The sequence below is a fragment of the Cavia porcellus genome, unplaced genomic scaffold (assembly GCF_034190915.1).
Source record: "Cavia porcellus strain 051 isolate PalLab524CR breed Dunkin Hartley unplaced genomic scaffold, mCavPor4.1 scaffold_1, whole genome shotgun sequence".
Taxonomy (NCBI): Eukaryota; Metazoa; Chordata; class Mammalia; order Rodentia; family Caviidae; genus Cavia; species Cavia porcellus.
The window spans coordinates 148,925,117-149,069,295 of NW_026947484.1; positions in this window are offsets into that span (position 1 = coordinate 148,925,117).

The window sequence follows — 144,179 nt, forward strand, 5'->3', positions numbered from 1 at the left end:
ATGGGGTCTCACCATTTCCTTTCTGCCACCAGCATCCTCTAGGGCCTGCTCTAAATCAGCTTATATTCTTAATAGTCAAAATGCAAAGAGAATCCCAAGAGGATGATTTCGTGTGCCAAGGGAAAAAAAAAAAAGAGCATGAAAGAGTGTTTGCCACGCATCTTTGTAGCCCCTGGTAATTCACACTGCTTATTCTACTCTTTTAGGTAGAGAGCTGCAAACAGTTGACATTTTGTCAAACTTAGGATAATGTCATAGTTGACTTTTTCTTTATAGAATGCCGAAGTATACATTACTCAAAATAATTATATCTAAATTTTCTGAATATATGCCCTTATATACAGTTAATCTTGTATCTTATTGTTAATCCCCTCAACAACCTTATGAGGAAAGATAATATTAATTATCCCAGTCCTACATTTGCTGAAACTGAAGCTTTGATTTTTTTCTAAGGTAAGAGAGCTACAATATAGCAGAAAGAGCCCTCTAGGTCCATTTGTCTGACCCCAATGACATATGATCTAAACCAGTCATTTTGTGCATCTTTAGAATCATATTGTAAGGAAGACCTACTTACTTATCATCACTTTATAAGTGCGGAAAGTAGGGCCCATGAGGTAGCATTTATTTTTTACTATTTAATAAGAGAACTGGGACTCTGTATGTTGATCTCTTAATTCTCAGTTAAAATCTTATGCAGGACACCTTCTAGGCATCCCAATAGATTTTTAAAGAAATAATCCTGTTAAAGTAACATTATCCAGATCATGTTAAGGTTTTGTATTTGTTTACTATTTTATACATAACCTGACAACAAGTAAGGATCTATCACTTATGTAAGATACATAATTCTGAATTTCAAGGATGAAATACTTGCCTATACTTCACCTTGTAGCTTGTGTCCTGGGATATCCCTAAACACTCTTTTCTGGCCTTATTACTTTACTCTTTCATTTCCAAAGATTTTATGTGAATTTTCTGTTGAGTAATTGGCCCTATTTATTCTCTGATTTCCTTTTCCTTAATATTAATTAACAGTATTTGTGTCCTGAAAGATTTAGCTGTGGTTTCTGAAAGTAGAGTATGTTGCTTGACTTCAGTTGTGTTTTGCTCCCACGAGGCAGCAGCACAGTGCTGTGCAGACATTATGAGTTTGGCCTTAAGAGATACCTGAGGTCCAAATCCCATTCTAAAAGCCTTATTTGCACAAATTTAGTCAATTCTTTGACTTTTCCAAACAGCAGTTTCTTTGTTTGAAAGATTGGGATAATAATGCCGATCTGGTAGAACTGGAAATGTGATCACGTAAGAAAAGAACACAAAAAATAATGATACTTGAAATCACTTAGTTTTCTTCTTGTTTATATTCTATGAAAATATTGGAGAAATGCTTCTTGTCAGGGCAGGGATTTTAGTTCAAGAATTTACTCAGATAGAAAGAGGTAAGTCATCTTTTACCTGATATTCAAAGTTGCTGAGAGTCTAGTAGGCATGTGGATTCAAAGTGGAGTGAAGCCAGCTGTGCAGAAAGATTACTTTCCTAAGTGCTCCCACACTTGGTGCACAAGCTGTCACACTTTATTATTACCATATTTCATCCGGAAGAATACAAGGTAGAAGAAAGACTAGTTACAAAAGAAGAGAGAAAGGTAGAGTTTTACCTGATAAAGGACAAATCTCCATTTGGCTTGTGGTCATGGAAAACATGAGTTGAATTATTTGGGTTCAGGGCCAAATGATTTTTAGTTACATCTGTAGCTAGATCTTTCTCAAGCATACAATCTCCTCGGATTATAACAGGACTTGGATGTTAATTATTAATTAACAGTAGAATTGTTGATACTAGTCAATATGTTAATTTTTACCATCTGAGGGAAAAATTCAAGATTTAGTGGATAGTATCTGACAAAGTTAATAAAAACACCTAAATCATCAATAATTGAACTCCTGTATTTTAAAGCTTTCACCAATATATTTGCTTACATTGCCTCTCAATCAACAAAGGTAATAGACAAGAACTCTGATAACCCTCTTATAATGAATACCATTACACTTTTGAGAAAACAGGAACTGCGAATGGAGTGCTAAACTGATAAGCTGTGAAAAACACTAGAAAATATATTCTGTTTCTTTCCTGAATCAAAGCATCATTCTGGTTATGTGATATCAATGCTCCTATCTGAAATCCCTGTTTCCCAGATTGATAATCTTGGAAGATCGACTTGTAAGTAAATTTTGTCGTTATACGTAGAATCATTTTAAATATTTATTTAAAATCCTTGCACTTATTTTAAGTAAACTATTCCATGTAGGAGACACAGAAATCATTTTATAAATCTTTCACTAATAATTTATAAAAGCTGATGGATTGCTAAGCTATACTTAGGATGCTATGACAAGTTGTACTGTTTTGAAATGAAATTAATAAAATGGAAAATCATTGCCTGTTCAGCTCTAATTGTTAGTGTCATCAACTATATGGCTTCCTAAGGGCTAAATATTTGTTCACAATTTCATGATCATTTCAAAGCTGATTGGAATATTTATTAAGCAAGGTTTGGGCTTTTCCCAGAGAGAAGGTAGATTATGCATCTGCCAGAATAGGCTATGATAGCACATCCAAAAATCTCAGTGTTCTGACATAAAATAGATTTTCTGCCCACAGTATGTGAACAAAGCCAGTCATCAGGAGTCTGATCTTCAGAGTAGTTCGAGGGACCTCACTTCATAGATGTTTCAGCCAACACATATTGATAGCCCGTTTTAAGATGAAGGGCAAATTACATAGCATACATTAGGTCTTGCATCCTCCACGTGTGCATCACTTCTGCTCATACTTATGGGCCAAAGCCAACCTCATGATTATGTTCAATTCAAAAGCTGTGGAAGTGTAATACCTTATTTGCATGCATGAGGAGTTCTAAACTGTATTTGAAAAGCTCCAGGATCTACTAAAGCTGGGATTCCAGATTTACTTACTTGATGGCTTGATGCTATTTGATTTGTATCTAACAGAAGAGGTCAAGACTCTAATCTAAAACAGGTTAAGCTTCACTGTTCCCGTCTTCAGATGGTGGCCTTCAAGGTTTTATGAGATGCCATGTTTAATTTGGTTTCTTCAGGATATCAAACTGCTTTAGCTGTTTGACTAAACCCTCTGGGAGTGAAACCAGCCTAACTTATATGTATCGAGAGAAATTTTGATATCACAGTTTTTCAAAAGATGCTAGTTAAATTTCACTTACTTAGGCCTCTGAATATCCCCTATTGTATTATCAAATTTTCTCTTTACTGGCTTACAAATAATAGGAAATCCATGAGATTAGAATTACTTTTAAATTAAAATCTATTATTTCATTTTTTTTTTGATGTACACTCTCTTTCCTAGAAAATACGAAGATAAGATCCAGAGATAATTACTTAATCCACGATAGGTACAGTCATTGGAATAATTTTCTAAATTCAAATACAACAAATGGTTGTATTTTCTAATGTAAAAAATTACACAGATGTGGTATGGTGGGAAACTTTGGTTATAGAACAAGATCCCAGTTAGAATAACAGAGAAGTACATTGGTAAAACTGGGTGGTAAAAACACACAAAGAGAGGTAATTGAGTACAGTATAAATGAAAAGACATAGCACATAATTTTACCTAAATAAATAACAGCAATGTCAACTATTTGTAAATTTGAACCAATTGTACCAATTTTTCTTGTAATTTAGGAAAATGGTATTTATTTTAGTTAGACTTCCTGTTTTACAGGGGACCCCATTCAATTTAGGAAGGCACAATAAAGACTTTTAATTGCTAAATACGAACATGAAGTAATGAAGTGAAAATGGAGAAATACTTCATGTCCCTATGAGAAGCTTCTGTTTCTATTTTTCCCAAAAGAATAATATTAAATGTCATGTAATAGTTCTGCCCTCACTCTGTAACATGTGTGATTATGTGACAATGACATATTTCTATATCTAGGGTAGCTAACCTCCTTTTGGATGCAATCAAAGATAGCTTCAGGGTATTCTAAATTTTCTATATAGATTTTAGCAAAGCATTTAAAGATTGACACAAGATAGTATTTTGTTAGAAGGACTTGAAACTCTGATACTCAAAAATCATCATTTCTTCTCCCACAAAGAATGGTAAATTCATCAAATTAAAATATGTGTACCAAAGACAAAGCTTGCAAATTAATATTACTCCTGGATGACAGCCCAAAGCCTTCATGTAGAACTCATAAAGAGACTGACACATGAGGACAGATACTGTACATTCATTCCTGTGTGTGAATCATTCTAGAAGAGGGTCTAAAGCTTTTCAGTCTTCTCCTTTCTTCAATCAACATAATGCTAAAAGAAAAAAAAAAAGTAATAGAGGTCGGCACCTCTGCTTTGGGTAGGCTTTGGACGTAGCAAGGAATTTGAAAAGGCAAATTAGTGAAGATCTGGGAAAGCAATCTAAGGCTTCTCTCTCCTTACTTTCTTGGTATCCCAAGTGAAAAAACTACAGTGTAAGCTTATAGCATGTGACTGAGGTCAGCCTTCAGGATAGGATAGGATTAAACAATTGGATGACGGCCCACACAAATTATGGACCTGGAATGTGCATAGTATGGTTGTTCTGAATTTCTTAAAACAGTTACTCTATTTGATTTATTTACATAGGTAAAAAAAAAAAAAACAGGTTATAAATTCAAGTGTATGACCAAGAGTGGATTCTATACTATACTCACCTAAAAACTTTGATTTGGTCCACGTTTTAAGAATAAATTTGATTAGATATGTCAGTTGCCTAGAAAAGGGTTAGTCATACCACAATAAATATTTGTTATACTAATTAACAGTTTTAAGATGTCTGGTATCACATGATCTGCTGTTAAGTATAACTAATACAATTGCTTATAATTCCTAGGGTTTAAAATCTTACCAAGAAGTTTTTTTTTTTTTTTAATATTACCCACTAATTTTATGTTTTATTGGTTTGAGACTGAAGACTAATTTTTAAGGAAAGGCTTTCTCTAAGGTATGCTGACATTTTAGAAGTAATTTTCTATATATCGATAGTGCATGACTGGATACACCTGAGGGTGTAGCAACAGTGTATGAGGAGAAGTGTATGAAAACCCAAATGCTTCGGGGTTCTCATTTTTTTCATACTCTTTAAAAATCATCTCTATGCTAAACTGCTTTCCACTTTATAACTCTGAGTCCTAAATGACTCTCAATGACCTAAAAATTTTCAAGTTCTTCCATTTTTATATTTTGAAGTATGGTGAATATCTATTTCCTAAATTTTATGTTATCCTTACTTATTTGAGCCAGCAGGTCCAAGAGATTTTTTGGAACGCCTTTTAAAATACTAGGCTTAATAAATTCTTTAACTGCTTTTTTTCATTTCATTAAATTACTTGAAAGTGCTTGCTGATTAGCCACTTCACAGAGAAAGTGAAGTTAAAGTTATTAAAATCTCTTCAGTGCCTTGGAGGAAGTGTTATTTAGAGAAATAACAAAAACTGAATTGCTCGTGATTTTACTCATTGAATGTTGTCCATCTTCTTAGTCCTTGCCTTCTGACACCACTCGAATTACAAAGAATCTGGGTACTTGGAAGATTTTGTTTCCTAATCCTGTTTATTTTTAGAAATGCTAGCTAAGAATCCACATGTAAGTGCAGTTTTCAGTGTTCCTCAAATTTCTACTTAATTTTAAAATATAGTATATTCCTATTCTTTGGGATGTTTAAACAACAGAGATTTATATTCACCCTAAGGTGCGTTATCAAATTTTGAAAAATTAGAACAGAAAAGAAATGAAACTTCAGGCTTCACATAATACATTCCTTTATTATGATCCTTAAAACTAAAATGCCATGGAGTTAATATTATGGACATGATTTATATCTAACACTTTCTTACTATAGCTTTTTAGGGGTCTCAAGCAGACAGCATTCTCAGTTCACCATCTAGCATGTCTTTTCTTTATGCAGTTTTAATTTGGACCAATGATTCCTAAAATGTGGTCTCCTAAAGAAGTAATATCAATGTCATCAGAGAACTCCGGGCTTTTCCCCACCTGGTGAATTAGAAATTTGGGGGGTGGGGTCAGGAATCTGTGTTTATCAAGTCCTTTTTGTAATTATGATGCAGATAAATTTGAGCACAACTGATTTACAGATTTACTGTGGAATAAAAAAACATGTTTATGATTGCAATTCTTCAGCTTATTGGGTACAAGATAATTCCAGAAACTAGGAAGCCCCTTTAAACTGCGGGCTGTAAGAGCAATAAAGTTGGGAAGAATTTCTTTTTTTTTTCTTCACAGAGGTCAGTAGATTGTTCCAAAGCTGAAAGACCTTGCAAGGAACGGAGGTCTAGATTAAAATTTTTATGGATACATCACCACCAAACAATCCTTTGACTTCAGTGTGGCTTTACTTTCAGACATCTCATATAAATAGAAGCAATTTCAGGGTGTTGATGGTTCTAAAGTCCCTATATTACCTAGGTGGTTCATTTGAATTTCTGCTCTCTTTTTGGCATGAAATTAGAAGGGCAAATATCACTAAGGTTTTTTTAAGATTTAGGGCCAATCACAACTCAAGATTATAATGAGCATTGATTTAAGTTTGCCAGATAAACTACAGCATACTTTGTTAAATTGGAATTTCAAATAAACCATGTATGACTTTTTTTAGTATGAATGTGTTCAATGAAATATTTGTAATATATTCATACTGTTGTAGTTAGGGGTTGTGCAGAGAATAATTAGAATCAGAACATGGAGTTTATAAAATTGTTTTATAATGGTCACCAGGAGTTAACACAAGAAAATGCAGAAAATCTCTCCACAACACTAAAAACATAGAATATTTAGTCAAGGGCCTAAATCCCAAAGCAGTGTCCCACATGAGTCCAGATGAAGACCCAGAGCTCATTGCAATGCCTCCCAGGAGTCCACCTGGAGATCCAGAGCCCACAGGAAGGACTCACACCAGTCTCTTTTATGTATCTATGCCAGGAAGGCCCAAAGGTCAGCGGTGGAAGCCAGAAAGCCTATTGCAGCGGGGTGAAGCAGCTGTGCTGGTGTGACAAGGGCTCTATGCTGGAGCTGCGAAGTCACACTCACAACAAAGACCAGGGCTGTCCTGAAAGGCACTATAGCCCTCCTCAGTGACATGGAGGTCCCGAACTCCTCCTTCGACAAGCACAGTCGAATATCTGCCAGAAGGCCAATGTGATGAGTTCATCTTGGAGACCAAGTGGCACACATCTTCCCCTCTAGAGCCAGGAAGCAATGCTCGATATGAGGACCAGAGCTTCTTCAGGACAACCAATGGCTCAAACAGCAAGTCATAACAGAACCCACAATGCCTCAATGCCTCAACGCAACAACGTGTTAACACCTTCCTTCTCTTTCTCCAACTCTCTATTTATGCTGGCAACTTCCTCAGGTGAAGCATCTATGCTTAGTGCCATGCTGATGTAATCCAGCTGGCATTAAATTGACCACCAGTTCTTAATCCATAACATAGCAAAAACCATATTTATTATCTTTCTGAAATTCCAATTTCATGCATTATCCTGTATTTTTATTTGCTAAATCAGATAGATTTAAACAAGTGACTGCTAAGACTGGTTATCCAACCCAACAATTTTTTTGCGTGTGTCATACTTATTGTATTTAATCAAACTGTATACTTGCTGCAGTGTTGATATATTAATACATTTTTTTGTTTTCACATATAAATACTATTGATCATTAACAGTTTTAAAATCCATCTTTGATCGGATATGACAAAGTGTACACCTAAAACCAGTATATATGTATTTTATGTGAATTGTCTTTAGGTAGAAAAATATACTGTATCATATGGCTTGATTAGATGTAATGCAATACAACTTTATCTTCCTAATTGATATGAAAAATATTTAGTGAAAGCAACATGTAACTATTTTTAGCAAAAATGTAAATAAATTCTGAAGGTGTATTTTCAGGTGATTGATGAGTCATCTTTAAGGTTATGAAGACTACTTTTGAATAATTATCATAGCAGCTCTTGTGCAATATTCTAAGAAACCACAACCCTCTAGTTACTGTCTGATTATCACTACTTTGATTTGTGAAGCTCACTGTAAGACAATTTGTTGTTGTAACCCATTTTTACTAATAAGAAAATTGAAGGGTGAAAAGTGCTGAGATTGGCCTAAGACCATATTGTGGGAGAAAACTACTCAAAATATATTTCTAAGAAGAGAAAACTTTGTGTACCTTTTCTGAGATAAGCACTTTTATATACTTATATCATGAATTTTTCTGAGCATATTGCATGATAAAAAACATATTATGTTTTGTTCTACTTACAAATAATTGAATGTAGTCTTAGAAGAAAAAAATTTCCTATATGCCATATATAGCAAATAATGTAGCAATGACTTAAGTATAATGCTCTATTAATAATGTTATGTATAGAATCTTCTCAGAGCATCAATAATCATTTATCAATTTAGCATGTTCATAAATTGTTTTATGTTTCAGAAATTATAAATGTGCTTTGTTAAATAAAATTTTTCTTAAATGTCTCTTTTTCCCTATAATGAACTATCACAATTCATTCAAAACCTAAGAAGGAATAAGATGTGGTACAGGGTCTTCATTCATAATAAATTCTCCATGTGACAGCATTGAATTAGATGACAAAGGACTAAAATTACCTTTCAAATAAAGACCCATAGATTTATAAAGCAAAAGGAATTAAGACCAAACCCAAAACTCATTTAAATTCCTGTTTCTTCTGCTGATGTAGAAAGTTGGAGAGAATGCTAAATAATACATAAAATGATAAATTTTTATAAACTCATCAGAGATGTGAAGATATACCACAATCCATTACCCAGAAATCTGAGACAGCTTCCTCCAAAGAGTGAGGACATGAGTAGTGGCTTTCTGGATTAGGTGAGCAGTATGGTAGGAGAATGACCCTAGCATAGGCTGAGGTAGATATTCCACCTATAATATCTAATGACTTATCAATATCTGTAGAAAATTATTTGGAGCTGACACAAGGAAAGTTCACAGCCAGGCACAACCCTTCTCCATAACATGAAGCCAGTTGCACACACACAGACTGGGGCTGGATGGGAAACCAGAGGAAACTTCCTCCGATGATGTCAGCCTTGGAGAGGGGAGAAACACAGATCCTGTCTGGATCACTCTATTCTGTGTTCTTGAAGAAGAAATTTTCACACCCTTGGTGGAAGGGCAGTAAACTGTCTTGGAGTTGCACAGGTGAACAGGCACAGAGACAAGGTGAAGGGAATCAGGAAAAATCTTTGTGTTAAAAGAATATGAAATCAACCTGGCCAGACCATTAGTGTTCCAGGCCTGGAAGGATATGACAATAGAAAAAAAAATTAAAAGTGTAAAGTGGAATTTGACTGCCAGAGGAGGAAGAGATCTCTGAGAAAGCTCTGACTCAGAGATGTACAATAGAGAGCTTACCAATAACAGCTACTCAACAAGAACAACAGAGCAAGATCCCCTGAACACTAGGCTGGCCTCATAATGAAGTAACTTATGTAGTGTACTCGGGAGGATTTGCAGGAACCTGCAAATTTGCAGGAACCTTCACAGAGGAAGAGCCCTCTGTGATTCTGGCTTCATAGAAAAGCCTCCAGTTGACTACGGAACAAAAACAGTGAGTAAAAAATTCTGGTAACTGAATTTCAGCTCCCAGTGAAAGGAGCACAAAAGTTATTTGAAACATGTATTACTCCAAAGGTGATCAAAGGAGCAACAAAAACAATACAGAAGTTCAGCACATCTCCTAAACTGATGGACTGCTTTAGTCTACTCACAATAAAGACCTAGCAGAGAGATAAACTCACTTTCAAGTGTAACTGCTATTTCTCAGTCTCTACTGCCCTATCTGTATGTCTAATAAAATATTAAATGACAAAGTAAGAAAAAAAGTATCATCAAGAGACAATATAATCAATGTGACCAGACTAAAATAGGGCAAAAATGTTGAAATTATCACATGAAGTTTAAGTGTAGGTATTATGATCTTCAAATCCCTCTGGAGAGCCAAGAATGGTGGCATACTCCTGTAGTCTCAGCAATCTGAGGTGGAAACAGGAAGATTGCAAGTTTAAACCCAGACTGGGAAATTTGGTGTCTTTAGGAGACCTTGTTTCAAATTCAAAAATTTTATAAGGCTTCCAATGCTTCTCAGTGTGATCACAGGTTCAAACTCAGTATAGGGGATAAAAAATATAGTCTAGAGTAAAGCACAATCACTCTCTGCTTGCAAGGCATATTAAAAATTGAGACACTGGGGGAGAATTGTCTCTTAATAATATCTATCCTTCATTTCTACAATTTTTTGATTTCCAGTGAAATTCACATTGTTTTGACCATACTGGTTTATCTGCCTGACAAGATGTGACCTATTCCACTCAAATTTTTTTTTTTTTTTTACCATATTTCATTTAATTAAAAGTTACTATCTTCAGAGCTCTGGGCAACTGGGTGAGGGAACCAGTAGTATTAAACTTAAGTTCTTGAAACTATCCTGCTGGTATTCCTTAGAAAGCCAGGTAGCTTTATCCTTAAATGTTTTAATTAATTTTCCCTCTCAGCCTGAGCCATTACTCTAGATATAGTAAGATATATTAGTGACTACAAAACTCCATATAGGAGAAAATCTAGGAAGTTTCCACTCTGTAAACCAAATGTGAACACTCAGTTAAAACTGAAATGAATGCTTTTGAACCTTTTCAGCTAAGGTCAGGAACAACTGACTTCTCATCTTTTCTAGCTGGATGATATCATAACAGCAATAAATATCAACAGATCATTGCAAATTAAGAATTAGATCTACCCTGAGGAGGTTCTGCTGAGTAACTCAAGGTAGTCTATTTTGGGACAATCTTTGTAGTTACTGGCAGCACATGACATCTACTGATAGTCTTTCCTTAAACATATTGAACTCCTTTATCACCATCTCTGAGATAAAAATCACTATATTTTTGGAAAAGGAGCAAGTTAATGTCAGGCTTCTGGGCAAGAAGGAGATTCACAAAGGTTCATATGATGTCCCTAGAATTAAGTATTTGTTACTTCTCAAATGTTGAGAATACCAGATAGGACATTCCTCGATAGGGAGTCATTTGTTAACATTGCTTCCATAACTGGAAAGCTAGGAAAGAAGATTTTCAGTTCACCTTGAATAATTACCCTTCTCTTTGTTTCTGGAGGGCAGTAAGTTCAACATCTTTTGTTTGTTTACCTTTGTACATGACATCAGCCATTTAATCTTCATCCACATTCCAGAATGATGAACAATGGCAAAAATATCAAAGTGGGCAGAGATACTGGGGCTGTTGGTAGATGTTTTGTGTTAGAGGCATAACGACTGGGGTCAAGCCATATTGTTTTCAGTAAGTCACTAAGGCTAAAAATGTAGTGCAAGATTGGGTCACGGTTATGAGTTGGAGGATGACAGACCCTGTTGTTGACTGCATTTAAGATGCTTGGTCATGTGCAAGCAGAGACATCTTTTATGAAACTGAATGAGACCTATTATGTCCCCCACTTTTTGTATGTGTGGGCTGCTATGGGGGGGGGCTTGGAAAGAAGGGTCATCAACAATGTGGGCATTCTCTTATGATACAGGAACATGGCAATCCTATTTGGCACACTTGAGAGTGTACTGACCATGTGTATCATTGCTATTAAGGAAAAGAAAGAAAAATATGCCTGGGATTGGTGAAAGCAGAATCATAAATTTTCTAAGTAGGTCTATATAATCCCTATCCCATTCTTCTTGATCATTACCTTGAAAAAGGCCAAGGGGAGAAATCCCTTCTAGTGATAGCAGCATTCTGTAGCCAAACCACCCTATGAAGGCAGAGATGAAGAAATTAGAGTCAGAAATCTCTCTAAGTGAATTTCTAAAGGGGCTCTTTGGTTCTCAAACTTATTAGATAGCTGTGGGTATTGCAGAGTATGGAAGCCCTCTGAGTAGTGTGCCTATGACCTCTACTAAGTGGATTTGCAGACAATTATTTGTTTAGAAAGCTCAAAAAGTGACACACAGTAGTATCAAAGTTGTGGTGATTGATTGCACTAGAAGATTCACATGGTGATCTGAAAATATCTTGGTATCTGGGAGGTGCTGCTGATAACCCTCAAAGTCAGTGAAAGGTTTGATATAGTTTAACCAGAAGTGGGTAAGAACCATGTCCAGTGTTTTGTATTCTTTCTCACTAGGAGAAGACAAGTCAACTGTAGCAGGAGTGACAATTTCTGAGATACATTAATAACTTCTGTGTCAGGAACAATTACTTTGTTCTCTGTCAATAATGAAGGATACATTACCATGTCTGATAGCATGATAGAGCTGGGCAACATTGGTTTGACTGACAGGTTGTAGGCTTGATCAGTGGTTTGATTCTACCTAATCTTCTCAGACAATGAGGTCTTACTGCAGACATCCACATGAATGACCCACACATTTTGACCTATTGCTATGACATATTTCTCTAGTTCACAGCTCCAAAAATGGATATCTTCAATTTACTAATGTATTGTTTTCCACAATGGCAAGGCAACAAGTCAGTAAAAATAGATCAGTCCATCAAATGAATGGTAGCTAGATCTGTCTTGTGGCTTTGAGTTGTGCCCCTTTAGTGAAGCATCCATCTTTGATTCTACACACTCAGTTGAGATTTAATGGCTGCAGCCCACACTGGGCTTTAGTTTAGCGGAGCCATCAGTGAAACTGGCCCAAACTTTCAGAGAAACTGCAAATCAAAGACCCCTTCAGATCAACTTTTTCATGCATGGAAGCATGAATGATAAAAGTTTTTCACAGAGGGAAAACATATAACTTGTTCTTGTAAAACCAAAATAATTTGAGGTCAATAGTGTTCTTTAAATATACCACTGACCTTGGACAAGTGAGGCATGGTAAAGCCTTTTTGCACTGATAATAAGCCCAAGTCAGGGCTCATGCATTCAAATAAGGCAGACTCACAGGCATCCTTGTGGAATTGACTTTCCATCGGAGTTCAATGGTAAGCAAATAAGTGTCTCTCAACCCAGCAGCAGAGATGATAAATGACTCCTAACCAAAGGAGCTCTCTTCAGTGGGGGGTGTCTTTTTTGTGAGAGATGATCACCAGTAAAGTCAGATTAAAAACTTGAAGTTCAAAGGACTTGCTAGGTATGTGAGGGCAAAATGCAGATAGGGTTTTACAGATTTCCTGGAATGTTTCTAATGTAGCCCATTGCACTGGGCCTCTTCAAGACATACTGGCTTGTGGCTTACCTAATAGAAGAAGCAATGTAAAAATGCCTGAGGTTGGCAAGCACTGACCCAAATACCCAAGCAGTTCAATTTGGAGTTGGGCCTTTCTTTGGTGACAGAAGGGTAAAGTAGCATGCTTTCCTTGAGAGACAGGAAATTGACCTTATGGAACCCTCTATGCAGGCTCAAGAACTTTACTTGGTGACTGATGTGCTGCTTTCTTATTCCAGTGGGAAAGAATCTTTTTTTTTTTTTTTCCAGTGGAAAACATTTCTGGAACATATCTGAGAAGAAAGGAAGTCAGTGCCTCTGTTCACGAGAGATGTAGAAATGTGAGAGACCTGTGTTAAAGTGTCTCTCTCAGGACCTCGCACTAAAAAGACTGAATTTCATTTCATGTACATTGTATCTGACTTCAAAAAAAAAAAAATCCCGTCTCCATTTCATTTAAGAAAGCAGAAAGATGGGGAAGTGAGGTGATCTGGAAGTTATTTCTTTCTCTGTCCTTAACCTGTTTCTGCAGAGACATTTTTTTTAAAAATAACATAAAAATGGGAACAAAACAAACCATGCAATTGAGTCATGTGGGTTCTTCAGTGAAAAAAACAAATAATATAGTGTGTACCCCAATACTATCACCACTGAATTTATCAAAGTGAGTTCACACAGTTCTATGTACTTTAACAAACTCAAAGGTGAGTAAACACGTTTCCTAATATTGTAATTACTGATTATTCTCAGAAAATATAGAATGTATGGCGATCTGTTTGTTAATATTTCAAAGATCTCACATTATCAGGAAAGAAAGAAGTGCCTGTCCTCTATTGGAGTCTCTGAAATTAAATTCATTTTTAAGTAAAAATCAATTATTTTAGATTGTCTTATCAACAAAATGTTTCTTCGGTTCATGCCAATGGTTCTCAAATTTGGCTGCTTCTAAGAACTACCTGGAGAGTTTTAAAAGTAATGACGCCAGACTTCATACCTAGAGATTTTGATTTAATTGGTCTGGGTTGCAATTCCTGTATGGGTGTCTTTTAAAATTCCCCAAGTTATTCCAAGGTTACAACCAGGGTTGAGAACCACCGGCCGGCCTATGCAATGGAATGCACTGCGGTATAATTTTGCGTTAGCTCCTTGGTCTGTGACACCATTTTAACACAGAACCTAGAACATTATTTAAGCCTTTAAAAAGCATAAGTACACAAAACAATTTAAGAATTTTATGGCTTTGACTTTAAAATTCAGATTGAAAGGTGAGATTTAAAAGATGTCATTAATCTATTTGAACAGTTCTTAATTGGGGGAGGGATGGTGAATGTGACAAATCAGAACCATCTGGGTCATTTTTTCCAAAGTAAAATAACCATGTTCTCACCAGGAGATTCCAATATTTGGAAAGGCATGTGAATAGGGAAAGGAAAAATGTATAATTTTTAAAAGTTCAGATGATTCTTACCTCCCCATCCCTGGCTACAACTACTCCAGCTTCTATAGAAAAACCACCGCTTTACTTATTTTGCTTGTAACTTGCCAAAGAAGTTAGGTAGATGTTACAGTGATCAGTGGTTAGCCACAAGTCTTTACCCTCCTGTTATGTGATCAGGATAATCATACTGAAGCTTCAAAATACAAGACTTAGAAAAAGAACACTATTGGTTGGGAAAGACACTGCAAATTAAAGCAATTTAGACACAGAAATAACCAAACGCTTTCTTACTTTAAAAAATGATTCTAGGAACAGTTAAACATATGTTTTCTCCTTGGAAATATAAGAATATATCATATAAACTAGTTATAATATTAATAAGTGAAAAATGTCATGTTTTGGCATCCAGATTTCATAATAAATTTTTGGAATAACCCAAATAAAGCACAAAATAATTGTTACTACTTTTAAACTTAAAAAATGTTTCAAAATTTCTTTTCTATAAATATACTACATGGTGTTTGACATAGGGAGGTAAGTGGGTGATTTTCTGTCTCTCAGTGTGGTCTGAGGGAAAGTAGGATCCCATCACCTCTGAAACACAGAATCCACTCCATACCAGCTTAATCAGTATCGACTTTTAAAATATCCCCAAGTGATGTGTACGCAACATGAACATTTTAGAAGTTCTGCTTTAGGCTACTGTTTATAAGACAGTCACCTAAACTACTGCCCAGAAATGAGCAAGAATGTCTCCAAATATCTTTAAAACCAACATCATATAACTCATGTAACAAAATATTATAAAAGGATAGCAAAAACTTTAAAAATCTTAATCCTTACCTATCACCATTGAACAGCATCCTTACAAAAACACTCTGGAATTTTCCTTTTTATCTTTGAACACAGCCGATAGATGATAGCCAGAACTGAGCTTGCTGCTCGTACTGGTAATGGTGGTGTTGCATGTTTTGTTTTTATTCTTTTTCTCTCAGTTTTCCATTTCTATTTCAAAAAGTGAACACAACAGGCTGTAATTTGCCAACAAGCAGAAGTGCAAACTGCTCTTTGGGGGAAGAATGAATGGATCATTACCATAGTCTCGCCTGCTTTTTTATGTCAAATCAATGCTATGTAATGTTAGTTGTCTAGTTTTGAAACAACGAGATGCAAGGGGAAGAACAGGACAGACAGGGCACAGACTTAAACTATGTCTTCTTAAATAAATGACATTTCATTTTTCACAGTTATAACAAAAATCAAGTTATTCCAAGTGATTTCCAAAATACGGCCACTGCTTACATAGTAATATTATGATGATAAAAATGTTTAGAAGTCTTAGCCTTTTTCACTAGTGGAGCTTAACATTATACCATCTGAGCTTCTCTATTTTTAATACCATCTTCCATATCCCCTTCAGTCAGTATGATATTTGGACCTCCATGTGAGTATTATTCCATATTATTTTTCTCACCCAGTTAAGTTATGAATATCATCATGAGGGTAACACTCCAAGCTTTAGGTTAAGATGGGCACAGTAACTATTTTGAACTGAAACCATGATATCATGTGTATAGCATTTGCACAAGCAAGCAGCCAGAAGGGTTTTCCCTTTTCATAATGTGTGAAACACAGAGCTTTGCGTTTTCTAATTTATATAATTTGACTCTGGATGGGTAATTATATCACTAATAAACACCAGCTCTGAAAGTAATGTGGAGAGTATGCATTTCATAAAAACCTTGGAGAGTTGTGCCAATACGTGGACCATGTATGATGTAAAGGACCAATCCCTAATAAAGACCATGCCTTAGGAAGAATGCAGCGCAGATTTGCCTGAAGTTCATAGAAACAGGTCTGCGTTCTCAAAATAACACCTTGTGCCAAAACTCTTAATAGGAGGTGTTTGGCTGAATGCCACTGTAGTAGATTATACTGCCGTATTTCTGCAAGGGCTTCAATCCAATCTACTAATCTTTATAACAAAATGACTGAAAAATGCAAAGTCTGGAAAACAAAATTAGAATAACCTGTTTAATCACATCTCTACTTTTGTCTTTTCCTATGATTGTCTGCCATTTCCTTCCGAGGAGATATTTTTTGTTGTTATATTATGGGTTAGAAGAGAAAAAAAATAGTCTGGCTTTCATTAGGCCCTAATTTAATGATTTGATTTTCCTGAGTAGGTTACAGTGTGATCGCAAATTCATGCCCTATCACTGATAGGAGAAGCAGAAGTTTATGAAATACTACACTTTTAGGAAACAGTAGGGCCTCAGATATTTGCTACCATTGCAAAGGGAAATTTAAATGGAGCTGGGATTTTAAAAGTTATTGGTTTGGAGTTTAAAGCATAAGTCAAAATTAGACTGTACAAAGTACATTGGTCTTAAATTATAAAGGCAAAGTTTATGCTGCAATAAAAGTATTGAGAGGGGATAAATTATTTCCAAGAGTGCCTAGCACAACATGTAATATCTATTATTGATCAAATGAATGAACAAATCAATACGAATGTCAGCATTTCTTTCCTTTGCTTTGAATTAAAGATAACCTGTAAGAAATTCTAGAAAATATGTGTTAATTTATAACTTATATTCCAATTGTACCAGTTAAATTAAAATCTGATGTAAGTGTTTTTATCACATGCTAGTTTTTGGCAGTGCTTTCTATACTGGACCACAAGCTACTCCCAATATCTTCATTTTAGAGTTCAAAAGCCCATCTTTTCCTAAATGTTTTACTTCATCAGCCAACTTTAATGCTTTTGGCCAGCATCTCCTCCTCGCTTATGTCATCAAGTAAGAAATGGTCTGAAAAAACTCCAAATTTATAGATTTAGACCTTATCTGTCTTCTGAGTATCTTAAAGGCAAAATCATAGTTGATTACTGATTAGGACTCTCATACTGAAGAAATGTTAACCATATTTAGGATAAAATTAAAAGTAATCCTTAGTCTTTCTACCTCAGAAAAGAATCATTGTATACTTAGTTCTTCCAGTCAAAAGCCTAGAAGGTCTGCTCACTTCTTTGTTTATCTTTAGCTACACTCACATGTTAGCTACCTACATTTGCTGACTTAAGGCTTGCAGTGTATCTCAAGTCTATACTATGTCTCTAAGTTCAGTCCTTTATCAACTTGCTGCTGGATGAGTGCAAAAGCTTCTTGTCCATTCTTTTCTATATCAATTCATTCACTCCCAAATAACTATAGTGGTCCTAATAATCACTGTTTAAAGTAGCTGAACATCTTTCCCTTAGACCAATTCCTGGATCTGTGAGTTCCTGCACCTGCTACCTCCTTTTTATTCTTAAATCCCTCTCCTCCTTTTCCTCAGACTGCAATCACACTGGTTTCCTTTCAGATAAAATATGCAAAAATAGTTTCCTTTATACAGACTCTCATTTTTTTTCTCCTGTTTGTAATTTTATCTTCCTATTCCTCTTCTTAGCATGACTGTTATTTCTTACACTTCAGGTTGCAAATGACACATTTGACATCTCTGAGTACTTTAAAGTCAACCTTGGCTTTCAGCTCTCACAATTATGCTGCATCACATTCATTGCTGATGGGCTTCACAGTTTTATCACAATCCAGAAATTTCTCCTTGCTTCCTTCCTTTCATTTCCTCCTCCATTAATTTCTCTTCTTGCTCCTTAAATGTAAGCTCCATGAGGCTAAGAATCTTGTGTGTATTGTCTGCCACCTACATCCTGCTTATTGAAAATGTTCAGTAAATAGCTGCATCATAAATAAGATTGTGAAAGAATACTGTTCAGTAATGGTTTTCTAAATTTCACAAATAATAATGTATTTTTTTCTGTTAACATTTAAACAGGTAACATAACTGATTTGTTTTCTTTGTTCCATTGCATCATGTCCAGAAATCTTATACATTATTAACTTATGAGGATTTTGCCGTGGCCTCAAGATTTTGACCCTGCAAAATTCATTTCTAGTCATAATTGTCCTTGTGACGGTGGGAAGAAGTGGAAAGTATGGGAAAGTGATTAAGTCATAATGATTCCGTCTTAATGAATGGATTAGCTTCCTTGTAAAAGAGGCTATAGAGAATCTTTATTGCACTTTCTGACTTTCATGATGGGGATGGGAGGGCATGACAGTTATCTTCTCTTAAGGATGTATTGACAAGCCATTGGAGAGACAGGCGCCCTCCTCAGACACCAATGCTGGTGTCTTGAGCCTAGACTTCCCATTCTCTGGAACTGTAAAAAAAGTAAAAACTTTATGAAAAAACTAGTCTGCAATAATCTTTTTTAGAAGCATGAATGGACTAAGGCAGGACTACATTTTCCCATTTGGGCACCGTAGCAGTAGTGATGGCTGGGAGTGATTACTTTAATCATATAGTCCATAATGCTTAAATATAGAACTGCTCAAAGAACAAGTTGCTAATGTCCCCATAATTGCTGGGTACACGTTGACTATCACTCAAAGACAAATGCTATAATAACAAATTATGATACTGAGATTATTATTACTTGCCATTTGTTGAATTTAAGAAAGGAGGTAACTGTAGAGAACAATTCAAAAAACACAGAACCTTGCTTTAAAAAGCTGCAGAGGATTCGGGCTTGCATTTCTCTGCCTAACTCAATTTTCTTTCCTTTCCACCCCACCAGTGTGTGAATCTGACATGCTGAGCATGCTCTGTGTTCTCTCCAACAGATGCGAGCATGCATATGCTAATTCAACTCACTTCCTTCCTACTCATTCCTAAATTCATAACATCTTTGGTGTTTTCTAAACAAAAACACTCAAATTATCCAGATCACAAATACCGATAATGTGCTTGGCAAAACCAAGCTGCTGAGGAATTGCATCGTTTTTTTTTCCTGGAAAGTTATAAATTTCCTCTAAATTTATTGGTGTTCTGATCTTCAGTGGTATGAAAATTTCCATCCCTAGTGCGTGGGGGTCAGGAAGGGAAAGGATTTCTATCAGATAAAAACAAACGATGTGTTTTTACATAATTATTTAAAACTATTTCTACATGTGGAGAATATTTGGTGTGGTAAAGAACACATTCTAGGAAATAAAACAACATGAAGTTATGTCCTGAAAAATTATTTTGGGGACATTTTTTCTCATAGTTATTTATTTCTTCATAGGGCGTTAACAGTATTTTCTTTCTCTGTCCTGTATTTTAATAATACTTGCTAATTCACTTATTTACTAACATATTAAGAATCAATTTCGTGCATAAATTATGTACATACTGAAAAGCACAAAGATTGTTGATGTTGAATAATTTTCTATCAGTAATTTAGATTTTTAAGCTAAATGATCAAGGAAATGTGTATTATTCCATCCAAGATTTGATGACTTAAATACAGAAATGAATTTGCTTACAGTGCTGGAGTTAGCATGTTCACCATCACAATTATGGCATAATTGAATTTCTTGTGAGTGGTCTCTCCCTGGCTTGAGTACAGTTAGCTTTTTGTTGTTTCTTTCTATGAGGAATAAAGAGGGAAGGAGAGAGAGAGAGAGAATGAGAGAGAGAGAAAGAGAGAGAGAGAGAAACAGAGACAGAGACAGAGAGACAAAGAGACAGAGACAGAGAGAGAAAAAGACACACAGAGAGACAGACAGAGACAGAGACAGAAAGACACAGAAAGACACACACACACAGAGAGAGAAAGACACAAAGAGAGAGACAGAAAGAGAGGAGAGAGACAGAGAGAGAGAGAGAGGAGAGAGAGAGAGAGAGAGAGAGAGAGAGAGAGAGAGAGAGAGAGAGACTTCCTCTTCTTACCTGGTTTCTGTCTGGGCAGTTTAGAGCCTTCCAATCCTTCCATTTTGACTTCATTTAACTTCAGTTACCGTCTGAAGCTCCTTTCTCCAGGTGTAGTTACATTGTGGCTAAAGCTTCAACACATGAAAATGAATTTTGGGATGACTCAGTGGTCTAGAAGATTCTAGTCAGTAGCTTGTATTTCATTTAAGTCAGTTTAATGGTGTTAGAAGCATTGCTACATAGAGAGTCCCAATTTGCCTAGAGTTTATTTGTCTTGCATATTAGAGACACAATAGACAACTGACTAAAATGTAGCCAAGCTGTCACCTCTGCCTGGAGGCCTGGCCTTAATGCCGGCTCACTTTATTCCACTCATTCCTGATTTCTCTACTCCGCTGATGAGTGCATTTCATCTAGCACTACACTAGGGATGACGTAACAACACAGGAGGATGTTTATTAATGTTTTTCGAGAAATGCCATGACAAGTATGTTTCCATCTAATAACAATATAATTTTCAATTCCGATCCTTAGTAGCATTACATTTTTCTTTCAACGAGCACAAAGTCACAGAATAAAGTGAGAAGATAATATAATTTAGCAGAAGAACAATGGACCACAATTTGTTTTAGGATCCTATAAGGCAAATTTTCTTATCAGTTTACCTAAGTTTTAAAGGATAAATTTGGTCAGACTTAAGCAAGATAAGTCAATGACTTTATTATAATTCTAAATATCATACTTGAAACTTGAAGGAGTCTAAATAAATGGCATTGTAACATCACTTTTCTTGTCAAACAAAGATTCATTCCTTAAAAAAAGCTTTTTTTTAGTGATACAAAGTAGCATGTGCAATTTCAACATCATTTACAAAGAAAACAATCATTAATATAAACTACTATCATGAAATTTAAAGTTCAATGTGAACAATTCTAAATGGGGATTTGAGGAATTCTCTGAAAAGAAGCAAAGTGAAGGAAAAGTGACATATTGGTTTAGAAACATACCGAAAAAAATATCATGTAACATGAAAAGATTCTGAGTAACCAGAATAATGGAAGGCTGAGAGAAGCCCAAGTAATCAAAACTAACAGTCAATTGAAAAGTGTTTAGTGAAGAGAATTAGGACTTATTTTCAGAGCTCACTAAAATGTATTCTAGTTTATACAATTTTTCTTTGGATGCTTTGGTGATTTTGCTATATATTTTTTCTTTATCGCAATTTTTATTAATTGTCATAATGGTCTTCACAAAGTGCAGATTGTCACATGGACAGAATGTATATGATTTCTCATGGTAGCCAGTACTGTCAAGCCCTTACTGAACAAAGTAGCTGTCTCTAACCATGTAGAGTGGAAATGCTCTTAAGAACTAAGCAAAAAGTCCTTCAGAAAACCATTATATAGTATGCAGAATACTGTGTAATCTAATTACTGCTATAAAAAATGAGTGAGAATGTTTTTACTTTGCAGAAGGTACATGAGGAAGCACAGAGTAGATTAGACTACAGTAACAAACTCCCAAATTTTACTGCATTATACACACACACACAGACACACACACACACACAAATAGTTCATCGCTTACTCACATTACAGATGAGTTGAAATGCAAATGCTCCTTTGCCCCAGGTTATGTTCACTCTTGGATTATGGCTATTATTAACTGCCATCACTGTAGGGCAAGGAAAAAATGTTGGTTAACCATGTGTTCAGGGTCTAACAATTCACTGGACAAAGAAAGTAGCATAACCTCATCTGATCTCAAGGGGACGGAATGTGTCCCTCTGGCAAGAAGGACTCCAAACATGTTTTAACAACAGTACAATCACAGGGGGAATGCCAGGAAAGCAGAGTAGTGAAACACAAGAAACTATGTCACTGGAGAATAAACCTGAACTAACCCCTAGTTATTCTAACTATTCCACATCCATACGATTTGTATGTTGGCACTCCATCCCAAATCCAAGGCCCCTAAGAGTATTTCATTCTCAAGCTAGTCCACAGTTGGAATACAGCAAAGTATCAAAATTACCATTGAAATATTCTTCCCTATTTGTGATTCCAGCAGCTTCTGATACAGATTGATAAAACTCGGATGTTTTTCTCTGGGTTTGTATCTACCCAGACATTGGGATAGGGAATTTGTCCTGTAGTTGGAAACCCTGGAAACATGATCAATTTAAAAATAAATTTTCTTCTTTTAAAGACAGAACACTTACCATATCAATAATTTTCCAAAATGTACTTTTGAAATTCACCCATTGTTTTATGAAATATCTCAATCTTAGTTATGATTATCACATAAGGTTATCCCTGGTCTGTGAGACTCTAGGTGGTAGGGTGGGGGACACTACTGGTAAATTTAACAAAAGTGTGCTCCCAAAACTGTGTACCAAATTTTCTCACTTTCAAGATAATGTGTACTCAGACTCCAGAAGATTGTAAAACTTCTCATCTAAATGTCATACCAGTTTTTGACAGTGACAACTTTTGTTCTGGATTGATAAATTTTGGCTCTTATTCTCCAGATTCATCTCTCTGATTCTGGGCTGGCAATTTACATTGCAACTTCAGTTTTTTTCTGATGAATTTAAGAAGTTTTTGACTTTGAATTTGTTCATCTTTTTTTGTTGTTGGCCTTTTGAAGATAAGATTGTCATTTTCCATGCTCTATACATCCAGATAGAAATTATCTCCTCCGTCCTTTTTTGCATGAATAGCTCTTTTCCCCTAAGGTAACCAGCTCAAATATTTCTTATTTGAAATGATTTTTTAAGTAAACACAACCTCCAAGATCATTCTGTATTGCACACTATAATTGACAATTAAAAATCTGAAAGAGTAAACAAGATCCAAAATGTACAATAGGTACTATGAATTGGGAAGAAATTATTCAAAAAAAAAAAAAAAAGAAAAAGAAAAAGAAAAACGGTGATGGGGGAAAAGGTGAAAGGAAAAATAAATACATATATAAACACAAGACAGTTGATATAGTTATATAGTTGGTTTCTTTTGGTTTGCTGAGGGGATAGTTTTGAGCTAGTAATTTTCTAGACAATGCTTCATGCATGTATCTTGTACTCTGAACAACTGTTGCAAGTATAACAATATGCAAGTGTACTGATTATTGTTACTCTCCTACTAGCCTGTTTTGAAACTGTTTTACCGTTATTTCTTAGTTTTTCTGTTTAAAATGAAAAGAACAATTAAAAGTTGTCATTTGTATATTTGATCTAATTGGTAAAAGTTTTCTGATATACAAGTTAATATTTGGATCACAAAAGCCTAAAAAAATCAAACTTGGAATTTGCATGAGGAAACTAAAATATTGATTGCATAAAGGTCATATCATCTTTCAAAGAAGATAAGCTGTATATGAAATGAGCTTCAAGTATACGGACCAGGTTTTTAGTATATGAATGAGGCTTCTCAGAAGCACTAACCAGCTTTGGCAAGAACGGACTGTAGTTAAATTCAAATCTGTGATTAGTTCATCTTTTTTACTTAAGCAGTTACCAAAACTATTATTAGTTTTTACAAATGAAAGGACTTTCCTCTGAGGCATTGTGAGAGAAACTAGATTTTAGGAACAACTTTTCAACCTGAAGTCCACCTTTTGGACCTGGACATGAGAAACAGCCATGAGGAAAGGTAAGATGGTCTCTGTTAGGATATTGTTGACCATTACCAAAATCTAATGGATTCCATAGACATAAACTTCACAGTCCTATCAAGCATTTTTAGAATAAAAGCTTGAATATTAGTGAAATGGAAAATCAATAATTAGCTGCACACTCTACAAAACTACTACTGCTCCCATGATTATGGAGGTAATCAAAGATTAATATTCCCCTCACAGAAAATGGAAGTTAAGAGCACACATTGGTATAAATCCTTTGTATAAACCAATAGGAGTTACAGTCCTAAAAAGTAATTTAAAGTAAAATACAGCTCAGCTCTTGATTTACATTATATAGGCTGCATAACTGTAAAGTTCTCTTATTACAAATGTAACTCTACCCTGGTTCCTTGGACCATTTCCCTGCTTCTAAGTCTAAATCTCTTCTTAAAAATAAATTAAAATTTTGGTTTGCAATATGTTTGGACTATATTTGGCTTGGTATTTTAAATCTTTTACTTTAGAAACAATAAAATATCATTGCTCCTCAAACACGACAGACAGCTAAATTTGTGTTTATTATACTTCATTTAATCATCAATATAAACTGCAGTAGCCAAGAGCCTCAGTTTGGATTATTGGCAATTACTTGAAGTATTGTAGATAACATAAGGGAAATAAAGATTTTCCTTGGTGACCCTTTTAAAAAAATCAAAGGACCAGTGCTCAGTTTGAGACTTACCACTTCAAAAGACAACATAGACAATTACAATAAAATTACTAAAGTGCTGGGCTTTTATTTTATCTTATCTTTTGGAATAAAATTCGATGGCTATCATTGTACAGTGGTTAGAAATATAAATTTCCATGAAAGAGACAGTTGAATTTCTGACCCTCTTACTTCCTAATTGATGTTACACAAGCCTTAACTTCTCAGTTTCCTTTCCCCAAAAATTAAAAAAAAATATTATGGTAGCACTTACCTCATCAGAATGTTTTAAGTACAGTTCTGAAAAACATAGTAATATTAATGTGTTAGCATTTGAGCCTAGAATATAGCACATTTAAAAATTGTAATATTGTTTGGATAATATTATTTTAAGCAAGGTTTCTAAAATCAGTAATTTTTTTTTTGTATTCTTGGGAAATGGCTATGGTGCTTAAGCTTGACTAGATCAAATTGTCTGGCTTGGAAGCCACTAGGGAAACAGTAAGGCACACTGTTGGTTTTGTTTGTAGGTGGATCATGGAGGCCTGGATAGTGTGTGCAATATCTGGTCCCTGCCTTTCTGGCACTGTTCCCCTGATCTTCCTGGTATACAAAACCAAATATCTTTGCTCCACCATGATACACCACCTTGAAATTTCTGCCTTGGCACTAATGATCATAAACTGAATACACTGAAACCATGAACTAAATTGAACCTCATCTTATTTAAATTGTAGGTTTTGGCCATTTTGACTCAGTGATGAAAAAATTAATACAGAAAATTTATACTGGAGAAGTAGGTTTATTGTAGTGACTTATTTGCAGTGGCTTAGGAGACTTTAGAACTTGTTTGATAGATGAGTTTGAAAAGCTTTGCAGATATGAACTAGGGAAAACTTAGAATGTTGTAAACAAAGCCTGATGGGTGATTTTGATCTAAATTCAGAAGAATGAAGTAGCAATAAAAATGTAGACAGTAAAGGCCAGGCTAGTGAATGAAGCTCCATTGAAAATTAGCTTAGGACTCATGTGCATTATACTCTGACAAAAATTTGTCTACACTTTGCTCATGTTGTAAAATTTTGTAGGAGACTGAGATTAAGAAAAGTAGACTGATTTGGTGGAGAAAATTTTGAGCCAGGCCAATATCCGGAATATTCTGACCTGTGGAATGAATATGGTGGATATTTTCAGGCAAATTGATAGTTAGAATTAGGTGTAAAAAGCAAAGAAGAAAGATTTGAAAAACTTGAACTGTGATTCAGAAGGAACCATGCATAAAATCAAGACTGAAGAATATGCAGAAGACATTAGTTCTATTAAAAAGAAACCACTTATCAAGTACAGGGACAAGAAGAGAGATGCCTTGAAGGGAACTTGGAAATCTGCGAGATCCCACCTATTTCAACTCAATGTCCAAAAGTGTCAACCTTTCATTTGAAAAGAGAGTCCCTGGAACCCCTGCTTGAGAAAGACCTCCCAAGGTTTGGTTCCCTAAAATTCATCTCACCGTGGTCAACTTTCTGAGTACTTAAGAGTCAACTGTAGATGTGGACAAATGGCAACTGGTCACTGCTAGAACTGGCAGCAAAAATTGTCATCCACAAAATGCTGGTTTTCCCTGCATGCACAATGCAAGAGTAATGGGAATAGGGAGCCTTCACTCTGATTTCAAAAAGCTGGTAGGTCAGGCAAGGAACTCTTAAAAGGAACATATACTAAGTCATGGGAATAAAGTCAGAGAAAGAGTAGAGAATCCAGGAAATCAGAGATGCCAGGAACATGGAATATGTGTTGCAGATATATGCAGGGTGTCAATGGAGGCATCCCAAGAGACAGACCTTGTGGGCTGCAATAATCCAGGCCATTTCTGGGTGACGACCCAAGATCCGTGGAACTCATATCCCACCCCTATGTGCCCCATATGTTATTTACTGAACTATATGAGTTAATGTGTATCCTCTTGGCGGTCTTATTTTGGTCCAATTCTTTTCCATATTTGTCTTTTTACCCCACACCATTATTTCTTTGGATTATATAATTTGTTTTTACTTTTACAGAGGATCACTGCTAAGAGTTTTCCTTGAATATCCAGAGGATTTGACTTGGACTTTTGAAAAATGTTGGAACTATTGAGATCCTCAGGAAAAAATTATTGAAGTATTGGTTGTACAATAAGATACTTATCACATGTTAGGGGAAATACTAACTTTTATTTTGTTTATTTGAAAATTAGGTATGTTTTAAAGAGATGTGATATGGTGTCAAGTTGACAAGGGTTCCATAGTGGTAGTTAAGCGTAACTGCATCAATGTGATGGGTTTTGGTGTCATGTAGGGAATTAAGAAATCACATTTCAGAGTGTGTCTGGGTGGATCACAGTGACATGATTTTGGGTACTATATTCAGTCCCTTATCCTTTCTTTTTTAGCATTCTTTTGTGATCTGTTTGCTGGCTATCCTGAACTATGTATGTGCTTATACACACACACATTTGCCATCGTGTTTCTTCCTTGAGCTGCCCATGAATCCCCTGAATCCCCTAAATACTGAATCCCCTAAAATCATGAACCAAGTTAACCAAACCTTTCCTCCTTTAATTCATACGTGTTGAGTAATGTATCTTGTTGGCAGGAAAGCTGACTAATACAAACACAATTAAAAAACCTAAATTTAATTTTTATAATTATTGAGGAAAACAATATCTAATAAGTTTATTCTTCTACATTTATTCTCTTTCAAACTATGTATGTGCATACATGTACTTAAGGCTGCCTCTGCATGAACTTTGAGCTTTATTTCTTAAAATAGAATGGTTAGTAGGAGAAAGATTCATTACATTCTCCACTGTGTAGTTGAGGCAAAAAATATGATTGATACACAGCATATTCCTCCTCTACCAAACATTCGGGTTGTTTCTCAACCCTGATCTACTCTAGTATTCATGTAGTTTAGTTTTGCTATTGGTTTTAGTAATTATCTGTTACCAAATGGCTAATTGACTGCTTTAATAGAAGTAAAAGAATACCATTAAAAATTCAGTAATGGTCTCTGATATTTCTCAAGTTTTTTGGCAGGGTGTGTGACAACTTAAGTCCATGCATAGCCTCTTGCCAACTTGGATACTTTCTCAGTACATGGACCATTATATGAACAGCAACATGGCTAAAAACATGAGCTGGCCAACACCTCTGGTTGAACTATTTTGTCCAGTTTATTGTTTAGCATCTCCTCTGAGTTGTGTGTTTTCTATTGAGCAATGACATAAAACACAAATATCTCCATAGCTGATGTCTATGTCTATATATTCACTTTTTAAAATCTTCTGTTCCTTTCCTCAGCAATCTGCCAAGTTTATTCTTGCATTTCTACTATCACTATCTCTACATTTCATTGAACTCTTCCTTGGCCTCATAAAGATACTGAATCTTCAATCAGCATTTCCTCTATTATCCTCTATTTTAATATTCCCTTTAGTTTCATTGAATTTCTTTGTCTTTCCTTATATTTTGAACGCTCCTAAATGTAGGACTCTAGGATCACTTTCATAACTGTTGTCTGATTCACTAAATGTTTAAAATATTCTCCACATTTTCTGTTGTATAATCTCTTACCAGGGACAAAAATTTCCCAGTTAGTCCATTGTAAGTCTATATAGTCTATTAGTCCATTATGGTTCTATAATTGCTGGAGGGAGGGAAGCACAGAAAAATTGAAAAAGATAAACATCTTCTCCCGTGGACTGACCCCACATGAAATTTTTGAATGGTCTCTAAATAAGGGAAGAAATAGTTTTCTGAGATAATCATGATGAATTTAGTCTATTGGAAACAAAAATATGACAAAGTGAATGGTTTGATAGCTATTATATTATTTATTACCATTTTGGAGAGTAGGAATTCCAACATCAAAGTCCTAGCAGACCCAGTGTCTGATGAGGGCACTCTACCTTGTATGCATTGATGGTCTTCTTGTATTATCACCTTGTGGCAAATAGAAACACTAAACTCTCCTGTGTCTTAGTAGATTATTCATCACACTCATGAATGTTCTTTCCTTATAATATAATTATTTCTCCGAGGTCCCACTTTCAAGTGTTATCCTATTGGTGATTTTTGCCTCAACATAGGAATTTGGATAATACACAAATATTCAATTCATAGCATAGGAGTTAAAAGATCTCCAGTAAATCTTCCCATTAATCATCATACTTGAGACCTTGATGTCTAAGTTCTTCCATACTATTGGGCCTGACTTGGCATGAAATTTTTCTGGTGCTGTGAATTTTGTTTTTTGGTCTTACACTCTTCTTATGATTGTAGAGTGGGCCTAATTTTCATTAGAGACTGTATTTCAGCTGCATTAGAGGATTTCATACACTGCCTGACTCCTAATCTTTATATCATTCATTTGTTTCCAGTTGATTACACATTTTCTTACATTGTTGTTTTATTTTCATAAGTTAATATCTCTTTTAATCTGTAAGATAATAAATTCATCGGAGTCAGGAATTGTACATTATGAATCATTCATATCTGTTACAGTGTCTACTACTGTTGAATCCTTATTAACTCAGTAAGGACTCTCAGTAAGCATTATTAAAGGTAGAAATAGCAACAAGAAAACATAGACATTTTGCTTTTAAAGAGAGAATTAGCAAGAAAATCACATTACCTCAATTCAGAGTGTTCTAGTTAATCAAGGTTCTACTGTATGATAGTCCTTTTCTCTTCTGAGTAATTAAAGCCTTCCCAAGCAGATTAAATAAGCAGAAATAGGGTTTTTCTTAATTTTATTTTCCCTTCTAAATTCAACCAGCATTAAATGGAGAGATTTTCCAATCTCCCTCAGAATTAATTTCCTGCTCCTCCAAAACAATTCTTATAGCTTTTAGCTTGTAAGTACTGAATAGATAATACCACATTACAGCGTATAGATCACTTTTGTAAGAATCACCCAGCTATTTACTTACTCATGTTACTCAATAAAGTATGAGCTTGTGAAGTTTAGGAACCTTGTGGTTTTAATTTTGAATCCACACCTAGCAAAAGATCTATTTGCATATAGTAGTAATTCAGTAACTACTATAGATCTAATTTGCTTTACTGATCTTGTCTTCATATCAATATAATGCAAGTATAATTTTCTATTTTATATATAACAAAACTAAATCACAAAATCACACAGATAGAGGTGACAGAAATATATACTGGAACTCTATGTACCAGCTATGTACCGTGCTCTCTTCTACATGCCATTCAAATCCATTCTATTTCATATTAATTAATTAGGAAAGTGACATTCATAACTGTCTTGTGAGTATTATGCCCTTATTGGATTAATAAAATGGGCTTCAGGGATAGTAAGAACTTATCCATGGTAAAAACACTACAAATAAAGTTAGAACACAGATAGTTTTGGCTTCTGGAATCACTTGCATTCCAAGATTTCACAATCATTTATTTCAGCTGCAAAGAGATAAAAGGAAAGATTCCTGATCTCAGGAAGTTTAAAATCTCATTTATTAACTAATTCTAATGAGTAGTGAGGTAAGGAATAGGTAGCTTCTGAGATTTTTTACACGGCATTGAAGGTCATAATGATTTTGTAGTGAAAGTTTCAGGTTTTAGTGTATATTGCTATTATGAGAGGAATTTATTAAAAAGGCAAATTCTTAACTCTATCTAGGTTTCCAATCACCCTAGGTCACAGGTCACTTGTTCACGAAGTTCTGGAAAGACTTTTAAACAGAGTCAAAGCAATCAGAACTGAGTTTTCAATGAATGCACATAGAGCTGGAACAAAAGGACCGAGTAAGCAAAGTGCTTCCTGGACCCCTAAACTCAAATAAAAACCACAAGGCACTCATAAGTGAAAGGAAGGTGATGAACAAATAAACAAAAATATTAAGGAACTTGAGCAAAGTTAGGTTCATCTTTAAGAAGTCAGCAGAGACCTCATTCTGCAGCTCTTGTCAAGACAGTGGTTACTATGCGGACTTCTGGAAACAGCACACAGCAGAATTCATGAGCCCTGGTGAGAATCTCTTCAGATCACTCCTGAGAGATTAGTCTTAAAGAAAAGATGAAAGAGGGCAGGGATGGAGGAAGAGAAGTAAGGAAGAAGGATGCGGGGAAGCCTGAAGTAATGGAGAGAGGGAAGATAAGAAGTGAAAAGAAAGCAAAAGAAATTACAGTAGCACAGAAAAATAAGAATAGATCTAGGGAAAAAAGGAAAAAAAAATACTGTGTTCCACTATTATAGTCCAGAGAACCAGAGAGGGCAGTTGTACTGTATGCTTTATTAAGCTCACTTCTGCATTTCTCCCTAGGCTGGACTGCACCGAGGAAATTCATTAGCTCCATTTAAATGCACACCCTAGAGCCCACCTTCTGTTTCCAGCAGAGCACAACACATTTCACATTGGATAAACCACCACGACTCTGGAGAATGATTTTTTTTAACTTAAATCAACCTTCATGGAACAGTTTGTATTCTTATGATTTTTTCATTATAAGTGAAGAACTACTCTACAGCAAGGACTGGGAGAAAGTCATGATGCTAAATAATTCATAGTAGAGAATTTTGTTGCAATGAGATCAACAAGACACTAATGATCTAGGCCACTGGCCTGGGTTTAGAAATAATTTTATTGTTGCAAAATTCTTTTCCCTTATTGATTCGTGTTAAAATAGAATTTATGCAAATAAACTTATAAACATTACAAGTCACCAATGGATACTAATAATCTATACACAAAATTTGGAATCAATTTTAACTCCTAAATGTTACCTCTATATCCAATAAATTGTCAACTTCTTTTCTCTATTGATTGGTCTCTCTTTTTGTCTTTTGTTAAGATTCTTAGATGCTCTAATGATGTCTCTTTCAGACTACCAATCTCAGACTGTACCTTAAATGTTGTTGATCCTTTGAGAAAATCTCTTGCTAAGATATGAAGGGTGAAATTGCCCATTTTCTTGATTAATTTATCACTACTATCTTTATAACTTTCTTAGGATTATATTCATAGACTTCAACACTCTGTCAAGATTCATTCATGAATTATTTAACTGCCTACCTGTTACTAGGCAGTTGTAACTCAAGCTACTATGCAAAATTCAAGTTTTTGTACTGTCCTCAAAGTATGCCTTTATTTCCTCCCTGTAAATAATAAGTGACAGCACATTCATTTACCTAACTGACAAGATAGCCTTCGTCTGTCTGCTTCAGCCATTGTTCCGGTTACCCCCATCAGAGACACATCCTTAAAGGGGAGACTGATGATTCCTCAGACCCAAGAACTACAAGGCCAAGGAGGAGACAAAAGTGGTAATCAATGACTTAGTTGAAGTACCTTCTTCAAATCATTAAAGACAGAGTATGTAGAAAGGGATAGAATTTTTATAAGAAAGGCACAAAAATCTATTTTTAAATTTTCTGAGGAATTCTGAGAATTTTTCAGAAAAGTTTGAACAAAGGAAAATTTAGTAACAGTAGGTAGCAAATATATCTACAGGGACTTAAGCCATCATATGTGTTATTTCAATGAAATGCTGCATCTTTCTAGAATCAAAAAGAAGATAAATACAGTGCCACCATTATGAAAAATATATTTATTTGATTCTAAGAGGAAAGACATTTAAGCTGGGGAAAATTGGAAAATACCATAATAAAAGTAAATATGCACTTTTCCAATTGCACTTTAATTGTTTTAAAGAATTCATGTTGTATTAAATAAGCCTGGATATCAATTGAAGAAATGGCAGTTGTATTTTTGCACAGTGATGTATAGGCATGGGTTAAAAGAAAGAAAATTTTGAAATCATTATGTTTATCATTGTAGTTTGCTTCCAGGGATAAATGATCACATTGCCTAGCTACTTGTCTAGTAATATAGTGAGAATAAAGAGCAGAGACCAAATCTTAGGAGTGTAGTATAGTGGAAAGCTGATAATGAGGAGAAACTGTGGCAAACAATTGGTCTCCATGAATAAGTCAAATTTTTAGAAATCAGTCCTCGGAAAGGGGGGCTTAGAATCCAGGCAGTAAGATGGCTTCCTAATTAGCTTGGTGACCGAGACAACAAAGGTCTTTCCATCATGCATTCTCTAGCAACAGTACGAGGGCCCTGGAGGAAGACTCAAAATTCTCAGATGTCCGGAAGAGAGCTACACAAAGGAAATATTTCATTGCATAGTTAGAGGATGTGCAAGTCATTATTATTCATGAGCCAAGAAGGGTTTTAATACTTTCAGAAACATCAACGTTATTTGTTGACACCATAGATCTGTACATTGAGGTTAGAGAGACCAATCTACAGTGGCTCAAGCTGGAAATAGGGAGCTTGCACAATGTGAATCACAAAGACACCAAAATGACCAATGTGCCATGCTTCTGTGGTTATGCGTCAGAAGGAAGTGAGTTCTTTGAAAGGAAGGGCAAAATTAGCAATCAATGTGAAAGCTTAAATTAGCAGTCATGTGTGTGATTTTATACGAGTTATGTGCCTGGATCTATTCAAAGCAGTCTAAATCGCCATGGATATAAGAGACAGAGACACTAAGTTGCATGGTTCCATTTATTTTCAGTGGCATACCAGTCAGGGAGGGAGCTTCATTATTTCTCCACAAGAGATCAGAGAACTTAACCTCCCTGATAGTTTTTGGTATAGGAACTCTCACAGCTAAAATGTATGAAAGAACGAGGTGATCTTATTATATCCTTTCTCTTTGTTGTGCTACTTCTGACTCCATAAAGCTTGCCCACCATCCCAGGTCTCAGGTACTTCCCACCTTCTTTATTGTAAAGGCTTTTCTTCTGCCTAATAAACTTATGCATTCTGGCAGAGATGGAAACTGTTCTACTCACAGAATTTTCTTCTTTTTTCCATTACACTATCATTAGCTATCAAACATTTTGAAATACCCAGTATTCTTTTTGCCTTTACAACTTTAGATTTTTCATACTAGAAAAACCACTACTACAATTTTGGCCCTGGAGACCAGAGAGCTGGCAGTATTGCAGATGACAGCATTTCTTGGCTGTGACATTCACATCTGATTCCTGCATTTCTCTTTTTCTTGAACTTAATGGGAACCTTGAAGCCATAGTCACAGCACAATAAAATGTTGGTTTTCAGTCCTCCTTCCCACCCTGTTGATGTTTTGCCTGAAAAATAATATATTTGTTTCTATTTTTTCTTCTTATCCCTTTTCCTTTTATCTTTTGTGATTACCTGGAGAATTATTTTCCCCAATTCTAGTATAGCAGCTGCTGCAATAAAAGTCTACTGAATTTTATACCTGTGACAAAGAATCTTATGTTGTCATAAAGATACCCTTAGCGTCCCTCAGCACGCTTAGGCACACAGGAAAGGAATACACACGGGAGCAGAGAGCTGCAGACAGACCTTAGTGTTGCAAAATATAAGAGGCCTAGATCTATCTGGCCAGTGGTCAGCTCAGGTCCTGGCAGCTAGCCAAAGAATGTTGGGAGGCCTGGAGGGGATTTCAAACTATTAAAGATTCTAGCCAATGCGTTTTTTGCAGTAAAATTTGAATAGTGGTGTCTATTCTGTACCAATGTTTCATCTCAGGGTTTATTTACTTTCCCAGAACTCTTTTTTCAAAATCCTCCAATTACACAGCAGTCTAGCAATTGATAATATTATTTTTGCAGGGCACCTGGGAATTAATAAGCTTACATAAATTAACACAGCGGCAAAATAAATAATTTATATAACATTTCCAAACCGCTACTTCCAGTATATCAATGTAACTTTGGTGTAACTTATTTTGGCATTTATACAATTGCCAGTGTAGATTACTAACTCCTGTGTTAAAATCATCACCAGCTCTATTTGTGGTTGGTCTCAGTCTTGGAATGATGAGGTTCAGCAATGTCTTTAAGATCTAAGACTGAATGTTCTGTGTGATGGTGATGCTAACCACCTCCAAGAGGCTGATGTACTCAAGAATGTAATTCTCCCTAGATTAGCCTTGACTCAAACTTCTGACATTAGGACTCAAACTTCTGACAGTAGAGCTCTGTTCCCAGCTTCCTAACCTGGGTGTCTGATGTTTACTACTGAGCTGCATATATATATATATATATATATATATATATATATATATACACAATTTTTAATTTTGGGGAAATGGCCTTGTAATCACATCTTCATTTTAATCAGTGTTGTTGACATTTTGTTAAATATCTAAAATCTCATAAGCCTCTGGAATGACTCTGGAACAAATTTTGCTGAATGATAAGTATCCAGAGCATACCCAAGGAGAAAAACAAAGGCATTTTCCATCTTTAAAAATTAATTTCCATTCAACGATTTCCAATTAAATTTTCTGTTAACCTTGGTTTATAACATAAATTCTGTTTGAAAAATAGAAAAGGCAGCTACAGGGAGCTCACAGATGACTGAAGCTTGTCTCACTGGACTCTTCCTGCCAAGGCATTGAGAGTGAATGTCCTAAGAAGCAGAAACAAATAAAAACTCGTTTGGGCAGAAGCAGCCAGAATCCTTGCAGAGTGACAGTAGCAACAACCCAGCCTTCTTGTATTTGTCCACTTTCTAGGGTTCGTGCTCCAGGCTTTATTGACTTTAGTTGATAGCAACTAAGAAACAAACCAGAACTTCCTTTGTTTTCATAAATATGCAGTCTTGACCTTGCAGCTCAACTAGCAGGCCATCTTCCCAATAGTAGCTACTAAAATCAATGAAATTTCTGAGTGTCATTTGACCTAGTGGTCCCTCCTACTCAATCAAACAACCCTTCAATCTTTTTTTAACCCACTTTATTTGAACATAAAAACAAAGGAAGAAGAAGAAGAAGAAGAAGAAGAAGAAGAAGAAGAAGAAGACGACAAATTTTTAAAATACATCAATCAGGGGGTAACAATAGTATGCACACTGCACATTGTCATCCCAAAATCATACACCCAGAGTATAAGGCATCTGCCTTCAATTGTCAAAAAAATACCAGTACAAACCTTTCTTTCCATCAGATTCAGAGAAATCAGTAGTATAACTACATTAACTAATTTTTATATACATATACATACATATATTCATGTTTTTCTTTCATTTTGTCACACTGATGAAACAATATGATGCTTGTAGCTGTGTGCCTTATTTATTTCACTACTGAGAATGTTCTCAAAGTGCATCCATTTATCTATAAAGGTGTCCAGTTTATCATTCTTCAGGGATGAGTACTACTTCATTGCATAAAAATATCACATTTTTTTAGCCATTCCTCAGTTGATGGGCATTTAGTTTGTTTCCAAGATCCAACTATTATAAATTGTGCTGCTAAAAACAGAGGTGCACATATATCACTGCGGTATGATGTTTTGAATTCTTTTGGGACGATACCCAGAAGGGGAATAGCTAGGTCAAGTATGACCTTCAGTCCTAGTTTTTTGAGGAACCTCCACACTGATTTTAACAGTCAGCCCTTCAATCTTGAGTCCACCATGCATCTGTCTTACCTTTAAAACATTGGGTAGGATTTAATCTATTCACCCCATGTGTGTGTACAATTCATGCACTTCTGAAAGTCCTATAACTAGGTTAGTTTCCCCTGCTAGGATGAGGTCAGTCAGGCTTCTCTCGGCCTGAGTGCAAAGGATGTCACTTCCATTCCGTGCAAAGAAGTGGCTGGTGTGATGAATGCACTGGGGTGGGGGGTGGGATGGGAGTGGGAGTGTGGAGGATGCATCTTGCAGAAACCTAAATAAAATTGAGCTACTTTGCAGTCAATTTCAGAGTGGTGTTTTTTCAAAACTACCTCGACTGAGTTCCAAACTCCTTGCAGAATACTCAACTTTTATTATGAGTTTCCTTGGAAGTGTTGTGTAAAAATTTGTAAGAGATTTACGGAGTTCTTGCCATAGAAAAGCTTCTAAAACTCCCACTAAAATCTTTTTCTTCCTCCACTGCTCCCACTCTTTCTACCTCCTTGTCCTCACAGTCACTCAGCTCTGGAGAATTACAGCTGCTGGCTCTGTGCCCAGGCTTAGGTCCGGCCCCTCCATGAGCCTCTCCAGTCTGCCTCGTCCAGCCATCCTTTGAGGAGCAAGGTGTCCCTAAGTGGTGCAGTCCCCTCCCCCTCCCCAAGTCCATCTATTCATATTCATCTATTCGTTTATGAATTTAAATATTTCTCTCTCTGTCTCTCTCTCTCTCTCTCTCTCTCTCTCTCTCTCTCTCTCTCTCTCTCTCGGCTAGGAGTAACCCCTTAGGAATTTGCATTCATACATGGAACTTTCTGGTTTACTCAGGAACACATCTGTTACACACAGAATTTATGTAGCAATCGGAAGGAGTTTATTTTTAGCCTTTTGGCTTATCTGGGGGGCACTAAATTTTAAAATGCTCTTATTTTTTTAAGTTGTTCGAGTCAAATTATGCAAGATTCTGATTCCATCCTATTTTTCTTGCCCATCGTAGAAAGGATTTTGTCATTAATAAGCTTGTGATAGCATCTAGAAATAGAAAGTCTTAGTTTCCTATATTTGTGTTTTGTTTAGTTCTTCTCCTCTGAAATTTAATTGAAAAAAATTGCAGTTTACAAAATCAAATCAAGTATAATAGGTTACAGATGAAGATTAAGAAGCAAGATTATGTAGGGTGCTCATTATTGGTGAAACATTTTAAATAGTTTAGGAATTGAGTAATCTCGTCTCTGGGAAGTATTGGAGAGCTGTTGAAAGAAAAGGACAATATGTGACTTTGATATGGCACCTTAGTGGCCCTGTGCTGACAAAGGTCTTTTTTATTTTTTTTAACTAACAGCAACAAAAATCACACTGATATCTATCTATCTATCTATCTATCTATCTATCTATCTACCTACCTACCTATCTATCTATCTATCTACCTGCCTACCTATCTATCATGTATACATGTGTAATACACATGGGAGGGTCTCTCATCCCAAGGCTATTTCACACCTTGAGTTCTCAGGCTATGTACACCCTTGGGAACCTCCCATAAGCACAGCTGGGTAACAAGCACTATGGACAGATAGCCTCCTTAACTTTGGTGGAGCTAATTCTATGGGTCATCATAAGCACTTAGCACAGAAAATAGGAGCTGAGACCATCAGGTAAGTATAAGCAAAATCCCAAAGAAGGCAATTTTTTCCTGTCTTTAAAGATTGCGTCAAACTGGACTCCACTTGCTGCAACTGTCTATCATGGCTAAATTCTCTAGAATACTCTAAAAAGTGCATATGAAGGAAAAGACATGCATGTTTAGCTCATGAAAATTGAGCTGTGCCAGAATAAAAATTAGAGAAAAAAAGATAAATTGAAAGTTGTAGCTATGAGTGTAGAAAAGGTAAATTGGCAAGAAGCTGGAAGAAACATCTAAAAAAGTCACAACATGTTACAAAGTCTGTGATGACTAGTGGATAAAATGTCACCACCATCAATCCAGTAAACATCCTCATGAATGTTATGAAAAGACCCTATGGCAGCAACAGCTTGGGGAAGAAAAATAGAATCCTGAAGCTACTCATGAAGACAGAAGATAATATGATGGTGGACAAAGTTTGACAGCTGCTGAGGTAAAGGCGATCAGACATAAAATACTAAGTTTCCACTGGAATGAAAAATATTTCTGACAAATAGGCTTTGAATAACAAAGTGCAGTTCTTTGCAGAAAATGTTAAACTCACTTTAAGCAAACCCCCAGTGAGTGATAACCAGTTCTCACAGCCATGGGGCTCTTTTTTGATTTGGTAGATGAAATAATGCAACTGAGACTATGGAATTGTTCTCATTCATGAGGCCCTTAAACTATACAATTGTGTATTTATTTGTTTATTTTGGTACCAGGGATCAAACTCAGGGCCTTATGCTTGCCAGGCAGGTGCTTTATACCTGAGCTAAATTCTAGGCTATGCATATATTTAGTTTTAATCTATTTCTTTCCCCTGAACAATCTCTTTGTTCAGTTTTTTTTCTAAATATGGATATATGAATTTTAAAATTTAGTTGTTAAAATACTTCTCCAAATCAAGTCATTTATATCAAGATCCTAATGGAAACAGAGTAGTATGTGACTTCAGCAATGATAGCAAATATAACTTCTCCGGGATTCATTCTTATCTGTAAAAAGTGGAAACACATCTTTTGCCCCATAGAATTGAAAGAGAAAATCCATGCAAAGATCTGAGTTCAGGGAAATGTTAGTGATGGCAGTCAAACTTCCCAGGATTCTTATCATCAAAATTACTTAACCAGAAAGACCAAAGCAGCCAGGTAAACATGTGTTTCTTGTTTTTCTTCACTGGAAGACCTGTTGAGTGTAAAGTATGGGAAATGAAGGCCATGGACAAATGTGAATTGGCATAGTTGCCTTTTGTAGAACGTGTGATATGTAGTAAAAGGTAAGATTTAGTGATTTATGATCACCATTACCCTCCCAATTATATTCAAGTCATTCAAGTCACAGAATTTAGGAAAAGGAAAAAAATAAAAGCAACAAATAGAGTCAGAAAAGAATTAAGTGAGAGAAAACAAGGTAAAGAAAAGGAAGAAGGAAGAGAGTGAATGATAGAGGATAGTGGTATGCTTTGGATCACTGAAAAAAATTGAGAAAGTATAACTAGTTATCCAGATATTGGAACTCAAATACTAGGTTTATCTAACATAATAGAACTGCCATGTGCTTGAGAAACCAGGGCTATATGAGGTCTACAATATTATTAATTGTTTTTATGTGACAATTTACTTTCTTGATAATTTTAACAGGCTCTTCTGCTTTCGAAGCTCCCTCTCAGATTCCAGTGGGCCGGCAGCTGGTGAGGGGGAAGTGGGTGGAGACAAGTACACTTCAAAGTACTTGTTTTAGGAGGCAGCTGCAGAGCCCCAGAATTTTATGGGGTCCTCACCTCATAAAAGCCAAAGTAAAAAAGGAAGGAAAAAGAAAGATAAATGTAAAATTGAATTTTTGAGAGACACATAGAAGCAAAGAAACCTCCCAAATTTCTAATAAAATCAACTTTTAGGTGGCAATAGAATAAATCGCAGACTAACCTAATAAATACATAAATAAATAGCTAACAGCCTGCCATTCACAGAGAGCCGGTTTGTGCTGCTGGAGAAGGGGGTGTGAGTAGACCACGAGCTAAGTCAGAAAACCAGGTACTCAACATCATCACAATATATTTTACGTACTTAAAATTGTATGTAAGTGTTAAAACATCATTAAAACTTTTGCTTAGAAAGCATACCTAATGCCCTGCTGCTATTCAGAAGTGATCGCTGGACAGATCTTTAAAATTAACAGGAGGTAATGTTTTTGTTTTGAGAGCAGAACTAACAACGGTAGATTTTAGACAGACACAACTGATAGCAGAAAGGTCAGTGGATATTAGATGACCTCTTGGCATATACTGAGCACTGTCCTAGGAGACTAGAAAGACGATCTCACAATGAGTCTACTGAACGGTAAATAACACCAAATAGCCAATGAAACCTAATGTGACAGTCTCAGTTTCCAGGACACTAAAGAATCCAAAGGAACTATCTCAATCTGAACCTTGCTAGGTAAATGTTCCTTTAGACATATATTAATCACTTTTTATTCTTTCTATAGATTCATTAATGCTCACCTGTGACTTTCACTCCAGTTCCAGGGCAAAGAGTCTACACTGCATCACATGTGACATGCCCTGTGTTTTAATATTCAATATTTTTAGTGTTCTAATAAAGATGGAAAGAGTGGATTGATGGGGACTCTAATAGCTTATTCTTGCTTAAGTCACCCTAAATCTTCAATCCAGAGATAAACAAAAATTAAAGTCAATAATCAGATTGATTAAGCGTTCAACATTGACAATGAGTGGAGGAAGGAAGAGTTATCTGAAATCTCTGAAATTTCTAAATAATATGCCAATTTGCACACATGCAGTCCAGGTTCACAGTGCTAGGATGACTCAATATTCTCAGTGGAAAACTTGACTTGAAAAGATGTCATCTTCCGAGTGCCCTCAAGATACTGGCATTGACAGCAAAGCTTCCTGGAAGAAGGAGAAACAAGAATTCAGTCCGGGACAGTAGAGGGTTAACATGCATCGTATGCAAGGGACATCCTAGTTTCAGATATATGCAGATGCAAACAAAGTGCCTGAGAAAATCAGACCACTTGGGTAAGATTCCGTTTGGTCAAGCACAGTGGTCTTTGTATGTGCTTAGTATTTCAAAGACCATGTGAACCTTATTTTTAGTTTGTTGGACTTAATTTGGAGAGATATCTATTTTTCTAGAAGTTCTGATTTTGGTCATCTTATAATTTTGTCCTAAGTAAGGCAAAGTCATCTGTTTCTGTTGTACCTTACTCTATTTTCTATCTCTGGTTTTATGGTACTTTCCTAAGGACCTCCTTTTGCATTAAATCATGCATTCAAGAATACTTGCTGCCAATTATCTTTCTGGCACTCATTATTAAAGAATTTCACAAGGTTTGGTTTTGTCTTCCTGGAATACAAAGACTTAGCCAGGGAATTTAAGACCTTAGTAAATGTCAGTTACCTGTGAAACCTACATAGAATAGTTTCTCATGCTCCTTTTTTTGGAGATTCTGATTGAAGAAGTTGATTTTACTCTGTACAGTACTCCTCGATAGCTGTTTTAAGAAATGACTAATGAACCTCCTTACCTATTAAAGTTTGAGTACTTAGAGCTAAACCCCTGCAATATGCATTCCTGTCTTGCTTTCAAAATTCCAATGTTGATACTTCATTTTGGCAAATGTTGATTTTGATAGTCCTGGTTCAACAGAAATAATAAAAATTTGTCTATAACAATTCATTAAGGCAATTTTGATTGAAACCAACACAATCAAATTACTTTATAAATAACTAAATTTGGTCAACAGAATGAGCTCAGCCATATAATCTTTTTTTTTTATAAAGAGAAAGAAACAAACAAAAACAAAAACAAAAAACAAAAAAAGAAGGGTAGAAATAATACAGAATTACAGAAAAATAAACAGTAAGAAATCACTAATTGATAAGTTACATATTGTCATCTTAGAAATAGTTGTTCAGGTTACAAAATTAAAGCATACAAAGTGACATTCAAATAGTGACACTGCCAACAGTTCTGCTCAATGATCCAACAAAAACTTAGTAATATGGTTATCAGTCCTACACACTTGTTTTTTTATCTTAAAGAGGGTAAGATTGAACATATCAAAACAGTTCATAAAGAAGCAATTTAAAGAAATACAGATTTCAAAGCAAGTCCACTGGAGAGCTTCACTGTGTATCTTATTGTCTCTAGTTTTCTTCCAAATAGCTGTCCCCATCTTCATACACATTGAATACATACTGCATATTACAGAACTAATCAAATTATTACAGGATGATGAAGGCTTTTTAGGCCTTCAAGACCTGACATTGAGGAAGTCAATAATGACTACCATAATGTCACTCATTCTCTTCGTGGTAGCTGTCCTTCTCTTTACTTATGCTGAAATTGAACTTAAGAGACTAGACCAATGTCACTCTGAAGAGTGAATAATAGTGTTGCTAGATTTTATATCATAATGTTACAGAATTAGCATTGGGTTTCTTGGTGTCTCTTCTTCTCCAGAGTATCTGTTCATTACACCATGCATTATATAATCTGTTCCCATAAATAGTTTTAAAAATTCTTCCCATGTGTGAGTTTCTACATGTATATCTATGCTTTCTGTATTATAGGGAAAAACAGATCATAACAAGACAACAAAACAAATTCCTAGAAAATCATGCAATGAAAAAGACACATAAGACCACAATATTAGGTGACCTACAGTAGTTACTATGCTTTCTCTTGTTATTTTCAATAGGCTTGTCCACATCATCAGGCTTAATATAGTTAAGCATAGTATTACATAGCTATTTTTATAAAAACACAACTTTGAAGACATTGTAGGACTTGAAGGTGGTTAATAATCAAAACAGGTATGGATATCTTTTACAACTTTCATCTTCAGAGTAGTTGCCTCTACTCTTAGACTTGATACTATCAAGCATACCAAATTCGAATAAACTCAGCCAAGGCAAAACCACAGTCTAACAAACCAGCTTCAAATAAGATCAGTCATAGTAAGACAATGTAAGTAATACAGGGTTTCAGTTTAAGTTAATAGGAAATTAAGGGTAGTTACCATGGTATAACCTGCTATTTTTGGGTTAGATGTCTGTGCCCTCAAATCTGATATGAGTGGACAGACCGGAGCAAAATGAAATCAAACTAAATGGAGCGATAAGACTACTGTGGCTTTTAAATCCTGATACACTATTAACAATGACCTATGCCTTCTTTTTTAGACTATTTTTCACCTTTCTCCTTCTAGCATGCTTTGTATGTTTTGGGTCCCACTAGCCCCTTCAGTTTTTAGATTAGGGGGCCAGCCTGTTGTCTATTTGAGTATGGCTGAACCTTTTTACCCCTGAGCTTAATCTTGAGCTGTACTCCTTTACTCACTAAAGTCAAGGGTTTTCTTTCCTTCCAGCTGTGTAGTTCTACACTGCCCAAACGTGTCATAGCTTTCCAATCTATCTGTGGAAGCTGGGATGAGCTGTCCCTATTTCTCTCTAGTTTCCTCTCACATATAGCTTTGCTTTCTCATCTTTGACTTTCAGTTTATTAACCATCTTTTAGGTTGAGTGTATTTCCTCTTCAGAGCATCTCGATGGAGCCTGCCTCCTAATCTACTCTGCGTGTTTTTTTTTTTTTTAGTGTATCAAGGCTATCTATATTAAAGATTATAGCTTACTGTCTCTGCCTTATGTCTGCTGTTCTATTTTACTGCTATGATTTGTCCACTTTACTCCTTCACTCCACTGTCTGCCCTGTTCATTGAGGCCTCTCAGCCACTGTTGCTGGAATCTTGTTACTTTTTCCTCTCTCTCTCTCTCTGGAATGACCTTTAGTACTTTTTGTAGGGTTGGATTGGTGGCCATGAATTCCCACAGTTCCTCCTTGTCTTGGAAACATCTTATTTCTCCATTAATTTTGAGAGAGAGTTTTTCTGAGTACATCAGTCTTGGTTGCAGATTATTTTCTTTCAGGGCTTGGACTATTTCCCCCCAGGCTCTTCTCAATTTGAGAGTTTGTGTTGATAACTCTGTTGTTATTTTGATAACTTTTCCATTGTAGGTAAACTGCTTCTTTTCCCTGGCTGCTTTTAGCATTCCATTCTTTTGATGGATTTCTGGAATCTTGATTATTATTTCTGGGTGTAGATCTGTTTTCGTTGTAGGTGGCTGGGGTTCTGTATGCCTCATTTATATGGATATCATTTCTTTTTCCTGTGTTTGGGTAGTTTTCCTTTATTATATCTGTGAATAGTCTTTGTAGTTCATTTGTGGTTACTCCTGTTTTTACGCTCACATGCTTTATTCTTAAGTTATGTATCCTTTTGTCATCTTCTAGCCTTTGATTTGTTTCTTTCTGGTTCCTCATTATTTTTAAGAGATCTTTTCTTTCGTGATCATATATCATAAATCTCTCTGCAAGCTTCAAAAGGCTAACTTTAGTTTCTGCCAAGGCATTTTGCCAGTTTTCATTGGAGTTTTTATTTTCCTGGTAATCTCTTTGGATCTATTTCATGTATTCTAGGTTATATTTAAATTCTTCATCAAAGGTTTGTCTTTCTTTTCTGATTTCCTCCATTCTTCTGTCTGTGTTCTCTTGGGAGGAGCTTATCATTTCTTTAATTAATCTTTTTATATCTTGACTCACTTGGATCAGAAGTAAGTTTTAAATTCATCTATGAGGTCATGAAGGTATTTCTTTATGTCTTCTGATGCCGGGTCTAGTATTGGATGTGTTACTGCACTGGTTCTCTTCTATATTTATTTCTCCTGAGCTTATTTTCCCAGGTTCAGCAGCTGGAATTTTTTTTTTCTTATTTCTATCTCTTGTCATGTTTCTGATATCTTTCAGACTGGTGTGTCCTGGGGGTCTCTGGCTCTCTCCATATTGCTTAGGGTCTTTCCAAAGTGTGCTGACTGCATTTTTGCTGCCTTTCCCAATTTGCTGCTGAGGTACATGCAGGGATGCAAGGATGGTGCAAGCTAGCCTCAAGCCTCTGAGCCAGTCAATCCACAAGGTAGGCTGTACCTTGTGGACGTCACAGAGTCCTGACAATTTTTGTACCTGCTTATTGGGTCCCAATCAGAGGCACAGCTCAGCCCCAGGAGACCCCACCAGTTCTCTCTGTGCCAGGGGTTGCTGACTGAAATCACCACAGTGCCAAGCTCTGCCCAACTCCAAGATGTTCTCCACCAGTCCTCTCTGCACCAGGGGAGAATATCTGGCATCACTGTGGCACCGTGCTCTGCCCAATTTCAAGATGTCCTCCAGCCAGCAATAGCAGCTGTGGGACCTAATCCCTAGCACTCACTGGGAATCAATGCAGTTATTCCTCTTGAGTCCACTGCACACTGTGCCGTGTGTCTTCACTGCACTCCCAGCACAGCACGGATTGGTCAGAAAACTGTTCAGTGCCCACCTTTGAATTCCAGGTGTATAGTCCTCTTGCAGTCTCCTCTGGTGTGATCAGGTGGCTCTCACTGCTTTGCAGGGCCCCAGGTCCCAACTTCCAGCACTCACCAAGAGCCAAAATACTCTTCCCCTTGGATCCACTGCTCAATGCACTGCATCCACCCATTAAGGACCCAGGTTTCCTGACTCCCGTTATCGGCAGCTGTGGTCTCAGCATGATTTTGGATCCTCCAGGGAATGCATAGTACAGCGTGGAATGAGTCTTAGTGAGCCTGTTGGGTTTCAGCTCTCTACCTGTGCTTTTCCTTCCTCTTCCTAGTTTTATTTTCCCTTCAGTTACTGCCTTGGTTAATAAGAATCATTATCCAATCATCTGGCCCTCTCCATGTTATCACATTCTAACATCTGATCTGATTTCTCCACAGAGACTCTCCATCCAGCACCCTAGCAAGCCGCCATTTTTTGTATTCCCCCAGCCATATAATCTTAACAGCATTGAAATCTGGAATATGGAGCAGTCTTCCTTTGCAAAGAATACACCCTCCTGACATGGGCTTTTCGCCCTGTGAATTCACTGTGTAGTGAGCTCTCTAAGTGTATGTTGAAGTGAATGAGTTACAAGATTCTTAAGTCCCTCTGAATGATAAAGGAAAATTATACTAGAAATATTAAGGTATTATCTTAATAGCAGAGATCTCAAGTTCTAAGTGATGAACTGTATTCTTACTCCCTGGGGACACATGCCTAATTACCAGGGAGTACAGGAAATGGAAGTGTTCCATTTTATAACCATGTCAGAAATCTGACACTTTTCTATTTTGTGTGTCACTGGGACCTTTGTGAGACTGTCTTGTCGAACACCCAGACCATTGGGCCAGGTTATTATTAAAGGAGAGAGGGGAGGAGAGTGAGTACAGCTTCAGGCTTCCAGTCCCAGCTCTGTAACAAACCATGGCAGCAACCTGGACTTCACCAATGGTATCTGCTCAATGATTAGATTGATTTACATGCAGCCTAAACTCCCAGGTTTGGTGTAAAATTGCAATAAATTAACAAGTGATGAATATAAAATGCAGGGTAGATTTATCATTAATAATATTGTCATTAGAATAAAGGAAGCAGCTGCTGAAATGGGTTGCCTTTAATAACAGAGATTGAAAACACAATAAAAAGCCTATTCCAGGGAGATACCAACATGATCACACACTGAATACATTTATGCCCCTTCTTTCACTCAACACCCACAGTAATTTCTGTACCTCTCAATCAGGATGCCACATATCAGGTTAAAGACACATCATTCATTTCCTTGATGCTGCTTTTTTTCAATGTAAAAAGAATAAAAATAATGATCAACAGGCTGTATGACTCTACCTTGAAGAATTTGCTTTCTGGATCCTCACTTCTCTTAATCAATCTGATACTGAAAGCTGGAAATCATCAAAGTGCATAATCTTTCCCAAAGCATTCAACAGTAGTGATTTTATGTTCCAGGATAGGAAGGAAATGGCATGAGTCAACATTTTCCAGTCATTTCAGACTTTGAAAGTTCTACCTAAAAAAAGAAAAACAAAACAAAACAAAAAGCAAACAAACACAAAATAAAGGAAATAAGATAGAAAAGAAGAGAAAGTTTCATCACGTTCTTCTTTTGCACTCTAGCCCTTAAGTACAAATTTTGAAAGTGATCCTATACTTTACCATTTGCCTTAGCAATGACAGTATTATTCGTGCTCTTATTATTTTTACTATTATTATTATTTTAAACAATGCTTCCTCTCTCCAAGTCAATAAGGAAATCAAACCAGAGTGTTAATATCAGCTTTACCTACGGGGGCACTGTTGACTGGGAGAAGAGAAAAAGCATAGCTCATTGCACTGTTTATTGGAAGGTTTTCCTGATAATATTAATTTTCAAAAAAAAAAAGGTGATCCTATCTTGTGCTGGGGAAATTGGAAGCCAGGCACCACAATCCCATAGGGATTGAAATGACCATCCATAAATCTCCACAGTGTGTCTGATTCTGCTCCCACTGAATAACTGTAATAGGAGTTCTGTAGACACGGCAGGAGCTGAATAAAGACTGGGGAGTGAGAGAAGGCTGCTTGTCAGGGCTGTGTATGCATTACACACGGTAGAAGGCAGGATGTGCATCAAGGACTTCTACAATTTCCCAGCCAACCAACTCTTAGTCTTTAAAGCCATTTGTATCTATTTATCTATACCTTGCCATTTTGTTTATTAAGTTTGTCACTAAGCCCTGCTTTGCATACAGTAGCACTTGCTCAAGCATGCCTTATGAATATAGAAATTAGCATCTCATTTACTTGATAATTAGGCCAATGATAAACAGCTGTTTGGTTGCCATGTAGGGCAAGAGTCTACCCAAGTCATTTATCTGACATACACAATAGCTGTGAAATTATTTGTCGCATTATCAATTACACACAAACAACAATAGGCAATAAACTTTTCTTTCACAAGTTTCATTGTAAAAAAAGATCCAAACTCATGCTCTGCTTTTGGAAAAACAATAATGTAGTATTGTCTGACAATCTTGAAAAGTGTATATTTTCAGCTCGGTTTTTATATTTCTCATGCAATTCAAAAATTTCATATTGTGCATTCTGCTATAAATAATTTCTTCCAAGCTGTCTTCAAAATCCTCCTTAATTTCCATTTCATTTTCTTGAGCAATCCAATATATACTGATCACTGAGAAGTTCCCAATTTTTCATTGTTGTTGTTGCTGTTGTTGTACTGGATAATATCTGTTTTTCTTTCCCACCACCTTTTCCAGATTAACCTATTCATTGACCATTTTTGTTTATGCCAGGTCTCAAGCTGAGAGACATCATCTAAGAGATATGACAATGAAAGTTATTCAAGAGTTTTCTTAATTATTTAGGCATGGCTCCATCCACATTTATTTCCCAAAAATGGCAAAAAAAAAAAAAAAAAAAAAAAGTGGAACAATATGTTTCCCTTCAATTCACATGGATTTAAAAGTAGAGATGTAATTAAAAGCAAAAACAGAAACAGAAACCTGTTTTTCTAATTATTAGAAAAGGAACTCAGTGCTGTGCTCACAGAAAAGTCATGGAAGATAATTTGACATTTCAGTTAGCTTCCTGTGGAGGAAAATAAAACAACCACCAAACTAATGGGTAATCAATGGCCAATTGCTTCAAAAAAGAGTGGCCCACGGAATTCTCTAAAACTTAATGTGTCACTGAGAAGGAAATGCTACCTGAATGAATCTACCTTTTTTTCACCAGTGAGAAAGTTCTGGGGCTGCTATTTTGCTAATCAAGGCCTAGAGATGAAATGCTCTGTTCATTTAAGGTTCCCTGCACTTTTCACCAAACCACTGTATTAAAAACAATCTTCCCCCATGATTTCTGGTGCTGGAGTGGAGTATAGTTTATGTGAAAATAAATCTGGAAAGATTACCTTTCAAAACTGCCAGATGCTTCGCATTTTCTGGTAGAAATCTGGATTCCAGGTCTGTAATGATATTTCCTGCTGCGCTCAACACTCAATCAGAACCTATGCTTCTTGGTGGGCAATGTAGGGATTCCAAGGCTAACCTGGCAGTTTGGCTTTTATATTTTTCCAATCGAGCCAGGGGGTATAAATTTAAATTCTGGGCCCCCCAAGCTAAACTTCAGAAGGGGCTTTTGTTAATTTTAGATCTCCTACAGTTGGGAGTCCCTTCTTTCATAAACTGCCTCATGCAATGCAGTTTATGATTATATTTATACCAATGAATAAAACATGCTCTTTTTCTTAAAAAGAAAACTAAATTACTGCATTAGTGGTACAGGAATGTAAGAGTCATTGCCTTTGGCCATTTAATGTTTGCATTCAAGTTCCTTCCTCCACCCAGGTTGAATTACATTCACGTCCCCTTTCTTCTGTTTCTTAATCCATCTTGCTCTTTCAGTAATGCGGTGTAGGGGTTGTTAGTATGTGTGCTCATGTCTGGGAGAGGCCAAGATTGGTATTCAGGTGCATCCATTTTAAAGTCATTGGATCTTTAGATCATGAACTTAATCACTCTGAACCGTGGTGTATTTATCTATAAAATGGGGCTAATATTGGCATCTGCTTCCCAGGATTTTTGTGAAGATTAAGGGGTGTGTGTAGAATGTCTAGTGCAGCATGGCACTTAGCATGCACATCAATTAGAGTTAGCCTTTTTCCTAACTGAAAGACAGCGTTTGGGATGGTCAGCATAGCATGGTGAGTAAGGGTCGGTGGTGGTCTTTACTCTGACTCCCAGGGTCAGGTTCGGACTGCGTGCTCTGCTGGTTGTGTGACCTTACACACTTATCAATATGTCTGTTAGTCCCTTTATTTCTAAAACATGAATAATGGTACTTCCTACTTCCTGAAGTTGTGAATATTGAGTGAATTCAGGATTAGTGAATAGTGAGTTTTATATACTTTGTTAAACAAATTATAAAAGCTTGATCAGACTCTCTCCCACCTCAGTTTTGTCCAGCCTTCTTCAATGTTTTCCACTGTAGTCTGTTTGATTTTGAGGATGTTATCATTAGGATCATGGGGAAGCACTTAAACAAGATCTTCTAATGGAGGGCGATTACAACAGCTGAGGTGCTTCATGAGACAAACTGGCCATTTCTGACCAGCAAAGTAGTCTGGACGTGATTTGATCATGCACTTCCAGCTCATTTCTGCTGCTGAGCTGGGTTTTCCTAATTCTTCTGGTTCTCTCATAAATTTTTCATTATTCTTTAGCCTCTGAACCTACAATGTCCAGCACATATGTGGATTCTACTGTTGGATTGTTTCTTCTGGTAACTACAGCCTAGATGCACTGGTCAGCAACAGAATCCTAACAAGGCAAGTCCAGGACACGGTGTGTGCCATTGTCTCACTTGCAAATTTCACTCTGTAGATCTTACTGTTTGTATCATAGTACTGATATCTTTGCCATCATTGGATAGTTATGATTTCAAGGTTTGTCTTTAAGATATATGAATCATTACCCTAATTAGCCAGAAAATACTTCCGAACTGTCCGACACTACATGGTCCCTCAGAGCCCGCTACTATGCTTAGTCTACTCACAGATACTGTGTTCCTGTTGTCTCTGGAAAATGCTGACAAAACTAGACAGGGTTAAATTTCATTGCAAGCATTCAAAATGTAGATACAAGTATAGAAAATAGCAAATGATTATGCCTTAAAGAAATGATGCTTTTCCATCTTACCTTCACTGAAGATGTGCTGTAGAGTCCTGCAATGATCACCAAGGGTCTGAGTGCTCTTTCTCTCATTGCTGTCATATAGGCTTCAGATTCCCAAATCATCTCAGGGTCCAAGAGACCACTGGAGCTCGAGCTATGCTGGTTCCATCGAGGACAAGAGAAATGAAAGCGTTTAATCCTCTCACTTGAAAATATGCTAGTTGTTGAACACAGGAATCTTTTGCAGGCATTCCGTTGGCTGAAGGGACCACACAAAGTTGTATGGAAGAGTAAAAACTATCAGCTTTTGTTCTGAGGAAAAACGAGAGAATGGACCATTGGAGTGACCAGCTGGCTCTGCCCTTACTGACATGGCTCTTTAGTCCCTGGACCTAGCCTTTCTATGCCCCTTGCTTTATTTCATTTTGTTCAAATAATGAATTAATTTTATTCTTGTTCTTAAATATGACTAAATAAGTGCACATCATAAGCAGTATACCCAAGTAACCAAGTGTGTTGATTTTCAAAATTGTCAACATAATCCTAATATCACTTGTCTCCCTGCGGGCTACACAGAGTTATTTTAAAGTGTGGAAAAATTAATAATATCTAATATTTGTCAAATATATGTTACCTACTAGGTACAAGAAATACCTATTTTAATCATCACAGAAAATTTATGAAGTAGATTTTATTAGTCACAGACAAAGTTTAAAGAAGTATATCCACTCTAGCGAGGTTAAGTAATGTGCTCCAGCCACATAGCTGGAGGCATAGCTGAGATTGAAGTCCACAGCAGTCCATTTAGTAAGAATTATGCTATACTCTATAAAAAAATCAACTGTTGAATTGCACTGTAAATCATATAGGCATAGTTTTGCATTATATGTTTTTAATTGGCTGGTTTGTGTTTCTCAGTGGTGGTGGTTTTGTTTATTCTGGGTAAAATACAGCATCATATGAAAATCTGACATGGTAATATGTGTTCTTTAAGATGAAGACAGAAATAAGTCCCTTCAAAATTTCTCATACTCTTCTTACTTTTGTCATTAGAGTACTGTTTTTAGAGTTTCCCTGTCCGCAATGTAGTGGAAACAGCAGGTCTCTATGTGTGTCTTTGGGCAGCAAAATCCCTTAGAGAATTAGAGACCTTCTTTTCTCTCTTCTGGTTCCTGAGATATAGGCAAGTGTCTTGAGGTTGAGCCAAGAAAGAACAATGATTTTTAAGCATAAGGGCAAGAGAATACCATGGAGTGTGGCAACCAAGTTACCATATTGCCCTTGTGCCGTTTTAGCCAGAAGTCCTTCCCAAAACTTTCCCTCGTATCACTCTTCATTGTGTTCATATTAAAAACAACTAAAATAGTGTCCCTGCATGGGGGAAAATGGCTTTGAGATTCAAAATAAAAGGACACAGAATATTCTAGTCCATATTAATATCTTTCCCCAGCAACAAAAAATAAAACATAGCTGAAAACTTCAAGGACAACTGTTCAACCAGTTTCTGTCCTTTCAGAACTGCTCATCACACCCTCACCATACTCTGGATCTGACAGCAGTGTCTGTCACACAGGATCCCATACTCCTGGTCAGAGTTAAGTGGACGACTGGGGCAAGGGCTCCTGACTAAAGCAAGGCCAATCAGATCTTTGCTTTCCCAAGGGTTTGTAATTGAGGCTGAGAGGCTGTCAGCCATTTCCTTCCCAGTGGTGAATAGAAAAATAAATCTGGACCATGGAGACACAAAGTGCAACTCATCTGCCGAAAGGACCAAAGATATGAAGTGGAGAGTGTTCTGTATCCCCAAGGCTTTTTGCTTTCTGCTTTCCTCATTTCTTTCCTCTTTGCTTGCATTGGCTCAATTTGATTTCTGTTATTAAATGTAACCCAAAGAACCTTACCTAATTCAGGTGGGAAACAGAATATTAACAGAAGCAAAGAGGGAGAAGAACTTCTAAATCAGTTTGCTACTTTACAGAAATGAGGCAGAAAAGCTGAAGACCCCCAGAGATCCCAAGCAGCTCTTGTATCCTTCCCACCTGCCTCAACCTGGAAGGAGAACAGCTATCTCACTTCTCAGACCACTGGTGACAGTATATGGTCACAGAAGTGTCTTCCAGAACGGTGTTCCAGGATCTGTGTCCAGCAAAATATTTAAAACTGAGCTGTGTTCCTGCTTGCGAACAGAGTCTCATGATTCACGGTGTAATGGAAACAGCAGGACCCCCTGTGTGTGTCTTTGGGCAGCAAAATCCCTTAGAAGCTATAAAGCCTGAAACTAAAGATTCTTGGAATACAATGCATCAAGATGATCTTTTTCTTGGCACACTTCCACAAGCTTTCAATCACCTGTGAACTAAATTTCTTTCCATATGTTTTTCATTCATTTACATTTGAGATAAAAATTATTGGCTCTGAGAGCTATTTGATGAGTGGTGATTCAATGATTCTTTGCACTGTGATCTCAGCTCAGTGATGATGCATATCAACCATATGATGGTCTAAGAAAGTGGGATCATTCACAGTGCTATCTGAAGTCATCCCTTAGTAATAACAGACTTGGTTAATTTCTTTGTCTTTCCAACAAAGATATTTGAAAGAGGATCAATATCTGTTTGGATGCTCTATATTAAATTTATTTCTTTTGAGTGCTAAAAATGCTTGCATTCTAACTTTACAACAAAGATCCTGTGTTTCATTTTTGAAAATCACTTATGCACATGATTCCTAAAATATGTTAGTTGCTGCCAGTAAGAATGGTAAAAGCACAACCCAAATCTTTCAAGATAATTTTGGCCCATTTAATCTCAATTTATGTGCTAGAAAAAATTAGGATTCTACTTATTTTTCATTATGAGAAACAAAGAAAAAGTTTTTAATATGCGATACTTAGGTTGCATTAAGCAGTTTTGCATGGTTAATTCAGGTTCCTTCCTGACATGAATGTATGTACCATAATAACATTCAAAACATAAGCATAAAGCAAACTGAAAAAGTGGTCTCTAATGTAAAATATTTGAGCAACTTGCCCTAATATCTGTCTGCCCATATCCTCTCTTTGATGAAATGTGATTCTTTTTCTTATGTGGTGTGAAGCTGTGTCTATCTATCTGATGCTAAAATAGCAAGTTATTTTAATGAAACACTCCCAAATCAATGAAAAGCATCCATATACCAAGTTCTGTTGTGACATATAGCCTGGCATTTTTTTTCTTGATTGGGATTTTATACAGGGAGTTCGCCTAGGTATAAAGATAAAATAGATATGGTCTTGGAAAACTATTTTCATCATTTAAGAAAAAAATACATATTCCTGATCCTTTCTGAATCTGTCCCACTTGGGTATTTAGAATGACAAAAGGCAGATTTTGCCTCATTTGCCTGTGAAAATATGCCTTTTTGAGAGCGTGGAAAACCTATATTATTTGAAGTGCAACTTGATAAGTGTTTCATTTTTTATGAACCCCAGGAAAAGAAATTTATTCCACTTTTACAAATAGTACAGATTTTTTTTTTTTATTGCTAGACTATCTCTATTCAACAGAAACTGGTAACATATACCGAATATTTCCCATGTAGATGGAGAAATATTCATAAAGTGTAGTAGAATAAATTTATTCTTCTGACAATCATTAGAACTAACAATGAGGTTTTATTAAGCAGTGCATATTTTACAAATATTTCTCATTTAATCTTTTCATAATTTTAAATGTCTAATTACTAGCCCCATTTTATGAATGAGACAATGAAGTTGTAAAATCTAAACCATCGCCTGTATTGCAAGCAAGAGAAGGAGTTGAGATTCAAACCCAAGTTTCATCAAATCCCTAAATCTCAAGGTCATAATTGTCTAAACGTGCCTCCATTATGAATTCTATAGCTCAGAGATAATAATACCTTCTGTGTCTGAGAGGGTCAGAGGAGATCATGTTTGTAAAAGTACTCCGAATCTGCCAAGTGCTCTTCATAGGTAAAATAGAACTATTAAGCTCATCTACATTGAAAATCTTAGAACTTGACAGCGCTTGTTTGCTGCTTGGGGTCACAGATGAGAACCAGCGTGCTCCGGACAGCAGGGTTGTGCATTCTTTTTGAGCAAGGAGTGATTGGTACTGATTGCTCCAGCTTTTTAAGCCATCTGCCCAGATAGAAAATATTGTTGTGCTTCAAGGAAACAAGATACTGTTTCAGAGCATTCACATTCTCATCAATTTCACTTGAAAAACATGTAATTACACAATGCTGTATCTGAATCCTGAGAGTAAAAGAGTGAAAGATGGAATTGCGGCAAGCTGTAAAATTTGAGGAGTACGGTGGAAGATGAGGATTTGTATCCATTTTCTTTCCGGAAATGATGGTTTCATTTTCTGTAAGAGAAATGGTAATGATAGTTTATATAAGAGCAATAGATTGTTCACAAGGACATCTTGAGGAATGTCTTTGTTAACAATAGGAAAAAAAAATGGCTGCAGAACTAATCACAAATATTAAATTTTGTCAATTTTAGTGCTTAGAAAAGTTCATCAAATGAGCTAATTTTAATATTAGTAGTTGTCTCTAAATAATTTCGTTCACATGTATGTATACATATGAGAAAAGGCAGTGTTGGTATAACTTGAGTTTTTTATTCTCTTGAACATGATGATCATACATATCGGTGGGTTAATGTCTGATATTTCAATATGTGTACATTATTGGTAGTGATCAAATCAGCCTGATTTTTTTCATTCCCACTTCTGAGTTAGCATTTGCAAGGCCATGTCACAACAAATAGGCAGAGGCGTTCTCTTATGTCTGGAAAAGAACTTTTTTTGTGCTTTCTTTTTTGATCCTTTCAGCTCAGTTCTAAGGGTTCTTTACCAGATAAAAGGCCCAGGTGATCTCCACTTATTAACTCTCATAAGAACTGTGATTGAGTAGATAACACTTTATATACGTTATCTCCAGTTATCACAGCAATACTATAAAGCTATTAACACTATGCTTATTTCCCCATACCTGGTGCTAATTCTCTGAAGTCTTGGAAAAAAACAACAAACTATACCGTGAGTCATACAATTACTATACCATGAGTCACACAGGTAAGAATGAATCCACGTTACATTGGACCAACCATCTATGAGCAAACCCACACATCTTGGTGGACATGATGTACAATCAGTAAGTTCCCTAGCTGGGGACAGAATTTATTTTCTTGGTCTTACTCCAAGACATCAAAGTGATTCTTTGTTGTAGTGCGTTCTCCCACTAAATAACACTTTGCTTTTCTCAGATGTGTAAGGGATTATCTCTGACTAATGTCCTAAACAATTAGAAACATAATCTAGTTAAAGGACAAAAATGCTTTTACCTTTGCCACATGACATAACCTTACCGAGGGGGATCGCATCTTTTCATATTTGGCAAGTTCTTTTGGAAGTAAGCAAGTGCTTGAGTTTCCATTGCACTCAAGGGGAGAGGAAGATACCGAAGTGTCACTCAGTACTAGTCACTCCCAGGTGTACGTGCCACAGCTACTTCTCCGAACTCTTATGCCCAAATTAGAACTATCAATGATTAATCTGATCATATCATAATCTAAACTCTATTTTTCTGCTTTAAATTATGATGCAAATAGTGGAAAGAATTGAGAGCTCCAAGAAGATACAATTTTCTTTATGTTATATTAAAGTTATGTAATCAACATATTCTCACTTACTGTTTTCATTGTATTATTCCCTCACATATTGAGTGCCTAGAAGTAATTTCACACATAAATATAATGTTTCTGCAAGCAACACTAGCTATTGCAGGATTTATTCTTTTAGTGATAAAAATGTATACTTTAATTGACTGATAGAAATAATAGTATAAAATTCATACTTTCCAGTAGTATATTAAATGTGAATAGTTGTATATTAGTAAAAATTTCAAATTGATAAACCTTGTTTCTAGTAACATAGTTACATTGATTGTTTATTTTATCTCATTATTGGAAACTGTAATCTCATAAATGTCAATAATGTAGAATCCCAGGGATGGCAGGTATAATGATAAAGCAGATACTAGGTTACTCAAATTTCAAATGTTGAGGCTGAAATGGTAGCCGGTGCCAAAACTAGATCCATTCTTTCTTCAGCGCTGTTTCTGCTTGTCTTTCACTCAGTGTCTTTAAAGTTGTTAATTTTTTCCTTGAAGTTCCAACCCATTTTCACTTCAATTTATATTCACTTGTGCCTTGTATCATTTTCTCTTGATTAATGTCACCAAAGCTTCAATTATGTGTCCCATTTGTTAAAAAATTATCTTTGTACTTTTTTGTTAAACATCTCTGTGTGAAAATTTCTTTTCCTGTAAAAATGGGTATAAAAAATGGCATCAGTCTCACAGGTCTGCTTTGAAAATTAGGAAAAAAGTTCATGTACCTAAAGCACTTAAATTAGTACCAGATGGATTATGTAGCTGGTATCGTGTTTTATAGATGTGATCTTCCCTATCATAATTCTCTCTTAATCGTTGTTTTGTATTTCGGTTGCTTTATATATTTGGGTTCATTCTGCTGTTGATTTTCTAGCATGTTAAATGAGATCCTAAGCCTTTTAATGGTCAGCTCATCCTCCTTCTGAAGATAAATGTTTACATTTTTAATAGCTACTTACTTAGCTACATTGCACAGATTTTGATAGTCTGTAATTCCATATATTTTAGACTTGCATTTAAAATTTTCAATAATATTTAGTCTCTAACCTAATAATTACTTGTAAGTCTGATTTCTTAGTAAAATATGTATTATTTTAATCACAATTTTAAATTGATTTTCAGGTAATTGTACTGAGATCAGAGAAAATGATCTCTGTGTCACCTCTTTTCTTGCAAACTTGTTGAGACTTCCTTTGGGAACTGGAATACGGTCAATTCTATGAATGGCCTGCACATTTTAAGAAAATAAGATGTTCTTTAGTTGTCTTTAATACGACACACATATACCCTTTGTGAACTAAAATGTGAGTTGATTTTTTACTCATGGGAGAAGTGTACAGTAGATGCTGGTTGTTAATGTAAGCAGTGATTCAGGACTAAAGCTGTTTCCAGTCTGCACTTTTGGGTGGCTTGTTTGTTTGTCTTTTTGAGACAGAGTCTCACTATGCAGTTCAGGCTGGCCTTGAGCTTTCTTTGTAACCCAGGCTGGTCTCAAACTCACAAGGATCCCCCTGCTTTGGCCTCTTCAGTGATGAGAGTACAGGTGAGTACCATCACAGTCGGCTCACATTTGCTATTTTAAAAATATGACTTTGAAGGTTACTTTATAGACTAAGGCCATTCTGCACAGCACAAAGGAAAACAGTCTTGAGGCCCATTTTACTCACATGACCACAAATGACCACAAGAACAGCTTAGATACACAGTCCAGCGAAGGCCCAGTGAGGGAGGACAGTGAATTTCATTGCTTACTACACCATTACTTCAGTCCTGATTTTTTGAACCTTACAAATTAAACACAGCATTACAGCTATTTTTTTTTAGATTTCTCTATACTTTTAGCCATATTTTTCCGTATCAGTTTCTTAATCTTGGGATTTTTGAACTTGACAGAATAAACAAGTTATGCTGAGCAATAAAGACACCTGATATCGCCAAAGTTTATGCCCTGCTCACGCCACCTGCTCCGTGATAGGGCGTCATAAAGGCAGGACACAGACTGACAAAGACCTCTTCCTCTTGCGCTGCTAACCCCGGGTGACACTGACCACCCACTGCACTGTACCCACTTGGCAAGGCACCTCTGCCAGAGACTGAGACTCCAGTGCTCCTTTTCCGAGTAACCTCCTGTGGAAAGAGGGCAAGGAGCAGCCTTATCTCTGTCACCCTTTCCTGCTGATTTCAGTGTCTTTCTTTTTCAGAAATTACTCTGTAGAATTTTCTGTTGATAGTGAATGCTCGTGAATATACTCTTATATACTTTCTTATTTAATTTTGTTGGATATGCAGTTTTTATTTTTTCATAATACTTTGAAAAGATTATACCACTAGATTCCAGCTCCATCAGGCTGATGGAAATGAGAAGACACGGTACTTTTGCTTGTAACTTTGAAGTTGACAAATCTCTACCACGACATGTATATGTATGTCTTGTTAATTATTTCTGGTACTCAATGGCCCTTTTTGAAATTTCATTTTTTCTTCAGTTCAGTGAACTGGTATTCTATTATTTATTTGTTCATTATTTCTCATCTGTCCCCTAGTAATTATATTATTCACATTTAGGTTTCCCAGATCTCCCTTCCTATCTCATATTATTTTGCTCATATTTTTCATTTCTTTATAAATTTGTTCTGCATTTGTGCTTATTTCTTCAATCTAGTCTTCCATTATCTAAAATAACTATTTTCTGCTGCTTTGGACCTTTATCTGTCTATGTTGGTATGTCAGCTTCAATATGATAATATTTGGAGATAGAGATCTTTGGATCATAATTATTTTTATATGTTAGATGTGATCATGAGCCCTTGTGATGAGGACAATGACCTTTTAAGAAGAGAAAGAAACACTAGATTTCTCTCCTTCTCTCTCTCTCTTTGTCTCTCTCTCCTCTGTCTCTGTCTCTGTCTCTCTCTGTATGTTTCTCTCCTCTGTCTCTGTCTCTGTCTCTCTCTGTATGTCTCTCTCTTTGTCTCTGTCTGTCTCTGTCTCTCTGTCTCTCTCTCTCTCTCTCTCTCTCTCTGCCTCCTCAACAACCACTAACTCTACAGTGGAAGGACACAGGAAAAAAACTACCTATAAAGTAGGCAGAAAGGCCTTGCTGGAATCTGACCATGGTAGCACACCAATCTTAGATTTCTAGCCTTTAGAATGTGTAAGACAGTTAATCTCTCTTGTTTAAGCAATCCTGCATTCTGTCATGGCAGGCTATTAGAATATGCTGATTACATTGTCTTCCTTCAAAGCTGCCATGTCTTTTTATAGCTTTTTTGTATAAGAGCAACTCTCCAAATTTTTCTAAGCCCAAAAAACTGTCAGAAAAGCCATCTTTGACTTCCCGGCATAAAAATCTAGGAGCAAATTACTCTGCTGTACCCATTTTCTTCACTTATGTCCCTATTGCTAAAGTTACCTGTTTATTTGTGTTACAAATCCTAATACTGTACCTCCCATATTTTTATTTTTATTACATTTAATTTGTCCTTTTGTAATGAATTCATTGTCCTAGAAACATACACTGTAGGACGGATTATAACTTGCTGGTTCTGAAATCCTAGTATGAATTTTAAAAAGCTACTAATTTCTAAATATTCACATATTCACATAAATATTCACACTGAAACATTAAATTTGCAATACTTCTGTTTTCTCACTTTTTCATTTTTCTTTGAGGCAGAGTTTCACTATGTGGCTCAGGCTGGCCTTAACCTCACTTTGTAGCCCGGCTGGCCTTGAACTCACAGAGATCCTCCTGCCTCAGCCCCCTGAGTGCTAGGATTACAGATGTTAGCAACCATGCCTGGATGTTTTCTCATTTTAAAGATGCATTTACCTCTTGATGATATTAAGATTATATAATTAAGTAATCTGAAGCAACTTGGCATAATGCCTGAAATGTGGCATTCAATAAATGTAGCTTGATATGTTGGGTTTTTACATTTATTTTATACTTTTTTAAATTTTATTTTGAAGGCAGTAAAATGCAACAGCACAAGACAGAACAAAGCCAATTGAGACAATACAGTGAAATTGGTACAGGATTTCACAGTGGGATACTGGGATAGTAGTAATAGGTACTATGCTATATCTCCTTAACTTCACAAGAGTTGTCCAGTCAATTAGGTAAAGCAAAATCAAACCAAAAATAGAACATTATAAAACCAATTGAGAGTACTGAATAGAGCAAAAGAAACATAACAAAACAAAACAGTGAAGACAACCTTTGCCTTCAAACAGAAGATAGAAAGTAATCCCCCGTATTTGCTTTACTGCATTTGGTCATTCTCCCAAGAGATGCTGAGACATCTATCCTCAGTAACTATGGGCAGGAGGGCGGGTGGGGGGGGGCAGGAGAGGGAAGGGTGCTTGATTTTCAGCCTGTGTGGCAGTAGGCTCACAGGTAATGCTTCTCTTCCTAGCCCAGGCTGTGGGTGCTTACCAAGAGGGCAGAACAATAAGCTGCCTGAGTCCCACCAATTTAATATTTTGTAACTTTAAAAAAAGTTATTCTTGACCCTAAAGAGAGTCATGATTTCTGCCTCATTTCTGCTCCCTTACAGATAAAATTTGTAGGGAGAGATATATCTCACTGCTGCCGACTTATCTCGCCCTCCTGTGGGCCTCTGCCGCATCTGCCTACATTTCCCATGATCCTCACGTCTGCCTACATTACCCGTAATCCTCTCTTGCTTACGTCATATATCCGGATGTGTCAGTGACCTATCAGATAACACTCCGTGCCCTCTTCCCTGCCCCATGGGCCCATCTCCACCCTATATAAGTTGTAGCCATTTTAAGAATAAATGAGACTTGAATGGAATCCTGCCTTGTCTCCATCTCTCTTTTCTCTTGCCCAGCCCCCCATCCCGTCCCCTCTCCAGGCAAGGACCACAGCCTTGATATGCGGACTGGATCAAAAATTTTCTTATATTTATATTGCCATCAACAGACAGATAATTAAAAAGTGGTATTTATTCAACAGAGTAAAGAAGTATAAATGAAATGTGAGTCATTGAGAGGAAAATAAAAGTACCTTGTGACAATAATATCAGGTCAAATAAATCAGATGCACAAACTTAGATACTGCATTCATTCTCTTATGTGAGAAACCCAAAGTGTGAACAATTTAAGTAACAAAATAAGCAACAGGTGTTAGGAAATAAGGAGGTAGATCTTCTTATGGGGAAGGAAATCAAGAGACACAGTGAGGTAGGAGAGGGGAAGAGAAGTGGAAAGAAATGAGATGCATTATGACCATGTACCAACTCCAAGGAGGAATGTAAGCCTCATCACTGCAAACACGGAATAATGCCATGTTTAAATTTTAAAGAAGGGGTGGGATGACTCCAGGAGAAAGGTGAAAACATGTATGGGCATGCTGTAAATGCCTGGACTGAATTCTGAGAAATGACTTCTATAAAATTAGTAAAATTTAAATCTTGGATGAAGCAGATGTTAATTAAAAAGAATAATATGAAGTCAGCTAGAAAGTTTAATGAATTGTAGATATTTTTTGAAAGTGAAGAACTGTCAACTTATGTAAATTAAATGTCATCAGCATTTTTAATTTTTAAATTTTTTTCAGTACAATTCACATTGTATTCTTTAACAAACATAAACATTATATGATGTATCTGTGTTGTGATCAAACACTTTGCCTTTACCTGCACTCTCTAGTGAATTGCTTTAGGTATTCAAATTAAGAAAATTATGTTGGTAGTAAAAAATGTTCATAGCAAACTCTATTCCACTGTGATTTACAATGGACTCCAAAAAATTATTCAGATGTTTATTTTGATGTTTGTTTTATGGCAGAAAGTGTCATAAGCTAAACACAGGACAGTTTGTGTATAAACAGTATGCTTAGTTCAGCTCATAATATTCTTTCTTCCTCCTTTTTAAAAAAAACGTCCCTCCTTAATCTCCTGCAATTTCAATCCTGGACATGGAGGCATAGAAAATATTCAGTGAAATATTGACCTTTGTTCTCAGACAGAAATTTTAGTCTATGGTTTAGTCATTATAGAGTGTAGTTATTTATTATAGAATACAGCAGACAGAGAAAAACTATGCTAATGTTTAAAAATAATTTTAGTTTTACAAAAGCAAATGAAATATAGGCTAAATGAATTACTTGGAGGAGCAAAAGAGCACAGATTAACAAGAAGTCATATAAAAATGAAAATAAGATTCCAAATAATTAGGTAGAGACCTGAAAGAACAGAACTCAGGAGAAAAAGTTATGTAATAAAAAGTAAACTAGCAATTCTGCATTGGAATAATTTTCTTTTCTGTGTTAAATATTCAGCTATACAGTTAGTCTCATTAACAAAGGTAATCAAGGAATGTGTTCAGTTAGCGCAGCTCAACATGTGTTCCTCCAGTTTAAGGGCACCCAGTCTTGAGGCAATAAATCTCTTGTTTTTCTTGTGTCGTTAAACTAATTCAGAGAAATAGTATTTTAAAGGAAATATCTCTGGGCATCAGTTTTTATCTACTTTTAGTGACTCTTGATTACTTCTAGAATAAGATTCTTTTAATTATTCTGATTTTATAGACAATTTGATTTTATATATGGGAAAATCTAATGTCTTCAGTAAAAAAAAAAGTTAGAATTCAGAAACAAAGTCAGTAAATTTGCAGGATACAAAATCAACATACGGAATATACTTCAAGAAAATAAAAATGTGGAATAAGAGTATTAGAAAGTTCTTGCTTTTTGTAATTTTATAAGAGGTTTTATTGATACTTGAATTTTGTATTGTGGCTCACAGTAAATTTTAATGGTGCCCTCTGGGTACAGACTACATGGGTGGTGAAGGATGACACATACCACTTTTACCCTAAGTTTATTTCCATGTAGAGGGGTTGATTTTTGTTGGCTGAATTTCTGCTGAACAGAGTAAATTCTAGACTAAACTGCAATGCTTTATAACTATCCTTTGCACTTGAAATGGCTGAAAAGTTTAAAATAAGATTATTTCAAATGTTGATTTTGATGGCATAATGGTATTTAGAGTGAGTCCTCTGGTGACGTTTGCCATGTTCATGATGGTAGGATATTTTAGATGTCAAGAATCTGAGGTTGACGGGATATTCTAATTAACCTTATAAAACAAACCACTGCTCAGCAACTGGCATGGCCAAATATATTTGAAACACTCAGGTTAAGTCTTAAAGTTCCAGAACAGAAATAATGCAGGAAAAAGATGGCACATATTGTTATATATGAAGATGGGAACATTCCATCCACTCTGAGTCAGAAGAAACAAATACTGTTTTCCATAGTGTCAACTGGAAAAAAGTAGTCTCTAGGCTTGCAAAATCAAAACAAAAGAAACAAAACAAAACCCACCCAAATTACAACAATAACTAAGCAGTACCCCACCTCAAGTTCACTGTGGTTAGTGCTTTACAAACAGATACTAACTAGTTAGGTACCTTGCAAGCTGAATGAGAAGGCAGTATATTATTCCTATTTTAAAATTGCAGAAACTGAGGCTTAGAAGATCAAATGATTTACCAAGAAGATATAGATATGAAAATGGTGGGGCTAGGGTTTAAACTCATACTTCTGACTCCAACCTCTTTACATCTTTTGTCTTAATAATATGCATGCATTAATTTGCATAACATCCTAACATCTGACTGTTCTTCCCAATTGAGTTGTCTTCTGATGTTATCTACAAAGTGCAATACTTGTGAATCTAGAACAAAAAGCTGTCTTTTTGTTTTGGCTTAAGTATGAGTTGCGAAATTTTAATTACCTTTTGTTTAGAAACTGCTATAGAACCTGAACTTGTAATCAGTGCTGGAAGTAGGCACACCAAGGGGTTGTTGATTTCCCTAGTGAATTTGAGTATCATTTATGGAAATGTAATTACAGTGGAATCCTGTTATAACGATCGATTTGGGCAACCCCCATTTGATCATTACATCCAAATGATCACCACACACAGAACATAAAACAGTGAGCCTTTCAAACCAGACAGGCTCAACAGTAAAATATCCATCTTGCAAAAACAGTATTATTACCACTAAGTACTTAAGAACAGCACAGGTCAGTCGAATTATTGGCTCTAATTAGCCTTCTATTGACTATAACATTCTTTAGCTCAATCATTGTGGCTTGTATGAAAGATCTGAAATTCAACTAAGTCAACAAGTATTTATTATGTACCTGCTGTGTACTCCAAATGGGGCCAGTGACCAAGGAGGATGTAAACTAAATAGGAATTTCTTTGTGAAGCTCACATCCACTTAGAGAAATGCGCTGCATAAACTCCTCCAATAATTGTGCCTTAAACGAGGGGGTAACCACAAACTACCACATTATAATATTGGTTGCTTTCAGAGGTGAAAACTTTGGCACAAGTAGAAAATAGAGTTTGGATAATAATCTTTTGTCGCTAAAATGATGGCAAGAGGAAACAGAACAGAAAATTACAATAAATAGTTCTTACTATACAGCCAGCACCTTACGTCAGAAGAAGCCTAGAGGCTTCAGCTCACATTCCAATTTCAATCAATCATTACCTAAGTCAGAGAGCAGTGAAATTTTATCTTTCACATTAATGTAAATGAATTGTAATGGCTGACTGCGTCACTGAGGTGAGAAGGATCCCCTGTCCAAATGCAGACTCTTGGGAAAATGTGACATTACTGATCAGTAATTCTAGGCGTGTGGATGGCAGTTTGAAGCCACAGGTGAAGTACTGTATCTTGTCCTTCTTTGCACTTCCTTCCATGCCACACTGCTTTCTGGCTGGATATGCCTGCTGCCCAAATCCATAAACATTCCTCCTCCTTTCACAGAAAAATCTCTCCAGTGCATCCTCAGAGAAGGCTGCTCTTTTTTCTGCCTTCTACTTTCCTCTGGGCTCTCCCATGGTCTCACGTTCGCTTTCTATTTTACCCGGATCTGATTTCTATGCTCACATTTGTCACTCCATCTACCCATCTTCCCTCTGCTCTCAAACTAGGTATTACAATCAACCGCACTGGCATTCTCTAACTCTGTGTTCTAAATTCCTGATGTTCCACATTTTTCACAAAGTTCATTCAGGCCCATATTCATCTAGAGACAAGCAGAAAGCCTCACCAGTCTGAGCAGGCAGATACTTTCTCTCTCTTCTGTCTTCTAGGAAGCTACAATTTATGCAAGCAGTGGTGTCTGTCTACTAAACTACTGTCTCACCCTGTAACTACATGTTTCTAAATACCTATCTACTCCTCAGGGCACAAGACAGTTGCCTTGTATTTGGATGTTTTCCAGTACACTACTTATTTCCCTTCTCTCTCTAGAGAATTTACTCCAGCATCTCCCCTGCTGATTCTCCAATGTAGTATATTCTTAAACATTACCACAAATTCTCTCTTTTTTTTTTTTTTTTGTCTTTTTTCATTTTTATCAGTACTAGAGATCAAACTCACGACTGCCTGCTTGCAAGGCAGGCGCTTATGCCGCTGAGCTAAATCCCCAGCCCCTTGTTATCACAAATTCTCATGGATCCTGTTTTATTACTACTCAAGTTACAATCCTTGAAGCTGTCCCTGACCTCTTAATCCTATGTCATAACCATTACAATTTGAAACATGCCAGTATGGCATCAGTAAAGAATATTATAATAGTATATTTTCAAATCAATCTTTCTCACATAACTCTGGGATATGACTTTCATTTCTGGGTCCTTATCACCTGACAGAATTCCAGATGCATAGAAGTTTTCTAAAGAAACCATTACCAAGCTCTTAGTTTTTTGACAAGGAAGCTACAATCAGATTTCCGAGACTCTTTTGTTTGTTTGTTTCTTTCTTTTTTTTAATCACACATTATATAGAGCATAAGTATGGTAACAAAAGAAATATAATGGACTAACAGACTGTTGAGGAGCCTTACCTTAGGGAACCAAGCACTGCTCATCACTAATCTCCATTAGTATGTTGATCAACGATAACAAGTCCCCAATAGTTCCCTGATAGAATATAACTGCAGATGAAGATTAATTATGTACTGATTCACAATTGGAGTGTGGTGACGACAACATCTATCCTAGCAACTCTCAGAGTTAAGATCTCCTAGTCACACACCTAGGGTTTTTAGGGTCCGGGAGCCACTGAACCCCAAGTCATAGCTCTGCAAATCAGTACAGCGTAGGAGGTAGTAGAGCATTGCTCTGAGAGTGGGGAAGTAGGAAGATTTAAAATGAAGGAAGGTCAGGAGATCAGGATTTAAAATGAAGAAATAGCTTGTTAAAATTCAGAAGAAGGAAGATAGCCATTTAAAAAAAGAAGGCATTGAAAAAGAGATCAGTATATTTCAGACAGACAAGAAAAACCAGAGGAGGCTAAGATTACACAGTGAAAACAAATAAGTCTATCATCTTGACAGGTGTGTAGGCTGGCAGGGTAAGTCCAGACAGCCCACGTTGAAACCAGCATTTTAAAAAGTGCATTTCATAATTGCATTCCTTCTCTCAGAAGCTCTAAAATAGAAAGAAAAAAAAAAAAAAAAAAAACGGGATCAGTTCAGGCTAAAACTTCGTTCACAACTAATGGTAAACACAGAAAACCAACACATCCTGTTTTCACATGTGACTTTTTCCATAACTCTTTGTAAAACACAAAAAGTTTTCCAAGCTTACAGATCCAGAAATGCATATTACTTCCTGGATTTTCCTCCATTTGTTCTTACTGATTTTCTATTACAATAATTACACCCAAGGGTTGGGGTAGCATCCCTCTGGGATGGCGACTTTAGTATGGCACCATTCAAAAAGAGAAACAGGGTGTGACCAAGTTTAATAAGGGAGCTGCCTCTGAGCTCGGCCTCAGGAGAACAGTGACGTCTCTAGTGGGTTTCCACATCATCCATCCCTGTCCACTGCAGAAACACAGCAGGCTCAGAATAGAAGCCACAGCCAAGCGTAAGGACTGGACATTTGGGTCCTCTCTCTCTCATACTTGTTAACAATCTGAGCGTAGCAGGTAAACACTGTCTTCTCTATTGAGCACATGGAAAATACTAGATTTTGAGAAAATCCTAAACTTTAGTTATTACCAGTTGCATTTTCCAAATAAAACAGAAGTAGAAACAGGGGTTACAAGCTCTAGTCTATGTTAGTGGAGTTTGAAATGACTGAGTGGTAAGAACAGCTATTTTAGAGGAATGGGTATGATGGGAATGAAGGTCACTGAGGGATTTCTTTAACAAGTTTTGTATCCCATGGAAAATTATCTGCCTACTACAGTCAACAACGACAACAAAAAAAGGTGAAATGAGACCTCTCGGGTACAAATCAAAGGTCAGCCATGACATGTAGCCTTGACTACACTTCGAACTTCTGAAGGAAAATACAGAATCGGGAGGATTCAGTAAGATAATGTGTCACGTGACATGGAACCGGCCACAAATGCTACTTAGCTCCTTCTCTTAATTTTTCCCCCATTTTCATGAGGTTACATAGGATTAACTTGTGATTTTGTTTGTGTATCCAGAGCTTTTAAATCAGGGGTTAAAAAATTTTGGAGGCTCAGCACCTCTTGTTGCCATTTGCAGTACCTTGTTCTTTTCAGTCACCTTTACAAATACATACATGCCCAGGGTACCATGTGTTTCCATGGTAGACGGTTTATTTCCTTCAGCTGGCTTGAATGAGAGCCAGAAAGAGAAAGCCTTGCATCTGTGGGAGCCTTGAGACTCAGGGCAGACAGGTGATTTCTTTAGCTGCTAGACCTGCCCCCCCAACCCCCGCCCCAGAGTGAAACAACATAGCTTTAAGCAGAATTATTTCGTTTGTCATTTGGTGCCATTCCTATGCCTAAAATGAATATGGGATATCAACCTCAGATTGTGAAGTGCAGATGCTGATGGATGACAAAGACTCATTCAATTACAATTAGGAGAAAGCAATCAGCCTTTTGAAATGAAGCACATAGTGGGAAATGGGTAGGCGGGGGAGGGAGAGAAATTCCTGTCCTGTAGCACTGATGGGTATTCTTTTCTAAATGAGCATAGCAGCAAACAGGTTATACAGAAATGCCTCTGGCAGTAGAGATGACAGTGACATTAGCAGCATTTGGGAAAGAAAACAAATTGGCATCATCAAAGTACAGCATGTACCTTGTAAATTTATTTCTTTATTATTCCCTTTATGAGTTGCATAGCATGCATATGTATCTGTAGTATCTGTTAAGTGCAGCAATCGTGCAGCACAGAATACCTAAGGCTGCAAATAGTTCTATAGTTCAGGAGACTAATCACAGATTTCAATATTGCCTTTTTAAATAGAGAACGTAGCATTGGGCGTCAATAAACAGCATGGGATTGGGGGTAACTCAGACCTGAATTCAAATTCTGCCTCTATCTCATAGAAGCTATGTCTTCAAAGCTTTACATTTATTAGAAAATGTACTAATACCAGCAATACAACTTGTTGATCTTACACTCTTACAACTCTAACAAACATAGACAGTCTTTTCCCCCCTTGGTGTTCTGTTATTTTCTTTGGTAGATTAAGAAAACAACATTGGTTATTCATTCTTCTCTACAGCCACCAAGAATTAATTTGAAAGCTTTAATTTTATAAGTGCTCATTGAATTACCGTTTGTGTGCTAGTCTAGAAATATTTTGAGAAAAGGATCCAAGAATTTTTTTTCTAAAAAATCAGTGCACAAATAATCTAAAAAATTAGGTGTCTTATGTCCTTCCCAATGATTGCCAACTCTCTGATGCTTAGTTATAAGGTATAATCTGAAATTATATCTTCTAAATAATTTCTCCAGCAAGCGTCAGGGAAAAGTCAGTTAAAAATACCACTTTCATTAACTCTCATGCTTAATTCACACTCAGATTGAAAGATTTAATATGAAGCCGATTTCTGTGCTTACTGAGAAAATATGAATAATGTCAGAATTCTGGGCTAGTGAATCCCAACAGTTGTACAAATAATCACTTTTTCTCCAAAACAAACAATTTCCATTTCATATATAAATATTAGGATATCTTTACATATTGCAAACCCATTTAAGGCTAAATAATACTTATTAATTTTGAAAACAACAAATAACTTTTCACTTTAAAATTTGTCTCCACAATTATATAGAAAACAAGTTCCATAAATAATAAATGTAGAAAACTGATTCAAACAGAGCCATAGGATCTTAGCGAATAAACAAGTAGCCAGACGATGTTTGATAAAATTTTAGCTAAAGCAAAAGGTAAAGATTATGCATATTTTGTGGAAAACTTTCAAGGATATTAAAAATGTATGAGAACATTAAAACTTTTTATGTATATTGATGTTATATATATTTTTAAACTTTCGATGTTCGTATGCATGCAAATAATATTTATGTACATGCACATACCATCACACACAAAATTTGCAACCTTGCAGTGATCATCATTAGAAAATTAGGGGATTGATTCATTCATAGCATAAATTTCTCTCCTGGTAATAGAGGATAGTACATAAAGGTAGACATTTAGAATCTGAGATGTTTTTTTCAATGACGTATGACATTCCTTCCTAGATTAGAATATTTTCTTTCTTTTTTTTTTCCTTTGATATTTTTCATTTTTATCGGTACCAGGGATCGAACTCAGGACTGCCTGCTTGCAAGGCAGGCGTTTATGCCACTGAGCTAAATCCCCAGCCCCGATTAGAATATTTTCAAAGGGCTGAACAAAATGCAATTTTAGAAAGCCAAGTGAGAAAAAGATCCAAAAATAAATAAATGAAAAGGACTATAACGAAATTTCAGAATGAAAAATGCTGCTAGTATTAGTTTCCCTCGGCAAATGCTGCCCCACATAGCAGTGTCCTGTGACACACGTCTCATCATTTCCTGCACCATGCCAGCTGACCCTGTGGGCTGTCTTCTTTCTGTCCCCACATCAGCCTCCCCTGATGTACAGTATTCACAGTGTTGAGACTGAATGGCAACAATAACATTTTGCATTTCATTTTTCTCCCTCTTAGACTTGTGTTATTCAGATGCATTTAAGTCAAGCAGTGTTAGAAGGTGAGAGCTACTCTCCTGACCTGTAAACATGAATGTCCCTCTCTAAGGCACAGAGGAAGGTCTGAGCCCTGGGAGAATGTGCTGCCCTCCCTAGCATCCATTCATGTATCACTGTGATGTTCGAACAGAAAATGATGCTCTCCTCTCAGAGAAGAATCAAGCATATGTTAAGCAGTCATTTTATTCACAACGAGGTCAGAGAACAAAGCACTTGGAAGCCAAATGAGGAAATTGGGGCATGAAGATAATTATTTTAGAATATTTCTGGAAATATGTTAACCAGTCAAGCCGGCATTTATTTTAAAGTGTGGCATTATAATTTTGCATGGGAATTTTTATGAGCATTTTTTATCACTTTCAGAGAGATCTATGAAGATGTGTAGCACTGAAGGGAACATGTTGACATGTCTGAGAGCTAAAACAAACGTGAAGAATGAGGCTGAAAATAGCTGGCTGTGAAGAACACATTAAAAAGCGCTGGGTGGCACTCAACATTGCTATCCAGAATTCAGAGATGCGCTAGGAGAAGCGGACAATGCGGCCCTTGGAGCAAGCGTTTCTGAGGCGGAATTAGCAGGGCACATCATTTGCTATTACAGACTGAGGTAATTGGCATCTACGTGTCTGTGCTCCTTCGTTGCCAGTAGGGAGACACATGGAAGAGAGGCAGCTGCACCTCTCTTTGCATAGCACATTCCTGGAAAGCGCTGTGCAAATAAAATCCCATTATGAAGCCAGAAATGATTCATCTTTTCTGATTGATCTTCAATAGGAATGGCTCTTAACATACAACCTTTAAGATCCTTTGTCTGAGCCACATGGGGTTCGATTTCCTTTCTTACACCAGCGGTTCCTAAATATTAGCTCTTAATGAAGTGTTCACCAGGCTGTGGTGAAATAAGAGAACAGAATAAAATTTGGGGGGAGGTAATTTTATTCAAAGTAAATGGCTCTGTTTAATCCTAAGATTATATTTTTCCTTCCTTTTTGATGTTAAAAGTATCTTTTTTTTACAAAAGAAAGTGAACAATAGATGCTCATTTTTAGTGTTTTGACTATAATTTTACTAGTGTGCTACACTCAAAATTGTGTGGACCAAAATATAAAACCATACAAGCCATTCCAATTCATTCTGCATCAAACATTAATGTGTTTTTCAACAAGCACTTAATAAATGTAGATCTTTATTCACTACAAAAATACACCATTCACATCATATAACACAAAGACATCCTTTCTGGTTTTCCTGGTTTTGACAGTAGGTGATACACATTCCTTCTCTTTTCAACAAAATCATCAAACTGTTAGTCTGAATAATAATACCTATTCACTCAAAACACAGTAATCTGAGCATCTAGATGTTCACATCTTAGGACTGCATTTATCAAAGTTTTTAGTAATAAGCAACAGATTTACATGCCACTCATTCTTTAAGATTATCAAAATTAAATAAGACAATGTATAGGAAGCAAAGTCAAAGCTAAGGCCTGAAAAGGTATTTAGTGGTGAAAAAAAATGTTATTTTAGCACAAGCATACAGAGTACAAGAAAAACTACAGTAAACGTAAAATTGCATGGCATGTGGCATCTGGTATACTCAGACTTTCTGGGCTGAATGTGCTCTGGACAGCCTATCGCTTAGGATGTGGGGTGCTTTTGTTCTCACCACCTTTCCTTTTCTGCATCTCTCTCCGAATCTCTCTCTAAAAGAGAGGCCTTATTCAGCAGCCTACCTCACTGTACACAACGCCACTTCGTGGGAATGGCAGGTATTCATCAACCACCAAAGCATATCATCGCAAATGATGACAAGTCCTGTGGCAGGGAACGCGAATGGTAAATGGGAACGTGGAGCCCAGAAACCTGGCCTGGGTCAGTAAGCTCCCTGAGGAAATGACATTTGAACTCAGATTAATGGGATGATTAGAAGTTAATGAAGTATTCCCTGCAAGGGTAATGGTCAGGATCAGAAGCAAGGAGGAAACAGGGTGGATTAAAGAAATTGAAGGTCAGCTTGGCTGCAGCACAGTGAGTTAGGAAATCAGGAACGGTGTCCCGGTAGAGAAAGAGGCAAAAGGCTCCAGGAATACGATGCAAAAAATTTATGGGGAGAGAATCGCTCACCCACAAATGATATAAATGCTTGATCATTAACAAAACGTGATTTTAATAATGCTGCGAAGCTCAAAAGGAAAAAAGAAACTGCCTGAAGCCAAAAAAAGATGAGGGAAATCTGGACTGGTTAAAAACGTACAAATTGTACAAATACCAGCGTCCACAAAATTTGGATTGATCACTAGCCATCATAAATAGCAAAAAGAAAGATTAAAATCAAAATTAAAAAAAATAACCTTTCTAAGGAATAATTTGAGGAACTATAAAATGATTAATGATATTTGAAGAGAAATTAAAGTTGTAAAGATAAAATGTGCTACATGAAAAATTGCAAGATGTTTTATAAAATAATCAACAAGTCTCTGAATGAAATAAAACATATATATTTATCCATGGAAATTTAAAAAAAATAGATAAACAGAATTTACCAAGACCTTTGAACATTTAATTAATGAATCTTTTTGCCTCTACAATATTCAAAATTAATTTTTTCTTTATAAATTATCCAGCCTGTGATATTTTGTAACAATAACATAAAATAGTCTGACACAAACAGTGGGTGAGGATATTTTAGTCTGAAAAATGATAAGTCTTAGGGGCTGGGGATTTAGCTCAGCGGCGTAAGTGCCTGCCTTACAAGCAGGCGGTCATGAGTTCGATCCCTGGTACCGATAAAAATGAAAAAGAAAAAAAAAAAAAAATGATGAGTCTTCACAATGAAAAAGCGCACTGACTTATAAAGGAAAGAAACAAAAGATACAAACTTTGAGATATCATGGTGGAACACCAGAAGCTCATGAATATATAGTCTGTACTAAAAATTACTAGAGAGAAAATAGTTTATCTACATAATAACTACTGTCAGAAAAATACACTTCTCATCAGCAATAACAAATGTCAAGAGACAGCTACGCAAATTAACTGTCATCATAGAATCCTATGATGTAATCATTTAAATTTGAGAATAAATGAAGGTATTTACAAGAAGAGACTATTTTTTTACTCTATGCACTCTCACTGAAAGGACTACTCTAGGAGAAAACAGAGGTGTATAGAAATATGGTGAACAAAGATCTTTAAATTGTTCATAAGACTCATAAGACTGTGTAAATTAATAATTATAAATAGTAGTTTGGAAAATTTAGAAAAGAAATAAAAAAAATAACCAAAGAAGCAGAGTTTCTTTTATGCATTAGGAGAAGGGTAAAGAGTGAGTCACTTAATTTTTATCAAGCTAACATGGTAAACTTAAGAATATTCGTAAAATGATAACTTTAACATCTTAAAAAGCAAATAGAAGAAAAATAGGCACAAGGGAAGTTAAGGAAATTTGCTCTGTCTTCTAGAGTGCAAGAGCAGAGGGAAGAAAGACAAGATAGAGCAAAAACACAAAATCGGATAGCAATAATAATTCAAGATGGCAACGAAAAGATGGACATCAAGAGAATGACTAAGCAAAAGAAGATCTAGTAATATATCAAAGTAACGGAAACATTAAGTTATAAATTATTATTGATAGAGAAATTGATTACTTAATAGAGTGAAGAAAGGACAGGAGATAAAAATTTGACATAATACATACTTTAAGATGTAAATGAAGATAAATGTGATAATTTTTACAGTTACAATGAATAGTTTAAAAATCCATAATCATAATGAATTTTTTGCATTGCTTTTTCATAATTGAGACATCATATAAGCACAGCAAAATTTAAGAAAATTAAAAAGGGTGTAACTGTGAATGCTCTGGGTTCAACTCAGTGTTACACAAAAAAGGAAGAAAGGGAGGTAAAGAGGAAAGAAGAGAATGAGGGAAGGAAAAGCATGTACACAAAGCAACCAGCTTAATCAATGGCTAAGTATATGTTCCAGTCATTTATTCAACTAATACACAACTTTTTAAAAGTACTGATTACAACTATTGTCAATTTTCACAAACATTTCTTTAAAAAGTGCATATAAAAGTTATATTGATTTTGATTTACAATTTTTAAAAAATTCACAAAGAGCTCTAGAGGGAAATTGGTAGAGAAAGTCTTCAGATAATTTTAAAAAGATAGTTTATATGGCCGATATTGTATGTAAATTTGCTTATATCAGAGTCATCAGAAAAATGTACATTTAAATGAGGTTAAATTCCCTATCCATCAAGTTGGTTAAAAGTATCTGTATGCTAGTTGTTGGAGTGCCGACAGAGAATGAGAAAATGTCATGTACTATAAGTGGAAAATTGGAGAAACTGTCTTTAAGAGAAACTGTCCATATCTGCAAAAGTTGAAAATATCCTCCAACGTCAAAATTTGACTTTGTCTTACAAATTGCAATAGAGTGGCTTTTGACATTTCTGATACAATGGGCAGGAAAAAAAAAAAAAAACAAACAGAACAAAAGCCATAACCTGCTAAAAACCACAGCATACAAGTGCACTCTCAGCCTCTTAGCTGAGATATGTCTTGAAAAGAACTTGCTGTATCCACTTAAGGGACTCCTGTTCCATTCCATTCCATTCCATTCCATTCCATTCCATTCCATTCCATTCCATTCCATTCCATTCCATTCCATTCCTCTCTGCCCTGTTTCAATCCAATCTAGTCCACTTTGGCAACAAGCCGTTTCCTCTGCTTTTCTCCAGTATCTCTCCATATTAAAATCATCCTGTTAGGGGCTGGGGGTTTAGCTCAGCGGCATAAGCACCTGCCTTGCAAAAAGGCAGTCGTGAGTTCGATCCCGGGTACCGATAAAAAAAAAAAAAATCATCCTGTTAAGGAAACCTCAACACAAGTTCAGAACTGTTCACAGGTATTCACTGAAGCACTGTGGAAGATTGGAGTACTGTCACCAGCATAAACATCATCAAGAAGAACAGACAGACAATTATACAATCGTAAGGTGGACCACCCTGATTTACCTGGAACAGTCTCTTTACTCCTGCTACCTTGCTGTCCTATCTTTTCAGCATATCCCTACACTCTCAAATGTGTCAAGGTTTGGATGAAAATGTAGGACTAGGTTCCCAGGCAGGTGATGGGTGAGACATACCAGTCCCACTCTCAGACGGTGTTCAGGCCAGGTTGTGATTTCATGTCCTCCATTACAGCCTTTCAGTTCCTACTGATATGGTCTTTGCATTATTTTTGGGGAGTGAACCTGTTGGGGCAGTGAACTATGTGAGACAGGGGCGAGAGAAGCTGGGAGACTGTAGCCCTAAAGTTCCCCACCTTTGGGAAGCTTCCTGCTTTCTTCTTCTGCAGGTTCTGTGGGACACACTCAGCCCTCTCCTGTCCTTCCTGCTCCTTCCCACTGAGCATCAACTGCTGCTACCTCTGTCCTCCTTGCAGGGAGGGCTGCGGTCCATGGCATATCTAGTGGTGTCTTGGGGTGACATATTGCACCCTGTGACTCATGAGCCTCTAGATCCATCCCATCTGTTGGCCATCCACGGTCTGTCAATTCCACCAAGGTTGCCTGTATCTGTGGGTTGAGGCATCAACACAATGTGAGGAGAGAGACCTAAGTGGGGATTCCCCACAATGTAGGAAAAACCACATTAAAGAGCAAATAAAAACCCACAATGGTGGGTAGAGAGGGCAGACATGAGAGAAAGACCATTTTATATTACAGTAACAGAAAGGGCTCCTTTCCCCCTGGATTTTCATTGAGGGACCCCTGCATATTTAGTAGCTAGTATGGAAGAAAAAACACATGATCACCCAATTAACGTTCGATTCTTCTTTCACAGCTCCATACATAGACACTCAATTTCTTTTATCAAGGAAACAGCCTGCCTAAGTTTGCATTCCTGACAGATTATCTTTCAGCCCCTGTTTCTGCTGCGAGTCCCAGGGTTTGTCTCCTGACCTGGATGTGGAGGGCTGATACAACCTTCCCTGAGTGCTGGCTGTGAGCTATTGTAAACATATTACTGCTGCAATTGTAAACTTGAATCACTAGAAATCAAAGAAGGAAAGAAAAGAGCAATCTCCTGCCACTTGTCCTGTCTCCTTCCTCCTCCGTGTCCACTCGGCTCTCAGGTGTCTCTTCTCCTCTGATTGCATCCATGGGGGCCCCCCTTGGCTGGTGGAGGGTTCTTTTGCAATGCTGCACCTGGAGCACTTAGTGTACACTCAGGTGATTACCTTTGTTGATTAGTTTCCTCAGTTCCTCTTATCCTTTCGGCAAATTTAGTTGGGTCACCTTGAGGGCACTTCAGTTTTAATTTAAATACTTTTTTTTTCAACTTGCTTGTAGTCTCTGACAGCTGATATCATTCAATTTGCTCTGTAAGACATTCCACAACTCCGGTGTGCTTTTCTTACATTTAAGTTTTATTGAGATCAGAAACAAAATCTCCTGTTATGTTGTTTTGAAGTTCTGTATTGTCATTTCCATTCCTTTTTCATTTTAAATTTTTAAATAATAAATAAAATAAATAAATAATAAATAAAAAACACAAAATTACAAAAAGGGACTGAAAGATGGCTTCCTGTTTTGGAAGAACTACTAGAAAGTCATGGCTAAACAATGAAGACTTATTCTGTTTTAAGGTATTTCTGAGGAGAGAATTCACAGCCTACCCATTTCAGGGTTAAAGAGCCCTGTCAGGGAATTTTTCCTTATATATAAACTAAATCTAGCTTAATGTTGCTTTTAGGGCAGGCAAAGTACACGATGTTCATTTAATAGTTGAACTAAGGCTCCCTTTTTGCTCTGACATGCCCCAAGGTGTTTTAGGATGGTGGTTGGATATGTCAGCGAGAAAATAGGTTTTATGTTATTTGGTCTGAATTTCCATTAGGTGCCTGTTTGTCTGGACAAACAGGCAGGAGTACCCATCTTTAAATAATGAGCTCAGAGTTACCTGGGGAATTGCTTACCAATGAATGTTACCTTCAGGATGAGAAAAAATAGCTGATAAAATCATTACTGAGAGTTATAAAACACCCAGGTGGGTAGTATGTGCACTTTCAGACTAGATAAATCATGCTTCTATAATCTATTTGGAAATTTTGAAAGAGTTAACAAAATAGTGAAGTGTAGAGATGTGGTGGGCATTAAATATTTAGACATTCAAAAGGCTTTTGATCAAACTCCTAACCAGCAGATGCTTAGGATCCATTTCAGCTTTCTGTAGGACCCAAGAGGTGAGAGGTAAAGTTTTGTCTTATAAAATCTTGAAGTTAAAAACTGGATAACAATGAAAATGAAAAGTAGAAATAAATGTTGTTAGTCTGATAGGAGGTTAATAGGAAGGTGCACCAGGGAATGGTATTGGCACCAGATTTCTTTGAATATGTTAACACCAATCAGTCTGGAAGTGCCTCTGAATAATGAGGTTGCAGAATGTGTGGGTAACAGGGAATTAGTTAGTCTAGCCGGTAGCAGAGGAGATTTTGAGGGTATCCACAAAAACCAACCAAAATTAGGAAGTTGGATAATCTGAAGTCAGATAAAACTGAGCCAAGAAAAGAGAATGGAGTTTATACTATCAGGAATAATTTACACTGCTGATGCACACTGATCGATTTTGAATTAACTGTAACCTTTCAGGAGATGGGTTTAACGGTCATTATGAACATCTCAGTGAATGATTTGTTCATAGCAAACGACCACAACAAACAGTCCGCAAAAGTGCAAGTACCATGTTCGGATGCATAAGGAGGGATGAAAAAAAGTCAGGATTCTTTCTTTTAGAAAGGAAAGAAAAGTGTTTCAGAATACGGTAAAAAAGCAAAAAGGTTGAAGCAAAAAGGTAAGCACTTCTAGTTACTCTTGCTCATAATAGTAGGAACTGCAGGAAATTAGATAACATGAAATTTAAATGGAAATGAAGAAAAATGCTCACGTAATACACGGTTAACGTTAAGGGCTTCCTTCATGGAACAACACTGAGCAAGATACCAACTACTGAGCGAGGTATCAGCTGGGTTACACATCTAACAGAGTCAGGCTGAGATCAAACTTTCTCCATGAGACCCTATTAAAGACAACATGTGAATGTGTGTTTTATAACAGTTTTCAGACTTCTCTTATGTTTCAATTCATCTATGTACATACCTCCCTTATTGGGTTATAAGTTCCTAGAAAGCAGATTTTTGTCTCCAAAATATTTGTTTTATATCCCTTGGTCTTCCCTCTTCTGTATCAAAGATGATACTTTGCTTCTAGTGGGGGCCAAGTACTTGCTGTTTAAAAACTTCTGTGGCACGGAGGCCTGGAAAGGACAATTTCCTTTGTCAATTCTACCTGCCCCATCCCATCTGCAGATGTCTACTGAGCACACAGTGCAACTGTCAAAGAATCTGGAAGGATGGTAAGATGAAAGGAAAAAGAAAGAAGGAAGGAGAATAGAGACAGAAGCTATTGATTATTTTTTGCTGTGTGTTTTCATGCATGTGTTCTTACTGGAAACTGACCAACTACTTGCAACAGGGTACATTGCCTCCTTATTTGGCAAAGGGAATGTTTGTAAACTCTTTCCTGCTCTATTCCTAGGTTATTTGTGTGGTCACATAAGACCTCAAGAGGTAGATCTTTATTCCTTGCCTTAGTGGTTATCTCCCTTTAGAAAGAAATGTACAAACATATATCATCATTGCAGAAATTATTTTTAAGAACTCGGTTCATACTAAATCTAAGAAATATAGGATCATCTTTTTTGGACTTTTTAAATGACCTGGTTAATTGAACACCTGTGGTAACATTAAACACTGACGTATTCAAATCTCAAAGGGAAAAGTCAGAGAAGTCAACAAGAATTGAGAATATAAAATAACAAGACCTCTATTAGGGGAAGCACCGAGTTATAGAAACAGAGAAATAGCATGTAACTCGGGATTCAGGGATACTGTAGATCTTCCTAGAAAAATCTACATTTAAACTGAAAGACAAAAGAGGGAGGGAAGAGTAGTGAAAACTAAAAATTGCACCTGGTCCTGAGGCAAGCATGAATCTTGCACATAGAGGACCTGAAGGGTACTGTGGGTAAATGAGTGAGCCCTAATTTTGATATTAAAACTTATATAAAGACTTTCCCTCCAAATAAATAACAACTTGCTTATGCTTTGAATGTGTTCCTTGAATGTAGTGCAAAAGATTAATGAGAAACTCAAATTTGGTAACAGAAGGTGACATTGCAAGCAGAGCACATTGCATTAGTTTGTATTTTGCATCAAGTAAACACTAAACCAAGATTTAGCACTGTGGGAGATTATTGGTAGAGGGAGAAGGGACAGATGGGAGAAACTGACCAGATCTGTGGCTCAAGAAAGGAGAACAGCAAAGAAGGAATATTGAACAGGAGGAATCTTAGATTGATTTCCAGTCTGGGAAAGATTCAGCACACTAAACGGTGAGTTCTAGGCCAAAATTATCTTTTGGAAGAGTCTCACGCTGTAATGGGTCTGTTTAGTATGAGTATTAGTTCTCCAAGAAACAAAACTGCTAAGATGTGATATGTATGCCCATATATATATAACACAATTCTAGTGTGTATACATACTTGTGTATGTGTGTACAGAGTCATGTCTTGACCTTGGCAATTGATGGCTTTACAGCTCATCAGATTTGATACTCAGTGAATTTTGACATAAAAATTTGTTCCACTATTCTTTGTTTACTATGCAATAAGCAAGTTAGAACTTGTGTTAATTTCCTCTTGATTCACTACAATTTCCACCCACAAAACAATTTTTGTGGCTCTAGTCCTTTTTGGTACTCACAGCGCCTGCTGGAACTAACAACAAATAACTAGGTGCCATTATATATCTTTGCATGCATGCACACACACACACACACACACACACACACACACACACACACATATATATATATATATATATATATATATACTTTTAGACAACATTGTAATACATATATACCCATGCATATATACACATATATGTAGGAGTGTATGTATATAGGTGTATCCATGTATGTGTATATGCATACATTTGTATGTGTATATATGTACACATGTATATACCTATTTGTATATGTGTGTGTTCATATATATGTATATATATATACATATATATTTACATGCCACTTAATGACATTTCACTCAACAGAACTCATTATAACAATGTTCCCATAAATTTAAATTACCTAGTGACATTATAACCTTATTAGTTTGTGAAAATATACTCTGTAACATTCAGTCAGTTACAAAATCTCCTAAAAACACATTTCTTGGGAGGATCACAATTAAGTAACTGTGACTGTATGGCAAAAGAAAGACTTTAAGAAATGTTTGCAGAGGCACTGGGTTCTAAAATCTGCAGAGCTACCTGGAGCTCCAGGAAAGAGTTACAGTCTGAAAACACAAGCTGTCTGCTGGAAAAATTGCCTTCCCCTGCAGGAGAATCAGCCTTTTTCTATTGATATTTACCACTGATTAGGTGAAACACAACCTGCGTGAGGAAGGATCTCCTTTACTCAAACTGTATTGACTAAATAGTAATCTCATGTTAATAATATACTCATAGAAATATCTAGAATAATGTATGACCAATTACTGTTTAAACTGTCACATGATGTCCCCCTGACAAAACAGAGGTCACAGTCAGTCATTGGTTGGGACTGCCAGCAAGAAGTGAGGTTCTTGCAAGCCAGCAGAGGTGGGGCACTGGAGTGGCAGCTGGAATTCCAGCGGGCAGTGGCCCCGGAGCCCATGCCAGCAGCATGCATTACGGCCACCATGCACACACAAGCAGGGCTCCAGGCAGCTTCAGAAGAGCTGTCTGAAGTATAACCAGACCCTGCAGATGAAATATAGATTTGAACAAAGCCAATGGGCCAGTGGATTGGAGGAGGAGAGCATGTAGACATTAAGGGCCAGACAGAAGAGAATGAGGCAAAAGACTAGAACAGAAAGTCAAGCGGAAAAGCAAAGGGTAGTGGTGTGAGGAAAAATAAACCATGGAGTTGCAAGGCAGAGACTGCTGGGGCTTTCAAATATCTCATCTCATCTCATCTCATCTCATCTCATCTCATCTCATCTCATCTCATCTCATCTACTTCTCTCCAAGATCATGAAGTTTAAATTAATAATCTCAGTGTATAAAGGAAGATTTGGAAACTCAGGGAGTCTAAGTGACTTTCAACACCTCTGGATAATTAATAGAAACCTGGACTGGAATTTTTGTTTACCCGCAGTCCTATCTCTTTGTATTCTACTGTAGCTACTTTTAAAAACTTTATCTGGGATTGAGACCTAACTACTGATTGAAGAAAGAAGCATGAGGGAGCAGAAGAAAAACATCTCTTGCATGAAGTAAAGCATCTGCCTCTGCTGAAAGGCATCTTCTTAGCTCTCCTACTGTGGTGACTTGCAGTCTCCAGGGAAGTCCGGGCTTTCACTCACAGGTGAGTTCAGGAAAGTAAGCAGATTTAGTCATTCAATTAGGAAAGTAGTGCACAGAAGGGCAGGATGTGGGCTGATCCTAGCACATTTTTGTGAAATGGGAATGAACTAGCAGAAACAGAAGGTTGGTCTCCTTTGAAAAACTGTCACATTCACAATGAAGGTGATGAAAGCCTTTGCTTCTTTGCCTTTTAGGTGACTTCAATATGGCCAGACTTTGAAATATAATACTGTACTGAATTTTGTATTGAATGTGGTGGTGCAATATTGAACTATAAAAGAAGAGGCTGGGACAGTACTTTTCAAATACTTGCTGCTCAGAATTCCTTTGCCTTTTTCACTTACAGATATGATCTTATCTATTGATATTTTCTCTCTGAAAAGACCCTCTGTCTATTCTGTCAGGTTGCCCTATTTTTCATTGTGAAATAGGCTGTTTTTTGAAAATGAATAGCCCCAAACAACTTAGATATATTGCAATTACTGTGCAGTTCTTTTGAAGGAATTTTCCACTTGGCATTTGCACTTTATTCAGACTTCACGCTGCTTGATAGCATACTCCTGGCTTGCCAGATCCCGCCACCCAAGCACTCAGTCTTTCCAATGTCTCAGTGACTCCTGTGGCTCTTAACATTGAGGGTGCCCCACCTGACATCCTGAGATGGTGAGGCACAGCTGGCAGCTCTCTTCGACTTCTTTCCAGAAAACCTACTACTGCCACTCAGAAATCAGCAGCTGCACAGGGTGGCTTCCTTTATTCTCCTTCTTGCATTGCTCTGCCTACCTTTGCTCTTGATGCCAACTGGAAAGGCTCCTGCGTAACATGTGTAGATTCTCAGGGGCACTGATTCTCTTGTGAACACAGCCAGAAGATGCTGGAGATGGGAACAAACCTGTGACACACTGTTTGATTTAGGAGCACACTGACTCACTTTACGTGTGTGAACATTGAGCATGGAGACACTTGGCTTTTAGCAGCACTTTGGAGAATGTCTAAGTAAGAGAAATCTGAAGGCAGAATATAATCATACAGATACTGCTTAGCTTTTCAATTCTATGGCAAGAGATCATATATAGTCAACTTAATGGAGGAAAAGTTTACTTTGGCTCATGGTTTTACGTGTTGCAGTCCATGGGCACATAGTTCCATTGCATTAGGTCCTTGGCAAGCTGAGTCTGAAACACTGTATTGAAAGGTAGCAGCAGCAGATTGCTACTTGAGTAGAAAGCAGAGACAGAAAGAAAGAGAAGAAGGAACCAGGGACAGGACATTGCCTCCAAGGTCACAATCTGATGCATAATCCTTCAAGGAGATCCTCCTCTCATCACTGGATTATCCCACTGGTAAAATTAGAGCCTTACTGTCCAACCACTTCTCAGAAGCCTAGGTATATTTTAGACTCAAACCATAGCACTTATGAATATAGTCAGCACAACGGAGTTCAATTTATAAAAGGAGTAATTATGTGTATTAAGTATCCTGCGGAGTGTAGTTTTTAAAGACAGGTACCCAAGCTCCTAGCACAAATAGAGCTCAAGTATAGTGCTGGTTATATTGTTGTGCTCAACCATTGTGCGTTTAGTAGATGAGAATTTAAAGGCAAGGAAAATTGTGGTTAAGCTTACTTGTGTGGGATGTGTTATAGAGTTTTGATTAATCAAGATCAGTGCCCTTCCCTTAGGAACAAGCTTCGACACAAATTTGCATTAAATTCTGACAGTTCCTATTGTACACTTAGCATTAAGATGCTCTCATGAATCTTAGTGGAGATCTTCGTACATTCAGGATCCTAGTGTAAAAACCAGGGAGAAAAAAAAAAAAAAACAAACAATGAAGAGCCAGAGTTATAATCTCTTGGGGCAAAAGGTTGATGATCTGATGTTTCAAAATAATCCCAACACATATGGTTTACATGAAAAAGTTTCTTAACTTCCAAAAGGCCCATCTGTAAAGTAGAGGTGATGCATTATTATTATTTTTTCTCTATGGTGTTGTGGCACTTAATAGAATAATTTATGTTTAATAGTTATATAAACTCTCCCAGCATCTTATCATTATTCTTATGATTACCAAGGAAACTAAAGCTGGTTATTTTATGCTTGTTTTATGCCTTTTTGTTTATTCATCTCTTTGACTGAATAGTTGGTGAAAAAGTGAATACTTACTGCACTGTAAACTCTATGCATGGTTGTACACACGGAGAGCTGCTCACAATGAAGGTATTTTGATCATCCTTTAGCATCAGCGGATTTGCTAGCAATATGCATTTCTTGGTTTGTGTTTTTTGTGCTATGAAGCTGGAGATTCACAATGGTTAATCCTGATGCACTAACTCGGTTGGATTAAGGAGTGTTTAGCAGATTTAGCCCAAACACATTTTTGGTTTTGCTTGGCTGGATCAAGGAGGCCTGACCTTCTCTATTATATGTAATCTTGATCTTTTTCCTGTCTGGTACTGTTCCCCTGCTTGGCTTCCTAGCCATAGAAATAAGCATCCTAAATCCACTATGCTCTCCTGTCACAGTGATCCTACTTGGATCCAGCCTACCATAGTCTGAATTCCGTGAAACCATAAGCCAAATTAAATCTCATCTCCTCTAATCTGTAGGTGTCAGATATGCTGTCCCAAAATAGAACAGCTGTCCAAAACAGGGCCAGACTTTAAAATATTGGGAACCGGATTCCTCTGTTTGGTGAAGATGACACATCTCTTTTTTACATGCAGTTTCCAAACATAAGGTTGTATATCTATGTCTCCTATGCTTGGCCTTCGTACAAGTTTATGTATTTGAAAAATGGAGATAACCTAGAGGGTTATTTGCAGATTCAAAACATACTATACTTAAAAATAATGGTTTGAAAATTGTAAAGTACTCTGCAGGAGGTAGAGAATATAGGCATCATCATGTTAGCTCTTTTGCTGCCTGAATAATATAAGACAGAAATGATATTCATTATTTTGTCTGTCCAGGCTTTCCACCAAGATCCAAGTTGGCCTTCATAGTTTAGCTTGTGCACTCATCTATAGGAACAGAAGTTCTTCTATACCCTCTCTGTACCATCTCATTAACCACAGTGATTAGTCCTGGGATAGGTCAGATAGAGACTTTAATCTGAATTTTCCACATTAATATACAGTACAAGAGCTTTTTCTTTCAAGAATACAAACTCAACAGCTATAATTCTGGAACTTTCTATGGCCCTAGTAAAGCTGGCCCTAGTAAACCTAGTAAAGGTTAAGGGAACAGACATGTCTAGGTCACTTTCTCAAGCCTGAGATATAATACTTCTAAGAGTAATAAGAATAATCAATATATATTAATACTTTTAAGAGTATTAGAGTCAAGAATCCTTAACTTCAATGGTGGAGGCTTGTTTTGGCTCACATTTCAGTCAGTCAGCTTTCTCCCAGGCAGGACATCACAGGAGAGGAGCACAGCATAGAAAAGCTGCACATGGTATGGTGGACAGGAAGCAAATCAACGGAAAACTGAGGAGGCAGATAGAATCTTCCAGGTTACATCCCCAGAGACACACTTCTTCTAACTAGGCGTGACCTCCTAAATCAAGCAAGTCAGCTCTAAACTCCTATGATCCAAGTTTTGAGAAGATCAACAATAATAGAGAGTAAAAAGAACCCTAAGTGACTTAAATCCCTGGAGTGTTAGAAGTCACCCCAGTTCCTGTTTCCTCCAGACTTGTCTGTTGTTCCATGGCTTCTTTAATCATCTAATATACTTCTGTTGTTCCACTTGCCAAAATAACTTTGATATGGATTCTTATAAATCATATAAGAGGCACCAACGGACACAGGTGGTATGTGTGTCAAGCTCCAACACTGTCCCTATGGGGGCTGGGGGTTTAGCTCAGTGGCCAGTGGCATAAGCACCTGCCTCAGCAGGCAGTTGTGAGTTTGATCCCTGGTACTGATAAAAAAGGAAAAAAAAAAAAAGACTGTCCCTATGAAAATGACATCTCTGCTCACCTAGGGAAAGAAATTCTTGGCCCTCATTCTGACCCTTGTCCAACACAATCCACCTGTCAAGAAGTATTGCCCATAAAAACAGTACTTTAAGTATCACTTGCCTAAAAATCCAGCAATATATTTCTTCATAATACCCTTGCTCATCCAGTCAGAGCTTGAGTGTCCGGCTTCTTGTGAATTCATTGTGCTTTCTGCAGCCTGAATGTGTTTATAAGAACCCCAGCTGAGGCAGACGACATGAATAGGGCAATTTGGGTTGATTGGAGAGCAGATAAGCATGAGGAGGAGACAACAGCAGGAAAGAAATGATTTCTGAGCAAGAGGAGATTGCTGCTGTTTGGCTCTCTTAGCCCATGGAACCCAATAATAATTTTCCCCAAGTTTCATATTTCCTGCCAATTGAGTCCTATAATCACATATCTAGGGAGGCCTGAATTACTTTGCTTGTCAAGGGAGGAGTGTTGTTTGTAAGTGGAGCACTAACATATCACTTTGTCCTCAAGTCAAGGGGAGACAGAGCTCTCTGCATGGAAATGAGGCTCCCTGAGACGTCCCAGTCAATGCCAAGATTGCATGAGATCTTTAATTATCCCCAAATCTGATCATAATATTTTGATTTAGGCTTCATGCGAATCAGTCTTGTCACACTTCTAAACTGGAACTGAAGGATAGCAGTGTATTTCAATTAAAATCGTCAATTTCAAATTCCTGATACAAACCTATCTATAGAAAGGGTCATCTTCAAACTACATATTTTAGACACAGGGACTGAGTAGGCACTGGATGGTCCCTGAAGCCTGTGAAATCATTCAGAATAAACTGCCACATTTATTCGATCTAGGCGATAAAAATTCCTCTACGGATTCCTAAATTGCAGGCTTTCTCATTCCCTTCATTGGCACCCACTTCCTGTTTTGTTTCTGTTTGTGGTGCCTGTATTTGATATTCCAGAACTTTCCTCATCTTTATGAAAGAAAAAATCAGCTAGTTTAAGGATTTTTGTTTATGGCTGTCTATATCTAGTCTGACAAGACTGTCTCATTGATTCCTTCATAGTTTCCAGAATCTTTTTGAAAGTAAATATATATACAGAAATAGTTGCTAATTGCGTGCTATTACCAATTTTCATTTTTCATAAGTGCTACTGTACACACCTGGGATTAATCTTTAAGATATTTATGTCACTTATCTGTGACACAACTTTTAAGTCCTCACCTCCTCATTAAAGAAGTCATTATAAAATCTAAATTTTAATCTTATTTTAGAAAAAGCTATCGCTTTTTCCTTTAATTATGTCTTATTCTCTGATAATATTTATGTGCACACTTTCCTAGTAATCTTATTCTGCTAAATCTGCTAAAGATTTATGAATGTCAAGACAAACAATTCTTTGTGTATGTCATTTAATAGATTTTTATTTTTCTATTACAATTTTCCCTACATCCAGTCAATTCTTTTCAGATAATTAGATTTTCAGCATTATCCTTCAGGTTTTCAAACTACATTGATTTAAATATGATTCATGTTGTCAATTGGTTTTTAAAAATTTATAAGCCTGTATTCACACATAATTCAAGATGTGTGTAATTTCCTAGTCTTCTGCCCTTTTGCCCTGCATAATGTGTAGCTAGCTTGTAAGTACAGTAGCTTATGTCAGGGCGAATTATTAAACTGAAAGTTTAATATATGATCTGGGGAAAACACTACATTTCCTCTGAAGGCAAACTACGAATCTCTTCAAAGAAATCCAGGATGGCCTTTTAGGTGTTTATTTCAAGCATTTATCTAAAACAGGCAGTTAAGGAACTGTTTCTTTATTTTTGTGAATACTTAGTTTTTCTGTATGAAAGTCTTATATTGAAGATTTTCACTGTTTCTGTAACCAATTTAAAATGTACAAATGTATTATACAATTAGTACAATGCTTATGTTGGATCAGTTAAAATTAGCTTTTATAATTTCCAAAGCTTTTCCAGCAACAATATAATTTTACTTCATATAACAATGATATACACAAAAATTCTTAAATTAAACAAATAAAAGCATGTAAAAATTGAGAGTCCCCTTTATTCACCATCTTTGCACATGTATATGCACACACCTACACGTAACAGCCAAATACCTTTCTTCTACAGATATAATCTTTCTGTGCCTTAATGTACTTCCCTCCAGGATTTGTTATATACTGAAATACATATATGTCATTAACCTCAAATATGTTTTTAAATTTTTACTTTGTGATTCCATGAGTTTGCACACAGACATATTTAAGCTTTGCATTTATGATTTCATATATATATATATATATATATATATATATATATATATGTTTCTTAGTTTCTTGCCTTCTTTGAATCCTATCCAAATATTTCATTTTTAGACTTTTCCTTACTATCCTCATAAGAAATGAAGCCAGAGAAAAAGAGATAGAGAGACAGAGAGACAGAGATAGAAACAGACACAGAATCAGAGACAAAGTGAGAGGTGTTTTGCCCATTTCTGGTCCAAGACTTCCTTACCCTCTTAGTGCAAATGGTCTTATAAGACACAGTAGATACTATATGCTCTTGCTATGTGCCTGTTTTACATGCAGGACCTGGGAAGGTTTTTGTGTCTAGTATATTTACTGTAATGTTACTAAATGAACACTATGGCAATTAAAAGTTTTTTGTTGTTGTTGTTGTTACAGTACCTAGATTAATTCCTGGATCTAGTATAAGTTGTGTGTGATTCTAGAAAATTATTTCAATTCTTCCTTCTTTTGTTTCTTCTTCAACAGTGTAAAGATAGTAACAATAGTTGTCACCCACGCTGTTGGAAGGATTCAACAAAGTTGACGCATGTGAAGTACAGGAAACAATACAAAACAGATACATTTTACTAAATCTTTAGGTAGTGACATATCAGTGGTAGTGTCTGTAGTAGAAATAGCATGTACCTAGAAGTTCTTTAATTTTTAATTCAATAATATATTGGAAACGTGGGCCAGTATATCTAGGTGCATCTAAATTTTATTGCTATAAAGTATAACAACAGTAGATCAGTTTATTTTAATGGATATAACTAATCCCATATTATTGGACATAAAAGTTATTCCCAACATTTCTGTATTACAGAAAAGAATTTAATTGCAAATGAGCTTTCTTGTACATTTACAATGGTCTACAGACATGTTTGCATAATGCTCTGTTATATGGCTTTGGTAAATCTCTTGGTCAAATGTTAGAATATGACTATTCCAACATTTGCTGGTTGCTATAAAAAATGCTGTGGCAATATCTATTTTTTTATTACCATTAATGGAAAATATCTGCTTCCATAGTTTTCTCAAAATGAAATGTTATTAATATTTCCATAAATGTTACTAATCTGTCAGGTTTCAATTTAAATTTTTTTCTATTTTTATCTTATTAACAGGTATTAATGTCAGTTTTTAAACATTATTAAACTTTTGAGTTCTCTGAAATCTGACTTTTTGTTTGACAATTTGTAAGATATGAACTATGTATTGTTGAAGGATTCCTAGAGGAACAGAATCAATAGAAAAATATACATACAATTTTAAACAAGGGGATTTGTTAGGTAGACTTTCAGAAACAGACAGGAGAGTCCTCAATGGCTCTCTCCCTTAAAAGCCAGAGGACCCAGTTGCTGCTCCCACTTAGGTGGAAACTACATAACAAGAGAGATCCAGGTGCTGTACAAGTCAAAAGTCAGAGTTGTGCAATTCAGTGTGGAGTCATAGGTATGAGTCCACAAGGCAGGCTAAAGAAACTGGAAATCTGGAGGCCAGCATCCAAAGATAACAGTACCAAAGACACATCTGTGGAAGGAGGCCTGAGATCTTCAAAATGGGCACATTTCTTTCATCTTTCTCTTTTATTCCATCCAGGCTACATGACTATTGCTTGGTGTCACCCACAAGCGACATGGACCTTCTGTACAGGTTTGATGGTCGTCATAGCAATCATTTGTAGGTACAACCTGAATTGTGCTTGACTGCTACTGCTACGTGAGTAGTCTGCATGTATAAGGGAGGAAAGAGGCCTGTTTTCCTGTGTTGCTTTTGTTGTCTTCCATCATCATGAACAATTACCCCACTGCCACATGCTCACCCTGCCTTAGAGTTAGCAGATTTTGGAGTGAAACCTCTACAAACTGTGAGCTAAATCTTTCCCCTTGAACTTTGAGTGTTAGGTATTTTGTCTCAGTAAAGAGAGAAAAGTAATTCATTAAACAAACTGTCAAATATTTTCCTTATATAGGTTCTAGATTTAAAAAGATAAGTAATCCTATGTTCTTCAAATATTTTGTTATGTTCTTTAGTTGAGCACTTAAACACATTTGGTAGATAAGGTATTTGCATATATGTATAAAGTTGTTTCTGTTTAACTTGATTTTGTTTTACAGGAATAGCCAACTCAATTTTTTGAAAATTATTTTCTTTCCTCATATATTTATATGATAAATTTCTGAAATACTATGTCTCAATTACATTCATATGTGCTTCTGGAATCTTATCATTTTCATTAATATGCAAATAATATAGTTTTAACTATTAACATGAAGATTTGTTAAAAAAAATTGGTTTTGTTTTGAAGCCTGCCTTTTCACTAAAGTAGATGAATTCTCATGAATTATTGTAGGCAAAATGAATTTCATAGTAGACTGTTCATATCTTCCTATAATTAGCCAATATATTAACTTTATTTATTTGTATGTGTTCACTACTACTGCAGTAATAATGCACATTAATTTAACTTGTATTATCATAAATTAATTTGTTAAAGATTCTTAAATGATCTTTATGGAGAATGATAGATTGTCAACCTTTAAATTAACGTTCCCCAAACTTCGCATTGTTGACATTTGACCAGCACAGCTCTTTGTTGTGGTAGCCATTCTGTACACTGCAGGATGCATACCAGCCTTTTCATTTTGTACCTCGTAATGCCAATAGCACAAAATAGATCAAAATATCTCTCAACTAAACATGTGCAAAGAAATCATGAGCAACCCAATGACTGAGATTATCTAAAGCAACTAAGTGATTTATAGTAGAAACAAAAATTAGCTGTAGAATTGGGATACGACTATAAAAATAAAGCAGATGGCATTGGCCTCAGTACAGGGCAGGCAGGGAATGGCTAAGGCCTAAAGAAATTTAAGGAGTTTGTTAGCATAGGCTTAATGGACAATAAGGAAATTGCTATTAGCAGCTGGTAAAAGGAAACCTGACTTCTGTACCAGATGAGCAATTAAAAACTTAGTGCACACAGTAACACACAAAAGAGAAAAGGTAGTCTAGTAGGCCACATAGTGGGCCTCCTAAAATGTCTACATCTGAATCTCAGGAATGTTTTAGGATCTTACCTTACTTAGCAAAGAGGGCTTTACATGTATTCTTAAGGCTGCAGGTATTGAAATGGAGAGATTATGCTAGATTGCCTAAATAGTCATAATCTGATCATATGAGTCTTTAAAAGTACAGAAAATTTCCCAGTTGAGGTTGTTAAGTGGATGATACAATTATAGAAATTCAAGGAGATATGATATTGACAGCTTTGAATATAGAGAGAAGGATTTCAAAAGCCAAGACAGTGGGCAACCTCTGCCTTTGTTCAGAAAGGAAGAGTCCTACCAGCACCTTGATGTCATCTCAGTGACCCCTTTGTCAGATTTCTGATTTCAGAATAAAGATATGATCTGTGTCAGACTTCTAACCATGTAAGATAACAGATTTATCATCAGTCTGCTAAGGTTGTAATAATAGTACTTTTTTATGTCAGCAATAGAAAATGAATATAAATCGTTTAGTAAATGTGAAGGGGTTGAGGATAAACAGATTATTTTTGCTTATCTAGATGGGCCCCATCTTAATCACATAAATTCAATTTCAAACCATCATGTTGTACATGATAAACACGTATAATTTAACTTGCTAATTTCAAAAATACTAATTAAATGTATGGAAATGCAGAAAACATCTTAAGCTCTAATCATAGAGATGAGATCATATAAAAGAGTATCATATTTTCATCATATAAGGTTAGCTGGGAGAGCTTAACCAAGGCCACTGTAATGGTGGATACATCATATCAACTTGAGAAATTTAGGAGTTTATCTAAGCCACTCAGCAGGGAGCCATGGTCCTTACTTTGTAAACATCCTCAGCATGTGCAAGAGGAGAACATGAAGATGGTGTGATTGCTACACCTGCCTGAGGGAGAGGGGGTGTAGCCTGCTTACAATATAAGGGAGAGGAGGCTTGTTGTCTCCTTCTTTTCCTCTTCTTGCTTCTGCTGTCTTCCGCCACCAGGAACTGTTGCCCTTTGCCATTCCACCCTGCATCGGAACCAACTGATAATGAACTGAAACCTCCACAAACTGTGAGCTATATAAACCTTTCCTCCTTTAACTTTGGGCGTCAGCTATTTTATTCCAGCAACACAAGAAAAGTTAAACTAAGCCAACCAAAAAAGGCAAAGATGGCCTCACTCATAAGTCTGTGGCTTGATGCAGCTGTATTTTGAGTGCTTATTTCTTTTCCACACGTCCTCCACCACCAGAGAATTGCACATAATATAACAGGATATTGTTAATATATCAATATATTTGTACACAGATACATACAAATGCCTGAGAGATATCCAGGATAAGATTATAAATTAAACATTTCCATTACAACCTACCTAGTGCTCTAAATATATTAGTATACTAATTAATGTGGTTAATTATCATACCATAATGAAATATGACTAAAATTATTCCTATTTTACAAGCTAAAAACTAAGATTTTTGGTGGTCACACAATTTCTGAAAGCTACTAAAGGGAAGTAGCAGGATGAAGGCACACGACTGTGGCTTCACCTTGTTTAGTTAAATCATTCTTCCTTGCCAACTTTCAGTAGATATATGAACATGACAGATCAATATACCTATGATATTTCAATGCTTCAATCAGAAAAAGTGCAATTAAGCTTTTTAAAAATAGGGAAATATGTATGAGACAGAAAAATATAATAACACTTAACTTTCATGTCATTGTCTCATTGTGGGGCTTTTCAAGCTGTAATACTAAGAACACACTGAACTTTTAAGCCTCTCCCAGGAGCATTCATACAACATACATTTTCTGCTGAAATATTTAATTGTTCCAGGGAAGAAATCAACAATCACTAAATGAAGATGCTTTGCACACTCCCTGCAGATCAAATTCCAGAAATAGCAAATTAAGACTTTGTGACTAAGTTCCAAGTTCCAGTGTGCCATATACACAATAGTGTGCTTTTGAAGAGCTTGCTGTCATTCAAGCTCCATGCTACCTTGTAAGACAGTCTAGGAACAATGGCCACTCAATATACTCAAATGTTATTGAGTATTATTTTTTAAGGTATTTTGACATACCTTAGAACCTTTTGTTCTAAAGGTGGCTTGTTCCTGGTATCCTGCCTTGATTCCAATCCAAAATTTCCTGGAGTTATTTAATCCATCCCATGTAAAAGAAATTGGGGTGAACTTTATAAAAAACGAAATTGAACTGGCTTATACCAGGGATCAGTATTCAGTGAACTTACAATTTGTTCTTTTGGAAAATGATTTTAATTTATTATATCAAATCTATAAAACTGATTTCTTAAGTCACAGTGACATCTCTATAGCAACTAGAATTTTCTGCAAATCAGTCATTTTACAAAACATTTGCATGCAAATCCTTTTTATAAACTGTCCCTCAAAATCTTAGCAAGCATTCACAGATAATTCAAGTTCTATAAGTCAGCCTGAAAAACTTAATTTAGAGCACAGTAACATTGGCACCAAAGTAAGGTCCAAACAATTTCGATCTATTCCAAGCTCAAAACCTATACCCGTGACCCCAGATAGCTGTCATCATACATCCAATATTTCATCAAACAGAATCAAGGTGCAGTGTAAAGTTGTATCTCTTCTCATGAGTTGTGTGTAGAAGGAAATATATTGAAAAGAAATAAAATTCTAAAATCTGTTTTTGGCACATTAGCTTTCCTGACAATTGGAAGAAGTATATTTATGTACATACAGAAAGAGGTTTTCTTTAAGATATTGTCATCCTTGACCTGACAGTAAGGAAAATAACCTGGTGTTAACATCTGCTGGGATAAACTGTGCCATTTGCTTTCTGTGGCTGCAACACCCAGCAGAGACTTCATATCCAACCTGCGTCTAGTGCTGATGTGGCCGAGTAGAAGCCATGTGACACACACCCTCAGGCCTCTTAGGCGACTGACACTGGTTAAATACTTCTTTAAGTTCAAGTCAATTTCTCCACAAGCCACTGTGCCTTTCCTCTATCATCCCTCTAATTTACAAGCCATTTCTGAATCATAAGAGCAATTGAGGAAGAGATAATGCTCTAAAAGAAAAAAATTAATTTTCTCATTGCAGGCTTTTAGGTATGGTACCATTTTATCTGGAATCAGATATTCCAGATGTGATCTATGATCAGAAAATTACCATCATCCTTGAAGTCTCAGCTGAAGCACTACACTTTTTACAGAGATTTCCCTACCTTGCGCTTTCAATATATCTATTATATATTAATTAGAAAATTATAGTCAGTGCAGAAGGTTAGAGAAGACTTTATTAGCCAAGGTTTTCCGAAAGAGGGAAATTAGCAGTGTGCATAGAGATAAAGATAGGAAGGGATTAATTAGAAGAATTGATCATCAAACTGTGGGACAGAGAAGTTTCATGACATGCTATCTGCATGCTGGAGTCACCTGTGGAGTACTTGGTTCAACAACAATGGACCACAGAGCCAGAACAGCTGATTGTGCAACTCTTAGTCTGAGAATGAAGGCTTGGAAACCGCAGGGGCAACTGGTGTAAATCCCAGAATCTGAAGGCCAAAGAACTTAGATCTGTGATGCCTCAGGGCAGCGGAAAGGGGAAATCTAGGAGAGAAAGAGCACAGATGAGATGTAACACCTTTCCTCTTCCTTTGTTCTAGCTGGGCCTTAAGCCTGTTGGATGGTTCCTGTACACCTTACATGAATGTAACTCTTCCCTTCTCACTCTACTAACTCAAATGCCAATCCTCTCTGGAGATATCCTCCTAGGCATACTGCAAAACAGCTCACCAGCTCTCTGGGCAACCCTTAATCTAGTTGAGCTGATGCCCAAAATTAACTATCACAAAGACTGACAAATTGATCCATAATTAAGAATTAAGATTCAATTTTATTTCCCTCTAATATTTTCTTCCATATGAAGTTCACTTTGATCTTTATTCTTAGTCCTTTGCTGCTATACCTGATCTAAAATAATCTCATGAGTTTGATTTACCTACTTCAAATCCATTCTTAATGTATGTGTACATGTGTGTGTAAACACACACACAGTGTGAGTAGCAATATACCACTTCACTCTATAAAATTTTAATTTACAAAAATATGATATTCTTATTATAGGTTTTGAAGTTTATACTTATTGGTATTTAAAGATATAGCTCCTTTTTGAATTACTATGATGTGTTATACAACTCTTCTCATGTCTTTCGTATGTATTCACTAAATGCTATAACTGCCAAAAAAATTTCATGAAATTATTTACTTAGCTCACCATTTTTCCTACACTGCATAGCACATAATGCCTGATGTTCTACAGGCAAACAGTAGAATGCTGAGTAAAGTTTGCTTTTCCATTTGCCTTGAAATGAGCTGTATGCCTGTTTTTGGAAGCCTGAGTGTGAGATTGCTTCCTCTTGCTTTTACTAACGGTTATATAATAATTGAGAGCACATGATGATTAAGATTTTTGGTCTTAATTTAGTTGTTGGCTTTGAAAGCATTATTAATGTCACGTACTGGGCTAGGCAACTAGTAGGTTATAGCAAGCTGACTGAGCATGCCCATGAAAGGCAAAGCTGAAAAAGAATGTGGCCCGAATCCACCACCCGTATGACCTTGGATGCACTACATTTTTTCTCTACACTTCAAGATTATCTATACTAAATTTTGAGAGATGATAATACTTTACCTTCTGGATTAAAGTGACAAAACTCATGTGAAATCATTGCAATAGCATCTGGTATAGCACATGAGCAATGAAAATTGTGACTATGGTACTATGGTTCTCATTTTACCATGGAGAGCAGTGTTATAAATTGACATCTTCTGTGGAATCATTTCATTATGCTTTTCTTCAGAAACTTTAGAAGCACATCCTTAAAATTCAAGGTCCATTTTGCCTTCTTAGTAAGTACTTCTGTGCAAAGAGATTGCAGTCTCTTTATAAACTTGCTTACCACTCACATATGAAAAATAAGAACTAGACTGAAGTCAAATAAAGAATACATGGAACAGAAATCCCATGACAGCATCAAGACAAGGTTTACATCAGGGAGATGTCCCACAAGAACATCATGTGGCTCAGCCCTGACAAAGGTCACATGCTGAATACCACCGCAGGGCTGATGCTAGACCTAAAAATAAAGTGTATATCATTGTGTGTAGTATGCTTTGCCCATGGATCCTGTAGACAAAGAATAACACTGACTGCTAATAGCTGAAGTTTCAACAAGGTGATTAACATTAAATTCTCCATGGTTCTAGAACTGGCACCAAACTTAGAGGGAAATTTTTGGATCTGAATACTGGGCGTATTGGAACTATTTCACTTCTTTTCACAATTTGTCATTCTTCAAGGCTTCAGTACAATTAAATTGGTATACAACGATAAAGTGAGCTCTACATCTACCTCTGTTCTCCAACATTTCATTTTCTGTCTGTATAGTTTTACAGATTCCTTCTCCTGTTCATCACAGGAATCGGGTTTCAAACTTGTTTGTTTCACCTTTGTAAATGTATACTTTAGCCAGGAATGATCTTAACATTCCTGAGTAAATAACTTTGGACAATCTTCTTGATATCTAACCAGTTTATCATAACATCCTACAACAAAACCCCCCCCCACCCATCACGGTTGAGTAGAGACTCTTTTTAAGGATTTACTTCTTTGCTACTCACTCAGAATCTGCTATTATGAATGGTAAGCACCTACCAACTAGAGGCTCTTTGGCAGACATTTCATTTTGAAGAGCATTAATTAAAATTAAACAAGATTCCAGGTAATGCTTTTCTGTGTGGAATTTTAGGAATTTTAAATGTAATATAATGAGAGCAAAAAATATGTCTAGACCATAGAAATAATTGCCCACTTACCAAATAAGTGGTAAATGAACAACTGAGTCAGATAAAGATGAGGATGAAATGCCTTAAGAGATATCTTTAAGCCATTTACAAATGGCTCTCTTGGGCTCAATTATTGCTTCAAAACCTAATTCTCTGTCTTTTGCATATCTTCGTCTCCCAGTAATGACCATGGGAGCTCAAAATGTGTAATACACACTAAGGTGGTAGATAGTAAGAGTCGCTGACATTGAGTGACACCTGGAATTTGACCTGCAGACTGAATGCACCTTTAAAATGTATCATTCTTATAAGGCTTGTATGCATTTAGGGCTTTAAGGCAGGAATTCTCTCAGGCTTAAGACATAAATTAAAGCTATATAGTGTCAGCTTCAATAAAGGCATCTGTTTTTCAAAATTTTTGACTTTTACTTAGAAAGACAATGCTGCTCTGAGAGGTTACTCTCTTTTGATAGGGCTCAACATTTTTTCCAGTCGTTCTTGACTCCCTTCAAAAGAGTCTCCCACTAGAATTACGTGAATATTGTGCCCCAAGGTGAATTCAGTGTTTGCAACAACAAAATATTGATTTCCCATTGTGTGGCTTCCATTTAATTTAAACCAAAACGCAAGAAGGGGAAAAGACTGGTAAGAGAGTACGCTGATATAACCCTTTCCAGTGATCCTTAAAAACTTCACACATTTCCAGTGCTGAATTCAGTTGACAGATACTTATTTCAATCACATTTTGGCCTTACATATCTCTTGGAAGCCTGGTTTAAAAACAAAAAAACAACAAAACAAAACAAAACAAAAAAACCCTAAAATCTTTCTTATAACCTGGCTTTGCTAGTGCATGAAAATAAGGTAAACATTAAACCGTAACGGTTTGCTCAATTTAGTGCCAATTATCAGTTTCTTTAATTCATAGGCCTTACTCCAGAGTAGCTCTAAACGTATGGGTTGATTCACAAACGTGTGGAAAAGGCAGCTCTCTACCACCTTCAGCAGCACGTATGCTTTGCACTTCCACTGTCACTGTTCCATTCTAATAGCACTGGAACACATTCTTAAGTTAGGTACTACTATCGTGCATATTTCAATATCATACTAATTATTTCCTGATCTGATGTCTTCCTACTCACAAAGATCAAAACAACTTTCCTAAGATATGTTTCTCATTTTGCATTATTTTATAAAACCATAATGATAAACTTAACACTGTTATTTTAATGTCTTTTTTTTCTGCTTTGTTTATGTGAATAATTGATGAAGTCTCTGACATGTGATTTTTTTAGACTAGGATATATACTCAGTATTTTTCTCAGATTTTATCATTTTTTTTCATTTAATAGATATGGTAGCCCCTATCCTCAATATTAACTTCTAGATATTTTTATCCAATTGTTAACCCACTGACTTAAAAACTGATTTTAAAATACAGAAATAACTATCCTATAAAAGACTATGTTAAAAACTATATATATATAGCTGTCTTGGTTACTTTTCTCTCACTGCTGGAACAAGACACCCAACACTCAAAATGAAGGAAGGAAATGTTTATTTAGCTCACTGTTTGTGGAGGTTTCAGTGCATAATCAGCTGGCTCAAGTCAGGGTGGCATGGCATGGGGCAACACTTCTAGGTAGCAGCCACAGCAAAAACTTTATATATTGAACAAAGGCCACCCACCTCCCTCCAGGTAGGGTGTATCACTTACAAAATCTCTGTGCCTTCCTCTTGCACAGGAAGAGGAGATTTATAAAGTAAAGATCCTGGCTCCCTGCTGAGTCTCTTAGTTAAGTTTCTAAACTTCTCAAGTTGGCACAGTGTATCAACCAATACAACAGTATTATGTCAATAAATATTTTGAAGTTATGCCTATTATCTTCATTTTTCTGATAAGAAAACAGAGACACAGAGTAAAATAATTTACTGCAAATATCTAGGTAAACAATAAAGGCAGAAATGCAAATAACAGTTTTCACTTTCAAGTTCTGAGTTTCAGTCTCCATACAGTATTAGACATATTATCAATGGATCAGTGCTATGGAAAACATTGTTAGCTATTAAAAATAGAAATTTTTTGAAAGCTGTTGCCTTCTCATAACTTATAACATAATAATTGAATAAAAATTGTATATACACCTAATATAGATGTGGCACAAGCCTGAGAAAAATAAAACCCTTCAAATATTAAGAGGCTGAAAAGGTTCTTAATGACCTAAAGTGGTGAGTCAAATGAGGACTTTTGTAAATGGAAGAATGAAAAACAGTGCAAATTTATTAGTTTAACTAAGTGCCTCATACAGGTGTGGATGCTCCGTTGGAAAAGGCTGACCTAAATTTTTTTTTCCCTTATCATCTCTTTTACCTTTAAAAAGACTCCTCAGTGTTGGACTTATTTTCCCTTGTGACTTCCAGTCACCATGATTTCTTGTATATATCCAATTAGAAAGAGAAAATTTCTCCCTCAGTAAGTCACTCCAAATGCTTGGAACTGACTTTTAGTGCTCATGATTGGCCTGACTTGAAACATAGACTATGCCCTAACCCAATTATTATTCCCAGAGAAGAGAGTATCCTAAATGACTTAATTCACTCAAAGATTACAACTGAAATTTAGATGGACTAAGTTATACACAGCTAGGAAGTTCAGGCTAGGAAAAAGGATGGAATGTCCATTATTAAGGATTTTTGCCTTCAAATCTCGATTCTTATTTGCTGTGTAATAATAGCAAAAACACATAATAATGAAAATTAAAGTAATATTCTCAAACTCTGCTCATATATATGCTTTCTACTGAGTTTGGCATGCAGTTGTTCTTTGTAAATTAACAACCCTCTGCTTGAAAACATGCATTAGGCATTTATCCTCTGTTCTCCCAGATGAGCTACCTTCCCTTTTTCTAGCTAATAGAAGTCTCAGAGCACAGATTAAACCCGCATTCAGAATGCCTCTCCTGACCCTCCTGCCCTTTGATGCCGTCCTATTCTAACAAATTCCAGTGTCACTCTTTGCAGTTCACTTTCACTTAACATCACTACTTGTGTTGGTAGTTATTTGTCTCTGTGTTTATTGTCTTTTTAACCTGATAATTTTACAGAAGTTACTCCAGTATAACCCAGCTAGTTGTTGATAAGAATGAATTCATTTGTAACTGCATTTACAAACATATGGTCTGTTTTTAGTAAAACTATGTTTTTCAACTGGTCTAGGTGACAATGGCCCTACAAAACCATTCTGCTCCTTATATTTTGTGCCTCTACATATACATTCGTTAGTCTAGAACTTATATAGACAGGTAAAAATTGAAAGAAAAAATTTGAGAAGGAAAATACTCAAATTTTACTAGTGTATAAGTATTATTTATATTTTCTGTTATATTTTGCCTTGCTTTTTTTCTTTGTGGTGGATGTTTGATTGTATATGTCTATGTGGGGGGTTGAGTATGTGGGTACAGTAGAAAAAAAATAACTTTTCTAAAATATTAGTAATAGCAATTCCTTGACTCAGTTGATGGATTCTAGGAGTTCTGTGGAGCCAGAGTTTGGAAACATCTCCTCTAATAGCCAAATGTATTTACGACATTGGGTGAGGTATGTAACGACAACAGGTATACTAATATGATAGAACTCAGGCTTTTTCAGTCATACTGCTATAAATAGTGTCTCAAAATGAAATCTAATCATTACAAAAACACACGGAAGGGCTAGCCCTTCTTCTCTAATCAAGTATTAAATAATACATTGTTCATATGTTTAAACCTGTGTTCCTATTTTCTTAGAATGCTGAGGAAGCATATGGAAGTGTATGAGAAATGGCAAATAGTTTAATGATATTGCCCTAGATTTTTTTTATCTTTAATATGTAATAGAAGATAAGAAAGCACTTTGGTAGATTAACTACTGGCCAACTTGTAACACCCGCTATACTCAATCAGCGTGGTCCTGTGTGTGGAAGGCCCAACGGCAGATTACTGCCAACAGCATAAAAAAGAGAGCTGGAGGGCAATGTGGTGTGCTGTTGATTCTCTTGGAGAAGCTTGTCATGCTGGTTTTCTTGATATGAACTCAGCCATTCTTATCATTGGAAGTGTTCAGGTCCTCATTAGCAGAGGATGGCTGTAGTTATCTTTGGGGGAGCCCTGGTCCTCATCTTGAGTGTCACTTCATGGCTTCAGCCTCAGCCTGCTGGCACAGATCCTTCACTCCACTGGTGCAGACTTTCTAGTTTCCACCACTGACCTTTGAGCCTTCTCACTGCAGGTGCTTGATACAGACTTGAATGAGACAGTGCCATTGGTTCCGGGTCTCATACAAGACATTGCCAGGGGATCCAGGACCTCAGCTGGATTCTTTTGGTCTCTAGCATGGAGATGGGTCTCTAGCTTGTAGTTAGGTCTATTGCAGTCTTCTGAATTTGACTTTTTGGATGAATATTATAGAATGCTCCTGTAAATTATGTGTCCCATATTAAATCTATTCCCATACAGACCCTAACTGCAACAAGCACTAATATTTCTTCAGTTTCAGTTATATGCCAGTCATTTTGTATAAAATAGATTGCTACATTTATTTTATTCATTCTTTGGCAGTACATTTCAAGGGCTGGAACATAATAAAGACATATGATTGTGACACAGAAAAACACATATTCTCCCCAGGGCGTAGTGGCATAGACCTCCAGTCCCAACATTTAAGGAGCTGAGACAGGACAATATCTGTACATTCAAAGCCAACCTGGGCTACAGAATGAGTTCATGGCCAATATGAACTCAAAAAACCCAAATCAAATGAACAAAAATTTTTCATGCTCCCTAATGTTTGCAAAATGTGTGCATTCCAGGGGAGAAGTCAGGCACTACCCAAAGTACAGACAAAATGGAATTTTATCCTCAACTGCCCCTTAAGGACGCATACTGCACTGCACCCTACTCATAAGTAAGGAAAGTAAGGCACTTGCACAAATTTTCAAGGTTTTACTGGCTACCAGCTGAAGTTTTATTGGCTACCAGCTGATGCCCTGTGCTTCTTGAAATACAATATACTTGAGGCTCCAAAGAATTTTGCAGTGTTTTACCTGCATAGTTGAACATGTGACCAAAGTCAAAGAGAAATCAGCCATGACTTGTCCACATTTTCTTTATTACTGTAGCTATCCAAGGTAAACTAAAACATGGGTTTTTTTGCTTTCCAATCCATGGATGATAAAAGGCAAGATTTTACAAGCTGTCTCTAAACAATTTCATGAAATTAAATCCCGTTCAATTAAAACAAACTGAGGAAAATGTTTCCTGGCTCCATAGAGTTTCAGGAAGACCAAAAAAAAAAAAAAAAAAATTAATGAAAGTATAAATTGACTATTATGGCACAATGCACTTAGCAAGAAATTTTTATGTGCTTTTTCTAGAAATCATATTAGTTGGGAAGTAGACATTTGGAATGGTAATCGGAACACTTGGGTGAAGAGGTTTAAAGTGTTTCTCCTGGGCATGAGGGACCTCTACCAATTTAAGGACATAGCAGTACCTATTTGTCACACCTTTTAAGCTGGTTACTTTAGCAGGGCATGAGAAGGAAAATTGGGAGTCTCAGGAAATCTACTTATGAATGTTTTTTTATAAATAAACACCAACATGAATTGGTGAGTTCTATGATAGGAGGAAAAAAACTCTGAAGAGGGAAATAAATTCTAAAAAAAATATATACACTATTTGGATGGAACACTAAGGTCTCGTATTCCTGGTTTTCCAGTTCCAGCTTTCTACGATGAATAACCCTTAGTAAATCTTCCTTACTTTTTCAGTGTGATATAAATGAACATTCTCACATAGCTCATTCCTCAGCTCTTTTTAATTAGAATCAGAATAGAAGAATGAGTATCTCAGGCTGTTAGTAATTTGATACAGAACTTTTCACCTCCAGGTCAGTGGTAAGTGAAACACATTTACATATTTTTAAGTGGATTTATTGCTTTTGAAGGGAGCCCAGTTTTAATCCTTGACACCAGCACACTTTATTGCCAGAAAGCCCACAGGCATTCAAACATTGATCAGGAAGTAACAGAAAAAGGGTTCAATTTCAATCACTCTTCGGTGTTCAGCTTCCCTTACAAGATCTTCTTAAATTGTTTTAATTAATCCTAATTATGATTCTATTTTTAAAGACTGATATCTATCTGATGACAAATTGGATATGGACCAATAAGCTGGGTTTATTTTTCTTCAGAATATGAACTATCCATTTGCTTAAAAATAATTATGCATGTGGGAAAATATCAAAGAATTTACTGTACACTGGGTTTGTGCTAAGGGGAAAAAGAAATGAGTGAAATTACATTGCAAGTTTCAATAATAGGAATATGGCTTTCACAATGAGAAAACAATAGTGCTAGTTACATCGATCTCAGCATCAAGGAAATTAGAAGTCACTGTGTGTGTGTGTGTGTGTGTGCGCACGTGTGCATATGACATCCCTTGAAATGACCATAATGGATTTAACCCTGTCTAATTCCCCCACTTCCAAACAGAAGCATCCATGGCAACGCCTAAGCACTGTCACTGTTTCTGAACTGTGAAAATAAAATTACAATTTCTTAACTTCTTTTAATCCAAGATTGTGCCAGAAAGTTAAAAAAACCTATTTATTATCATCAATCTATAGTGTATACTTTATCAGATACATTAATAGGAGATAAACATAAATAATAAATAAAACACAATGCCAGTACCATAGCTTCAACACCTTAGAACTAGTAGTGTGCATGTTACGTATGAGGATCATGGGCCCCAAGAGCAGCAGAGACAGGAGATCAAATGGGAACAGGACAGCCAAATGGAGAAGGGAGTGACTGGCCACCCCCTGACACGCAGTGCTCCACCTTGGCAGCCTTTCTAAAGAGGCTTTTGCAGTGTCTCTGAATGGTCTATCTGGATGGTAACAAGCAGATGATTTTCCTCACTAGCTCCTACTCTCTAGTTTTACAATGTAACTTCAGAGACATGAAGGCCTCTGCACTTGCAATTCACAGATGTGTGGCAGCCTGGGGAGCCCTCACTGCAGCTTCAGGGAGACCTCATGGAGCCTAAGCAGGGCACTGTCAAGACAAGCAGAGACTGAGGATGGGCTGGGTGGGTATGAAGGGTGAGGGAGAAGTTTATGGGATTCGCTTCCCTGACTGTGCTTACTTTTCAACGCCTCCACACGCAGACCCATCTTCTGTGAGCAAAGAAGCTGAATACAGTGAAAACAGGACTTTTTTTAAGGAAAGTAAACATTATCCTTTTAAATTATTATATGTACTGGATAGAAAGGTAGAGATTAAATATAAAGATTTGCAGAATAAATTTGTTTGAATGCTGTCTCTAATTGTTAGTCTTTGTGTGGCCTTTGTAAGAAGCCAAAGTATAAAAGGCTGGGATGGATGGCAAGATAGTCTTTATTCCACATAGAAATTATGGATATTAAATGAGATTACATATGCATAACACCTAGTCCATGTTTTTGCATACACATCATATGAAAAATATATTAACCCACTGCATTAAGTGGTAATTGACTACCTTCTGATTTCTTCTTTTCACTTTCTTTTATGCATTAAATGATATCATGAAGCATAATACATTTTTAATATGACTTGAGGATCCCTTATTCCTGTAAGTCTTCCCTTAGCATTGAAAACTGAAAACCTAAGCAAAGTGTATTTTTTTGTCTCCAAGTCTTCTATCAGAGTTGAAAATAGGAATTGATTTAAATTTCCTTTTGAAGTCACAAAATTTCTTATGAAGAGATCAGTAAATAGTTTGATTTATCATTTATCTGCATTCTAGCAATGTTTTTAAAAATATAACTTTGGTCTAAGCCATTTCCTAAACCATCAGTGACCCTGAATGTGTGGTCTTTACCAAGTTAAATATTCTCTGAAGCTTGGTAAGAGAATGCGATCTTAACCTACACAACAAAACAGCAGGATTAGGCAAATCACTGCACTGAGATACCACTTGGGGCCAGATTTTAATAGCTGACAACTCATAATGGATTGACAAAAGCAAAACATCATTAACTTGAATCTACAAACTCGACATTTCCATATGCAAATAGGCGCTCGCACATATGTGCCTGTGTACAAGTCTCATTGCTTGTTTAGTTGTCTGTATGTCCTTCCCATTGCTGTCCTTTGTCTTTAAGATCCCAGTGGACAGGAACCATGTCTGGTAGCCCACTTTGCAAAACAACAACAGGTGCACAGATTGAGGCTACATTAAATGTGTTTTTATGCTAATGATGGTGATACTGTTGATTTTTCTCTCTCGCACCAGTAAGAGCTACACAGTAATGTCATCACTCACGAGTAAAAGAATAGCCATGAATAATATGTTTGAGCAGTGAGGCATAAAAGTCACTATACATTTATCCAACAAAGACAGACTGAACTGACCATAAGGGTCTAACTGTTAGGAAGAAGCACTCATCCTAATCTCCTACATTGCTTAGGTTCACAATATTGATTCTTGTGAAATGTTTCCTGCTTTGAAAACTGAATAACTCATATTTCCTCAGGGAATGATGAGGTTGTGAAAGTTTCCTTTTTCATGTAAAACTGAATGAGTCAGTGATGTAAAACAAAAATTATAGTGACTACCAGTGTAATCCGTTCCCATGGGAAAATGTTTTAACCTCTCCAGCATTAAAATCTTCTTGAGTAACTATGACATATCTTACAGACTAATAAGTACCAGATTAGATCAACAAGATACTATGAAGTGGTATAAAAATTTAAATTATTGTCATCCTCCCAAATATATCCTTAGGTCTGGGCTTAGGTGACCTTAGGAAGTGACCAATTATACTATTTCCTTTATGAAAGACACTATTAGGATTATTATTCAGCTCACCTCTCTGAACAACCCACCAAACTACTATCTTTACAGTATCTTAAGATTCTTTACTCTTTCCTTTCTTTCTCCATCTTTCCTACTATGCTGTCATTTCTTGGCTTGCCAATCTTGTTGTTGTTGTTGTTGTTGTGTATACAAATGTTGTGTGTTAAATTCAAGGGTGGCACCTGGCTTGCTTCTCTGTATTCTATCACTCATTCTCTCATAAAGATTTTGCTCAGGGCATTGCAGCTGGCATTCTTTCCATTCTTTGTTTTGCTGCTGTACAGTTACACAGGAAAGAATAATGAAAGCTTAAACTCTCCAACCTCGCTTTCCTATCTATCTTGCATCCTTCTTTTACCAACGGGGAAACACATGTTGTTCAAGCTCGATTTTTGCTGATGAAAATTTTGTTCGATTTCACAGTTTAATTTCAGAATTTTCCCAAGTGATGATGGAGTCCAATCCTTGGCCAAAGAAGGAAATAATCTACAAGCATGTTTGGAAAGAACACTTAGAAATTTCCCTCAAGCCTTAGCATCAGATAAATAAAAAAGAAAAGAGGTTTTTGGGCCAGTTTTTCCGTCATTCAAGACACTAACAGGCTTAGGATTGTAAATTTGGGGAAAATATTTTACATAGGGCGATGGCATATATTAAGTTACCAAAATGGAAACTTTGAGGTACAGCTATTTATAGCAATGATAGTGTTTGAATGGAGAAAGACAAAGACGAAAGTGCAGCTTGTATGTGGCTCTGGATTAAGTATCCATTCAGCAAATCAATTAAGGTTGGCCAGAGTGCTCATTTAGATATGCTTTCTTGCATGCATTGTATCATTTTGCTTACAATTTTTTTAATAGCTTGTCTTTCCTTGGGAAATGTTATTTCTTTTATTTCCATTGAGGAAACCATTATATTCCAAGTTCCTTTTCTTAGCTTACCAAAACCTAGATAAAAACCTTTGGGTAGGTCACTTTCATTAAATGTGTCATAAAAATAAATGACTTGTAACAGGTAGGGGAAATGTGAACCAGGAGGGGTGGATTAGAATCTGATTTTTCCAGCAGAGCTGTAAGAAGCCTTCTTGTTCTTTAGGTTTTTATTTTTGTATTTTGTTCTGGTCAAGTAAACTTCCACCCACCCCTGCCCAGCTGTCTCCTCTGGGTGTCAAGGGCTGGCATTGAAAGCTATGAAAGGCAGGAGACACCTTTCCTCTCATGAAAGAGTTTTGGAAGTGAATCAGTTTATTTAATCCCCAGGCAAATCAGTAGTCAGACTAATCAGAATGAGAGAAACAGCTTCCTATAGATGAGCCAGGGCTGTGAGGAATTGTTTTTTAGGGTGTTTTATAGCCAAACTCCTTCAAGGGTACAGAAGAGCTCTTCAACCAGGGGCACACATATTCAAAGGGAGCTTGTTTGTTTTATGGTTATTTTTATCCCACAATAAACAGCTTAAATTTGCAGACTATACTTTTCGACTATAAAGTGGGTTATTTCTCAAGATGCTGGTGCTTTCCCATAACAGATGGAATAAATAGCAGAAAATGCTTAGAATACACCACTGAAATTCTGATTTATTTAATCATTAACAAAAAGAAATGCAATTTCAATGGTAATAGAAAGAAAATCCAACTGTTTTCTTATTTCCTTCTGAAAATGTCTTTTCTTTGAAGAATACCTATAGGTCTTTTCTATAGGAAAACGCCTATTTAAACTTCAGTAATGTACAGTTCTAACTTGAGGCCCCATGGATTCATAGGTCTGGTAATTTGTAATACTTATGCAACTAGGGATGAAATATTAACTTTCAGCAATATAAGCCCTATTGCGTACAAATTCCGGGTTGGGGAGAAGTTACATTATCTCTGGGAAAGATGTAAAACATTTTGCAACTTGGTATTCAATGATGCTTCTTAACACAGGCTTTGCAGCTTGTTAGAGAGAACACCACCTATGCATACCCTTTGGAGATGTAGCACTAAAGTGACAACCATTCAGTTCAGTGCATCTTTCTCAGGACACTGTTAACAAGAGGAAATCAAAAAACACTTACGAGCAACAATGCTTAACATCAAGGAGATCATTTCTGTGTTGGAAACCACACTAAACACTTCCTAAAGCAAGTGTCTGAATAAAATGAAAGCATTGTAATAAGCTTTAAGAAATGAAGACAACCTGAAATCTGAGAATCTGACCGTATACACACATGTGTAAGTTACCATGAAATATATACACGTGTGTACATGCACATGCGTCACTGGAATATGTAAGAGAGTGTAGCAGTCATCTATTTTGTTTGCGTATCGAAGTAAACCTGCAGGATATAGAGGTTTAAGCACACGTATGTGCTTAAATTTTGAAATACTAGAGCTAGTTGTAGGAAAAATCCTTTACTGAATATGAGTGCTAGAGCCTGACTCTGCAATTAATCCATTGGGTGACCTTGGTTAAAATACTTCATTAGTGCCCAAAAATTCTTCTTTTTCTTTTGCTTCTTTTTCACAAATCTGAAAACTGGGCCTATGTATGACCTATAAGCAAATTCCTTCCAGCTTCTAAATGCTTCAATGTCAGATTTTTCTTTCCTATCATTTGTTTTCAGTTAAGGATTTCTCTTCTTCTTAGTCCCATAGTAGTGAAAAGAAATCAAGGACAGAATCATGTTTATGGCAGGCAACCACATACACTAATTAAAAATAAGTATTTATTATAGGAAACCCTTAGTTTTGTCTTTTATTATATTTCATTTATGTCAGATAAAACGTTATTCAAAAGAAAGTGGCAGTTACGATCTACAAAATCTAAAATGGAAGCTCAGTAAGATGTTTTGGGGCTTATTTTTAATATGGGTTCTCCTGGTGTTGCCCAAGCTGCTCTTGAGTTCTAGGTTCAAGTGAACGTCCTTTCTTATTTTCTGTAAATCATTTTGTAGGATATTCCATTTAACAGACTCATTTCTCTTGCTTATTTTTCCTTTTATCTGCATTCTCTACCCTACTTTAATTCCTGAAATCTTAGGGGTAGAATAGGTCTTCATGACAGTTTTCCTGTGAATTTTATCAAAGCTGTCTTACTTAATTTTTACATGCTAAGACAAAATATCCAACACCCATAAGTTAAGGGAGGAAAGGTTTATTTGGCTAAACATTTTAAACCCACATGTTCTGAATGTAGCTGTGGCTCCTCCTGGCCAGTAATGTAAGCAGACTGCAACAACATCACTGCTTAAATCAGAAAGGTGTTTTGGATTGGGCTGCCCACAATCCACCAAACAGTCACAGTTATTTAAGCTTCTTTAGTGCTCTGTGCACACACAGTATCATGTCTATCTCTTGGTGCAGGTGTGTGTTTGCGGGGGTTTGTTTACAGTGGCAGAGCTTGATTGTAAAAGCCATGTCTTATGAATAAACCGATGCCTGAAATGAAGTGGAACCTTGATTTATTTGGGTACGTCTCTTTTCCAGTGCTGCAAATCATATATTGGCGTTCATTTACCTTTGCATTCTTTTTGAGCCACCGGCACTGAAGCTGACGAATGAGAATCAAATGAAGTGTGCTAAGTGCTTCTGCTGGAGGGTTTCATCTCCCTGCACGCCGGCCTGTGATTTATCTCTGCAATATATCACCCGACTTATTTTCTTTTACTTATTTTATTTAGTGTTGTCACAAATAATATCAATTGGCCATTGACTATGAACCCTAAACAGTAGTAAATTAATGAAATAAGCCACATGTACAGACTCATCTGTCCCCAATTTGATTACAGCCACTTTGGTAGCACCAAGCCATTTGCTATAGATGAACCTCATTTATTAAATAAGAAACCTCATGCATCCTTTATAAATTGTTATGCATAGTATTTGCAGTGATTTTAATGAAACACTTAAAGCAGGCTCTTTTATATCTCCATCACTAAGTATTTTATGTTCATGCAATAGGCATTTTCCTTCTTCCTGTGACCTGAGTCTGAATAACTCTATCGGAAGTAGATGCACCTTGAGAGAAGGGGCTGCCCTCTCTTTTTGTTTTTGGGAAGGTGAGAGGGACTGAGAAGGGGCCCAGGATTTACCTAGTGGATAAGGTGGTTAAAGTCGCCTTCCTACACAAGGAAGTGTTTCTCTGCTCTGCGTCATCTCTCCCATTCCTGCATCCTTCTGCACTGTTAGGGTAGCAAAGCTCACTCCAGACCACCAAAATGCAGAATCATCAGGCAAATTTCACTAAGAAATCACTTTGTAAGACAATGTCATGTAGAGAATGTTAGCGTTTCTCTTCAGCGGTTTTAACAAACATAAGGAGGCCAAACATGTCCCAGAAAAAGTGCTGTCAGGGAAGTAAAAGCTGTAAATCAAACTCAAGAAGCATTAGTGAGTTCAGTATGAAGCAAATGCCTCTGGGCATGGAGGAAACTGACACGAAAGAAGGGGTTAGCAGGACAGCAGGGAAACATGGACCCAGAAGGGAGCCCGCGTATGACGGGCAGATTGTACAACTGTGGGGAAAGCAGAGAGAAAGTAGAAGCACAAAGAATCATGGTGGAGGAGATAAGAACATTCTGGATAGTATTTGTATAGACTAGTACAGAATGAAAATTGTAAACATCTGGAAGGGCTTGTTTTGTCCTGAGCAGGAGTGAAGGTGGGCAGAGTGATGTAACACTGAGTCACTCTGTGTGCTTAAGAACCACACTCTCGTGACAAATCCATTGCCATCAGTTTCTCAATGAGGAAAGCAGGAGGGGGGCCCAGAGGAAGGGAGGGTATATTTTTCTAATATTAACCGTACTCATTACAGAGGTTATGAACAATCTCACAGTAAAGAATATGAGTTTGCTTTAACTTGCATTTTTAAAGATATACCAATATTTGTAGGATAATTTTGTTTTTCCTTAGCAGTCTATAGCATCTGTGTTTCATGGAGCACATCTTGGGAAATGTTGCTCTTGATTCTTCTGGAGAATTCTCTGCAAATCTGTAATCTTTTAGAAATTAGAGGTCAGAAAACTTGCTTATGGGTGGAACTACCTAGCAGAAAAGGTCATGTCTATGTAGGGAATATTTAATCCTGAAGTCTGCAGATACAACTGATGAAAGAATGAAAAATCTCATTTTGGGAGTTACCAACTTCAAAATTATTCCCCCATAACCAAGCTTGAAACTGTAAAGTCAGCCTTCAGAATTCAGTAGCATCATACAAAAAAAAAAAAAAAAAAAAGAAAGAAAGAAAGAAAAGAAAAGGAAAAAAGAAATCTCACAGATTAGGATTCCTACATAAAGGACAATCTTTTTATCCATTATTGAAATTGTAGACATGACTGAATCCCACTTACAGAAACTGTAATTCTTGGCAGCAATTCTCTCTATTATCTGAGCTTCAAGTTCTCTGTACCAGTTAAAGTCCTAAAACCTCTCTTTCTAAAATTAGCAGTGAAACACACATACACACATAATTGTGTTTCAGATTCATCCCTGAATCTCTCAGAGCTGTGATAAGTGCATTCTTGAGCCCGGTATTCTTTCCTATACCACCCTGATAATCTCACTTCAATCTCATCTTCGGTCCCTATTTCTCAACCCAGTAATTTCACTGCTTCTCTCTTTCCTCAAAGCCCAAGTTTTGAGCAGGTGTTCGCTTTCCTGAATATCAGTTCTTTTCAACATTCACATCTAGTCTATATTGTAGAGTTATCACCTCCAAAACTATACCTGCCCAATCTGCATCTCTCTGTAGTGTAAGACCCACTTATGTATTTACAAACATGCTACAGCATTTTATCTCCAATAACCCTCTAATATAGCTAATTTAATAATTAACAGTAAACATACCATTTACTTTAAAGTTACTGTATTTATTAGGGACATCACTAATCTATGTAAACCTATCATCTTCCATGTCAAATATAAATTTTAAAAAAATTAATGTAAGTTAAGAAAAACTCAAAGTAAAAGTTTTTCTGCTGCCTTGTTTATATTTGCTTTGCTATCTTCTTGGTCATGAAATTCTCTACCTCATACATCAATCACATTCTAATAGCTTACAATCTGCCACTACAGTGTGGGCACCATGCAAAGTCAATCAACCTACATAAGCCTCATTATTTAACCCAAGGAGTAAGAACACAAGTAAAAACTGAGATAAGGAGCCTGGCATAATGGTGCATGCCTGCAAATCCAGCACTACAGTGACTGAAGCAAGAGGATTGCTGTGAGTTTGAGGTCAGCCTGGGCTATAAAATGAGTTCAAGTCCAGGCTGAGCTAAGTGGTGAAACTCCATCTGACAAAAACAAAGAGAAAAAACTTGAAATAAGGTAAATTGAATGCTACATGTATGAATATATACATTGTTATCAAAGGAAGAAAGTATGAGGCTGGGAAATATTACAAAAATCTGTATAAAAAGACAGCCTTTGAGATGGGCCTTTGAAGATGGGCGTGTTGAAGGACATACAGGTATACACTGGTTTTTCAACCTATAAATATTCATGACTTATTTAAAGGAATAACAAGAATTTTGGTGTGCCTCAAGGTGAAGGAGTAGCAAGAATTTTGGTGTGCCTTGACGTGAAGGATTCGGCAGTTTTAAAAGAGTTAAGCTTGAGAGGCCTGGAGGACACCAACATGAACAAGTTGAAATCATCACAGAAGGATAAAGTTCAACAGTTTATGATCTTCACACAATCTAGTGAAAAAACTGCAGTAAGTTGTCTTTCTCAAAATGACTGGAAGTTAGAAGTTGCAACAGATAATTTTTTCCAAAATCCTAACTTTATATATGATAAAGTGTAAAAGGATCATTGGACAGGAAGAAGTTAGAACAACTATACAATAGATACAAAGATCCTCAAGATGAAAATAAAATTGGAATAGATGGCATACAGCAGTTCTGTGATGACCTGTCACTTGATCTGGCCAGAATTAGTGTTTTGATCATTGCATGGAAGTTCAGAGCAGCGACACAATACTGCCTTTGTAGTTCCTTTGTTTGTACCCCTGCTTCTTCATTCACATTCTTTATTCTCAAGCTATAGATCCTCTTGCCATCTTCTAGCCTTTGTTACTGCTTGTTTACTTGTTATTTTTAAAAAGTTTTTCCTTTCATAATCCCACATTGCAAAACTATCCTCCAGTTTGGATAATCTATCCTTAGTTTCTTTCAAGCAGATTTGGCATCTTTCCATGGAGTTTTTAATTTCCTGGTAATCTCTTTGAATCTGCTTCATGTATTCTATATTTTCTTTATATTCTTCATCAAATGGTTCTCTCCTTTGAGTTCTTCCCTTCTTCTGTCTGTGTCTTATTGAGGGATGCTTAGCATTTCTTTAATTAGTCTTCTTATATCTTGCTTTACTTGGGTAAATATTTTCCTTTTGAACTCATCTATGAGGTCCTGAAGATATCTCTTTATGTCCACTGGGGTCATGTCTGATGTTGCATGTTCATGTTCTCATTCTCCTTTGTATTTACCTGTCAGTGTTCTCAGGGTTGGGACCTGGGGACTTTTTGTTGTTGTTTCCTCTTCCCATCTTTTTTCTTTCTTTGTACCCAGTTTCTTTCTTTGTTGGTTACAATTCTTCTGAAGTATGCTGGCTAGGTGGCCCTTCCCACTGCAGTGTGCTAGTGAGTTGCAAACAGAGGCAGCGTATGCCAGCCCCTCCCTTCCGGATCAGTCAAGCTGCTGAGGCCTTCACTGTATTACTGTGCACTGCCTCCCCTCCAGGTCAGTCAAACTTTTGAGGGCTTCACTGCATTCGTGTGCACTGCCACCATAGGGAATTGATTTCGGAAAACCTATTTGGTCTCATCCAGGTTGCATGACCCAGGCCAAGCTCACTCCACCAATCCACAGGTCGATGCAGGCTCCCTGGCAGCTCAGCTCTCTGTTTAGCTCGCTGACCACTGACCTCAATGTGACTGCACCTCCCATGAGTCAAAGTGGTGGGACCTTGGATGGCTCAGCAAGCCGCCCGCTGTTATTGAGCTCTTTTATCTCCTTGGCTTGCTCCCTGAGTTCTGGCAGAACACATCTTCTAGTAGTTTCTGGAATGTGCTTTGGAGGTCTGCAGAAGCCCCTCTTGTGTTTCCTCAAATCACAATTTGCTGAGGTAGGGTGGACCGTCCCCATGTGTCGGGCTGACATCGATGTATAGGGCTAGGTATTCTAGATTGAGACTAAGAAACAGGAATATCTTCTCAGTTACAGTTCTACTCCAACCAGTCTTTCAAGTCCTTAGAAGACAAACCTCCCACTGTTGTATGTATTTACAGAAGACCACATTTCCCTATGAACTTGTCATATTACTACCCCTGGAGAAACCAAACCATGACAATGGCTGAAGGTCGCCGGGGTCCCCCTAAATGATTGGTTTTATAATAATGCCTGATAGAATGATACTTGCTATAAAATTAAAGCAGGTGAAAAGCACAGGAGTAGAGAAGCACTAAATTCCAGTTGAGATGGAATAAGAAACCATGCTGTTGGCCTCAAGATCTTCCAACATTTAGACTTTTTTTATTCCTCACTCTCAGGAGTACACACCTTCACTCTGGGCCTGCAAAAAACTTTCCTAACAGACAGACAGACAGACAGAAAGACAGACAGACAGACAGACAGACAGACACACACACACACACACACACACACTCTCTCTCTCTCTCTCTCTAATATAAGTCACAGCCTATTTATATCAAACCTGTGCCCTAATCAAACCAGTATTTACCCTCACTTAAAATGTACTTATAATATCTTTGGGTTTTGATTTGTGCTATTGCTGTAGCATGTTTGCACTCATTCTTTTTACTTTAACTCAGGTTTGCTTTATTTGGTAAAATGTTTCTTATCTACTGGAATAAGGATTACATTTTTAATTAGGTTTGCAGTTTCTATAACATGCACTGTTATTCTGCACAATCTATGAATCTATAGGATATTAGAAAAGAATTTATACAAGTTTTATTCCCAGAAATAATGAATAGTGATCAATATGTTAATATTTCAAAAACTGGAAAAATATAACTTAAGAACTGTAGTTCTGTTTTATCTATTATACAAGGATATTAAAGTTGATGTGTACTATCTGAAAACTTTTTATAGTATTGAACATTCTGATTAAGAAAAATATTGAAGAGAAGTACAAATATAACTGACACGATTTTAGACTTTAGAGAATTTAACAACATTAAATTTGAGATTCTCTTCAATATATTTGTATTAATGTTATCTGGTGTTTATATTCTCCAATTCTAAAGAAAAAAGAATATGCAGAAAATGTCTAATTTTTTGTATTATTTAAGCAATAGGATGCCTGTAATTATATCAGTCATTAATGTTTTTAAATGTCAATATATTAAGAAAATGAAGCAGAGGTATTCACAGCTAACATGAAGAAAATTTGCCTGTAAATAGCAAAAATGCTGAGAATTCGTACATTTGTATCATCTCAAACTATTGCTCAGGTGACCTTGCCAATGTGTTTATTCTGAATAAGCACAAAAAGAATAAACTGTCTTCACAACATAAAATGATATCCATTCCCCTTTAAAAAAATTATACTGTCTGCTTTCCACATTTCTCAAACTTTAAGATAAGATATTTAAAATGCAATTTGTATATCTTTATAAACAGAACTATTCACTCTACTCAGTGACAACCAGCATGTGTGGCTAAATTTGGCAGATTCAGCAAGCGTAAAGAATACAAATAGCAGTTAATACAATCTTTAAAAAGTTGCAGCTATTATAGCCTTTACATTAGTTTGGTAGAGCTGCCTTAACAAAGTACAGCAAACTGCTTGAAATTTAAGACTCTCAGTTGCAAAGTCTGAAGTTCAGGTGTGGTAAGGTTCTGCTCCAGAGCTCTCTCTCTCTGTGGTTTCCAGGCAATGATGTTAATTTTCATACGTTGTTCTCCCTAATCACTTGTCTATCCTCAAATTTCCCTTATTCACATAGACACTAATCATAGTGGATTGTAGTAAACCCTAATGACCTCATTTTAACTTACTTACTTTTAGAAATACTCTATTTCCAAATAAGGCCACATTTGTACGTACTAAACCTTAGAACTTCAACATGTGAAAGGGAATCTGTCACAACTGAAACAAGGGCAAGAAATTTCTCCCTTTTTATTTGAAATATCATTTAAAATTTTATTGTTTTTGCACAAACCTTACAGATAACACAAATATGCATTGAGTAATCATTAGATGGTTCTTCAAACTATATAAATTTGAAACATTAAAGGATATTCTCAAAAACTGTTTTATCATTTTTATTTTAACATTAACCTATTTACAGTTCAAATGAACTAGTAATTATAAAGTGACTACACATTTTTAATGACTGGAAATTGAAAATAATTAAAACACTGTTATTCAAGTTCATAGTAAGGTAGACATTTGCCTATGATGTAATCCACTAATAATTCTTCAAACCTCCAAAATATGTACACTATCGTATTATGGCTCGTACTTTATATTCTATGAAAAGATCATTTTAAATTAAAATATATACATTTTGGAAGGTAATGTGTTGAGAATAACCTCAATGAATTCTAATCAGCACCCTTTCAGCAGCCGTTAACACCGATTTCTATTGCTTTTCCAAATACCTTGGTATGTTTTTTGCTGGACAAATTAGAAACAGAAGTTTGTTTAGCTTGAAGTTCTGGAACGTCTAAGGTCAAGGAACCACATCTGTGTAGGTCCTTCTTACTGTGTGAAGCATGGTAGGTGGCATCACGTAGTACAAAAGCATGATAAGAAGAGCAGAAGCAAGAGAACACACGTTTGGGAGAGTTCACTCTGTCTGTAATACCTGTTACTCTGTCTGTCTAATCCCTGAAGCAGGGTGAAGTCCTAATAATTTAATCAGCATTTAAAGGTTTCACAGCTCAAAACCTTCACAGTGCAAATAAATTTCCACCAGATTTGGAGGGAACATTCAAACGAATTCACCAATTAAACATCTCTGGCATATGTCTAGTATTCTCAACCCTTAGTCTAAAACACCAACACCTTTTGCCCACATTGTTGAAATAGAATCTTAATTGGATGTATACCTGAACTCCTTTATGCAGCAAAAATTTATAAAGAACTACCATGTGTCAAGTATTGTCTGAGATAACTGAATGAGGGGGAAATATTGCTATCACTCAGGATTTATTAGAGGGCTATGGAATGCCTCTTTGTGTTTTCCTCCACTTTGAATCTATACACCATCCAGAGCAAAGTTTTCAAAAAAGCTTATTACTCCCTACTTTAATACTTTTTCATAATTTTCAGTTACCAGGGTCAACATCTGAAAGAACTGATGTAACTTCAAGGTCCCAGTCGGGTTCCTGCTCTCCTGCCGCCTCATCCACGTTACAACATCCTCCAACTTACTCCAGTCACATTGGCATCTCTTGCTTTCTAGTAGAGACAATGACTAAATCTTTCCCATGTTGCATGTCTATTTCCCTTCTTTTAGATCTCTCACTCTTCAAATGGTACTAAATCAGTGGAAGCAACTCAGTATGAATTTATTGGACATAGATGGAATGGGAGTAGAAAAGAGAATACCCTGACAGTTGGTGAAGCGAAATTAAAATAGAGTGAGTTTGAAAGCTCTGGACACTAATTTAGTGATAGAGGATGGGATGCCTGTCAGAAGAATTCAGAGAAAACAATGATTTATTATTAGCAACATTTTCTAAGTACATTCAGTGGCAAGTTACTCACATAAAATGCTTCCAAAAGCATGAGATCCCAATCAAAGAAAGTTTGGCTACAATTACTTTGTACATCTTGGAGATTCATGATGCATATTAGGAGTTTCTTATAAGACCTCCAGTAAATCTACCAGTAAACAGATCTGTTTAAGAAATCTCTTCTTCCCCAGAAGGCCTAAATGCACTCAAGAGCACTTGCTAGTGAATACTGTTCTACAGATGTAACTAGTCTGTTCTGATTCCTTACATTTTTCCTCATAATTAAAAAGTTACGCTGAAAGCTTCATGTTACATTTTTCTTTGTTTCAAAAGAAAACATACAACCCTTGTCTTTCCAGGTTCCATAAATCTCATGAATATGAGAACTGGCGTATAAATTAGGACTGGTCGTCACCTCTTTACAATATAAGACTCACGTAGCTTTGAATAACTTAGTTATCAGTACCAATGGGTTTGTAGTATCACAAATGCTTAGGTAATTTCCACTTAGAATTACTTCAGCCTAATTATTGGAGTCCAGAAACATTTTTATTCCAATATGATCTATTTATTTATGTTTAATATCAACATGCTACTCTATTATTCACCTTCTCATTGTTAGGACATGTGCTACTTATGGAGGGTTAATTTATTTTGGTTCACAATTTCACAGACTTCAGTCCAAGGTTTACTGGCTCCACTCCTTGCTCAACTCATTGCATCTAGGAAGCAAAGAGCAGAAGAACCAGAGAGGAAGGGACAAAGGGCCAGAAACAGTCACCAAGGGCATGCTCCCACGACTCATCTGGACACATGAACAAGTATGCTTTATTAATCTCCTAGGCATCACTTAAGCCAATCAGGTTGAATATCAGATTAACTATCAAAATTGTTATATCATTCATTTTCTAAGCTATATGCTGAAATAAAAGCTTTACAGGGTAAGATAAAACAAATTTTTGTTAAATGCCCTAAAATTTTATTCCTTCTGTTCAGTGGATTATTTTATATAACCTTTGGGTTTCATGCATACCCTTGGGGATAAGTCTTATAAGTATCAATAGGGAAGTGCTCACAAGAAAGTGATAAGGGTCTAAGATTATTGATCAGAAATCAGTGACAATGCATTTGAAGGTTTACTGCTAGATTTTATCCAGAAAATGATTCCACTGTTATTCACTAGTTCTTTAGGCTGGTTGAGATGAATCTGAGGAAGATATGAGAATGTGGACAAAGGATTTGTCTTTGTAAATTTTGTGTCAGGACTAAAATTTTGCTTAATCTTCTACTATGATAAGCTGACCTATGGCTTATTTATTTAGCCCAAGATATAGGACAGCATGGTAACAAAAGGACATTGTTCTCTATGAGTATCAAAATAGAAAGACTGTCTGACCACTTAGAACAGGAACTCACTAAAGGTTCAGGAAACGGAAGTTATGGAGGACTGTCTGTAATGTTTTCAATTGTTTTCTACTCAGGGAGGGACCTGAAGAGTGATTTCAAAATTGTTTTAATTTTAAGAACATGAGCAGCCCTTGTGACACAGGACAACCAGTATAGCTAACCCTCTATCCTCAGAAACCACCTTCAGACAAACCCTTACAAAGGATTTGTCACAGAGAAAAATTTGAACTTGGAAGCTCCTTGAATTTGAAAATCATTTATCATTAGACACAAGCCATTGTCAAGCTCTAAATGAACAGTGTTACAGAATGGTTAGGTGTTTAAACCTTCACAGAAAAGGAAAACTGATATGACATGAATTTCTAGGCTATATGATGCATTTCCTCAAAATAGAAATAATTACTCTATCACAAACCTCAAAATTAAAGCACTTAGCCCAAGAATGGTAAAATTAGCACTTAATAAAATATAGTTCTTCTTTTTTTTTTCATTTTAAAGAGAAAAAATAAAAATAACAATAAAACAGAGTTTCAAAGCGGGCTGGTAGGAGAGTAACTTTCTTCAAAGAAATGATAATTATTTGTGAACTTGAAGTGTTTTACACTAAAATACTAAACTTGCTCTTTTCACCCTTTCGTAGAGACCTACTTGACTATATTAGAACTAGAGACCATATGTAAGCTGACAATTTTGATTAAGGAATTTGCAATGTGAACTTGACTTAATCTTTACTTCAAGTGGAAAATCTGTTAGTAAGACTTTCTCTCCTCTGCAATTCTGTCAAGCACTGTGATCCATAGAGACAGAAAGGGAAATTAAGCCAAGAAATACACCATAAGTAAAAAGTTTGTGGAATTGAACCCAGAAGCAACCATGAAAGAGCTGCTGGGGAAAAAAAGGCAATCAACACTGCAAAGCCAAATGACTCCTGCATCCTGCATTGGCTGAACTTGAAAGCAAAATAATTTCTACAAATTAAAATTCTTAAGGATAATGAGTTGCAAATAATATAGCCATCAATCTTGATTTTGAGTGATATCCTAGAACAAACATTTGACTTCTAATGCATTTGGGACAATTGTCAAAGTTCTCCACAAGAGAATAGGTTAAAAATTAATCAGCAATAACTTTTTATGGGTTTTATGTGTTTGCATTAGTCTAATCAGTGGCAAACCCTGCAGGGGCAAGGGCTGGAATTGGAGTTGTCAAGATGAAGTAAATCGGAAGTAGAAATGATGAATTTTTCTTTTCCCTGAAAAGAAAACATAGATCTTTAAAAAGTAATTTTGCCTTTTACAGAGTCGAACCTAGGTGTCATAATGTAGCATGTGAAAGTAGAGTCACTGATTTCCCTTTAAAGATCTAGAACAGCCTATGAAGCAGGTACCGAATGGAACAGGACTATCTCCAGCACACTCAATTTCTAATCTATTCCCTGTTTTATTACAAATAGCTGTGTTTTCCCTTGTGATGGACTCCCAACTCCCCCCCCCCCCACACACACACATACCTACAAAATTTGTGCAATATGCTTCAGAAAAATGTCACTGTGATTTCATTTTCAGGTTTTCAGGTTCCAGGAGAGCTCAGATTTCTTAACTCTTTATAATCCAGGTACAATCAAGGGTAACACGGCCTGGTGAAGGAAGTATTTTCTTAACATAAAAAGAGGGATAATGGAGAACACATGTAAAACTATAAACTTTCCCAACCAACATAACTTCACATGCATGCCATAAAGAATGACCATCATTGGACATCTTTGCTTCTTTTTTTATTTTTGATATGTTAAAAAATAGTGCACACTCAGCTTGCACCATTGGAACACGGCTGTCTTAGGGTGAGTGCTGGATACATTATTTTAACACCTTCAAGGTAAAACAATCATGATCTACGCAGGAGACCACTACAGAGCTGCTTAACTTGATTTTTAACAAAAGAAATTTATGAAAATCCTCAATTGAATTGTTTATTGTATGAATGCTATAAAATATTTTTATTAAAAATAAAAACAGTGATAGAAAAAAAAAAGAAAAGAAAAGAAGACAGAATATCCCAAAGAGACCAAATATATTTAACAGAGACAAAGCTCACTCAGTTTCCCTGCGGTGAAAATGTGTGGTTAAACATGAGGAAGATATTTAACTTGGTGTATGTTACTGATCACAGCAACACCAGCAGGAGAAGCTACAGAAAACAGCCCATTAGTTTTGCTGTAATAAACTCTTTTTTCCCCCTACTGGTACACCCTTGAGATTCCTTGACATTACTTCAGCATACTTATTGGTAGATGGCTTTGATAATTGGAACTCTCACTATTGGATATTAACATTTTCTGAGTCACTTTAGTTTATGTTCAGTATTATGAAATTGGGTTGTAAGGCCACTCTCATGTGGATGATTCCAAAAGGGAAGTTTGTAAGTGCAAAGTGCTTTCTATATTTTTGCATTGTGGATTTATGTTTCTCAAATCTGCATGTCAAGACACTCATTCAATATAACTTTATCATCTTCATGGGAGAGCTAATGAATGAGAGCTAACAGCTCCCAGTTGGAGCCTTCAGTGTAGCTAACTTATACCTGAGGCAATAGCCTATGCACACAGGAATTCTGTGGAAATATGTGCCCTGAGATGTATAAGCACACATGAGAATTGGATGGAAGTCTTCACTGGGGTAATAAAAAGATATAATTGTCTCTAATTGTGCCAAGCACCAGAAAAAAGACATGGTTCTTATGCAACGTAACACATGACAATCTAGCACAAAAAGTATGTATTTATGTACCATAACGAGTTAGGTGCAATCAAAGAAATATGTAACCCTGTAAGTGAAAATGCAGAAGAAATGTGATTCATACATAGCAAAACATTGCTTCAAATTATTTCTCAAAGCTAAAGAGGATATGAGAACTTGTGTGACTTTTTGTCCTTGCTAAATGTTGTGGGTTAAGAAGTAAAATGGCCTATGATGGAAACTATAGCTCATGAACATTACATTTTCAGATTCTAGATCTAATATTCTGTTCATAATTGTAGCAGACACTTCTTTGGGGAAAAATTATACAATATTCCAGTGAACAATATCAATGTTTGCAACACTACTTCAACTACAAATACTACAATAAAATGGAAAAGATATGATCTGAAGGGTGATAAATTCTTATTTACATTCCCCTTCATCTGTACTACATAATCAAATACATTAGTGAGACACCAGGACTTCAAAAGTAAAATGTAACTAGATGTTAAAGAAAATAAATCACAAAGAAAAATAGTCACTACACTAAACATGAAATAACAAATAGTGTCCCCATTTTAAAAAGATGAGAATTTTTGTGGTAAAGGGGTTGGAAAAATAAAGAATAATTTTAAAATTTCTGGCTTAATTTTCTGTTGCTGAGACAAAACATCAGACACCCAAAGTTAAAGGAGCAAAGATTTATTTGGTTAACATTCTGTAGAGGTTTCAAGCCATCCTTAGCTATCTCTGAGTCATGGGGGCATGACAGAGAGGAATAAAAGAAGAAAAAACAGTCCAAGCGAGGAAGACAAGTCTCTTTCTGTCCCTTAGGTTATAACCAGGCTACCAGGATTAGGATGGTGCCAAACCAGTCAGTGGATTGATTCAGTAATCACCCATCCTTAATCTTAGCAATGCACCACGAGTCAATCGCACACTCTAGATTCAGACACCTCCAAAAACATCCTGGCTATGAATTCATGGGGGTTTGGGGGACATCTAGACACAAACCATGACAAATTCAATCAGCTTAAATAACATCAGTGAATAAATATTTATTGAACACTTATCATATGCATGTATAGTGACCACTCTAATATTCCAATCCAAGTCACACGTTCTGAGAAAAGAGCATGATTTTAGGAGGGAGTTTTTACAGTAAATTCTGACCCAGCCTAGGAGGTCAGAAAAATTTTCCTGTACAAATGGATATTTGACCTGAAATAAATGGTGAATAAGAATTATAAATCAGAATTAAGGAAGGTAAATGGAGGAAGCCATGGAAGGGATTCCTAGAGTGTGATGGAAGGAATTGTGTGAAATAGTGACATAAGCCAGAGACCAGATATATATGTTTTAAAGATTAAGATCTTTGAAGTAGATTGATTGCATTGCATTCAATGCCCTAACTTGCTATACTTTCTACATCCATTTCTTCATGCTTGTGTTTTCTCAGTAAACAACCTGAGCTGCTGTGTGCCTTTCCTACTCAACAGAAGTAAGGAAATGGACCTAACCTCAGTCTTGAAAATTACACATATGTTGCTACATTTGCTTTTTAAATCATGAAAATGTGCATAGTCCATCCTGCTGAATGAGAGAAAACATGGAGGAAATCATTAGTGGATGCTGAGGTCCAAACTGTTTATCTGGACACCCAGTAAAGATCAGCAAAGCAAACTAACTGATATCTAAGTAGTGTATAAATCCTGTTAAGCCCTCTTTACAGAAACGTATGCCTTCAGTGGGCTCCACAGAACTATCCAACTAATCTACAGATTTTAATAAATAAATGAATAAATAAACAAAAATGTTAACACATTAAGCCATCAGGATATATGATTATTTATCAGACAGTTTAAACATAGTTACTAGAAAATGACAAGGAAGTAATTGTCAAAATAGATTATGCAGAGGTATATTCTGCACACAAAATTAAAATAATTTTCAAATTATTTCAATAATGTAATACCTTGGGCTAAACGACAATGAAGATGAAGATAAAGTTACAGAATCAAAGTAATTTGAATTTAATCATCTAGAAAATAATGAACTAAAAATGGCTCTTTTAACAGACAAATAGTGACATGAAGAAATTTCTATTTGAATTAAGATAAACTTTCTTTTTTTTAAAATTTTATTTAAGGAGAAAAAGAAAAAAACATAAAAAAAGGGTACAAGTAATACAAAATTTAAGGGGGCTGAGGATCTAGCTCAGCAGCATAAGCACCTGCCTTGCAAGCAGGCAGTCGTGAGTTCGATCCCTGGTACCGATAAAAAAGAAAAAAGACAAAAAACAAAAATACAAAATTTAAAAAATAAACAGTAAGAAATCACTAGTTAATAGATTACATATTCTCATCTTAGAAATAGTTGTTCAAGTTACAAAATTAAAGCATATAAAGTGGACTTTCAAACAGTGAGACTGCAAACAGTTTTGTTCAGTGATCCAACAAAACTCAGTAATATGGTTATCTATCTTATACACTTAAACATATATGCAGTTATAACCTTTAGAGCACTTCCTTTTCTTTTCTTTTGTACAATGACAATTACACATTTTGGGTTTTATTACTCCCACAGTTCTTATTACTTTTTTGAAGAAAGTAAAACCAAATGCGACGTATCAGAACAGAGTCAGTCAAATCAAAAAGATGGACATGATAGATAATGTAAAAACAAAATACAAGGTGATCAACAAAGGTTATGATACTGCCTCTTGCTATCTTAAGAAGAATTGCCTATATCATCAGTTATAATAAAATTGAACAAAACAGTAAAGAATAAAACCAAAACATTGGAGACATTACAGGACTTTAAAAGAAAGTAACAGTCAACCAGAATGGGCATCATAATGAATCTTATTGTCTTCACAGTTGTTGCATATACTTTTGAACTTGGTACTATCAAGCTAAGGAGAATAGGGGAAAATCAGTCAAAACAAGATAGTGAGGGCAATACAGGGTTTCAAATCAAGTTAATAGGAAATCAAAGTAGTTACTATAATGTATCCTGCTATTTTTTATTTATTTTCCCTTAATTAAAAAGATAAAAAGAAAAAGTAAATAATTTTAAAAAAGGAGATTGAGATAAAAGAGGGCATAACAACAGAACAGTGCAGGTCAAAACATAACAATTTAAGCAAAATAGTGTTTCACCACAAGATATCCTGACATAAAAATAGTTACCATAGTGTCTCTTTCCTTGAAAGATTTCCTTGAAATCTTTGAGTATAACTTTGTATCCTGTAGCACCAAACATATCCAGACAATGTAAAACCATTCAAGAGAATGACATTATTACAGGGTATTTAGAGCCAACTAACAGAAAATTAACAATGGTCTCTGTATAATCTTCTTGTCTAGAAAAGTTTTTGCTTATATTATCACATATAATAAAATCCAATAAGATATAAGCTGTTAAGACCAATGGAGACAGAAGAATGAAAGCTTGATGGGACTTCAAAACAAGATGATACTAAATCAGCACTAGCTATTACGATGTCTTGTTTTCTCCAAAATAGCTGTTCCTACCATCCAATCTTCTCTGCCTCATTTCTGTTGAGCTCTTTTTCTGTCGTTTGTCATCAGTTTGTTTTCTTCATTTCTCTTTCTGCTCCATTTATTGTGGCCTCTCTGCCACTATTTCTGGAATCTTGGTATTTTCCTTTTTTAGAATATCCTACAGTATTCTCTGTAGAGTTGAATTAGTGGTTGCAATTTCCCCTAGTTCCTCTTTATCCTAGAAGCACTTTGTTTTTCCATTAATTTCCAGGGACAATTGTGCAAGATATATCAATATTGGCTGGAGGTTATTATCTTTCAAAGCTTGAATTATTTCCCCTCACGCTCTTCGTGATTTAATGGTTTGTGCCGAGAAGTCTGCTGTAATTCTGATGGATGTTCCCTTGTAAGTGATCTGTTTCTTGTCTCTGATGGCTTTTAATATTCTGTTCTTATTTTGGATTTCTGGAATTTTGATTATTATATGCCTGAGTGTTGTTCTGTTTGGGTTGTAGGTGGCTGAGGTCCTGTATGCCTCATACATCTGAGTATCTTTGCCTTTTGCTAAAGTAGGGAAATTCTCTTGGATTATTTCTGTGAATAGCTTTTGTAGTCCATTTGTTTGTGTCCCTACTTCTTCTTTTATGTTCTTAATTCTTAAGTTACAGATCGTCTTATCATCTTCTAGCCTTTGTATTATTGCTGTTTGTTTTCTTGTTATTTTTAAGACGTTTTTCATTTCATGCTCCCACATTACAAATCTGCCCTCCAGTTCAGATAATCTATCCTTAGTTTCTTTCAAGCTGTTATGCCAGCTTTTGATAGAGTTTTTAATTTCCTGGTAATCTCTTTGAACCTGCTTTATGTATTCTATGTTTTCTCTATTTTCTCTAGCAAACAATTCTCCCCTTTTTTTCTGTTCTTCCATTCCACCATCTGTTTTTTCTTGGGTGGTGCTTAGCATTTCTCTAACTATTCTACTTATATCTTGCTTTAGGTCGTTAATAACTTCATTTTTGAACTGGTCTATGAGGCTCTGGAGATATTGCTTTATGTCTATTGGTGCCATGTCTGATATTGCATGTTTCTCAGGATTTGGGGCCGAGGACCCTTTCTTGCTGCTCCTTCTTCCCATATTTTTCGTTCCTTCCATACAAGCGTATATAGGAGGCATAGTTTCTTTCTTTGTCAGTTACAGTTTGTTTGAATTGCACCGGCTTGGTGTTCCCACCCACTGCAGTGTACTAGGGACACACTGACCTAGGCAGCCTATGCTTGGCCCACCCCTCCAGGTCAACCTCCTGAAGGTTTCACTGCTAGGGTATACCTCCAGGCGCTGTGACCTGGTTTGGGCTAGCCTATTGTGTCTTAAGTCAGCGGCGACACCAGGCCAGGCACTCCCCACCAATCCTGCTTGAGAGGGGAATATGTGACTAAGGACACTGCAGCATCCTGTTCTGGCTAGTCTGCCCAGTCCCAGTATGTCCTTTGCTGGAACCTCCTACTCTATGGAAGGGTCCCTGATCTGCTCACTCACTGCAGGTCGATGCAGGGCTCCTGGCTAGTCCCGCTCTCAACTCCATTCGCCACTTCCCACTCTCAGAGCTTTCGTGCCTCTCTCCTTGACGTGCCGATTGGGATGCAGCAGCAGCTGCAGGAAATTCAAATCACAGCTTTCAGTGGCACGGGCTCCAGCTTCTGCGCTGAGACCTTATCTATTCCTGCTATAGCACCGGGATTGCATTTTCAGTTGGTTTCTCTTAGTTTAGTTCATTCCTGGGTCAGCAGGGTATATCTCCCCTTGCTTAGGACTTCTCGCCCCACACCATTTCTGGATGGGAGTGGACAGCATAGGCTGCTCCTGTTTGCACCTCAATAGCACACTGGAGTGATCAGGATCACCTAGCCAGCATGCTTCAGAAGAACTGTAACCAACAAAGAAAGGGACTGAGCCCTCCTCTATATGCCAGAACTTCCCAGATTTTACCAGTTCTACTTTGGTCTGCGGTGGAAGCTTTTAATGACTTGCTTTTTGGGGGCTACAACTGGGGACCACAGTGCTATGGACAGCTACAGGGTATCCTCTGCCCGAGAGCTGGAGTGCAGACTCCTGTATTCAGATAAACTTTCAATGGTTTCAAAAATTTATGGGCACAGATTTTAGAACAAGAATAGGAACAAGGAAGGAAGGAAGGAAGGAAGGAAGGAAGGAAGGAAGGAAGGAGGAAGAGAGAAAGAAAGAAAGAAAGAAAGATACCAAATGCTGCAGCAGTGTCTACTCACAAACATTTTGAAAAATACATTGAAGAATAGATTTTTTTTTCTTTTTACCAGTAATCTAGTTCACGATCTTGCACTTGCTGATCAGGGGCTTATGCCACTGAGCTAAACCCCCAGCTCCTAGATTTTCTTCTGAAATGTTATTTTTCCTAGATGTTGGTATTTTAACTAAATGTTACTTTAAAAGTCCAACTTCAATTAGTTGGTGACTTGAGAGTGAAAAAATATTCATGGATTAAAGAAATCCTTTATTTTTCAAATGCTGTTTTAAATTCAGTGGTATTATGCAAATTAATACAAAGACATAAACAACTGTACAGGTTTGGAAAGAGTGTTCATTTTCCTATTCTTGGTAAGCATTCTTCTACATCTTAAGAATATAGGCCTGTAGGTGCAGCTCACATGCATGACTAAGGTCTCAGATTCATTCCTTAGCACTAGAAAAAGGAGGAGAAGGAGGGAGAGAAGAAGGAGGAGGAGAAAAAGAAGAAGGAGAAGGAGGAGAGGAAGAAGGAGAGAAGAAGAAGAAGAAGAAGAAGAAGAAGAAGAAGAAGAAGAAGAAGAAGAAGAAGAAGAAGAAGAAGAAGAAGAAGGAGAAGGAGAAGGAGAAGGAGAAGGAGAAGGAGAAGGAGAAGGAGAAGGAGAAGGAGAAGGAGAAGGAGAAGGAGAAGGAGAAGGAGAAGGAGAAGGAGGAGAAGAAGAAGAAGAAGAAGAAGAAGAAGAAGAAGAAGAAGAAGAAGAAGAAGAAGAAGAAGAAGAAGAAGAAGGAAATAAAGACACTGAAATAAAGTAATATAGAAGGAGTATACTCCCTTTGGACATTCTTCATTCCAAAGTTTCATCCACACCATCATAATAGAAATGATACTCTAGAACGAGCATGTATATATCATATTTCCTCAAGGAGTGTTTGACGATTCAGTGCTATTCATTGGGGGCCATATGGAGTAGAAACCATGTGAAAGAGTAAATAATTGGTCTTAAACTTTATCTAAATCCAGTCCCTCCAAGTGTACAGAGCTCCTACTTGCTCTTGCTTTTGTAAGAATATTGCAGGAATTCTTTGAAGGTATCACTCCAGCAATTTGTTCTTCTAAGTTGAGATTGTTCTCTTTCTCTCTGTTACTGAAATCAGTCTACATACAAGCAGCAATATGTAATTCATAAAAAATTGCTGTTCCATTTTTCCTGTCTCTCCATTATTAAGCTGTAGTATTTTAAAACCAGAGGGAGATATCTACTCTTATAGTTTCTAGTTCCCTCTTCCCATTTTCTGTTAAACTCACTCAAGCAAGGATTTTGCTATCATATTCTCATCAAAACTGTATTTATGCTGAAAGTGGTAGCTCAAACTACAAACACAACACACTGGGAGGTTGAGGCAGAAGGATCACAAGTTTGAACTCAGCCTGGGTTACTTAGCAAGATCCTTCTGCAAAATAAAGGAAAAAAAATAAGAAAAATACCTAGGATTGTATGTCAGGGCAAAGACCTTGGGTTAGCTTCCTAGCACTTCAAAACACAGAACAAACTATAAAGATCCAGCCACAACACAGCTCTCCTCATGCTGACCACCAGTCTCCACAGCTATAAACCCAGGGGCCAGTATCTGTAGCATCCTATTTCAATGATGTACTTTTGCCACTCGTGTTTCACGCCACCTACTTCCTTGACTTTCATTTTTCCACATTGCTTTCAAATTCTTGATTGATGGATTCTTTCTTTCCCCTAACTTCCTCCTATAGGACCTTACTATCGTGTCTTTATTCTTCCTCTCACAATAATCTGATTTGTCTTCTGTGATCTCATCTAGTCACATGGGCTGAAATATAATCCATATTGCAAAAACTCACAAATTCGTCTGTAGTCCAGAGTGCTACCCACACCATCACATTTGACTTCTATTGATCTTTTCCTCTTCTTTGCTTTCTTACCCTGCATCCATTGAACCCAACGCTTTTCATTAGCTTCACCCTTGTCTCTCTCATAGTATTCTATGAGCTCATGGATTTAGCAGATAAGATAGGTCACATTATTTTTATTCCCAAACCATCGCAAAGGCTTTCATTTTCATGCAGACCAAAAGCCAAACTTCTTTAAAGATACGACCATAAGCCCTGTACCTAAATCCAGTTATCTCATTAAACTAGTCTCCTGCTATTCTCTGTTGTATACTCTACCGCAGCTCTAAGGTTCCCTTACATTCACTTAAACACAATGAACAAGTACTCACTTTAAGAGAGCTTATCTAGTTGCATCCTCTGATTGAAATTCTCTGTCCACACAGGCCATCATTATTTCCTTATTGTTTATACATTTTTCTTCAACTAACAATTCTCACTAATGCTACCTTCACTCTACATTAAATTTAGCATTCTAAGCCCATCCTGCCAGCACAAGCACTTCTGATTACCTTTGTCCTATTCTTATTTTTCTCCCATAGCATTTATTATGTATATTATTTACTTTCTATCTCTTTCCTCTAGAATGTAAGAACAACATGGCCAGGAATCTTTATTCCAGGCATTAAACTATTCAGAGCCTGACACAGAAAAGACACTAAAAGTTTGTATATTAAATGTGCAAATACTTGAATCTAGTGACAGTCTGAATCATTCATAATGACCTGTCTTGCTACCCTTTATCTGAGCCCCACTATGTGTTATACACTGTTTCTGTGGTTATAATTAATGTCTTTTTAGTAGTCTTTTATCTCAGAATTTTTTCTTGTGAATTAAGACATCTGCATCCTACTTTCTTAAATATTTCACTGCTAACAATTACTGCCACTTTCTATGCAATGTGGAAGCCCTGGCCTCTTTGACTATAAAAAGAAGGAGTAAGACAGTACAGAGTGGCTTCTTGGATGTGGGAAATGCACAATGACACATGGAGGTTAAAACCCTCAGAGATAAATGGGACAGAAACCTAGCTGAGTGATTTACTCAGTGTGCTGTAGTGAATCAGCAACAAAACTGGAAGGATATAGGATTTCTACTTTTGGTGAAGCCCATTTTTACTCACTTACAGGCTAAATCAAAGTTCTAGAAATTGCTATCTTGCTTCTAGCAAGATCAAACTCCTGAAATCCCAAGCTCTAGATGTTCTGTCCTGCTCATTACAGGCAAGTGGCACCAGTTCCAAGGCTCTGAGCAATCACCATCCCCTTATTTCTTCCATGTTAGATTCCAAGGAAGGACCAGGTGTTGAGTGCATGCATTTGTAGTACACTCTAAAGCCCCTGGCATGGTCCTTGTGTGCATGCATGTGGCCTTAACCATGTAGTAGGGGAAATTCAAAGAATTTGAATTCACAGATGGTGAGTGAGCCGTGGTCCGTGGTGAAAAATGAAGAGTGTCATACTGATACATTTCCTCTACTGTTTTTCATGCCTTAGTACAGGTTCCTAGATATTGCTTAGATTTGCCCTAAGTTATGTTCGAGTGGTTCTGTGCCTGGACTGTGAATCCTCACAGAGCCTAAATAACTAGATTGTAGCCTATTTCAGCTTTGACACTTTGACCCCTGCTTCTCATCTATATATAGCAGTATGTGTTGCAAATGACAAACTATAGACGGAGAGAGAACTTAAAGTGCAAATGAATGAATAAACAAATAAAAATAAAAACACTGGGAAGTTTTCTCCATTATGCAATACTAAGTCATATAATGCCAAATGAATAGTGGCAAATACATTAACACTAAATGGGGAAAAGTGGGTTTTCTCTTCTAACTTACTTTTAATAACTTCATTATTCAACATTTCAACATTTTTTTTGTACCAAGAGTCAAATTCAGGACCTTGCACTTGCCAGGCAGATAATGTGCCACTGAGCTATATCCCTGGCAGTATTTCAACATTTAAACCACTGTTTGCTCTCATCTCCACTCATGATAAACTGCCAAGTAGATACTCATTTTATATAGAATATTGTATTCTGCTGAAGTTAAAACAACTACTTACTTTATTGGATAATATTTGGATATAACTCAGTAGTACAGCACTTGCTTGGCACACCAGAGGCCCTGGATTTGATCCACAGCATAGCACAGACACACACACACGCACACACACACACACACACACACACACACACACACACACACACACACCTGTGATGATGCTAGAGCTTAAATCTAAAATGTTCCCCCAAAGTTTTAAGTATTCTGAGGCAGATCTTTTGAAAAGTGTTCAGATCATGGAAACTTCTTCATTTAGCAAGAAAAGGGGATGGTTGAAATTTCCTTTCAATGTACATTTCCAGGTACAGATATGTGATGTTTGAAGAACTGTTTAGTCAAGTCTAAAATGAATACTTTTAAATTATAGGAAAACTTTGAGTGAAGGAGAAATGAAAATGAAAGGTCTATAACCCTAACAAAATAGACTGAGTGGACAGAGATTGTGTTGTTTGTGCAATGTCAGCTACCAATACTGAGGGCTAAATTGAGGAAGCTAGAATGTGAGTGCTGAATCATGTCTTGGAACACAAAGTAGAGAGAATCTAGATCAAATTTAAAGCTTTGGTGAAAGAGAGAACTGGAAGATATATGACCTGAAGACATCTTGAGGTGACGTAAAGAAAACTTTAGGAGCTGTACATTAAACAACTTTTCTGTGAAAGAGGAAGAAATTGATTAATCATCTTGTGAGTGAGAGGACAAAGAAGTCAGGAACAATAATATTTGGATGATATTACCACAGAATAAATTGATTATCAACTATTTTATATGATATAGAATAAATTTTATATGAATCGAGTGACTTTTTTTAAAGTATGTTGCTTTCTTGGATATTGTATTCTCTATTATTATTGAATCTAAACTCTTTTAATATTGAAATAGTCAGTTAATATTGACATTGGATGTTAGACTATTTGGGATTCTACCATGAAAAGCAAGGGATTGTTTAAGTCACAGTGCCCTGTGCCCTAGGAAGGCCATGTTAATGGAGGAGTATCATGCCCCATTCCAGATGCCTCGCTTAAAAGCGCCATTGATAAACTGAAAGCATGCACGACAATTAGCAGCATGTGAAGGTTCTGGCCACTCCATTTGAGAGATAATTTAGGATCAAAGAATTCAAAGGACTCTGAAGGGTCATTTGGTCCAGCTGCATGGTTTGGGAACTTTGAGATTCCCCAGTCACGCACTACAGAAGTTCTATCCCTGATGAAACTCGCTCTTTCCATGAGATCCTTTGTTCCTTTTCTCTCCATAAACAAAAGATCTGTAGTGAGACAGATAAGAGCTTATAATTCTATCATTCTGTCTCTCATACTTTGATACTTACCCTTATCTGTACAACAAGTATCTCTCTGTTCTTCAAAACACAGAACGTCTTTTCCATCGTTTTTAACAACCTGGGTAGGAAGTGTATTTTAGTAGTAAGTGGTGTGCTTGCCTGACATACATGACGTCTTGCCAAAGGGGGGAAATCAAGTTTCTAATATTTTGTCTAATTTTATTTCTTTCCACAGTATAGTCAGGTTAATGTCTTCCCTCTATTTTTTGTTCAATAGTAGGTTGTTCCTAAAATATCATAGTAAATGATTTGGATTTCTATTTCTGGTTCACTCAAAATTCAGTGGCTTAAAGCAATGTCTATATTTTCCTTCAAGTTTCTAGGGATCAGAAAATCAGGCGATACTCAGCTGGGGTGCTTTTTGGTTTTCCGTGGCTTTATTGAGGTGGGTCACTCATTTAGTAGCCATCTTTTAATGCTGGAACATAAAGAGTAACTTCGTCATAGGGGCTTTATTGTACTCTTTTATGATTGCATTACTCTAATTAGTTCCCAATGATGAGTATTTAAATTCTTTCTAATTTTAACAATTTCTAACATTGTTGTAATTAATACCCTTTGCAACCGTTATTCATGTGAATCTCTGCTGGATAAAGTTAATAAGGAAAACTTCTGTTTAAAAATATGTCTATATATGTATTGATGCAAATGGTTAAACCCACCCCCTCACTCTCCAAAAAGACTGCCAGTCAACCAGGGAAAAATTAAAGAATGATCTTTTTCATCTTCTGTTATGGTGAGGAAAACACTTATTTTCCTTCGCACTTTTTGAATAGTAGTCAGATGAGCACGTTTCATGTAGTCAGTTATTTTGTAGATTTCTCTGAGTTAATTCAATTTAACTTTCTCTTTTTATTGCAATATTTTTTGTTTTGTTTTTTGGTATCTACATCCAATAGAATATAACAAGGACAATGTTTGAAAATCATAGAAATGAATTTTCACAAATGAAAAGTATTTTTAAATTTTGTTTTAATGTCGTTCCCTACAAAAAATGTTTTATGATAATTGAAGCAAAATTTGTTGTTTTTACTTTTATAACTTCTAAAATTGGCTTCAGTATTATAAAATATTCACCAATTTTATTTTGAGACTTTTGCTACTTTATCTTAATAAATATTCAGTCTATTTGGAATTTATTTTTGTATAAGTTGATGAAGATTTTATTTTTCTCAAAAAGATAGTCAACTAATCATTTGTATTCATTTAAAAATGCATACTTTCTTAACTTGGAAAATCAAATGCATTGTATCATGACTTGATAATGTACCACAATTGATTTGCCTCTTACTCTAAAAACATAAACTTTAAGTTCTCCAATTTTATCTATCTTTATTCTTATTTTTACTTTAGTTCCTATATTATTATCAAAAATGCTGTGTATTTTTGCAAATGCATTCTTTCAAGTGAAACTAAGGAAAAATATTTGCAAATGTGTCATACAATGTCTTATAACCTATATTTTTACAAATTGTATATATTAATTTAGAGAAAGTAGAAATTTTTACAATATTGTGTCACCAAACTCTACTATGACTATCATACTTAATATTTATGTGTGTTCTGTTCTTAGTTCTAAGCTTTTAATGTGTTATTTCATTATATTCTGCAGCAAAAATATTCCTATTCTATTTTCTATCTTGTTGCTGATGCTGTATGAAACTGCTCATTGTTCTACAGTATCAAATTTTTCAAAATATCAAATTATTTTAAATTGTCTATCACATATTGTACTATTTTAGAGAATTAATTAATTACTCTTTTAGAATATCAATACATGAACAAATTTTCCAGGTAAACGCTAAAATAAGTTAAAATAATGATCATTTAGTTTCTCCCTTTGAATTGAGAATATTATTTATTTATCATCTTAGATTTAACTACTTTTGATTTATCCTCTTAGGTCCTCTAAAATAAACATTAGCCAATGTAATATTTATAGAACTATATTTTTAAAAGCAGTTAAATTTCATTGCTGTCACGTGTTTATAACATGATACCATACGCTGTAACAATTGTTATTATGGAAGAGCAACTAAAACTAATTTGTCATTTCCTAAGTAAAATCTGTACTTGCAATAGGCAGTGCTCTTGGCAATATTTCAGGAAATCATTAGATAAATAAAAAACATTGACTGCTTTAGTGAGGAGAAAGCGTATACTATCTGAGATGTGGATAGTGTAAATTTTTGCTTTTGACTTTGATTATTTAGTGTTTGTCTTTCTTGGATAAAAAAACAAATTTTAAAGGAGACTACGGAAATGATGAAATAGCAGGCAAGGGAAAAACTGAAAATGGGGAAGTCACAGAAAGTCTCAATTAGATTTCAGAGTGACTAACAAATAATAAATAAAAATGGAAATGTGTGTAACTAGAAGGAAGGAACCGGATCTCTTGTTTTGGTATTTCTCTGTCACAGTTGGTAGAGTTCTAGCCCATAGTGAGCGTGAGTAAAGATTGGTAAATTGATAAGTGAGGAATCAGTATAAATCCACAGGCTCACGACTCAGGTGCCAGGTATATCCACCTCCAGATAATTTACCCAGGTGTGCAAAGCGCACGGTTAACATCTTCACTCCAGTGTCAGTGAATATGAATCAGCAGCACTTCTTCAGTGCTGAGAGGCTAACTCAGGTCGACAGCTTCCTCTGGCGTGAAGAGGTGTATCTGAGACAGACCAAGAAAGGAAAGTATGAAGTTAAACTGGCAGGCTCTCTAGTGTTCCTGCGTTTGTCCTACTGGGGGAAAAAAAAAAAAAAAAGAGAGAGAGAGAGAAGGAAGGGGAGGAGGCTGGCTGATAACAAGGATCAGTTTATTATTGCTTCGACATTGCTTATGGTCCATAGTATTGATACTTACATGTAAATAAAAAGAAATGTACATCCTTCGTGTCAATGTCAGTATCTTTTCACTGCGGCAAGCCTGCAGAACTCTTTCACATAAGCAATCTGTGTAAGGAAAGCTAAGATCCACACAACGCTACAGAAGCCTTTCTGTAGACTAAAGCAAAAAAAAAATTGAGTGTCTAAGATCTCTGTATCAAAAAACATTTCTAAGCTTCAGTAATTTGAAAATGCCTAAATATGCTTTTTTGACTGAGAAAGTTTGGGGCAAGAAATGCACTAGTGATTCAATCAAGCTTTAGGGTACTCGTTTCAAATGTCACAGTTTTGTACTTCCATAGAAGGCAGAGAAGGAACATCAAAAATATTAATTACTACAAAAAGTTCAGAAAAACTAAAAATCTTATTGTAACAAAAACTGTGTAAGGAGATTTTATGCGCCCTAATTTACTTATAGCCGCGGGCTTCTTGAACACTGCATATGGTGCATTAGTTCAAGCATCCCAAATTACTGAAATGCATATTATTGATGTAAGAACTTTTGTATAGACTTTTTATTAAGTTCATCATATACCAGAGAAAACATGAGATAGGAAAACCAATTTCTAGACTTAGCTCTGATTAGCCTAATGCTTCCTTATGTGTCATCCAAGTAGTTAAATTTCTCTCTAGGATCTAAATATGAAATGAACTGTTTCTCTCTGAGGCTGATCCTAGGAGACCTTTCTCAGCTATGCTAGGCCAAGTGGGAGTGAGCTTTGATGTAGCTGAATAATGAAAAGTGAACTTAGTGGAGTAATTGAAGTCACAGATGCTAAATTCATTTAATGTGCAGCCCAGAAATCTAACCAAAAAATCCAAACTACAAGGGTAAATGGAGTAGAGGGTAGACAGAGACAAGATTCTGGTTATAAAAAAAAGGTGAGACATTCTGTTTGGGCCTTTATCTACATGAACAGGGAATACCAAGATAGCCCTACAGTGGGCTCCACCCAGCAGGTTCAGTTCCTTTGGCAATATTCATGTTCTTTTTAGAGTGCAGATTCAATCTGCTTGCAGAACTTCTGGGGAGAACTGCAAGGAATTTCTGAGTTAGCTCTGCCAGGCTAATCTGGTTGTGTTCTATCAAAGTGGCTACAACTATGCTTCCCACTCAGTGGCACTTTCACTGCATGTGTAAAACTCAAAGAGGGAGCACTTTAGTCCTGTGACCAACGTTGTGTTATTTATTATGCTTTGGAATTGCTGGGATACCAGAAGACTAAGGGAAAATGCTCACTTGGAAATCTGATGGAAAATTTCCCAATCACCCAGGGGACCACTTACACACTTGGGATAGAAGAAAGAGGAGATGAGGGAAACAAACCCAGAGGAGGGCAAAGGTTCAATATATGTAAATGTTTCTACATAAGTTGATACAAAACACATGATTCTGACTGACTTCTAAAAAGCTTGACTCCTATAACACACCAAAAAAAAAAAAAAAAAAGGTTTGAACACCATCTGTTTGTCTTTTTGGTCCATGTGGTAATGGTCACTTATCTGACTACCTGTGGATATGGAAATGTGTTTGAAATGATGAAGGACCCTCTGCTCTGCTATAATGACAACTACCAGTGACATCTGTAACCCTAGCAGCAGGTTAGAAACTACTTATGTCCACTTCCATTAAAAATTTTACCTCTTTGACACATCCATTTGGTTCTGTTTGAAAAAAGAAAATTGTTAGTCTGACCTAAAACCACAAATGAAGACCAACTTTTCTTAAGTAATTTGCATATGCTTAACTATTTATGAGTTCCCTGCTGAGCATCAAAGGTAGTTATCAATCTAACTACACCCCAAACTTCTACAGGACCTTCAGTTTCTGTTTAAAACATGCTCCATACCTTACGAAGTAAAACGAGGTCGGGAACATACTCAGCAGTACTTTCTTTTCCTTAGGGAGCATTTTGGTATGTTTTGTATTGAATAAACTTTATGCCTTCGTTCAGCAGAAATGTATTAATAACTGCAATGTGCCAGGCATTAGACATAGTCTAGGTTTAAAAGACATTTAAATCCTCAATAGTGTATTAAAATCAGTCTATCATCTATTTTTATCGGCATTCGTAATCATTTCCTTCTCTTAACAAAATTTAATTTGTCTTTGTTGATAGATGAGCTAGAGGACAAAATTTGGAGAAATACAATACATGGATTGTTTTGGAACTGGGAATCAGATGCAGGACATTACACTTGCCAGGCTGGTGCCATACCACTGAGCTACACCTCTAGCCCAGGAGTACTTTTTATTTGGAGCATGTGTACTAAAGGAGTATCAGGCCTTTAAAGCTATGCAACACGGTCTGGGGGAACAGTACATGAATATTGACTGTGAATGTGTTTGTGAATGTGTACTGTGTTTTTTCCAGTTGCATATTAGTTCAAGGTTTTATGTTTTTGAGTTTTCAGCCAACCTAAAACAAAACTAATATTTAATACCACTGTACCCGTTATCATCGCAGTGCCGAGGGTGGTGAAGCAGCAATCCGAAGAAAGTACTGCTGATGCATGGAAATAAGGTACTTGTAGTTTCGTTAAAGGAATTGTGCTTTCAACATGCAGTGCACCCTGGTTTGTTTATTCCACATTTCTTTTTTACACAAAAAATTGCTGCCTTCATCTGGGAGCACATTGGAAGCAGACTCTTAGAATCTTTGTGCAAACGATCAATATTCAGCATATTTTCTGAAATTACGTGGGTCAACAAGCAAGAAGATTGTTTAGAAAACATAGCATATCATACTGAGATTTAGCAAAAGATAATTTAACTTCTGACCACTAATGATTCCTGAAGTCTCTAGTTCACAGCAAGAAAAGTATTCTAAAACAAAACTAAATATGTTTCCTGATGTTTCTGTCTTTTAGTCTTTGTTTTTAGAATGAAGAATAGTGCCTTTTTATATTTATTTCAGAGATGCATAAAGTTTATTGAATTCCAGCCTAGACTGGTGAAGGCAATTTTAAAGATTTTCCATTGTTTGATGAAAATTGTATTTATATTACTTTGCATCATATTTCTGTGCTTTATAATTATCAAATAGACTATTATATGGGGAAGAGTGAGAAAAAAACAAAAGGGAGAAGTTAAACTACAATCCTGGGGTTTGTTTGTTTTCCTTTCTTTCTTCATATAGTGTTTATAAAGTGGGAAGTCTAGGGGAACTTTCTAATTTGTGGATGTTGGTTCCAAGCTGTGCCTATACAGTTTTACGACTGCTTAGTTCCGAAATGTATAAACACATTAGCCTTCTACATCACAAAATGCCCAGGAGAAGGCAATACACAAGAAATGAAGCAGAGGAAAATATATTGCACCATTTTCTTTGTTTTTTTTTTCATTTAATTTAAAATTGATATAAAGTGATTTCAGCTTTCAGAAGCTAGTGAATGCGTTCTACTTGTTTCTCTTCTTTATCTCCAGTTTTTCAGCTGCACTTGGACAACAACCCAATGTGGTACAACTCCTGAGAAAACCTCAGGCAGGTACTGAAAGAGGAAATAGATTTTCCTCTGAGAGTCAGAAACTGAAGTTCCGGTTATTTATTTTGAGGCTAAATGGTTTAGTTTGATGTGTGTGTGTGTGCGTGTGTGTGTGTGTGTGTGTGTGTGTGTGTGTGTGTATTCCCTATCATTTTAGCTTTACTATGTAAATCTACTTTGTTACAGGACCTGCAAAGTTAAGCCATGTGTTGGCAAAACATCTGCTACATCAGCTTCAGAACACCATATCTAGAGGTCAAATTCCCTTAATGTGCCGTATATCTTAGGATGTTGCATATTTCTAATCAATTGATACTCTACCAAAGGAAAATGGCATGTTTGGGAGTTAACTTTGCTTAAAAACATGTGAAAATGCATGATTCTGAATTCATTACCATAAATTCCAGAAGGCGGAATACTGGAAAGCTTTAGATACATGGCAGGTTTACCTAATATAACTTGAACTTAAATATACAAACAATGAATTCTGTCTGTATTTTGCTTTGTTTTATGGTACTGAGAATTGAATCCAGGGCCTTTGAACTGTGTTTCATCTTAGACCTTTTTGTTTGTCAGCCTAGATGATCAAGTCTCTTGACTCAGATTCCTAGAGCACAGAGATTACAGGTTGCCACTCCCAAGGGCTTTCCATATTTTTTTAAAGAAAAATACAACATTTATTCTTGTTTGTTCCAAGAAGATAAACCCAGTTCTTGTTTAAACCATGAGGTTAACGGAACACAATTTTCGCTGTAGTACCAACTTCTACTGAGGATGTAGCCATGAAAAGAGCTGCAAACATTGCAAGCCTTGATCGTGAACTTGAGAGGATCTCAGACATTTGTGGCTATCATCCCTTTCTCTTTGGTACAGCATAACCATGATCTTGAAAACTGTTTGGCTATCACTTTGTCTGCTTCTTTATTTCCCACTTATGAAAACATTAAATTAACTACTCACAGAGCATCATTTTCCTTTACTGTCCAAAGCACACTCAGAAATTTTTTATTACACAGTCCTTCTGGAAGTCTGTCAGTGACCAGTGAAAATATCTATTTTAATGACTCAGATTTTTAGAGCCAGAAATACTGTCATTTCACCTCCAAAACAGAATCTACCCAGGTGATGTTACATTCTCCTCTGTATTCTCACAACAAATCCATTACAACTTTCTTTTTTAAAAATTTTTATTTTTAAAAGGGTAAAACAGAATAAAACCAATCAAAACAAACTAGTGTAAAGGTACAGGACTTCAAAACATTATGAAATCAACAGCAGTTACCATAATGCCTTTGATGTGTTCAAAATAGCTGCAGATAATTTCAGAGTCAGTGAAAGTCAAACAACAGAATGTAAACAAAACAATGAATGCAATAATGTCGGTGTCGCTCTCGGCCGGCAGGAAAAACACACGACAGATTCTGACGGTGTGCAACCTTGTCTTTATTTGTCTCCGCGTGGGCCCCACGAGGCCTCTGCTCTGCCACCAGTCCTTTCTTACCGGTGGACTTTCTCTATCTCTCTCTCTCTCTGTGCTTCTCTCTCGTGGCGGGAGAGGCATTTACTTTTATAGGGTAACAGTGGCCAATCAGTTCAAAGCGCGCGATGCGGGCTGATTGGCCAACATCAGTTGTTGCTAGGCAGACTATCTTACAGAGCGGGTTGTTTAAGTCGCCAGGGCAATCAGGGGGCAGGAAGCAGGCGCCAACTTGGCTCACTCGATGGGAGGGGTAATTTAGCTCAGGCTTTGCCTTTTCTACAGGCCTCACGTCCGCCAAGTAAGGCGACCGGGCTCGGCCGCGGCTCCCAACACAATAAAGGACTTCAAAACAAGCCTATAGTAAATCCAAAATTGCAACCATATCTTGCTATCTTTGAAATAGCTGCTCCTGCCATCAGATTTGACATAATCAAACAAAACCAAAGAAAATAAAACCCAACCGAACAAAACAATGAAAACAATATAGGACTTCCAAAACAAGACCATAAGGAGTCACCAATGGCTGCAACCCTCAGGAGATTCCTCGCCCCCGCCCCATGTCACACTGCATACCGCCTTCCTCTGAACCTATTATCAGACCACTGGCCCTAGACCTGCAATGTTAGTGTAACACCAAAGCACCACAGGCATCCAATTGCATTTCGCCTCCATAGCTATCATTCTAGCTGATGTTTCTCCAGATAAACCTGTTGCTTATTGTGGCAGGGGTGGCGGTGGGGTTGCTACTTCTTGTTTGCAGCCCACCTACCAAAAGGGCCTGAGGCCTGTCTGTCCCAGTCCAGCATGGCACTGGTTCCCAGACTGGGTTTCCTCGATGTGGCTTTGTTTTTTCTATCCCCAGTCTTCAAACGGCAATGACTTACAGGGAGAGGCTGGGGTCTGTCTCTACAACTTTCTTATTACAGTTACCCTGATAGTCACAATTTATCTGTGGGCAGAATGGATCTTCTATTAGCCTTTAAGCTTCTTAAAGCAAATAGTATATTCATTTTGTACCATGGCTATATGGTATATCTACTGTCTACTATAAAAACATTACAAATATTAATCAAGTGGATGAACAGTGGAGAAAACTTTGACAGGCTGATAATGAATTACATCAAAAGGACTCCGGAAGTTCCTAGAAGCTCAGAGGCAGAGCTTTTGAGTGGTTGTATAGTTAACTTGCTGTTGAAATGTGAGGACTGCTTGGAGGCAGGTCACGGGGACATGGCTTGATGTAGTACATCTCCCTACCTTGCGTCTCCCTGAACTCTCTGCTTCCTTGTAGTCATGTAAACAGCTTTCTTCCAGGACAGAGTCTTCCACAGTGCCATTTCTACTGTGGAGCCTGCTAGCCATGGTGCTAAACATCCAAAACTAGAAGCTAAATTAAACTTTTCCTGCCTTAATTCCTAGGTGTCAGGTATTACATCTCAGAAACAAAGTGATTAAGACAGATTCTGGTACTGATCAAGTGAAGTGATTGCCAAGGCAGTATCTAACCATATGATTTAAAAGCATTTGGAACTTGTTTGCAGAAGGAGGTAGAAAAGATTTGGAGATGCTGGCTAAGAAGCCCTGAAATTCAGTAAGTGAAACTTGATGATAGAGTCTGGTCAGAGTAAACACAGAATGTTCATAGAATGCACACAGGGAAGATTGTCAACATCATCATTGGAAGGCTTCACTTAGGAAAGGGGAATACACTGGCAGTTGGAGATGAGACTCTGTGTGACACTGTAACAGAAAAATTGTCTGCATTTTCCTCAGGTTTCTAGACTTTTCAGGAGATTAAAACTAAGGGAGTAAACTACCAAATCTGGTGGAGAAAATTTCAAGACTGGCTAACATTCTTGCTATACCATGGGCATCATTAATTACATTTAGTGCAATCTATAGTAAAAATCAGGAACAAACAAAAGAACTAAATGATTTAAAAAGAGTAAAGTTTTAGCAGAAAGGAAGCACTGGCAAATGTATAGAGCTGGCTGGTAGAAAATATTAGCATTAAAATGAGGTCAGGTACTTTACATCAAGACAATAGAAAAAAATCCCTTGTAGACATCTTGAAAATCCATAAGATCCCACCCTTCACTGGCTCAAGGGGATATAAGGTAAAGGTAAATTTTCTTGAAAGGCTTCTATGAAAATAGGAGCCCCAGGGTACCCTAGTGGAGAAAGGCCACCTAGAAAATTGGTTTCCAAGGATTAGTGCTCAGAAATCCATGCATTCAGAGACAGTGCTCAGAAATCCATGCATTCAGAGACCTCTGTAGCCATGGTCTAAGGGGGCCTGGTTGCTGGTCTATCTTGGGCCTGACCATGGCATCAACTTTGCGGTGCTTGTTTTATACACAAAAAGAAGGTAAAAGTTAGAGGATCTAGAGATTTCCACTCAGATTCAGAAGACAACCTGGGAGGTCAAATAGTGTGCTCTTGAAAGGGCAGTGTGTAAAGCTGTAAGAGTAAGCTAAAAGTGAAGTGGAGACCTCAGGAAATTTGAGGAGGCAGGAACACAGGACATCTGAAAATTGTCTAAAGCAATGAACAGAGCCATCCCAAGAGAAAAGCCATAGGCAAAAGGCCACTAAATTGTCTGAGGCTCATCTCTCACCATAACAAGCACTGTTGCTAAACATGAAAATTAATGAGAATTAATGTTTGCTATGCTGAGTTTTGGACTTGCATTAGTCCTATTCTCTCTATCCCCTAATTTCTCTCCTTTGTAGTGAGAATATTTACTCCATGCTATTTCATGTTGGTAGTGTTTAACTTTCTTTCTGATTTTCACAGGAGCTCAAAACTAAGTATTTGTCTTTAGTCTCAGAGAAGACTTTGGCCTTTTTAATAGTGCTTGAATTATTAAGATTTTGGCAACTCTTAGAAATGGAATAAATGAATTTTGAGTATAGAGATGCACATGAGTCTTTTGGAAACCAGCAGTGAAATGTTATGGTTTGAATCAAAATTGTCTCCCAAAACTATCAAGACTGGGCTTTTCAGAGGTGATTGGTTCAAAGAGTAACATAGTAGATAAATTATTGGGAGGTGGGGCTTTTTTGGAGCAAGACATTGGAATGCAATATGGAGGGATGTATCTCCTCACCTGAATCCTCCCTCTGCTTTCCATAAGGACTCCTTCTATCCTCTATACTAAAACCATGAGATTTTAAGATACTCTAGCATTTTAATATATAGTCTAATCGAGTTAAAATTATATATTGTACTTTCAAGTATAATGATTTCTGACATCTTTAATATACAACTACATTATCAAATGAGCTGATGATGGTTTTGAAAGATGAATATCATTCTAAATAATGGAAAAAAGGAGAAGAAAAAAGACCCTAAATTCATTTATATTTTTTAAATGATGGAGAGTTACTTGAAATTTAAATTCAGAATGATTTCACTTTTGATGACATATGTTTGGTTTGATTGTTAAAAGCAAAAAAAAAATTAAAAACAGAGTGAAAAACTAGAAAATAAAATGTAATAATATTTCAGTTTAAAAATTAATAATTTATGGATTAAAAATACTTAAAATGTAATTATAAAATAAAGTACATGAATAAACACATATAGATACACATGCACAAAAGAC